This window comes from Podarcis pityusensis (genome assembly GCF_964106645.2).
Source record: "Podarcis pityusensis genome assembly, chromosome: 8".
Taxonomy (NCBI): Eukaryota; Metazoa; Chordata; class Lepidosauria; order Squamata; family Lacertidae; genus Podarcis; species Podarcis pityusensis.
The window spans coordinates 83,724,040-83,868,218 of NC_138033.1; the positions used below are offsets into that span (position 1 = coordinate 83,724,040).

Below are 144,179 nucleotides of genomic sequence, written 5' to 3' on the forward strand. Positions count from 1 at the left end.
TAACCAGGCTGGTAGCTGGATATACAGAGACCTGCTTGCTCTGTGCTGGATCCATAGCTGTGACGAAGGGAGAAGCAATCTCTGTTGGGGTGCCAATGCCGTGAGCCCCTCCCTCCTATGATGTGTAAATGGAATCATATATCCTAAAGACACCACAGTCTCCACTGACCTTCATTCCAGGGAAACCAAACCCTAGACAAATGCTTGGAACCCCTGAAGTCTCTCACTTCTCATAGATTAGGGTGCAATGTAATGGTATCAAACAGCCATTTTCCTGTCTTGAAATGGGAAATCCCATTTTTGTTTTTTGGTGTTTTTAAAATTGTTTTTATTGATTTCCCATTAAAAAACATCCAATTAAATATCCAATCATAATACTTCAATTAAAAAAAAAAAGAACTAAAATAAAAAAGATCAAATTCTAGTCCAAATTGTATTTATTAATTTCTTGGGGCTCCCCACGGTCTGGATCTCTGGAGCATATCTCCACATCTTATTCCTGCTTCTCATTGTTGGGGAAATCCCATTTCTGGATTGTATATAAAACAAAGTCTGTGCAGGTAAGTTTGCATTGCATGGGGAGGCGAGGGGAAATGCAATTCTATTCTGCAATTGGGGGGCGGGCGGTTTGCATGCACTGCTCAGCTGATTCCTGTGTGCATGCCCTGTTTCTGCACAATTAATACATTTGAATAAAAAAAGATGGAAGGAAGCGATAAAAAAGGAAACACTTCCTGTTATGGGTTGGGAAAAACAGGCTTGACCTTCAGCTTCAACTGTAATTGCATCTGTCTCTGTGTGAACTAATAAGGTCAAATGGGAAGGGAGACAATGTGGATTCCAAGTGAGAACCAGCTCCCAGGTGTGATCAAGGCCCCAGCCTCACTATTAATTTGTTAGATGCCCATCTGTCATTGCTTTTGATAGTTAGCAAGCTTTGTTGGACAGTTAGTGGCAATCACCTGCCTAACATCTGTTAGCAGGGTTTTTGTAAGCTTTGCAGCTTTCTTTGTTAAAAGTTCCTTCCAGGTAAGCCAGGAGGGTTCTGTTCGGCAACCTGAGAATGGCATATCACCTGTATTACGTCCTTTATTATATTGAGCATTTCTTGCCAGAAGGTTAATGTTTGAGGACTTGAGCATCATAAATGTAGGTCAGTGGTGTGTAGTGTTTGAGACCTCCAGCCCCTGCCCACCTGGAGGGTTTGTGTTCTTCAGAAGACCAGGAACCATATGCCACCTGTAACTCAATTGCAACTTGAATGGATTCAGTGTCAAATTTATAATAATAATAATAATAATAATAATAATAATAATAATAATATCTTTATTGTCATTGCCCCCTTCGAGGACAACGAAATTACTTATTATCTGTAATTTAAATTTAATTTTAATATTAAATTTAATTTAATATTAAAAAATATTAATAAGTAATATTTAATTACTTATTAAATATTACTAATTATCTGAAACATCTCACTCCTAATCACTCCTCTGCTTTGCTGCCTTCCTACACTCCCACCCCATGCGGGGAAAATATCCTTTGATCTCTTGAGAAATCCAGCAGTGCCCTTCTCTGCTTCCTAGACACTCACTGCATGGCCAGGCAGAAGAAGAAGAAGAGTTTGAATTTCATATTGTGCTTTATCACTACCCGAAGGAGTCTCAAAGAAGCTAACAATCTCCTTTCCCTTCCTCCCCCACAACAAACACACTGTGAGGTGAGTGGGGCTGAGAGACTTCAAAGAAGTGTGACTAGCCCAAGATCACCCAGCAGCTGCATGTGGAGGAGCGGGGAATCGAACCCGGTTCACCAGATTACGAGTCCACCTCTCTAACCACTACACCACACTGGAGAACAATCCCCACCACCAACTCCACATTTTTCAGAAGGAGAACTTTCCTGCAAGGGCAACCGGTACAGTTTTAGGGGGGGGGTCTAATAAAAAGGATTTGCTTAATCTCCCATAGTGTTTTATGTTCAGTTGGTTTGGAAATAGCAGGCATGAAACAGGTGGCCTGCTATATATATAAAAAAAACACCTGTCAAAGTGCAGATAGATAGGTCCAGGGGCTTTAATGCCAGGCCCCTTTGAAGTTGATTTGGGGGTAAAGGTAAAGGTAAAGGGACCCCTGACCATTAGGTTCAGTCGTGGCCGACTCTGGGGTTGCGGCACTCATCTCGCTTTATTGGTGGAGGGAGCCGGCGTACAGCTTCCGGGTCATGTGGCCAGCATGACTAAGCCGCTTCTGGCGAACCAGAGCGGGTGGGCAGGACACCCCACTTGTCACTTTTTTCCAGGATGACAAGGAACCGTTAATGAGTACTTTTGGGGTTCCGACAGTCAACCAGCTACAAATCCACCTAACAGTAACCTTATCCAGCCCACATTTTAACAGCTTCTTTGCAAGAATATCATGCAGGACTTTGTCAAAACCCTTACTGAAATCAAGATACATTACATCCATAGCATTCATTCCCCTGATCCACCAAGCTTGTAACTGCATCAAAAAAAGAAAAAGAAATATGTTTTGACTTGCATGACTTGTTTTGGGGGAAACCCTTGCTGGGTCTTGGTAATCACAGCATCCTTTTCTAAGTGCTCACAGAAGAACTGTTTAAATATGTGTTCTTAGACCAGGGGTCAGCAACTATTTTCAGCCGTGGGCCGGTCCACTGTCCCTCAGACTATGTGGTGGGCTGGACTATACAGTGGTACCTTGGGTTACATACGCTTCAGGTTACAGACACTTCAGGTTACAGACTCCGCTAACCCAGAAATAGTACCTTGGGTTAAGAACTTTGCTTCAGGATGAGAACAGAAATTGCGCAGGAGCAATGGGAGGCCCCATTAGCTAAAGTGGTACCTCAGGTTAAGAACAGTTTCAGGTTAAGAACGGACCTCCAGAACGAATTAAGTTCTTAACCCGAGGTACCCCTGTATTGGGGGGGGGGGGAGATGAATGAATTCCTCTGCCCACAAATAACCCAGAGATGCATTTTAAATAAAAGGACACATTCTACTCATGTAAAAACATGCTGGTTCCCTGACCGTCCACGGGCCAGACTGAGAAGGTGGTTGGGCCGCATCCGGCCCCCAGGCCTTAGGTTGCCTACCGCTGTCTTAGACCCTTCTTTTAAAATAATGATGTTAGCTGGCCACTTAAGTGTTCTCACCAGCATCCCAAAAGAGTGAGCAAAGTTCCAAGAATTCCAGCCGAGTGGGCCTCACCTAGCTGCTAGGATGAAGAACAATAGCCAAGGTAGTGTGTGACAGCTAAGCTGAACGCAGGCTGGAAGATGGAGACACGCAGACCTGCCTTCTCTGTGCTGGATCCAAATTTGCTACCAATGGAGAAGTAGGATCTGTTTGGATGTTAATGCCATGGGCCCCTCCATCTTATGTTTTAGTTGCATCCATGTGGAAATAAACCATATATCCTCATGACGCCATAGTCTCTTCTGAGTTTTATTCCTAGGAAACCAAAACCCGAGGAAGTAGCTGGAACCTCTGATGCCTCTCACTGCTTGGTGATTGGGGTGGTGTGAAAACAGGCATTCACAGCTGGTACTTCCAAGGAAGACTGGGAGGAGATTAGAATCAAAAAAATTAATAAGCAAATCTTTCCGGGGTTTGTTTGTTTTTTTCTACTAAAGCAAATAAAAGTAAATATTCACTGCACATCATCAATCATTTTGCAAGTACAGCTATTAGGCAACAGCAAAACCCTCTTTGTTCCCCGGTATAGCAGAACAATTGCAGAGTTAAAATGAAACATAAGCATCTATGGAGTTTGAATTATTTAGCAGACAGTATCCCTTACATCCCTGGACTTCTCTTTTGTACCAACCGTGTGCAGCTTAAAGTAATTCTGCATGCAATGATAACATTTTTCATCCCTATAATTAATTTACTGGAAATAAGTTAGGGAAACCACCACTGCCTTTCTCTTTTGATAGAATGCATGGATCTGTGATAAATTAACGAGGTATTCTTGCTCCCAAGCACGAAAACAATACAGAGGAAAAAAGGGGCGGGGAGAGAGAGAACCCACCAAATAGCATATTGAAATTATTGAGATGAACGCTTCTACAGTGGCTGCTTTTACCACAAAGCATATATTTCACTGTGCATCTCAGCTGCAATCTTGTGTGCTGCTAAGGGTTACAAAACAAAAACGAGGCAGTGGGACTTAGTGCAAAAGGACTGCACTCTTTCCATGCTCTTGTGCAGGGCCGTCTTAAGCATATCTGGCGCCATGGTGCAAAGATCCCTCTGGCGCCCCCCCCCCCTTTCCAAGAGTTGTTGACCTTTTTTTAGGGCTGAAGGAGGTGCACAGCGGCTGGAGGGCGGCTCCTCTGGCGGGGAAGAGGCGGAGGCTGGACGCGGTGCCTCCCAGTTCAACTAGCTGCTTTGTGCCGTAGTGGCCATGGCAGGCAACACACTGAGCGAGCGGGCCTGCGCCAAGCGAGCGAGGGTGCGTGCGTTGCTCCCGCCGAGCATCGACTCAGTTTTTTCCCTTTTAGCCTTCTGGCGCCCCGCAGAATCCGGCGGGAGCTGCGCACGCACCCTCGCTCACTCAGCGCGCTTGCTCAGTGTTCCCCGGACTCTCGCCTGGCACCCTCCAGAACTTGGCACCCTGGCGCCCCGCGACACTAGCCTCTATGGATAAGACGGGCCTGCTCTTGTGCAGCATCCATTTTCACAAGGATCACTTCAGCTGGAGCGAGCCAGTGTCACAGAATCACAGAACTGTTCCACTGTTGGATAGCTCTCACTGTCAGGAAGTTATTCCTAAGGTTTAGTCAGAATCTATTTCCGTAGGTTATCGAATTGTAGAGTTGTAAGGGACCCCAGTGGTCATCTAGTCCAGCCTGCTGAAGTGCAGGAATCACTCAGTGGGACTTAGTTCTGAGTAAAAATGCAGAGGATTGCAATGTAAAGCTACATGGTCTCTCCCTAGTAACCTGAGAGAAAGCTCTCTTGAATACAGTGGGACTTACTTCTGAGAAGACGTGTAAAGGCTTGCAGCTCCATTTCCAGTACAGGAATCAACACTCCCTGTGTTTCCTTAAAAAATGGCTGGCTGGTGAAGCATTTCAGCTAAAGCATTTAAAGTGGATTGGTGACATTTTCCTTCAAAATTATAGGAAGGGCTTCGTATGCCAGTTTCCCTATTTCCTTCATTTGGTTCAGGCATTTTATTTTCCATATAAACAGGACTCCGTTTTTACACCTACGCCCACACACAGCACTTTTAATTGTCCTCTGAGACGTGGAGGGGAGGAAAACTGGGACATTCCAGGAACAAACCAGAAACTGGGATGGCGACTGTAATTCCGGTACTGTCCCTGGAAAATCGGGACACTCGGAAGGTATGCAACCAGCAAGAATATGCATTTGTTAGGTTTGGCTGATAATCTCCCACACAATCTGGTTTGAAAACCTGAGGGAGTCCATTCTCCTGTTGAACAGCTCTCCCTACCAGAAAGTTATTCCTAAGAACTTGGTTGGGTTGGGTTGGGTTCTCCCTTCTTGTCATGTGAATCCATCATTGCAGTCCCATGTCCCTCCATCTCTGTAGCAACTCTGTGCCCTACACAAAGGAGGCTGGAAAGGCTGCCCTTTGCAAGAGGATGCCTGGGTCATCCATGTCCGGTCCTGCCCCTTTGTGTTCAGCTAACTGGTTGATCACCGAAGAATTGATGCTTTTGAATTATGGTGCTGGAGGAGACTCTTGAGAGTCCCATGGACTGCAAGAAGATCAAACCTCTCCATTCTGAAGGAAATCAGCCCTGAGTGCTCACTGGAAGGACAGATCCTGAAGCTGAGGCTCCAAGACTTTGGCCACCTCATGAGAAGAGAAGACCCTGATGCTGGGAAAGATGGAGGGCACAAGGAGAAGGGACGACAAAGGCCGAGATGGCTGGACAGTGTTCGCGAAGCTACCAGCATGAGTTTGACCAAACTGCAGGAGGCAGTGGAAGACAGGAGTGCCTGGCGTGCTCGGGTCCATGGGGTCACGAAGAGTCAGACACAACTAAACAACTAAACAACAACAAAACTGGTTGACAATAGCCGCATGGCTGCCTGCCCTCGCTTAGAGGATTGTGGAGCCACGTCCATGAAATCACATGCTAGTAAAACAACAACACCACTGCAGGTGAACATGACCCACGTCGAGTCCTTTGCAAACCACCACCACCCTTTTCATTTTGAGCAACCAGCTTTGTTTATGAGTCTCTAACATATTTGAGTGCCGGCTGAGGAGGTTTTTCTCCCCGACACTCCAGCAGGCGAGTAATTCCCTTTGCACAAACATGTGAGCGGAATGCCAGCCAGACAATTAGTGCGGCTTTTATTTTGCCTGCTTGCCATCCTTGCTAAGCTGAAGGAAATTTGATTTATTTCAGTAATAGGGAGGCAAATGCACTGCTCCTTCTAAGCTCACCCTCTTGTGTGCCTCACCATATACATCGCTGAGTGGGGAGAAGGCAGGGAACAAACCGTGTCAACACACTGTGCTCAGCTGGAACAAGACCTGACGGCCACAATGTTCTTAGCTCAATGCAATGCATGAGTTTGGCAAGGGGAAATAAAGGAGGAAGGTTATATCTGGCCCAAGAGCTGGACATTGGGATAGACTTACTCCCTTATTAGGGAAGGTTGCTGCATTTGGGACTTTTCAGTTTAGTGAAAAGGCAAGTAGAAGTTTATAATATTATGCTATGATAGAAGTTTATAAAATTATGCCTGGCATGCAGAGGGTGGATGGAGAAATTGTGGGATGTGAAACACAAGAGCAGTCAAGTACAACATTCCTAGAGTGAACATGTTTACACATGGGGAGGAATGTTTCTCCAGCCAGCAGGTAAACTTTGTGTTTCCTTCTGGGCTGGGACAGACTTCCTCTGCATGTGACTAGAGGTGGGCGTGGCCTCACCTGTGCAGGTAACAACAAAAGCACTAGGCAGGGCAGCCATCTCTTTTTGACTACATGCGTTGAAGAAGCAACATCTGCTTAGCCTAAGATGCTCTCTTGACTTCTTATCTTTTATGAGGGAATAAGGGGAAAATACCAGAACAGTATTAGCGAGCCTGAGCAAACGCATCCACTGTGCAAGTTTAAAAAGGGTAATGTTGACTTCCGGGGTCAGCGCCATCGGTAATTGCGGAATTCCTCTGACTAGGAGGAATTTGCTCTGTGGGAACCGGGTCTAGCCGTCACGGTGAAGGCGGAGACCCTTCAAAAATCACAGGCGGGTGAAGTCTGTGAACGTGGGATTCGGCGGGCACCTTTCGCGCCCCCCCTACTCGTGGGGAACCCCGATTTTGGGGCTCCGGAGCGAAGCGGGGTGAGTGGCGCGGTGCTGTGAATCGACTGCTTTTTCCACGGAGCGAAGTCGCACAGCCGTTGCCGGAGAGCGCTGACTTTTTCCTGTGGACAATTGGATTCTAAAAGCAACTACCCGTGAGTAGGATAAATTGGAAGTTTTTAAAGGAAAAAAAGGTTTAGTTCGGCACTGAAGCGGGGAGGCTCAAACAGGAAGTCCGCCTTCCGTTTTTGTAAATAGATCAAAGCAAAGAACCTGCAAGCTAAAATCTTGGAAAATCGATCGGAAAGGACTAATTTCTCAACATTAAAAAGAAAAGTAAATCCCCCCCCCCTTGGAAGCAGGGGAGGAGGGGGGAAGTTTGACTATATATACCTGCAAGAGAGAGGGAAGGAAGTTAAAATTCCACCGCTCAGAACCTGGGAAGGGGCTGCCAATAGGACAATAAGACTGCCGTATTCTGAAATGCATTTTGACTGTGAATAGACCATCCGCTGACAGCTAGCTGAGTAAGAGAGATACATTGTTTTTAGCTGCCCCTCTTTTGATCTTAAAAAGGAGAAAAGTAACTGAAAAGTAACTGAAAATGGAAACTTACTTTCTTGTTTGAGTTGTGTTTTAAAAGGTGCTATTTTGGATTAATGCAAGAACAGATATCAATTGTTTCCCCCTAGAGGAAGTCTCTGAAACTGTTACAAGAGTTGGATCAGGGGAATTTTCCATTGCTAAGATAAAGCTGTGGGACTGTGGGACTGACCTTGGGTTTCTTTTTGTTTAAAAAAAGAAGTGTTATGGCAGATGGGAAAGAAAAAGTAGATCCATCATTCCCAGACAAAACAACAAGGTCTGGGAAGCTTTGGCAGCGAAGAGCGTCTGCATCCGGCCCTTCTGCCTCATCCGCGGCTGTACCAACACAATCTAAATCAAGAGGAATGTCATCAGAAGAAGCCCTAGCGCTTGCATTAAGTAAGATAAATGAATCATTGGAACAACTTAACAAGAAAGTAGATGTTACAAATGCAAAAGTGGATGCTACAAATGCAAAAGTGGATGCCACAAATGCAAAAGTGGATGCTGCAGTTATTAAAATTGATGCAAATACAGAAAGCATAAATAGTCTGGGACAAAAGGTGAATACTAACACAGAAACCATTGAGAAACTGATACAGGAATCTAATTCGACACGACAGACTGCAGAGGAAGTCAAGGAAAAAGTTGCTTCTGTGGAATTTAAGGTAACACAATTAGAAACAGAGAGAGTTCCAGATCTTCAGAGGCAACTTCAGGACCATAAGCTGACGCTTTCTATGATTGAGCTGAAGGAGAAACAGACAAATTTGAGGATCAGAGCTGTACCTGAACTGGAGAAGGACAGTTTGATAGACTTCTCACGCAGGAACTTGCAGAATTTTGGGAGCTGGATTTGGAACAAGAGGAATTTAAAATTGTGAGGGCCTTTAGACTGGGAAGAGGAGGGAAGAAAGAGAAGAACAGGATAAGAGACTGTTTGATTACCCTCAAATCCAAAGAAGAGAGAGACAGAATTTTGGGTTGGCACTACCAGAAGACATTGGTAATACAACAGTCAAGAGTGGAAATATTCAAAGATATCCCGAAACATCTTTTGGACCTCAGGTCCAATTACAGAGATTTGGCTGCCCTGCTGAGAAGGAACCAAATCATCTTTAGGTGGGAATTTCCCCAAGGCCTATCCTTCAGCTTTAAAGGAAGGAAAATAAAAATAAGATCAGTAGAAGATAAAGCAAAGTTTTTGAATAATTACGAGGAAGATCTGCAGAAGGAACTTGGAAAAGAGTCAAGAGCATCGGACAGAAGATCACCAGACAGAGGACTAGAGCAAAGAGCATTGGACAGAAGACCACCAAAAAGAGGAATAGTGGACATTGCAACACTACCTTTTGGACTGGACCGTCTAGCGACACCGACACTACCAACAGAAGAAGAGCAGGCATTGGGTGCAGTTGGAGGAAAATCAGACTAATTACATCATGGCACTGCAAGTATTAAGCTGGAATGTGAATGGACTGAACTCCCCAGAAAAAAGGCGGAGAGTCTTTCATTTATTGAAAAAAGAACAATTGGACTTGATTTGTTTGCAAGAAACACATGTGACAAGGCTACACAGGAAGATATTGAGTAACAAAAGATTGAGCCAAGAATTTATTTCATCAGAGAAAGTTAAAAAAAGAGGAGTAGTCCTTTATGTAAAGGAGAGCCTATCACCGAAATTTATATTTAAAGATGACCAAGGAAGATTTGTTGCAATTGAAATTCAATCACAAGGAGAGAAATTTTTGATAGTAGGCATTTATGCACCAAATGAGGGAAAATCGGAATTTTACAAGAAGTTACATGAGACTCTGATGGACTATATGGATTACAATATGATTTTGATGGGGGACATGAATGGAGTGGTGTCTACAAATATGGACAAGGCACTGAGACAGGTAGTCACCAAGGATGGTAGACTTCCAAAAACTGTTTTTGATATGACTGACAATAGGGATTTAGTTGACATCTGGAGAATGAAGAACCCTTTGGGAAGAGAGGGAACTTTCTTCTCTGAGGCCAAAATGACATGGACAAGAATTGACCAAATTTGGGTAACTAGAGGGTTGGCTCCGAAGATTAGAAAAGTGGAAATTTGCCCTAAAACTTACTCCGATGATAATGCTGTGAAGATGGAAATGAAATTAACACCAACTGGTTCCTTTAGATGGAGGATGAATGACACTTTGTTTAGGAACGAAGACGTGACTAAGAAGGCCCAAAAAACCTTGAGAGATTATTTTGAGATTAATATGAACACCACTACTTAAAAAAGAGTAATTTGGGACGCAAGTAAAGCGGTTATGAGAGGATTCTTGATACAACAGAATGCAATTATGAAGAGAGTTCAAAATGAGAAAAAAGGTAAGATTTTGGAGAAAATAAAGGAAGGAGAGAAGAAATTGAGAGTGAAACCAAAGTCGCAGGAGATCCTGAAAGAGATAAAGTTATATCAAGTACAATATATGAAAATGATGAACCAGGAAATAGAATGGAAAATTAAACATATGAGACAAAAGACATTTGAATCGGCAAATAAATGTGGGAAACTGCTGGCTTGGCAAATGAAAAAAAGACAAAAACTTAATACCATTACAAATTTGGAAGTGGTAGGAAAAAATATACAGAATCCAGTGCAGATCAGAAAGTGCTTCCAGAGGTACTTTAAACAATTATATACACAGGAGACGCAGAAAGAAATGGACATTGACCGATTTTTGAAAACAAATGGATTACAAAAAATCTCTCAAGAAAACAAACTAATGTTGAACTATAAAATAACGGAGCAGGAGGTAGAAGGGGCCATCCAGAATATGCAATTGGGCAAATCTCCAGGACCGGATGGTTTGACCTCAAGATATTATAGATCTCTGAAAGAATGGTTAGTACAGCCATTAAAAGAAGTTTGTAATGAAATCTTGGAAGGGAAAAGGGCACCAGAGTCGTGGAAGGAAGTATATATCACACTTATACCGAAAACAGAGTCTGAGAAGACACAGTTTAAGAACTACCGCCCCATATCTTTGCTTAATGTGGACTATAAAATTTTTGCAGACCTTTTGGCTAAAAGATTAAAAAAGGTACTAGTAGAAGAAATTCATAAAGATCAAGCGGGCTTTCTCCCGGGCAGACACTTGTCTGACAACATGAGGAACATAATTAATATTCTAGAAAAATTACAAGTGAATATTAACACTAAAGCAGTTTTGATATTTGTGGATGCGGAGAAAGCCTTTGACAATATATCCTGGAGTTTTATGAAGAAGAATTTACAGAGGATGGGGGTTGGTCAAGGTTTTGGAAATGGTATAGGTGCAATTTACTCAGAACAAAAGGCTAAATTAATTGTGAATAATGTGGTGATGGAAGAATTTAAGATAGAGAAAGGAACACGACAAGGTTGCCCAATCTCCCCATTGCTTTTTATATCGATCTTGGAGGTGCTCTTAAGGGACCAAATGGTTAAAGGTATACAAGTCGGAACTAAACAGTACAAATTGAAAGCATTTGCCGATGATTTGGTATTGACATTACAGGAGCCAGAATCTAGTACCAAAAGAGTACTGGAACTGATTCAAGAATTTGGTCAGGTAGCGGGTTTTAAGTTGAATAGGATGAAAACTAAGGTTTTAGAGAAAAATCTAACAGTGACTGAAAGAGAGAGGTTTCAGAAGGAGACAGGATTAACACTGGTTAAGAAAGTGAAATACCTAGGGGTCAATATGACCGCCAAAAATGTGAATTTATTTAAGGATAACTATGAAAAATGCTGGATGGAAGTGAAAAAGGATTTAGAAATATGGTCAAATCTGAAGCTATCATTGCTAGGCCGAATTGCTGTGATAAAAATGAATGTATTGCCAAGGATGCTGTTTTTGTTCCAAACATTGCAAATTTTGGATAAAATGGATTACTTCAAGAAGTGGCAGAGAGATATTTCTAGATTTGTCTGGCAGGGCAAGAAGCCTCGAATAAAATTTAAGATATTAACTGATGCTAAAGAAAGAGGTGGATTTGCCCTGCCAGACTTTAAACTTTATTATGAATCAGCCGCATTTTGCTGGCTGAGAGAATGGCTGCTTCTTGAAAATACTGACGTGCTGGACCTAGAAGGTTTTAACAATGTATTTGGGTGGCATGCATATTTATGGTATGATAAGGTTAAAGCACATAAAGCGTTTAAAAACCATATTGTCAGAAAAGCACTGTTTAATGTCTGGATAAGATATAAGGACTTGCTTGAAAATAAAACCCCAAAGTGGCTGTCACCAATGGAAGCGAAGGCTCAGAAAAAGCTCAATATGGAGGCCAATTGGCCGAAATATTGGGAAATTTTGGAACAAGAGGGAGACAGACTAAAATTGCAGAGTTTTGAAAAACTGAAAAATAGAGTGTGAGACTGGCTCCATTATTATCAAATAATGGAGGCGTACAATTTGGATTAAAAAAATGGCTTCCGGGTGGAAAAATCAAAATTGGAAACAGAACTGTTAGATCCCAAAATTAAGAACTTGTCAAGAATGTATAACTTGCTGTTGAAATGGAAAACTCAGGATGAAACGGTGAAATCAACTATGATTAAATGGGCACAAGATGTAGGACATAATATTATGATGGCTGACTGGGAACAGTTATGGACCACAGGTATGACGTTTACGGCATGTAATGCCCTAAGAGAGAATATAATGAAAATGATCTACAAGTGGTACATGACACCAGTCAAGCTTGCAAAAATATATCACTTGCCCGATAATAAATGTTGGAAATGTAAAGAGACTGAAGGTACATTTTTTCACCTTTGGTGGACGTGCCCAAGGATTAAGACATTCTGGGAGATGATTTATAATGAAATGAAAAAGGTATTTAAATATACCTTCCTGAAGAAACCAGAGGCCTTTCTCCTGGGCATGGTCGGCCAATTGGTGCCAAAGAAGGACAGAACTTTTTTTACGTATGCCACAACAGCAGCAAGAATACTCATCGTGAAGTATTGGAAGACACAAGATCTACCCACCCGGGAAGAATGGCAGATGAAGGTGATGGACTATATGGAACTGGCGGAAATGACTGGCAGAATCCGAGACCAGGGAGAAGAGTTGGTGGAAGAAGATTGGAAGAAATTTAAAGTTTACTTACAGAAACATTGTAAAATTAAGGAATGTTAGAAGGATGTTGGAATGAAGTAATGTGGTTTTAGCAGAGATGCTGTAAAGGATTAAGAAAAAACAGATGGTTAAATGGTGAAAGGAGGGAAAGCAAAGTTACATTATATTAAGATAAAATAGAGGACATAAACTGGAAGAGATGGAAAGGACTTGCTGAAATAGCTAATTGAACTAGAATACAAAAAAAGGAGGTGTGAGGAGGTCAAGGAAACAAGCAAATGAAAGATAAGTTATGGGAAGATTCATTGGTTTTTTTTCTTTTTTCTTTTTGGTTTTTTTTCTTTTCTATTATGATGTAATGTTCTGTTTTTGCTTAGTATGTTGTTTTCTATTTTTTCTTTTTGTAACTTTTCAAATTTTAATAAATATTATTTAAAAACAAAAAAAGGGGGGGAATGTTACTCTGCTAAATTGTGAACTTGTTTAGATAAGTTGGAAAGGCTATAATCAAACAATATATCCTCTCCTGCATCCCTGAACATTTCCACAGAAATGTTGCCCCCCACCGCCCCTCTGAACACTAGAACTTGTGGACATCCATTGAAGCTGGATGTTGAAAGATTTAAGATAGATAAAAGGAAGTCCTGTATAGTTAAAGCTATGGTTTTCCCAGTAGTGATGTATGGAAGTGAGAGCTGGACTATAAAGAAGGCTGATCGCCGAAGAATTGATGCTTTTGAATTATGGTGCTGGAGGAGACTCTTGAGAGTCCCATGGACTGCAAGAAGATCAAACCTCTCCATTCTGAAGGAAATCAGCCCTGAGTGCTCACTGGAAGGACAGATCCTGAAGCTGAGGCTCCAATACTTTGGCCACCTCATGAGAAGAGAAGACTCCCTGGAAAAGACCCTGATGTTGGGAAAGATGGAGGGCACAAGGAGAAGGGGACGACAGAGGACGAGATGTTTGGACAGTGTTCTCGAAGCTACCAGCATGAGTTTGACCAAACTGCGGGAGGCAGTGGAAGACAGGAGTGCCTGGTGTGCTCTGGTCCATGGGGTCACGAAGAGACGGACACGACTAAACGACTAAACAACAACAACAAAAGGAAGTCCTTCTTCCTGCAGCACATTGTTAAACTATGGAACTCCCACCCACAGGAGGCAGTGATGGCCACAAACTTGGATGGCTTTAAAAGGGGATTGGACAAATTCATAGAGGAGACATGGTTAAGTCCACGGGGGAAAAAACAGGAACATGATGTCAGGGGCAGGCAGGACTCCAAAGAGTGTAGGATGGAGGCAGGGGACCAGGAGAGTGACCCAGGAGAGGAGACAAGTGATTGATGGGGCTTGGTGCTGCCCGTAAGGAGCCGAGGGAAGTGAGAGAGTCGGGGCAGTCTGCGTGCAGAAAGGCATGCCAGATGTGGTGCCAGAAGGCGAGGCTGTTCAGCCAACAGATGTGTCTGCAGACTCCCCACCTTCTCCTGCCCTTCTGTCTCCTAGATTCTGGAGGGGCACGAGGCAGCAAGAGCTGCGATGACTGCCGCGCAAGAGAAGTCTCGGGTTCTGTATGTGCAACCCACCAGGGGAGGGCATATAAACCAGAACACTGGTGTGTACGTGTGTTTGCTTCTTCTTCTTCTTCTTCTTCTTCTTCTTCTTCTTCTTCTTCTTCTTCTTCTTCTTCTTCTTCTTCGCCACAACAGCTATGCTTTGCCTCAACAGTTGGAGGCACCAATGCTTCTGAATACCAGTTTCTGGAAAGTACAGGAGGGGAGAGGGCTCTTTGTGTTCAGATCCTGAATGCAGGTTTCCCATTAGGACATCGGGTTAGCCACTAAGAGAACAGGATAATGGACTAGATGGGCCATTGGCCTGGTCCAGCAGGCTTTCCTTATGTTCTAATTCTTGGAGGTTAAGCACACGGATGGCGCTGTGGGTTAAACCACAGAGCCTAGGACTTGCCGATCAGAAGGTTGGTGGTTTGAATCCCCATGACGGGGTGAGCTCCCGCTGCTCGGTCCCTGTTCCTGCCAAACTAGCAGTTCGAAAGCACACCAGTGCAAGTAGATAGATAGGTACCGCTCTGGTGGGAAGGTAAACGGCATTTGGTTCGCCAGAAGCGGCTTAGTCATGCTGGCCCCATAACCTGGGAGCTGCACACCAGCTCCCTCGGCCAATAAAGCGACATGAGCACTGCAACCCCAGAGTTGTCCGCAACTGGACCTAACAGTCAGGGGTCCCTTTACCTTTAAGCACATCTTTTAGATTTTAATTTTCCTTTTTCAGAGCCGGCAACTCCCAATTCCCCATGGCTGCCAATGTGAAAATGATCACAGACCACATCTAGATGTAAGTCTTTATTTGGAGTATTTATACCACACCTCTTAACAAAGGCCTGCTCATTGAGGAGCTTCCAGAAACTTCAGGAATCATTGCTGCAGAAAGTCTCTTGGGGGTCATCTTGTCGAACCCTGGTCAGCAATCCCCACCATCCACCATCATGCTTTATTAGCTGTCGTCGTGACTGCAATTCAGCCTATAGACTTCCGGAATTCAGAATACGGGGAGGGGGGAGCAGAGCCCACAATTTGCTAGCTCTCTCCCGCAGGAGCACTGCATAGCTTGGGAAATGTGTGGCCGCACCATTTAGTCAATTGATCAGTCACATTTCTCTCTTAAAAAGAGCTCCCCTGCTAAATCAAGCAGCAGCGTTCAAAATACTTTTGCATTGCTGTTTATAGGAAGTCCTGTTCTATAAGAAGATTGGCACCATCGTAGATAGAAGAGGCACCATCTCAAGAAGCGCCCCCTGATATGGCTGTCGGGAGTTCAGCCTACACTCGACTAGGACCCTGGCAGAGACACATGCCCGACTGGCATGTTCCCTCCCTCCTGGTCGATCGTTCGGGAGCTTCATAAGCTTTCTTCAGCCCAAACATCACAGCGACCGATGCCAACCGACACCAGCACACTTAGGGATCCACAGAGTTTGCGCATCATGCGTGACAGACCTCAGCAACTCAGCATTTTGGCTAATCTACTTTATTTACATACAAACACACACGGAGCACTGCAACGTGGCTCCCTCTCTCTCTCTAGCATCAGACAGGCATGGGCAGGTGGCATCTGAAAAGAAATAAATGAACTATTCTCTTTGAAAATTCTTCACTGATGGTTGTTCTGTTGGTGGATCAGTTTAGATTTCAGCCCAAACCGACTATCCACTTACAGTGGTACATTGGGTTAAGTACTTAATTCGTTCTGGAGGTCCGTCCTTAACCTGAAACTGTTCTTAACCTGAAGCACCACTTTAGCTAATGGGGCCTCCCGCTCCCGCTGCTGCACGATTTCTGTTCTCATCCTGAAGCAAAGTTCTTAACCCGAGGTACTATTTCTGGGTTAGCGGAGTCTGTAACCTGAACCGTATGTAACCTGAAGCGTCTGTAACCCAAGGTACCACTGTACTCCTGAGCCAGGTTCAAGATCTTTGCATTAATTCACAAAGTGCTGAACAACTTAGGTCCAGTTGACCTCGGGGACCTCCTGAACACTTCCATCCCAGCTTGGTCACTGAGATCAACTGCAAGATCGTTGCTCATTCCCCAAGTTTTGACGTTCATCTGACAGCATCGAGAAACAGTGCCGTTTACTGCCATTGGCCCAGTTCTGTGGAACTCTCTGCTACTGGAGATTTAGCAAATTAAAAAATTGTCCAGTAGCACCTTAGAGACCAACTAAGTTTGTTCTTGGTATAAGCTTTCGTGTGCATGCACACTTCTTCAGATATTTAGTTGGTCTCTTAAGGTGCTACTGAACTGCGTCAGATATTTCGACTGCTTCAGACCAACACGGCTACTTACCTGAATCTGGAGATTTAGCAGTCACTTTCTCTGCCAATTTTTAAATGCCTGCAGGCAATGAAGAACGCATCCTTCCATAATGGTTAATGGAGGTCTGTTTTAAACTTTTAAAAGAGTTTTTATGGCTGTAAAGCACTTCAGTATTTTTTATGACACAGCGGTATGCATTTCCCCCACATACATACATACATACATACATACATAAATAAATAAATAAATAAATGTGGAAGTGGCACATTTTACTCTTGGTGGGCATGTCCATGTGTCTCACCCCTGAGAGAAAGAGACGAGCTGCTTTGTCTGGCCAGTCACGTCGCCCGTAGGCAGCCTTCCCTTCTGCAAGGCTTCTATGTCCACGTTAGTAACCAACTGGCATGGTACAGAACTGTGGCTCAGTGGTTAGAGCATCTGACTTGAAAGCAGATTAGGCCAGGTTCACTCCCCAGTGGCAGATCCAGGGCTGGAAGGGACTCCTGCCTGAAACCCCAGGTTGCTGCTGCTGCTCAGTGTAGACCAGGGGTAGGCAACCTAAGGCCCGGGGGCCAGATGCGGCCAAATCGCCTTCTCAATCCGGCCGCGAACGGTCCGGGAATCAGCATGTTTTTACATGAGTAGAATGTGTGCTTTTATTTAAAATGCATCTCTGGGTTATTTGTGGGGCATATAAATTTGTTCTTTCTTTTCTTCAAAATATAGTCCGGCCCCCCCACAAGGTCTGAGGGATAGTGGACCGGCCCCCTGCTGAAAAATTTTGCTGACCCCTGCATTAGATCCTTTGCATCTCTGGGTTATTTGTGGGGCATAGGAATTCGTTCATATCCCCCCCCCCCAAATATGGCCCATTACATGGTTTGAAGGACAGTGGATCGGCCCATGACTAAAAAAGGTTGCTGACCCCTGGGGTAGACAATAGATCAGGGGTCAGCAAAGTTTTTCAGCAGGGGGCTGGTCCACTGTCCCTCAGACCTTGTGGGGGGGCCAGACTATATTTTGAAATAAATAAATGAATGAATGAATTCCTATGCCTACACATTCTACTCATGTAAAAACACCAGGCAGGCCCCACAAATAACCCAGAGATGCATTTTAAATAAAAGCACACATTCTACTCAGGTAAAAACACGCTGATTCCCAGACTGTCCGCGGGCCGGATTTAGAAGGTGATTGGGCCACATCCAGACCCCAGGCCTCAGTTTGCCTACCCATGCAATAGATGAACCAATGGTATGAGCCAGAATCACAGAATTGTAGAGTTGGGTGGGACCCTGAGGACCATCTAGTCCAGGGGTCTGCAACCCGTGGCTCCGGAGCCGCATGTGGCTCTTTTACACCTTTGCCGCGGCTCCGGGGCGGATACTAGCGAGGGGAGGAGGAGCATTGTGCGCCCCGACACTCCCCACTGTGGCGGGCGCTGTACTGGCTGTGACGTCGCATGGGGCGGTGAGTGCGTTAGTCACGCACCGTCCTGACGTCACTTTCCCGCCCGCCCGCCCGCTACATTGTAAGGGGCATGTACGCTGGTCACTGCATTGAAAGGGGCCATGTACGCTGGTCACTGTTTTGAAGGGGAGTGAAGAACACACACACACAAAAAAGGTAACTTGTTAATTTAACGTTTATTTCTATGAGGAGGAGTAATTCTGAGGGGTCAAACAAAGAAATAATAAAAAAGTGACAAAAAAGTTACTTTTATAATGACGAGTTTTGCGGCTCCCAGGTGTGTTTTTTTCCGGAAACGGGTCCAAGTGGCTCTTTTTGTCTTAAAGGTTGCAGACCCCTGATCTAGTCCAACCCTTTGCCATGTAGGAATATGCAGCTGTCCCATACAGGGATTGAACCTGCAACCTTGGTGTCACCAGCTCTAACCAATCGAGCTTGTCAAGCTCCTTGTGTCACTAATGAGCTATGGCTCGTATTTAAAGGCAATTGTGCGGTCTCTGGATAGGTGCGCCCTTCTCATTTTGTCACCACTGTACAGTGGTACTTCAGGTTACATATGCTTCAGGTTAAATACGCTTCAGGTTACAGACTCTGATAACCCAGAAATAGTGCTTCAGATTAAGAACTTTGCTTCAGGATGAGAACAGAAATCGTGCTCCAGCGGCGCAGCAGCAGCAGGAGGCCCCATTGGCTAAAGTGGTCTTCAGGTTAAGAACAGTTTCAGGTTAAGTACGGACCTCCGGAACGAATTAAGTACTTAACCCGAGGTACCACCGTAATTTGCTCACCAGCAATTCCCCAAGGACAAAAAACAACCACAACAAAAATAGCTGGGGGGGGGGGGAGGCGCAGAACCCCAGCACATGACTTCCCTCCACTGAAGGCAGTCTTGCAGCTGACGGGCAATTTCAAGCATATTCTGGCCTGGCTCCCTTCAGCCCAGAAGCGATTTCCTTTGCCTTGGAAGACCTTGCAAAGATGCGTTCCCTCCTGCTCCCCACCCCTTTCCCCCAATCTCCACCTGCAGGTAGAACAGGTGGAAGGCAATTATCATAAAGGCAGCGGCAATAGGCAATTTCGTGGAGTTCTGTTTGCTTGCGAGGCACATCAGAATCTTTCAATTTCATTGCCCTCCGGAGATTGTATCTATTTTCTTCCCCATTTGGAGAGGCGGCTGTTGAGAGCATATATAATAGGCCTGGGTATTTCTGAGAAGAGCTCTGGTTCTTCCACCGATCTTGTTTCCGATCAGTCACCTGAACAAGCGGCCGTTTCTTAGCAAATGAGGCCATTCAGACCCACCATCTCTTGCCCCTGGCCACATTTGAGCCCTGCAGCCACAAAAACATGAAAGGAGGCTGCTGGATCAGGCGAATGGCCCATCTAGTCCAGCATTCTGTTCTCACAGCAGCCAAAGTGATGCCCCAAAGGGAAACCAGCAGGCTGTACCCCAAAAACAAGTGACCTCTCCTCTCCTGGGGTTTCCAGCAACTGGTATTCAGAAGCATTGCAGCTTCCAGCTGTGAAGGCAGAGCATAACCAGCATGGTAGTTCAGCATCCAGTAATGTCTCCAGGTATGGCTGGAAGTGAGGGACGCGGGTGGCGCTGTGGGTTAAACCACAGAGCCTAGGACTTGCCGATCAGAAGGTCGGCGGTTCGAATTCCCGTGATGGGGTGAGCTCCCGTTGCTCGGTCCCTGCTCCTGCCAACCTAGCAGTACAAAAGCATGTCAAAGTGCAAGTAGATAAATAGGTACCGCTCCGGCGGGAAGGTAAACGGCGTTTCCGTGCACTGCTCTGGTTCGCCAGAAGCGGCTTAGTCATGCTGGCCACATGACCCGGAAGCTGTACGCCGGCTCCCTCAGGCAGTAAAGCAAGATGAGCGCCGCAACCCCAAGGTCGGCCAAAACTGGACCTAATGGTCAGGGGTGCCTTTACCTTTACCTTTTTACTCATGACCATCTTAAAACACAGCAAGGTTGCCCCCCACCCACTTTGTTTCAAATGTCATGTGTGTGTCATTAAGGTCGGGGATGTTTCCACATTCCCAGCTGCCTGTCCACACAAGCGGGTAGAGAGGGGGCACAGGTGCCTTCATGTGGCTTATGTATATTCCTGCATTGCAGAGGGTTGGGCGATATTACCCTCAGGGCCCTTTCCAACTGTGATTCTCTGATTCCAAATCAAGTCAAAGCTGGTTTGCGGCAATGCAGGAATCACAGCTGAGAAATCCCAGACAGAGGGCCACCCAACCTCAGTTGAAAACAGTGTTTCCCAAACTTGGGTCTCCCACCGTTCTTGGACTACAACTCCCATCATCCCAGTGGTCAGGGATGATGGGAACTGTAGTCCAAAAAGAGCTGGGAAACAGGGTTCAAAGCCTCCAATGAAGGAGAGTCCACCATCTTCTGAGGGAGTCCGTTCCACATGGCAAATACCTCTTACCGTCAGAAAGTTCTTCCTAATGTTTAGTCAGAATCTCCTGTCTTACCATTTGAATCCATTGGTTCAGGTCCTCCTCTTTGGAGCAGCAGAAACCAGGCTTGCTCTACCTTCCATGTGAACAGTTGAGGGAGTTGGAGGATGTTTAGCCTTGAGAGGAGAAGATGGGTAGCTATCTTCAACTTTCTGAAGTTGAAGATAGCTACCTGTGGGAGTCATAAAGCCATGGCAAAGGCTTGTAATATTGCAGGGTGCCCCCTGACCTCAGCTGACCAGCACTCTGAGCTTTACAATGTATTGGAATGTATTGACCTTAAATGGAGTTGTGTTTCCTCTGGGCAGTGATGACCCTATATGGTGATGGGTGTAATAAAAGCCTTGACCGGATGAGGTAACGTAAGACATTGGAAAACGGCCATGCGGCTGGAGAGAGACAAAGGATAATAAAAAAAGCTACGGGAGGAGAGAGAAGTTCGAAAGGAGCTGCTCATACCATCCTGAAAATATTGCTGGCTCTCTGTGTCTTTATTTTATACTAAACTGCGCCACTTGTAACGGCTGGCTCCGACAGCTACCTGTCTTCTCTCAAGGCTAAACACCCTCCAACTTCCTCACCTGTTCATCGAAGGCTAGATCTATTAAATAATTGAATTTTTTTAATGTTAACCATTTAGAGAATATTTTTTATTAGGTTAAGCGCATGGGACGCGGGTGACGCTGTGGGTTAAACCACAGAGCCTAGGACTTGCCGATCAGAAGGTCAGGGTTCGAATCCCCTTGACAGGGTGAGCTCCCGTTGCTCGGTCCCTGCTTCTGCCAACCTAGCAGTTCAAAAGCACATCAAAGTAGATAAATAGGTACCACTGCGGTGGGAAGGTAAACGGTGTTTCCGTGCGCTGCTCTGGTTAGCCAGAAGCGGCTTAGTCATGCTGGCCACAGGACCCGGAAGCTGTACGCCAGCTCCCTCGGCCAATAAAGTGAGATGAGCGCCGCAACCCCAGAGTCATCCACGACTGGACCCAATGGTCAGGGGTCCCTTTACCTTTTAAGCATATAGTTTTTTTAAAAAATGAAATAGGCACAGACCAGAAATATGGTGGTCTGACCATTTCCAGCTGTATTCACCTACAGAAAGGCAAGTTGAGGCAGCTGCTCTGAGCTTTACCCTCACCTTCCTCAAGCAGGATGGGGAAGTAGGATTGGGGTGGATGGCCAGTGACTCAAACAGCACACACTTTGCTTCTTGGTATGTTTATTTTAGATATTGGTTAAGCACTCCCAACCGCTCTCCTCTTGCCAACACCCCCACCAGCCCCAGGGCTCTGGAGGAGGTCATCTTGAACATGGAGGGCAGAGATATTTTGTTCCCTGTTGTAGACATTGGTTAAATAATAATTGGAAAAAAAACCTTTACAATAATACATTTTTGTTGTGGTTTTGATCCTTAAAAAAGAAGACAGGAAAGCTAAAGGAACCCTATCCAGGTTATGTGTTTGGTTACGTATATCCATATGTACCGTATTTTTCGCTCTATAAGACGCACCAGACCACAAGACGCACCTAGTTTTTGGAGGAGGAAAACAAGAAAAAAAAAATTCTGAATCTCAGAAGCCAGAACAGCAAGAGGGATCGCTGCGCAGTGAAAGCAGCAATCCCTCTTGCTGTTCTGGCTTCTGGGATGGTTGCGCAGCCTGCATTCGCTCCATAAGACGCACACACATTTCCCCTTACTTTTTAGGAGGGAAAAAGTGAGTCTTATAGAGCAAAAAATACGGTATATAAAGAAGGAGGTCTCTCTTGACGTACATATGCTAGATATGGCTAGGATCAAAGGAGAGTAATGAATGCTGGTTGCCAGCTATGGCTGCTTCCATCCATCAGGAACCCAAAGTGACATTGGGGCAACCTTGAGAAGAGGAGAAGCTTCACCTGTTGGACAGCAAAAATCCTAGAAAAGAGAGAGGAATGGAATCAGAAGAAACAGCAGAACGGGGTATCTCCTCTGAACCTGTCCGATACGCTTCTTGTTCCACCACGAGACTTGACTGGGTTTGCTATCAGGAAGGCTGTCCTGAAGGCCTAGAAAATCATGGGGTGTTGCTGCTCATCTCACAGTGCTCCTTGCACTCCTGGAGGGACCCCCCTGCCCCCCGCCAGCTGCACAAACATCTTCTCCACCTTCTGCTTTGAGAGGAGAAAGTTAAGACACTTCTGTGGGTGACGGAAGCCAAGCTTGGCTGAGGGGAGGAAGGAAACAGTTGTGTGTGTGTGGTTTTTTTCCAAGCAGCAAAAAGGAATGGTATGGAGACAGGGGGGACAGGGGGGAAGGGACATAGCTGTCTCTTGCCCTGCAAAGCAGTTTGGCAAACTAAGGCGCATAAGCCACAACTGGCTCAGTCTCTCCGTCCAGAGTCAGCCTCCTCAAGATTCTCCAACTGCTTGCAAAAGCAGGCGTGCTTCTTTGAAACGCCATTCGCGACCCCTTTCAAAAATGGATGTATTTGGACACAATGGGAGACTCTCGGACTCTTGCTCTAGACACTTCAAACCAAAAGGAAACACAAAGCGAAAAAACCCCCTCTTTTGAGTATGCAGAATTCCCGGCGTTTAAGTGCTCCCTCAGCACAGATTTCCTGGGGGAAATTGTCCTGTCAAAGCTCCTGCAAAACTTGCCGCCGTGCCTTTTCGAAAGCAGAGACTCCAGAAGCCCAAAAGGCCGAAGGAAACGTTTTCAAGGTGTCTTTGTCCATCTCTGCATGCGCAAAAGTTTGGGCTGCGCCTTCCCCCACCCCCTCAGAGCACTCATCCCTCTTTTCTTCTATAATGCCACTATCAAAAGGAGGAGAGGGAGAGCAAAGAGGGTCCCTGGGACAGCAGGCCGGATGCCAGATCCATTTGTGTCCACAAACGTCTTCTGTTCAGGGATCATGTCTGTGGTCAGCGACTTCTGCAGGGAGAAAGGAGGAGGGGGGAGAGAGAGGGGGGAAAAGAAAGGAGGGTCAGTTCAACAGAGCGGCAGCCACCCCAGGGCACTGGAGTTTTCCCTGAAAGAGCTGCTTCTCTCTTTCCGACCCAAGGAGCCAGACCTCTTGGTTTCGAGCGAGGATATTGGCAAGTGTCATTGTGGGCATGCAAAACAATACAGCTCTCCTGGGCAGTGACCTAGGCAGTGACTGCAGGAGGCTCTGCATCAAAATAATAATAATAATAATAATAATAATAATAATAATAATAATAATAATACTTTTACCCCGCTCATCTGGCTGCGCCTCCCCAGCCACTCTGGGCGGCTTCCAACAGAATATTAAAAACATGACAAAACATCAAACATTAAAAACTTCCCTAAACTGGGCTGCCTTCAGATGTTCTCTAAAATTCAGGTAGTTGTTTATTTCCTTGACATCTGATGGGAGGGCACTGTTGTTGTTGTTGTTGTTGTTTCTTTATATCCCTCCCATTACCCTGCCCAAGACTCAAGACTGAATACCCCAATCAAAGCAACACAGATAAAACGCAAAAAGCTACAAATGTTTAAAAGTCATTAAACTCCAATAGAATTAAAACAGTCTAAAGAACAGATCTATTAAAATGCAGATGGTGAAAAACAATAAAAGCCGGACAGCACTCCTTAAAAGCCCTTTCCTTAAAATACAACAGCCATTTCCCAAAGGCCTGTAGGGATAATACCATCTTCACTTGCTGTCAGAAGGACAACAAGGAGGGAGCCAGTCTAACGTCTCTAGGGAGGGAGTTCCAAAGCCTGGGAGCAGCCAACGAGAAGGCCCTATCCTGCATCCCCACCAAGCAGGCCTGTGATGGAGGCAGGACTGAGAGAAGGGTCTTCCCTCAAGATTTCAGAACCCAGGCCGGTTTGATGGGAGGATATAGTCCCTCAAATAAGGTAAAGGTAAAAGGCGAAAGATTTATACGATCTGAAGAGAAACCAGGGAGAAGAGTCGGTGGAAGAAGATTGGAAGAAATTCAAAGATTACCTACAGAAACATTGCAAAATTAAAGAATGTTAGAATGATGTTGGATAGAAATTAAGTGGTTTCTAGCTGTACAGGCTTTAAAGTTATATACAGATCAAGATTAAGGATCAGGATTAAAAAGGTCAAAAGAATGGAAAATTGGCTATTAATAGATAAAAATTTAATGTTATATTATATTGAGATTAAGGATTGGGATTAAAAAGGAGGGAAAGGAATTGCTGGACAAACAAACTAAATTGGAATACAAAAGAGGGAGGTATGAGGAGGTCCAGAAAATAATAAATTTAAAAGTAGTGATGAAAAGATGGAATTGTTTTTAACTGTTTTTTGTTTTTTCTTTTTTTCTGTATTTTGTATAATGTATTTTCCTTTTTACTTTTAAATTCTTGTTTTTATTGATGTGTTTCTTTTTATCTGAAACTTTAATAAATATCTTTTTTTAAAAAAAAGCAAATAAGGTAAAGGTAAAGGGACCCCTGACCATTAGGTCCAGTCGTGGCCGACTCTGGGGTTGTGGCGCTCATCTCACTTTTATGGCCGAGGGAGCCGGCGTACAGCTTCCGGATCATGTGGCCAGCATGACTAAGCTGCTTCTGGCAAACCAGAGCAGCGCACGGAAACACCGTTTACCTTCCCGCCAGAGCGGTACCTATTTATCTACTTGCACTTTGACGTGCTTTCGAACTGCTAGGTTGGCAGGAGCAGGGACCAAGCAATGGGAGCTCACCCCATAGTGGGGATTCGAACCACCGACCTTCTGATTGGCAAGTCCTAGGCTCTGTGGTTTAACCCACAGCGCCACCCACATCTCACAGTCCCTCAAATAGCTTGGGTTAAAGGCATGAACTCATGGACAGACCTTAGACGAGCCACTGTTCTACACACACACACAAACACCCACACCATGTACCCCTACCCACTATTATCACATCTGCTTCGCATACTGACGGTCCTGAGTTCAAGTCTCTCTGCAGCCTCCTGGGGAAGGCTCACCACTCACTGGCAGCAAAGCTTACCCTTGACCCCGGCTGTAAACAATCTCAGCCAGGAGATGATAGGAAAGGTCTCCCTTCTCTCTGCAAGGCAACCCCTTGCTAGTCAGTGAAGACAATGGGCTCATCCACAAGTCTGCTTGCCCCGCTGCCTTCCCCTGGGAAAACCCATGGCTTAGCTCTGAATTGGAGCAAACGGCAATCAGGTTTTGCACAGACTGCTGTTTGTTCTGATTTATCGCTAAAGAGCATGTTTTCTGGGGGGACAAAGGCAAAATCACTCGGACCCGTGCCTAGAAAGCAGAAAACCACTTGGACCTGCACTTCCTAGGCATAAGGCAAGCAAAAGTGTGGACCAGCCATACATACAGATACTTTAAATTGACATTTCTGACTGCGGATTCCTTTAATTGTCGGCTTTTAACAGATCGTGGTTTCAATGTGCTGTGTACACCGACTGGGATTGTTACGATTCTTTTATAATGAATGGTTGTTTATAAATATTTAATAACAGTCTGGACTGGGCTGGGAAAGGGAGCTTCCTCACTTCTCCTGATCACCATCTCCTACCAGATGCTAATAATTCCAGTCTACCTTTGCAGGTGTTGTGAGGATTACTGAGCTGGAGCACATCTTGAAATATGCTCCACTGGTATCATCATCATCATCAATCATCAGGTCATCCAGAACAAAGGGATCACAACCAACAGCATGGAATACCTTGGGTTCGTGTAACAAGGAAGGAGATTCTGGCGAATCTCAATCCATTGGATATTACAATATCTGCTTCTGCTTGTGTGTATGGACAGTTAACATCGATAAATAGGCCATAGAAGGGGACTTCCATTCCTGATGCCTCCTAGAGGTCCTGGGTATAGGAGATGGCCGGATGACCTTATAAACTGTTGGGAAACTGTGTACGTGCAGCTACTCAAACAGAGTCAATTAAGGTTTGGCAGACAGCCAGAAGGCAATCTGAAGGAGTAAGTCTGCCTGGTGATAATAGAGACATGGAGACTGCTCCCTGATTGGTCAAGCTCTCTCAAAGGAGTGATAATTAATGGCCTACTAACTGGAATGTGTTAGTTTGGAGTTCGTGTTCAGTTGTTCTGTGTCAGTGTAGGAGTTGTGAGTCGTGTATGAGAGAGCAAGCTAAAGATCCGTGTTCTGTTCCTGTAAATAGTCCACTGTATATAATAAACACCTAACTACAAGTTCTTGGTTCCTGCTTCGTCTATCCTGTCTGCAGCCAAGTTGCCAATTGCTTCCGTGGATTCTGTGTGTGCAGGCTAAGGTCCTACAACTAGTCAGAAAGTTGCGAAACACCAATAGGTTATGCCAATATGAACTTTCAAATGGATTGCTGCTCTACCAGTTAAGCAGCCAGGCCAGGTGTGAGCCAAACAAACGTACAATAAGAAACCTGAGATGTGCTGGAGCGTGTTGTGGTCAGTCTAGTGCAATGGTTCCCAAGTGGGGGGGGTACTGCTCTTCGGGGGCAGTGGGATTCCAGGGGGGTGGGTGCTAAGAGGCAAGGGGATGACAAGGGGGTTGCCAGAGGTGTCAATGACTATCAGACTTTAAAAAGCTGGTATCACTGGATCAAGTCTGTCGAATAAATTCAACAAAAGAGTTTGAATTGGATTTTGAATGCATGTGCAATTAATTGTTGCTGTTTTGCATTTTACTGTGTTCTATTATCTGCCTTAGTGGGTCATGCAAACCGCTCTCCCGAATAATCCTTTTTCTAAGGTAAGGTGGGAGGCACTGGGGGTGAGTTTATGGATCCAAGGGGAGTGGCCCCCAAAAGTCTGGGAATAAATAAAGTTAATTTTCTATGTCTGCAATCCTATACCCACTTATCTAGAAGTAAGACCCTGTGAATTTGCAAAAGGTTAAAAAGAAATAAGACCCCAACTTGTCCTATCCTATATAAATCAGGATTGGATAAATGTTGGAGAGGTGGATTGAATAAAAACAGATTACATAAACATCTTTTGGAATTGTTCTCAACTGGAGATATTATGGAAATCTGTTCATGCTAATGTCTTTGATATGTTAGGATACAATATACCCCTTGGAACCTTAAATAGTTCTGCTTGGTTATCTAAAAGCTGCAATTCCACAAAATAATCAAGAAGTAGTGTTCAAACTTAAAACATCTGCTAAGATTGCAATATCAAATAATTAGGAGGTGGGGGAATCAAATCTCCTGCTATATCTGAATGGACTGAAGAAAATTTGGTTTGATTAAGCTAATTAATTACAAAACAATACATATAAACCAGCCTAACAGGTTTGTGGAGGGGGGGGTATATTTTATAATCTTTTGGAACAACAAGTTCAATGATAATGTCCAACCTTTTGCTGTTTTGAACCTGCTGTGGCAGCACAGTAGTTCTTTATGCTCTTTGTCTTTGTCTTATTTTGTTTACTTTTTTAAAGAAATTAAAACCCCAAGGTAATTACAACTTGGTAGAATGGCCCCACTCTTTAAAATGAGTACATAGTCCACGGGTCCCTCGAATCTGCACCCTGGCACCTCTTTTGATCCCCGAATGAGAGATTCTTTCTGGGAAATGGGGCCTAAATAGATGTCAAAGGGGACTTCTCTGTATTTGTCCGCTCTGGTTGAAATCTCTTGAGCCTGGGAAGAACGACGACATGAGCTTTGAAGATGCTCCTCTCGGGGATGAGCAAGAAAGGACCAAAGAGCCACTAATGTTTCAAAACCAGGAGCTAGTCAAGGAATCAGGGATCAGAGCAGCATCCTTTGGCATGAAACCATCAAAGACGCACGTCTCTTTCCCTTCATGAACTTGAGAGAGATAACTTCAGCTGCAAAAAAAAAAGACCTCATTAAATTCCACAAGATGGATTTCCTTCAGGAGCTCCTCAAGCCACAGAGAACAAGCAAATTACCTTGTTTATGAGATGCTGCTGTACATATAAAAACCATCTCTGAATTGATGGAGTGCAATTTGACCTGGGCGACAGGGGGAAGGCAGTTATACCAGAACGCCCAGTTGAGAGAGGTGGAGGCAGCAGAGGACGGGTGGCCTTCATTCACGATTTACTATGTATTATTATTATTTATTGATTGTATTTTTATCCCACTTTTTTTCCTCCAAGGAGCTTGAAGGGGCATACATGGTTCTTTCGCCCCCTCCTCCTTTAATCCCCATGACAACCCTAGGAGGGAGGTCAGGCTGAGAGGCAGTGAATGCCTCAAGGTCACCCAGTGGGTGTCATGATGCCCAAGTGGGAATTTGAACCCTCGTCTCCCAAGTCCCAGTCCTCATGTAATCCTCTCAGTAGCCCTGTGAGGTAGGTTAGGCCAAGAGATAGCGACTGGCCCAAGGTCACCCAGGGAGCTTCATGATGAGCGAGCAACGTCATCGGATGGATTTTTCCAGGACCAAGGTAAAACTGCCAAGCTCCCAACTTAGTTTTGCTGTTGGATTTTGTTAATGTACTCATAGAATTGTAGAGTTGGAATGGATCCCGGAGGGTCATCTAGTCCAACCCCCTGCAGTGCAGGAATCTCAACTAAAACACCCATGACAGATGGCAGTCTCTGATCTTGTTACATTTATAGTACTGAAATGTTAGGGAAACGTTTTTGCACTCTTTGGTTTTGAAATGCCTTCTTCCATGTAAGCCACTTTGGCCTGATTTTTTTGAGTGGAAAAGTGGCATACAAATAAAATTACGAATGAATGATGAGCGAATGATGGTCTAGTGGGGATTTGAACCCTGGTCCCAGAGGGATGCGGGTGGCACTGTGGGTTAAACCACAGAGCCTAGGACTTGCCGATCAGAAGGTCAGCAGTTTGAATCCCTGCGACGGGGTGAGCTCCCATTGCCCGGTCCCTGCTCCTGCCAACCTAGCAGTTCGAAAGCACCTCAAAGTGCAAGTAGATAAATAGGTACCGCTCTGGCGGGAAGGTAAATGGCGTTTCCGTGCACTGCTCTGGTTCGCCAGAAGCGGCTTAGTCATGCTGGCCACATGACCAGCATGACCAGCTGTACGCCGGCTCCCTCGGCCAATAAAGCGAGATGAGTGCCGCAACCCCAGAGTCGGCCACGACTGGACCTAATGGTCAGGGGTTCCTTTACCTTTACTACCCAGAATTCCCAGTATGCAGAGCCAGCGGGGGATACCTGTCCATCTCTAATGTGGGATGTAATCCTCTGGAGCAGTCAAGTACAACATTTCCTGTTTGCCTAGAGTGAACATGCAGGGAAATGTTGGTCCAGCCAGTTGAACTTCCTGTTACACCTGGTCTGGAGCATCCTTCCTTTTGCATGTGACCAGGTAGGTGGGCATGGCCCTTCCAGACCTAACAAAAGGTCCAGTCATGCAGCCACCTTCCTCTTTTTGACTCTTTTGCCTTTTGCCTCCTGGACTGCACTGCTGGCTCTCAGCGGGCAGTACAGGGATATATCCATATGGGGTAAATCCACTCCTTCTATTTATTTGCAACTTCAAGCCTAAAGCCTGCCTTCAGGGACCACACTGTGCTCTGATCGTGAGTAAACTTCTTATTGTTACTTATGAACAAGACTGTTGTGTCTTTATTCTTTTATGAGGATTCAAAGGGATCTTAACCAGGAATAATAGAACTTATGAGACTCTAACGAATCTGCAACTAGTTTCCTGCTGTGTAAAAGGAGGGATGTACTCTGCTGCATGAATAAATTCACTAGCATGAGTTCGGAAGGATAATATTTACAGTGGACGCTCGGGTTGTGAACGTGATCCATGTGGGAAGTACATTCACAACCCGCAGCATTCGCAACCCGCAGCGCCGCATCTGCGCACGCGCGGGTCGCTATTGGGTGCTTCTGCGCATGCACGAAGCATGATTTAGTGCTTCTGCACATGCGCAAGCACCGAAACCCAGAAGTAACCGGTTCCGCTGCTTCTGGGTTCGGCGCGGTACGCAACCCAAAATTGCGCAACCCGAAGCGTCTGTAACCCGAGGTATGACTGTAATCAATATATCCTCACAACATTCCCACATCTAACACATCTGGATTCCCAAAGACCATTCCTTTCTCAAAGGTCTGCAATGGTGCTCTTCCATGGGTGCCCTGCCTGCAGCTCAGCTTGTCCCCTCACCCTCACAGGGGCCACCCTGTGACACCCATGCCTGCCCCCCCCTGGATCCGTGCGCGCTGAACTCCGGGGCTTGATGTCCTTGTGAGGCAGCAGCCCAAGGGCAATGGACAAATTCTCATGCTCATCACAAGCTGGCAATTACTCAGCTGGGGAGGCGGGAGGCTTGGATGCTATCTGTTTGCTTAAATATTTCGCCTCTTTACATGCATTTCTTGACACTCCAACTGCCAGAAGAGATTTGGAGAGGGAACAAGAAGGGCCCCCACGTTTAGCTCCCTGGAAGCCTCCTGCCCTTTCCTTTTTTTAATGAGGGGGGATAGAAGAGAATAAGAGAAGATATTTCATTGCACCAACATTGCTGCTTCTTCATGAATGTCTAGATCTTGGACAGCGGTTCTGCTACACGGCGTGCCAAGCCGAAGGGGTGCAAAATTGAGAAGATCCATCACTGAGAAGGTCCATTTGGGGGTGTCAAATTTTGGCCTTGCAAGGGCGCCATATTACAAAAGATTACCAAAGTCTGCCTGTATCTTGGGAGTGGGAAGCTGGTATTAGGATAGAATAAAAAGACTATGAGCAAATCATCTAGCTGATGAAGGGCCCCCATGCTTAATATTATTAATTTGCTTATTTAGCATATTGTTTGTCTCCTAATGTTTATACACCGCTGGTTTGTAAAAATAAAATAAAATAAAAATCTCAAAGCAGTCTGCCGAAAAGATGCCACACTCAAAGAGCAAGTTCGATTCCTGCATTGCAGAGGGTTGGACTAGATTGCTCTCATGGTCCCCTCTAACGCTACAATTCTATGATTCTAATGAAAGCAGGACGGCTCTTATGCGACACCTGTAATGATGGCATTTCTACCGACAGAAGCAGCCAAGTGGGTGCATATGGGCAAGGTGACCTCGCAGGTAGACTGGTCCCAAGTTATTAAGGGCTTTGGATACTAATTGAACACCTTGAACTTGACCCAGTAGCATTTGAAATTTTCAATTATTCTTGTAATTTTTCTTAGTGATAATTTTTTTGCTTTATCTTTTTTTGTACACCATTTTGAGGTGTGTGGTTTTTTTCTTTTCTTTTAACAATTAGGCAGTGCATAAATTTTTTGAAATAAATATTCACAGTTTTTGGAAGAGAAGGGATGGAAACTGGTGCACTGGTATACTGATAAAAAGAGGATATCTATATTGGTGTACAAAGGCTTCTAAGTGTTGTGTACTGAGTTGAATAGGATCCAAAATGCAGCAGTCTGATTGGTCCTAGAACAATAGGATCCAGAATGCAGCAGTCTGATTGGTCCTAGAACAATAGGATCCAGAATGCAGCAGTCTGATTGATCCACAGGAGCCACCCAATCCAGCTCCAGGTGGAAGTGAATCCACAACCTGATTGGCCTACAGGAGAATCCCGGAATTAGCCAATCACGTGGGGCCCATTGTGTAAATAATGTATACAAAGCATACATTCTGGGGGAACTTCCATTCCTCCTTACCACTATGAGCTGAATAAAGAGCATGAAATCCACTCTTGACTCTGAGGATATTTCACTAAGCCACCCCAAAAAGGACATCCAGCACTGAGTGCATATTATGGGGTACACACCCTAGATCCTTAGAATTGTAGCCCCTGAGATTAAGAGTCTCATGCTCTACCAACTGAGCCACCAAGTCTAAACCGCCAGACAAATTCTAGAGAAGGAGAAGGAGAAGGAGAAGGAGGAGAAGGAGAAGAAGAAGAAGAAGAAGAAGAAGAAGAAGAAGAAGAAGAAGAAGAAGAAGAGTTTGGATTTGATATCCCGCTTTATCACTACCCTACGGAGTCTCAAAGCGACAATCTCCTTTCCCTTCCTCCCCCACAACAAACACTCTGTGAGGCGAGTGGGGCTGAGAGACTTCAGAGAAGTGTGCCTAGCCAACCCAAGGTCACCCAGCAGCTGCATGTGGAGGAGCGGAGACACGAACCCGGTTCACCAGATTACGAGACCACCGCTCTGAACCACTACACCACACTGGCTCTCTAGGGAACTCTAGGTCTTTGGAGGGGGGAAAGGGGGGTTGTACAGTTCGGAGCTGGTCTTTGTCAACTACAGCACCAAAAGACTTTTTTTTTTGCCTGAGCAAAATGTAACAAAGGTTGTCCAGATTTGACCCCAGGCTTGGGTAATGAATGTCCCTTGTTCCAGGGCAGGCAGCGAATCAGTCAATGGGGCCGAGGATGTGCTAATGGAGAGGAAAACGTTCTGTGCTATCCCCCACTTGCCGTGGGGGGGGGAGAGGTTCTGTCGCGTGTAGAGGTGCCCGCGAACGGAGCACCGGGCCTCTGATGCGATGCAACTCTAGCATGAAATTGAGCCGCTGATTGTCTCATGCGGCGGTAACGAGAAGCATAAGATGTAATTTCTCAGGCATGCCGGATCTAATTAGAGGCTGCCCAAGGGTGACATTGCTGCCTTTTGCATCTGCTCGCCAAGCTGAGGAGGGGATCCAAATGGCCAACAAGACCCCCGGGAGAGGAGGAAGGGCTTCAGCAGAGAGTTGTCTCGCAGGTGGGCTGGGGGGGGGGGTGCAAGCAGGCATTGTGTCTCCACGCACATGGGAATGCGCCCCGTGGTGAGGGGCTCACTGAAATGGCCATGTGGCAAGGCCTGGGTGCTCCGGCTGCTCCCTCAAGTCTTGTCCAAGCGTGGCTTAAATCACAGAATCAGAACTGTCGTGTAGGAAGGGAGCCCAAGGGCCATGTAGTCTAGCCCTTTGCAAGGCAGAAATCATAGGTAAAGACACTCTGACCGATTCCCACCCAGTCTCTGTTTAGAAACCTCCAATGAAGGAGAGTCCATCACCTTCCCAGGTCATATACCGTATAGACTTGAGTATGTTGTTGTTTAGTTGTTTAGTCATGTCCAACTCTTTGTGACCCCATGGACCAGAGCACGCCAGGCAGTCCTGTCTTCCACTGCCTCCCGCAGTTTGGTCAAACTCATGCTGGTAGCTTCGAGAACACTGTCCAACCATCTCGTCCTCTGTCGTGCCCTTCTCCTTGTACCCTCCATCTTTCCCAACATCAGGGTCTTTTCCAGGGAGTCTTCTCTTCTCATGAGATGGCCAAAGTATTGGAGCCTCAGCTTCAGGATCTGTCCTTCCAGTGAGCACTCAGGGCTGATTTCCTTCAGACTGGATAGGTTTGATCTTCTTGCAGTCCATGGGACTCTCAAGAGTCTCCTCCAGCACCATAATTCAAAAGCATCAATTCTTCGGTGATCAGCCTTCTTTATGATCCAGCTCTCACTTCCATACATCACTACTGGGAAAACCATAGCTTTAACTATACGGATCTTGGTTGGCAAGGTGATGTCTCTGCTTTTTAAGATGCTGTCTAGGTTTGTCATTGCTTTTCTCCCAAGATACTTGAGTATAAGCCAACCTAAATATAAGCCGAGGCACCAAATTTTAGCACAAAAAACTGGGAAAACTTATTGACTTGAGTATAAGCCGGTTCACCACACCACAAACCTGGTGGTGGCGGCAGTGGCGGAGGAGGAACGAGCAGCCCAAAATCAGCCCTTTGGGGCTGCTCGTACCTGCCTCACTTGAGCATAAGCCAAGGGGGGCTTTTTCAGCATAAAAAAATGTGTTGAAAAAGTCGGCTTATACTCAAGTATATATGGTAATTATAAACTTGTAGAGTTGGAGGGGACCCAAAGGTCATCAAGTCCAGCTCCCAGCAATGCAGGAATCTCAACTAAAGCATCCATGACAGATGGCCATCCAACCTCAACTTAACCCGCCCCCCAATGAAGATCATTTTTTTAACAAAAACAAAACCTCCATTGAAGGAGAATCCACTACCTTCTGAGGGCATCAGTTCTACAGTTGAACTGCTCTTACCCTCAGAAAACTCTTCCTAATGTTTAGTTAGAACCTCTTGTCATTTGAATCCATTGGTTTGGCTCCTAGGCTCTTGAGCAGGAGAAAACAAGCTTGCTCCATGTGGCAGCCCTTTAGATATTTGAAGGTAGCTGTCATCTCATCTCTCAGTCTTCTCTTCTCCAAGTTAAACATCTCCAAGTCCTTCAGCTGCTCAAATGACCCCTCATCGGAGGCAGACTGACCATGAGTGTGTCTACTCTGCCTCCTTGTTGCCCTCTCATCACCCTACGTGAGCTGACCCCCCCTCATCAGCTGCTCTTTGGAGCTAAAACTTACACAAGCAACAAGAACATGAATGGAAAGTTGAGTTGGCGGGACTGGCCATATGCCCCATCCTCTGAGGAAGGAAGGCTGGGCCTTTCAGACTCCACACTCTGTGACCTGCTGTGATGGCCTGGGATTCGGACTTGGATGCTGAACCTGAGGGATCCCAGCCTGCACAGGATTCCCCGCCTCCAGGACCAGCTGAGCCGGGGCTGGGGCATGAGCCTGAAGGGTCCTCACCTGTGCTGGGTCCTCAGGTGCAGGCATCAGCTGAGTCTGCTCTGGCTCCTGAGGTGATGGAGGACCCATTGCCTGCAGGTGCTCCACTCTCAGCCCCGTCAGAGGAAGCTGAGGTTGCCTCTGGGTCCGGTAACCCTCCAGCCTCTCCTGAGCTGCAGAGGCTCAGGGCAGAGAGGCGGAGGGAACTAAGTTCCTGCAGGAGGAGTGCTCGCCTCCAGGCCAGGAGAGGCAAGTCACCAGAAGATGGGGGCTGCCCTATGCCTCAGGGCAGATAAAAGCCGGCCAGCCCCAGTCCCAAGTTGTGGGAGCAACATTGTTGGTTGCTAGTTCCTGCCTGAACCCTGTCCTGCTTTCCTGCCTGAGCTCCTGACCTGCCCTGGCTCCCTGCTTGGAAGCCTGTTCCTGACTTCACCCGGCTCCCTGCCCTGCACCCAGCTTCAGCTACTATGGACTGCCTCCACGATGCACCTTGGACCGGACTTGGACCTCGCCTCTCGGGTTACCCACAGGACCAGCACACCTGCTAAGCAAACCTGTGCTCTTGAGTCGCCATGAAGGGATGCAGGGATGCCTTCTCATAGGACTTACCTGGATGGAGGCTGAAGTGGTGGTCACACCTGTGTCATAGATGGTGTTGCTGTCATTGGCGTCGTATGTTGATGTCTCCATCTTGGGCGGCAAGGTGATGTGTTGAATCGGCGGGAGAGGCCGGTCTGTGCCATTGCCAAAAGCCTGGATGGCATTTCCTGGAGAGGGAAACAGACAGCTTTACTGAAGGAACAACGAAAGCTCCTCCTCGACATCACCTCCATGCCCTTTCCTATCAGGCTTCCCGGTTGGGGACCCACCCCTCTCTGACCTGCCCATTGCTTCCTGCAGCCCCACATGAATGTCATATAATGACTGCAACCACAGGAGACGGTAACAGCAACCAACTGGATGGCAAATTCATGGAGGAGGGGGCTAGCGAGGGCTACTAGCCAGGCATGAAGGCTAAGCTCTGCCTCCACAGTTGGAAGCTGCAAGGCTTCTGAATTCCAGTTGCTGGAAACTCTTGTGCTCAGATCCTGCTTGCGAGTTTCTCAAAAGTGGCACATGGTATGTAATGGTGGAGAGGGCTATTGATGACTACTAACCATAACGTGATCAGGCCAATGGCCCATCAAGTCCAGCATCCTGCTCTCACAGTGGACTCGATGGGCCATTGGCCTGATCACATTATGGTTAGTAGCCATCAATAGCCCTCTCCACCATTACATGTGGCGCTCTCTCTCTCTCTCACGCACACACACACACACACATGAGGCTCCACGGTGTTTGAGAACAGCCCTAACCTCCCTCTGGCCAACTTCTACTCTGGGGACCACAGAATGACTTACGCAGGCAGGGGTTTTCCATGAAGTCCTTCAGGAACTTCTCACACTCTTCCTCCATGTTGCCACTGCCCCGGCAGGAGCACGACGGGGACACAACGAGGTTGGCAGTGCTGGAGTCGACATAGTTGGGTGTCATGTCCAACCCTGTCCAAGAAGGGAGAGGGTAAAGCACACAGGTAAAGGTTAAGGGACCCCTGACCATTAGGTCCAGTCGTGGCTGACTCTGGGATTGCGGCGCTCATCTTGCTTTATTGGCCGAGGGAGCCGACGTACAGCTTCAGGGTCATGTGGCCAGAATGACTAAGCCACTTCTGGTGAACCAGAGCAGCACACGGAAATGCTGTTTACCTTCCCGTCAGAATGGTACCTATTTATCTGCTTGCACTTTGACGTGCTTTCGAAATGCTAGGTTGGCAGGAGCAGGGACCGAGCAACGGGAGCTCACCCCATTGCGGGGATTTGAACCGCCGACCTTCTGATCGGCAAGCCCTAGGCTCAGTGGTTTAATGCACAGCGCCACGCGTGTCCCCCCCCCCCTACACACAGAGGGATGGGCAAATGCCACCGTCTTTGTAATTCCCTTCTCAAAACCCTGCTCCATTTGTCCAGCACACATCAGGTACTGGACCCCCAGGGTTCAATTTAAGCATCATTGTGTATCTCACAGACCCAGCTCTGGGCTGCCCCATGATATTGTGGGAGATTGCAGTCAAACAGAACTACGCACGACTCCTAGTTAGTACATGAAGGGGTTAAGGACTATATTGTATTGCTAGAGAGACTCAGTTAAGTCATGCTCCTCCTCTCCAAAGAGGAAACAAAGACTGTTTCCTCCTCCTTTCTGCCATGTGCTTAAGCTACCTCTACACTTAGACCACTTGTCTGACTCTGGCTGTATTTTCTACCCAAGACTATTTTGCCGGTATTATCCCTGCATGGAACAATGCATGATTGAGACCTTGCATCTGCAAGCAGAGCATCTTAAACTTACTTAACATAGAATCATGGAGCTGGAAGGGACCCCAAGAGTCATCTAGTCCAACCCCCTGCAATGCAGGAACCTCAACTAAAGCATCCTCAACAGATGGCCATCCAGGCTTTGCTTTAAAATGCCCAATGAAGAAGATTCCACCATCTCCTGATGGAATCCATTCCACTGGTAAACAGCTCCTACTGTCAGAAAGTTCTTCCTGAGGATCAGTCAAAATCTCCCTTCTTGTAACTTGAATCCATCAGTTCGTGTCCTACCCTCCAGAGCAGGAGAAAACAAGTTTGCTCCATCTTCCATGTGACAAGCCTTGAGATATTTGAAGATGGCTATCACATCCCATCAGATGGTCTTTTCATTGCAAGAGGGGCAGAAAGAGGTCAGCTGCTGTGTGCAGCTAATTGGGATAAGAAAGGTCCATGAACCTACATTCCTAATGTTGTTCTGCTGCACAAGCTGTGACTTGATAGCCTCAGGTAGGAGCAGAGGAGGGAGGTGGATGGAAGCCTTTCTGTTTTGCCTCAAGTGACAAAATTGACAATGGGGTAACATGCAATTCTATATTGGATTGTCTTCCCGTATCAGATTATACATGGCTGAGTAAAATCTGATTTTGGGGGTGGGGTGGGGTGGGGAGAGTACAAACCATTATTTTAATGAGGAATCCAGCTGTAGACTTGGAAGGTGTGGGAATGTTCAGGGAGGCAGGAGAGGATATATTGTTTAATAATATCCTTCCTAACTTGCACTAGCAAGTTCTGTAACTTAGCAGAGTTTTACATTCCCCTTTTAAACACACAGCGGTTAGCTTGTTGCAAGCTTGTTTAAGCTTCTCAATATAAGATTCCTGGTAATTTCCCTTATATTCCTCTTTAAAAGAATAGACATGACACAACCTTGTGTAAACTATATAAAAGAAGTTTACTCACACATTCAGTTCACAGATGGATCCCTGAAGGCAAACTTAGTTACAGACTATATACATGTGGAACTATCCCATATGGAGATAGTCTCTTTGTTGGCTAAAAGCTAACAGAGCATTTCTAGCTAAAAAAACTGCTGGTCTTGCGACGGAGAAGGCAAAGAGAAGAAAGAAGGGGGGCTGCATGCCCTATGCTTTTGTTACCTGCACAGGTAAGGTCACGCCCACCTCTAGTCACATGCTAAAGGAAGTTTGTCCCAGCCCAGGAGGAAACAGGAAGTTCCAACTGGCTGGACCAAACATCCCCTTTCATGTCCACTCTAGGAAAACTAGGAATGTTGTACTTGACTGCTATCTATGTATCACAAAAGGGATGTCATGTGGACACTGCCAAAAATAAAAATACAAGACACAACAAGCAGTTTCAACACAGCATTGGCTTCAGTGTGGATGAGCCCATTAATGCTACTCACCTATTAGGCCTGCGTAGGAACCAAGACAAGCCTGGTAATTGTCCCCAGGGCAGCTGGTCAGCGACTGGAAAGAGGCTTGGCAATTCGTGTGGAAATCTGCCAGTCTTGACCTGGTGACAAAGACAAGGGAGGAAAGGGGAAGGAAAGTTAAAATACTGCCCTGCTCAAGAAGTAGCAAGTTGTTTATGAGAGTCAGGGTGAAGGGAAGAGAGAGGAGATGAAGGGAAGCATGGTATTGCCAAATCCTGGAAGACCTTTAATCTTAGTGCCATGGTACCTTGGTTGTCAAACTTAAGTTCCGGAAGTCCGTTCCAAAGCCATAGAAAGTAACGTAAAATGGATTAATCCGTTCCAGACTTTTAAAAACAACCCCTAAAAGAGCCATTTAACATGAGTTTTACTATCTAATGCAGGGGTCAATTTTACTATCTAATGCAGCAAACTTATCCAGCAGGGGGCCGGTACACTGTCCCTCAGACCTTGTGGGGGCCGGACTGTATTTTTGGGGGGAAAATGAACGAATTCCTATGCCCCACAAATAACCCAGAGATGCATTTTAAATAAAAGCACACATTCTCCTCATGTAAAAACACCAGGCAGGCCCCACAAATAACCCAGAGATGCATTTTAAATAAAAGCACACATTCTACTCATGTAAAAACATGCTGATTCCTGGACCGTCCGCGGGCCGGATTTAGAAGGCGATTGGGCCGGATCCAGCCCCCGAGCCTTAGTTTGCCTACCCATGATCTAACAAGACCACTGATCCATAAAATGAAAGCAATGAACAACATACTGCAGTCACACAATCAATCAGTCAGTAGCAGAACTGGGTTCCACACAGTCACAAAAACAAAAGAGCCGCAAAAACAAAAAGGCAAAATAGCAGCAAAAACAGACAGACCTCAGCGTAACACTCAAAATGGGGCACGTTTGGCTCCTGAAAAAGGTTCGCAAACCAGAACACTTACTTCCGGGTTTGCAGTGTTTGGGTTCCAAGTTGTTTGAGTACCAAGGTGTTTGAGAACCAAGGCACCACTGTAATTTTGATTGCTGGTATTCAAGGATTTGCAAATGGTCCTTCTTGCAAAGGTATCTCATAAACAAAATATCTAAAGGGCAGGGTTCGACTGGCCTTTTTTTTTTTTGCTATATATAATAGAACTATAGAACTGCAGATTTGAGGGGGACCCCAAATATTGTCTAGCCCTATTCCCAGCAATGCAGGAATCAGAGATAAGCATCCCTGACAGATGTCCAACCACTGATTAAAAACCTGAAATGAAGGAGAGTTCTCCACCTTCCAAGGGAGTCCATTCCACTTTCGAACAGCTCTTACCATAAGAAAGTTCGTTCATATGGCATGATTTTATTTCTTATACAAATATGGAGGCACATGGTCACTCAGTGCCACCAGCAAATGTCTGACTCATTTAAGCATATACAAAACTTTGGACACATTTATACAGCTGCAAATAAAACATTTAAAATTTGTTGTAAAGCGCAATGTACAAATGTGACACCAGGTGGCGATAGTGAGCTATGCAAAATTCAATACATTTTTCAAAACCTTTTTTTAGAAAAAAAGGATGTTCACAGTGTTTTGTTATATGTGTGTAGATTCCACCTTTTATTCGCAGTAATGATGAAACTCACAGATGAAGAATACTTTTATTTTTATGAATCTTTTTGTTTTTTAAAAAGGAATGTTTTTGTGAGTTAATACTTTATTATCCCTTTGGAGCTATGTTGCATCTTTAACTAAGATTCCTGCTTCGCAAGGTTCAAATTAGATGACTCTTTGGGTCCCTTTCCATCTCTACATTTCTATGATTTTATTATCTTTGTACTTTTGCCCTTCCAGGCTTTACGGTTTACATTTCTGACTCTCTCTTTTTGCCCTTTTTGTTACGTTTGCACTTTTGGCTGTAGTCCGCAAATCAATAAAATAGAATAAAGAACAAAGAATAAAGGCAGTCAAGGGTCTGGACGGCTGCAGGAGGTGGTCATCATGTCACAAGTCATATTCGCAACCCTTTTGTGGCTCTTCCTGGACCTCACACCGTGAGCGAGAGAAGGCAGAGAAAGCTGCCAGGAAGATCTATGTCCGAGATGACCACGGAGGCGTGAAGACCATCACCCAGGGAAGCGCAGAAACTAGAGCGGGGCTGAAATGACTCACAGCTTTTCATAAATTTTTCTGGCAGTGCAAAAAAAGAAAAAAAGCCACTCTTAGCATTTGGTCCCCACGTCCTTCTTGTGAAATTATGCACTTCCTTCATTGACAACTGGCTGTCTTTTCTCTCCAGTTAACCCTCAGTGACATCTTCACGCGGCCAAATTGAATTGGCTTTGCAGCGTTGTGGCATCTCGTTTGCTGCATAGAATCACAGAACTGAATCATAGAACTGCAAGGTTTGGAGGGGACCCCAGAGGCCATCTAGCCCAACCCCCTGTGGTGCAGGAAACACAGCTAAGGAATCCCTGACAGATGGCCAGCCAACCTATCTTTAAAAACCTCCAACGAAGAAGAGGTCACCGTCTTGCGAGTGAGTCCACTGCAGAACAGCTCTTACCATCAGGAAGTTCATTAATAATAATAATAATAATAATAATAATAATAATAATACTGTAATAATAATTTATTATTTGTACCCTGCCCATCTGGCTAGGCCTCCCCAGCCACTCTAGGCAGCTTCCAACAAAGATTAAAAATACAGTGGTACCTCGGGTTAAGTACTTAATTCATTCTGGAGGTCCGTTTTTAACCTGAAACTGTACTTAACCTGAAGCACCACTTTAGCTAATGGGGCCACCAGAGCACGATTTCTGTTCTCATCCTGAAGCAAAGTTCTTAACCTGAGGTACTATTTCTGGGTTAGAGGAGTCTGTATCCTGAAGCGTATGTAACCTGAAGCGTCTGTAACCCGAGGTACCATTGTAGTTGCTTGATCAGCCAAGCAGCCACCCAAGAGTGTGCAGAGGGATGCGGGTGGCACTGTGGGTTAAACCACAGAGCCTAGGACTCGCTGATCAGAAGGTCAGCAGTTTGAATCCCCACAGCGGGGTAAGCTCCAGTTGCTCAGTCCCAGCTCCTGCCAATCTAGCAGTTCAAAAGCAAGTCAAAGTGCAAATAGATAAATAGGTACCGCTCTGGCGGGAAGGTAAACGGCATTTCAATGCGCTGCTCTGGTTTGCCAGAAGTGGCTTAGTCATGCTGGCCACATGACCCGGAAGCTGTACGCCGGCTCCCTCGGCCTATAGAGCGAGATGAGCGCTGCAACCCCAGAGTCGGTCACGACTAGACCTAATGGTCAGGGGTCCCTTTACCTTTACCTATTTTGATCTATAAGCAGCCTTGAGGTCTGTGTCAAGGGAAAAGGTGGGGTACAATCAATCAATCAATCAATCAACCCTCAGGTGTAAATCTGGAGAAATAGTACATGTTGCATTTTCACAGATTCATTCCCTGGGTGGGTATCTCAGTGCTCAGTTTCTGCTGCGTCCCTGATCCCAGGATCAGAGTCGGTCACATCAATTGCCCCAGGAAGCATCATAAGCTCATTGCCAACAAGGAGAGAAATTTGTCACACCCCCACCCCCACCAGGTCCTGCTCCTGGCTTGTAGCATCCTCCAAGGCAAATGTTATTCTTTGCACAATACATGACAGGCCAGCTGGTAATCTTTCCGTAATATCCAAGCCAGATGTCGCTCTTTCCATTAGGCACAATGAATTCACAGTTATTGGATGAGATTTTAACTGCCAGGAATAAACCTTCCTGGAGCCATTCCAGGTCTTCTCAGGTTTCCGTCTTTCAAGTGCCTCGGCCAGGAGCCCTGAGACAAGTTCCTGGGTGTGGTGGCATGGAGAAGTCAAGCCAAGCTGCCACTGAAGCACTCCTGGGGCAGGCAGGTGGTCCCGTCCAGGCTTCAAAGCTGAAGGGGGACCTGGCTGAGGTTCTGGAAAACGGGATTAATGCTGAAGGGAGGCCAGGAGGCCAGGAGAAGAGTCCAAGAACTTGGTTGGGTTCCTTTCCTGAAATACTTTTGAGAAAGGTATAAAGAAAAACAGATGAAAAACGCAGGCTGCCTTCCAAAGGCTCCATTTCAAAATTAAATCTCCCAGTTGTTCCTCTTTGATGAACTCATTACATGAATGTACTTTCCTTCTGGAACCATTTGACTTGGCCGGGACTCGCTGAGAATGTCTCTTTGGCAAACAAAGAGCACACATCGCTCAAAGTGGCTGGATCCCTGGGCCTCTGTCATGGGACAGGGCCATGATCAAGCACTGGCCTAAACTGCAGAACCCCCTGAGCTTCGCATGGCATTTATTTTTATTTATTTATTGCATTTCTGTCCCACCTTCTTTGCCAAGAAGCTGAAGATGGCCCACATGGAGCCAGTGTGGTGTAGTGGTTCAGAGCGGTAGTCTCGTAATCTGGTGAACCGGGTTCACGTCTCTGCTCCTCCACATGCAGCTGCTGGGTGACCTTGGGCTAGTCACACTTCTCTGAAGTCTCTCAGCCTCACTCACCTCACAGAGTGTTTGTTGTGGGGGAGGAAGGGAAAAGAGAATGTTAGCTGCTTTGAGACTCCTTAAAGGTAAAGGGACCCCTGACCATTAGGTCTAGTCATGACCGACTGTGGGGTTGCAGCACTCATCTCGCTTTATTGGCCGAGGGAGCCGGCGTACAGCTTCTGGGTCATGTGGCCAGCATAACTAAGCCACTTCTGGCAAACCAGAGCAGCGCATTGAAATGCCGTTTACCTTCCCGCCGGAGCGGTACCTATTTATCTACTTGCACTTTGACGTGCTTTCGAACTGCTAGGTTGGCAGGAGCAGAGCCCAGCAACGGGAGCTCACCCTGTCGCAGGGATTCAAACTGCTAACCTTCTGATCAGCAAGCCCTAGGCTCTGTGGTTTAACTCCTTAGGGTAGTGATAAAGTGGGATATCAAATCCAAACTCTTCTTCTTCTCTTCTTCTCTCCCTCCACATTTTATCCCCCAGACAACCCTGTGAAGTAGGCTAGGCTGAGAGGCACTGACTGGCCCAAGGCCACCCAGTGGGCCTCATGGCTGAATGGGGACATCAGAATCCTGGTCTCTCCCTAGTCCAACCACTACACAACACTGGCTCTCAACCATGGAGCCACACAGGAGTTGAAGCTACAATCTCCTTGTCCATAGTCAGATGCCTTATCCCTTACACCACTGGTCCAGCTCTTGTAAAACCAGCCCAGGCCTGTATTTCAAAGCATGCCTGGATTTGAAGTGCTGTGTGCATGTGCTGATATATAGATGTGCAAGTGCACAGTAAAAATAATGAGCTAGGTATTGCAATCAAATAATGGAAGAGCAAGTCTAGAGTGGAGGTGTCAAGGGGGAGGAGATCTGGAGAAATAAGCAGCAGGTGCATTAAATGAGGGATGGAGAGGACAATGTATGCCACCTAGAGCTCCTCAGAGAAAAAGGTGGCCATCAATGAAATCAATCAATCAGTAATACTGGGGATCACAGTGCTGGCTATTTACCACTTAACACCTAACCATAATCGGAGGAGTAAATGGCTTGTGGACATCCAGTGAAGCCGAGTGTCAGAACATTCAAATTTATTTTTTTTTATGAATATTTATTCCAATTTTAAAAATTACAGAAAAAGAAAAAAGTAGAAAAAGAAAAACAAATCACATACATCTTATACAAAAAACAAACAATACAAAAGAAAAATACAAAAGACAAAAAATCACCATAAAAAGGTAACAAAAAATCAAATTAAACCTTTAAAACCGTTTTCCCATTTACTTATTTCCGTGACTTCCTCTCACCTCTCTGCTTTGTATTCTAGTTTGAATCGTATCTCCAGCAAATCCTTCTAACCTTCTTTTCATTTACTTATTTTAACATTCGAAAGTATTTAATTCTCCTCTATCTTTATTTTACACTTCATATTTACTTATTCCATTATACTCTGTCTGCCAATACGGTCTAATATTCTTCTCCAACCTTTTCTAACATTCTTTTATATTACAGTATTTCTGAAGATATATTTTAATTTTTTTCCAATCTTCTTCCATCGACCCTTCTTCCTGATCTCGAATTCTGCCGGTCATCTCAGCCAGTTCCATATAGTCTGTCACTTTTCTCTGCCATTCTTCTCGGGTAGGCAATTCTTGTGTCTTCCAGTATTTCCCAATAAGTATTCTTGCCGCTGCTGTCGCATACATAAAGAAATTCCTGTCTTCCCTTCGCACCAATTGGCCGACCATGCCCAAGAGGAAGGCCTCTGGTTTCTTCAAGAAAGTATATTTCAATACCTTTTTTAGTTCATTATATATCATTTCCCAGAAGGCCTTCCTTGATCTTTGGGCACGTCCACCAAAGGTGGAAAAAAGTACCTTCATTTTCTTTACATTTCCAACATTTATTATCAGGCGAATGATAAATTTTTGCTAGCTTGACTGGGGTTAAGTACCACCTGTAAATCATTTTCATTATATTTTCTCTTAAGGCGTTACAAGCCGTAAATTTTATACCTGTGGTCCATAACCATTCCCAGTCAGCAAACATGATATTATGCCCAACATCTTGCGCCCATTTAATCATAGCAGATTTAACCATTTCATCCTGTGTATTCCATTTCAACAGCAAGTTATAAATTCTTGACAGATTTTTAGTTTTAGGTTCTAGCAATTCCGTTTCCAGTTTAGATTTTTCCTCCTGGAAGCCAATCTTTTTATCAAAATTAAAAACCTCCCTTATTTGATAATAGTGCAGCCAATCTCGAACTTTAGTTTTTAATTTGTCAAAGCTCTGCAATTTTAATTTATCTCCAACTTGTTCTAAAATTTCACAATATTTTGGCCAGTTTGTCTCCATATTTGTTTTTTTCAGAGCCTTAGCCTCCATTGGTGATAGCCACCTTGGTGTTTTACTTTCCAACAAATCCTTATATCTCACCCAAACATTGAATAATGCTTTCCTGACAATATGATTCTTAAAGGCCTTATGCGCTTTGACTTTGTCATACCATAAATATGCATGCCACCCAAAGACATTATCAAAACCTTCTAGATCTAAAATGTCCACATTTTCAAGAAGTAGCCAATCTTTCAGCCAACAAAAAGCGGCTGATTCATAGTATAGTTTAAGATCAGAACATTCAGGACAGGTGAAAAAGTCCTTCACACAGCATGTCATTAAACTCTGAAACTCCCTCCCACAGGAGGCAGTAATGGTCACCAACCTAGATGGCTTTAAGAGAGGTTAGACAAAAATTAATGGAGTCAGGCCACTAGCCAGGGTGGCCACACCAAAGCTTCAACTTCAGGAAACCACAGGAGGGGAGAGGGCTCTTGTGCATGAATCCTGATTGCAGGTTTCCCAGAAGAGGCATCTGGTCGGCCACTGTGAGAACAAGATGCTGGACTAGATGGGCCACCAGCCTGATCCAGCAGGCTCTCCTTATGTCCTTATGCTTAAGAGTTCTTATGCTTCTCCAAGACCTGCAAGTATCTGCAGAGTCCCCAGAAGTAAAGGGCTGAGGGGAGCTGGGTGTCTGGAAGGAGAGGACAATTACAGAATGGCTTTCATTGGGCAAATTTGGGCTAAGGAAACTGCAGGTTGACTTGGAGAGATTCTATCTTCCAGAAGTATTGGCTCAGTGGAGACCAACATTTGGAGTAGCCCTGGTCTTAAGGTTCTGTGTACAGTGGTACCTCAGGTTACAGATGCTTCAGGTTACAGACTCCACTGACCCAGAAATATTACCTCAGGTTAAGAACTTTGCTTCAGGATGAGAACAGAAATTGCGCAGGAGGCCCCATTAGCTAAAGTGGTGCTTCAGGTTAGGAACAGCTTCAGGTTAAGAACAGACCTCCAGAACGAATTAAGTTCTTAACCTGAGGTACCACTGTAGTTGTTAATTAATTGATATTACTTTTTGTATCTTTATTTTAGATCTTACTGTGATTTATGTGGGAATTGTTCAAACTGGTTGTGTATTTTTTGATGTTTGATTGTTTATGACTACTTTGTTACATTGTAATTATGTACTTTTCCATGTTGTAAGCCACCTTGAACGTGGTTTAAACCAGGCATGGCCAAACTTGGCCCTCCATATGTTTTTGAGACTACAGTTCCCAACATCCCTGACCACTGGTCCGGTTAGCTAGGGATGATGGGAGTTGTAGTCCCAAAACATCTGGAGGGCCAAGTTTGGCCATGCCTAGTTTAAAGTATGGAAAGGTGGCATACAAATAAAATTATATATGCATGCATGTGTTAAAACGCACACACTCAAAATGTATGCATTAAAATGCACACCTTTAGGTGAGATCATCTGGACTGTTCTCATGCAAGTCCATGAACCACACATGCAGATTTCTTTCCGTCACAAATGGCAAATAGAATTGAGAATGGCAGCCCATAAAAAACAACTATAAAATCTACAAGGAACATTAAGTGAGTTTCTTATTTTATACAGAGGAAGGTAATTGAGCCAACTGTTCAAACGGATGTTTTGGGAGCCTCCAAAACTGAGAGAGAGAGAGAGAGAGAGAGAGAGAGAGAGAGAGAGAGAGAGAGACTCTGCTGAACTGGCACAATTGCTTTGGTCTTTTGCTTCCTTCCTCCACAAAAAGCTCCTGCCAAAAAAGCTCCTTTCTAGTCATCTTGTTCTATATCTTGCTAAGAAGAAGCCTTTCCTTTGGGGAATGTAGGCCATGAAGAAGTGTAACCTTTCCCAGAGATGTCATCTGTGTAGCCCTCTGTTCACTACAGTGTCTCTCTTAATGCCCTGACCTTTGAAAGACACGGTACCTATTTTGTCTGTCTATCCTTGTAGTAAACTGTATCCAAGTCCCTTAGACTATAGTTCTAGCTCTTTGGCTTTTTTGCTCATCTGTCTTCTGGAAGCCTAATGCCCCTGTGGTCCCCTGAAACTTTGGATTCGCCTGCATCTTTTGGAAGTGTGTGCCTGCAGCAGCAAACACAAAGCGTATGTGGTTCCAGATTCACGTTCCCCAGCCCGGTGCCCTCTGGGTATTGTGGACCGCAGGCTGATGGGAGTGATAATCTAATAGAGGTGGAGCTACAAAGCTGAACCAGGCTGCACTCTATGGACCAATCTTGGTCTAGTCCAGCACAGGTAGATGTGTTTATCTTTTAAAAACATGACCACCTGTGCTGGATCGGACTGCAGTGGGGCCATAGAGTGCAGGTGGAGATTTGTGGGTGTCTATCTCAATTACCTTCTTGGGCTCCATGATCACTGCAAATGGTGACATCAGCCACAAAATTAAAGACGCCTGCTTCTTGGGAGAAAAGCAATGACAAACCTAGACAGCATCTTAAAAAGCAGAGACACCACCTTGCCAACAAAGGTCCGTATAGTTAAAGCTATGGTTTTCCCAGTAGTGATGTATGGAAGTGAGAGCTGGACCATAAAGAAGGCTGATCGCCGAAGAATTGATGCTTCTGAATTATGGTGCTGGAGGAGACTCTTGAGAGTCCCATGGACTGCAAGAAGATCAAACCTATCCAGTCTTAAGGAAATCAGCCCGGAGTGCTCACTGGAAGGACAGATCGTGAAGCTGAGGCTTCAATACTTTGGCCACCTCATGAGAAGAGAAGACTCCCTGGAAAAGACCCTGATGTTGGGAAAGATGGAGGGCACAAGCAGAAGGGGACGACAGAGGACGAGATGTTTGGACAGTGTTCTCGAAGCTACCAGCATGAGTTTGACCAAACTGTGGGAGGCAGTGGAAGACAGGAGCGCCTGCCGTGCACTGGTCCATGGGGTCATGAAGAGTCGGACACGACTAAATGACTAAACAACAACAACAATATCTGACTTAGGAGGCCAGCCAGGGCTGGGTCAGAGAAACCAGCAGCCAGCCAGCCACAGACAACATCTCCTTGCATGGTGAGACTTGTTGAAGTGAATGGGAGGTCCCTGACAGCATCTTCCATCACTCTGGTACATTTCAATGCACCCACCAGGGGGATTGTGCTCAAAGGCTTATGTTCCACTAGCAAAACTTCCTTTTCAAATCCCACCTGCGTATTTGCCAGTGTGATGTTGTTTCCTCTTAACAGCCCGTGTTTTCTTTTTAATTCACAGCGGTTAAATGCACTTGAAGAGGAGGCCCCTCCCCATGGCATCCCCTCACCTGTGCTCAGAGGCCATGATTACCTAGCGAGGGAAGGGAAGAATGAAGGGCATGCATCATTTGATTTTAATTGAAGGAATGTTCTCTCCCATTGAACTGCTAACTAAGCCGAACACAGGATTGTGTTTACATAAGCAAGCCCCGAGTCGATATAGACTTGCTGTCACGTTAAGTCAATACTTATGAAAGTTCTCTGTTTAATTATTCAGTGAGGATTGACTTATTATTGTGTTAAGATGGTGGTTAGCCTTGAGCAAAGGGAGCCGCAGAACTGAAAAGGCTTCTTTCGGCTTTCCCCGGAATGGGCTGGGGCTCAGAGAGAGAGAGAGAGAGAGAGAGAGAGAGAGAGAGAGAGACGGTCTCTCACATCTTCACCATCGTCAGAAGCTCCTTCGATTGGGGGGGACGACACAGCTGGGGATGGGGAGAAGGAGGCAGTTTTCCATTTTATTATCTTTCCATTCATACATTCCCGAATCAAAGCACGACCCCAGCAAGCCTTGGAGCTGAATATCAGCCAGCTGAGATCAATGATTCCCTAACAAAAAGTCACCAGCCTTATTTCACTTTCAGAGCTAATCGAAGAGCCTCAATTCCCCCAGATGTATTGTTCCATGCTACCCCCGTCTCTGAGCGATGAGAGACTCCAGGGCTCCTGCATGCTTAGCCAGGGTTCAGATTCCCTGGAATGAAGGTCAGTGGAGCCTGTTGCATCTTTAGGGTATGTGGTTTTATTTACACCGACATACCCAGCAGATCTTTCTTCTCCATTAATCACAGCTTTGGCTCCAGCACAGAGCAAGCAGGTCTCTGTGTATCCTGATTCTAGCCTGCGTCCAAAAGCTCAGCTCCCACAAACTACTCTGGCTATTTGTTCTCCTGCCTAGCAGCTAGCTGAGGAGCGACCCATCCCTTAGCTTTGAAGGGTCCCATCACTTAGTTGTAGCTCTTGCAACCTGGCTTGTTCTTTTGGGATGCTGATGAGGACCCTTAAGTGGCCAGCCTAAGGTCTTTGTCATATCAAGAAACTTATCTATTTCAACAATAGAATCCTTTATTAGATTCTGACCCTTGCTGCCCCCAAGAATTGGAGGGTCTAAACTTAGGCATCATCCTGACTGACCTTCACAGCCCCTCCCAAAAAAAACCCCCACAACAATATGCTTGTAGGGATGAACATGTTCCCACCCCCTTGAAGAACAAAGCTCAGGTCAGGGGGAGGTATATATGGATGTCATGAGACCTGTCCAATCAAAGGGAGGCTGGGGGTCACCTCCCCCTTGTGGAGCACTTTCCAGCCCCTCCCCTCTATTCCTCCCTGATGGGGACCAAGAAGAGCTGACATCTCCCCATCTAACTACATGGACAGTATTTATATAATTACAGGGGAGGTTGTGGTCCTATGTGAAGGGTGAGTCAGCTGAATGTCATTCTGTCATGAAAGAAATGGGCGTGGGTGTGTCATTTCTATGACTTACAGTTCCAACATAATGCTAAGCCTAAGTTCAAGCTTTGTTTTCCCATGAGAGCAAAGCATCCAAGGTAAGCCATTCACCATGGATCCCTGTGGCACGTGAACAGGTGTTACCTGCCATGGTTTATTGATCCAGATAACCATTTTAGGTAAAGGTAAAGGCACCCCTGACCATTAGGTCCAGTTGTGGCCGACTTTGGGGTTTCGGCGCTCATCTCGCTTTATTGGCAGAGGGAGCCGGCATACAGCTTCCAGGTCATGTGGCCAGCATGACTAAGCCGCTTCTGGCGAACCAGAGCAGCGCATGGAAATGCCATTTACCTTCCTGCTGGAGCGGTACCTATTTATCTACTTGCACTTTGAGGTGCTTTCAAACTGCTAGGTTGGCAGGAGCAGGGACCAAGCAACGGGAGCTCACCCCGTCACGGAGATTCGAACCGCCAACCTTCTGATCAGCAAGTCCTAGGCTCTGTGGTTTAACCCACAGCGCCACCCGCGTCCCTGACAACAAGCGGTAAAAGTGGGGGAAGCCTTACAACAGGATGAAACCCCCAACCTTTGTTATACATGAGAAAACATAACAGGGAAAGAATTACATTGCATTGCTAGACATGCTAGAAAATCTGGCCAGTCACACTGGGCTCAACTTCCACAATGAGAACTGACTGTTGAGCTACAGAACTCCAGATGATGAGCATAACACCACAAATATATGGCTCTTTCCCTAAGAAGCATTTCTGAACCCCTCCTTTCCACAGATTAATAGGCAATTCTGATTCCTCTCCTGCCCTGCCTATTCTCTGGCTAAAACCTGGACCTGTGAACAGCTGTTCCAAGCCCTTCTCATTATGTAGTGTAATGAGAAGGCCGAACTGCTCTGGTTGTTGGTTTTTATCCAGAGATGCATCTACTGTATTACCAAATGACATTTTGCCCATTGCTGCAGAGGGTGTGAAGCTCTTTGGGTCCAGGTAAAAATAAAAAAAAATAAAAAGCAAGCGTCCCACTTGGAACACGGATTCTCTCAGAGTCAGGTCATTTAATGAGCATCTTCTCCTCTTTCGAGGTTTTCCGTTGGAGGGTGAGGAGAAGAGAGTCTGAATTGAAGGAAGAACCCCAATGAAAAATGAAGGTCTCTCCTTGCCTCTGGAGACGGTGGAAACACAGCCTTTGTAGAAGATGGAAAATTCTTCCGAGGCAGCACTCAGTGAAGCATGTTAAGACCAGATTATTTGTGGTCCTGATTTGCTGATGCAAGATGAAAAAATACAGCAAACTGCAGCTGCTGAAATCAGCTCTTTTCATCCTTTCCCCTCCTCTTTCCCCTTAGCTGAGGTTATGGTTTTGAAAAAGGTTTTATATTCTGAAGCTAAAACCTGTCCGGTACAATCAGCGCCGCGGTGCAAAGAGTCTGTCAGAAATCCCCGCAGCTGCGGGGAAGACAAGAAAAGCCACACAGAGGGGAACGAGGGTGCCAGCAGAGGGAGGGGGTGCTGCTCCTTTTTTCCTACCACCTTTTTTCTATTCCAAGGGGATGGAGAGCCGGATCCAGGCACCCTGGGGTGGGGGCTTTCCCCCACTCCCAGCCAAGGTCCCAAGGGATGGCAAACTGCACGTGGCATACAAATGCATGGGGGGGGGGTGTTTACTGGCTGCTGCTTTAATGAAAAGTGGGTCATTGGGAGGCTGAATCATAGAATTGTGGAGTGGCAAGGGACCCCCAAAGGTCATCTAGTCCAACCCCTCGCAATGCATGAATCCCAATAAAGAATCCTTGACAGGTGGCCATCCAACCTACTGTATCTTTTTTAAAAAAAACACAACACCCAACAAAGATTTGTACAAGGGAGGGACAGTGTTAGTTAGCCTTTCCCCTGCTAGCCAAGTTCCCATTCTTCATTCCTGCCCCCCTGGTTGCATTAGCAGTTTGACCCCAGTCCTATAAGAGGCAACCCGCTCCCGCCTCCTTTCCTCTGATGTCCTCCTGCACTTTAGATAACAGTAAGGGGGAGGGGGAAAAAACAACTCTCTTTAAAGGCTCTCCAATTACAGCTCATCTTTTTGCCTATTAGCTCTCGGGTTGGAGGTTTAATTACCTGCTGTCCTCCTAGCACAGAAACCTTATCTTGTCTCTAGTTTGTTATTGGGGTGGTAAGTGTGGTGTTCTTGGTTCTGGCTGGAGTTCCATCACTTTGTTGCTGTTTAGTCGTTTAGTCGTGTCCGACTCTTCGTGACCCCCTGGACCAGAGCACGCCAGGCACTCCTGTCTTCCACTGCCTCCCACAGTTTGGTCAAACTCATGCTGGTAGCTTCGGGAACACTGTCCAACCATCTCATCCTCTGTCGTCCCCTTCTCCTTGTGCCCTCCATCTTTCTCAACATCAGGGTCTTTTCCAGGGAGTCTTCTCTTCTCATGAGGTGGCCAAAGTATTGGAGCCTCAGCTTCAGGATCTGTCCTTCCAGTGAGCACTCAGGGCTGATTTCCTTCAGACTGGATAGGTTTGATCTTCTTGCAGTCCATGGGACTCTCAAGAGTCTCCTCCAGCACAGCACCCATCACTTAAAGGTAAAGGGACCCCTGACCATTAGGTCCAGTCGTGGACGACTCTGGGGTTGCAGCTCTCATTTCGCTTTATAGGCTGAGGGAGCCGGCGTTTGTCCGCAGACAGTTTTTCCAGGTCATGTGGCCAGCATGACTAAGCTGCTTCTGGCGAACCAGAGCAGCGCACGGAAACACTGTTTACCTTCCCGTCGGAGTAGGAACCTATTTATCTACTTGCACTTTGACGTGCTTTCGAACTGCTAGGTTGGCAGGAGTAGGGGCTGAGCAATGGGAGCTCACCCCGTTGCTGGGATTCGAACCACCGACCTTCTGATCAGCAAGTCCTAGGCTCTGTGGTTTAACCCACAGCACTACCTGAAAGCCGAAGGAATGAGCATCAAGGAGGCATTTTTTTCCAAGAGCAGCCAAGCAGCGCCTTCCACATGGTCTCTTGCACCTGGCACTGCATGTTTCATAAGAAAATAAGAAGAGCACCTGCTGGGTCCGGCCAATGGCCCATCTAGGCCAGCATCCTGCTTCTCACAGTGGCTGACCAAATGCCTTTGGGAACTCCACAAGCAGGATTCGAGCACAAGACCCCTCTCCCCTCCTGCGGTTTCCAGCAACAGGTATTCAGAAGCATTGCGGCCTCCGACTGTGGAGGCAGACCGTAGCCATCCTGGCTAGTAGCCATCGATAGCCCTCTCCTCCATGAATTTGTCCAAATCCTCTTTAAAAGCCATCTAGTTTGGTGGCCATGATTAGCTCCTGTGGGAGAGAGTTCCACAGGTTCAGTATGTGCTTTGTGAACAAGGACTTTCTTTGCCCCCAGTCCAGCTAGAGCTGCTACTTCAGGTCAAGGTGCATACAGTGACCACCTGTCCATTATTTAGAGGCCATGATGGCTTCTGTAGAATCCACTCCTAATGCTTTTTGACTTCCGACCTGTGTGCTTTTCTCCAATGCCTTCAGCCACCCAATTTCCCTTTCCCCTTGCTGCCCTCTTGGGCTTGCAATGCTCCCCCTTTATACCTCTATGCCCCTCTCCTTTCCCACCAAGCCTTCGGGTTTGGTCCCCTTGTGCCCTGACCCTCATGGCAGTAACCTCTGCCAATCACAGAAAACAATGGCCCATTTGAATATACCAGGATGCCCACCCGATTTGCTCTCTTTTACACTTTCCTCCACTTCCGCTGTCATTTTTTCTGGGCTGATTTATATACATACATATTCTCCTTCATTCCTTATCTCGCTGCTCCTCATGTAGAGCCCAGAGTAGCTACCAATGTATAAAATATAGCAATAAATGACTCCTGAAAGCACAGACTAAAAATACAGCCATAAAAATGCCATTAAGCAGCCTATCACAATCCGAAGTGCTGCAGGCATCCTGTCCCAAAGGCCTGCCAGAACATAAATGTTCTTTGCTGGCATCTGAATAAAGTTGGGGAGGGGAGGAGCCAACCTGACCTGCAGAGAGAATAAATTCCACAAACAGGATGCCGCCACCAAGAAGCCCCCGCCCTCAGACCATCCTCAACGGCGGGACCACTAGCAGAACCCCCCCTCCCTGCAGCTGCCAACGCCCAAGCTGGTCAACACTGGGCAAGACGCTCCATTGAGTACTGGGCTCTTAGTCATTCAGGGATTTGTACATTAGTACCAACCCTCTGAAACTGGGCCAGGTCATTTCGTTGATGAAATATGAGCCTGTCTTGCCATTCTAGATAATAAATAGGCAGTAGCATTCTGTACCAGCTTCAGCTTCCCAAAGCACTTGGGCAAGAGGATCCCAGTGTGCCAGGACCTCTCCAGCCACAGAAGCCAAGCTGCCCTCTTCGGAATCCAGCTCAGAAGCCCCAGCAAAACCATCATCTCTCCTGCTCTGCTCAACAACTGCTAAAGCCAGCTAGGCTGCTTTAATTGAAGAAGTTTCTGCCACCAAAGACAGAGCAAGCCACTGAGAGAGAGCTGCAGCTCTTATTCAGGACTCAGCCTTGGAGCGCAGAGGCTGAAACAACACCTAGGCTTTTATGGAGCCTTCAGCCAGAGGCCTGCATGGAACTGTCCAAGGTACCACAGAAAGCTCTCCCTCAAAGCAGAAGAGACTCAGAAAAGTCCAGGTAGCCCCCTGCCCACTTCCTGACACTCGGCAAACTATCCTGTACTGGAGCAGAATATTCTGCAGGATCAGGCCAATGGGGGCCCATCTAGTCCAGCATCCTGTTTTCACAGTGGCCCACCAGATGCCAGGGGAAACCCTTCTGAAGGCATTCCACATGGGACCATGAAAGTACCTTTGAGGGGCCCCATCCCCATAAACCTTGTGCAAATGCTGTTAATGGAGGAACAAAGTGAAAGGTGCATTAATATCAATGCTGGATGTTCCATAAACAAATTTCCCTTTAGAATGGCCTGGTTGATTCCAAACCTATTTCAGTGGTCCCCTTTGCCACCCAGAATTCACTGCTCCCAGTTCCACAGCAGAGCTAACCTCGAGAGCCAGTGTGGTGTAGTGGTTAAGAGTGGTGGACTCGTAATCTGGGGAACCGGGTTCGTGTCTCCGCTCCTCCACATGCAGCTGCTGGGTGACCTTGGGCTAGTCACACTTCTCTGAAGTCTCTCAGCCTCACTCACCTCACAGAGTGTTTGTTGTGGGGGAGGAAGGGAAAGGAGAATGTTAGCCGCTTTGAGACTCCTTAGGGTAGTGATAAAGCGGAACATCAAATCCAAACTCTTCTTCTTCTTCTTCTAATGTATAGAAAGATACTAACAGGACAATACAGTGGTACCTCAGGTTAAGAACTTAATTCATTCTGGAGGTCCGTTCTTAACCTGAAACTGTTCTTAACCTGAAGCACCACTTTAGCTAATGGGGCCTCCGCTCCTGCCATGCCACCGCCGTGCGATTTCTGTTTTCATCCTGAAGCAAAGTTCTTAACCCGAGGTACTATTTCTGGGTTAGCAGAGTCTGTAACCTGAAGCGTCTGTAACCTGAAGTGTCTGTAACCCAAGGTACCACTGTAGTTGCTTGATTAGCCGAGCATCCACCTAAGACTGTGCAGAGGAGGCACAAGCACCAAGCAACAGATGCTGGCCATGCCCAGGGAGTCTTTCCTTGGGCAGCAGGAAGGTGAGGTGGCTGCCCAACATTCCTACTGAGCAGGCAGAGCCAAGCTGGAGCAAGTTTCCCATAGGCTTGTGGGTCTCCCTTTGGGGCATCTGGGTTTCTACTATGAGAATAGGATGCTGGACCAGATAGGCCATTGGCCATTCCCAGCAGTCCCTTCTGATGTTCTTATGCTCTTGCACTCAGATTGTGCTTGCAGGCTTCCCACAGACATCTGGCTGGCCACCCTGAGTACAGGAATCGTCCCTCTTCCAGGGTGAAGCTTTGCCAGGGATTCCCCATTCCTGGGCACTTGTTGGGCCCGGGCCCAGTTCTACTCCAAACACCATTTCCCAGGCCCACAAAAGGCCTTTCTCTACTATTATCATTAGGTAAAGGTAAAGGGACCCCTGACCACTAGGTCCAGTCATGACCAACTCTGGGGTTGCGGCGCTCATCCCGCTTTACTGGCCGAAGGAGCCGGCGTACAGCTTCTGGGTCATGTGGCCAGCATGACTAAGCCGCTTCTGGTGAAACCAGAGCAGCACATGGAAACGCTGTTTACCTTCCTGCAGGAGCGGTACCTATTTATCTACTTGCACTTTGACGTGTTTTCGAACTGCTAGGTTGGCAGGAGCAGGGACTGAGCAATGGGAGCTCAGCCCGTCACAGGGATTCAAACCACCGACCTTCTGATCAGCAAGTCCTAGGCTCTGTGGTTCAACCCACAGCACCACCCGCGTCCCTTTTATATATTATCATTATGATGGCCTTAAATCATGGGAGAGCCTGAGAAATAAGATGACCTTTTCGGTTTAGAAAAGAGTAGAGCAAGAGGGAGGGAGGGACATTGCAGTGCTTGGGACTTTTTAATTTAGTTTAGGAGAGTAAAAGGTGACATGGTAGAAGTTTATAAAATTATGCATGACTTGGAGAAAGTGAATAATGTTTTCTCCCTCTCTCATAGCACTAGAACTCGCCGACATCAAGTGAAGCTGAATGTTGGAAGGGTCAATGCAGATGTTTAAAAAGGACTTATGTATGCAGTGCAGAGTTAAACTGTGGAACTCACTCCTGCAGGAGGCAATGATGGCCACCAATCTGGATGGCTTCAAACGAGGTTTGGACAAATTCATGGAGGAGAGGGCTCTCGATGGCTACTATGGTTCTGAATATCAGCCACAAGAGGGGAGAGGGCTATTGTGCTCAGGTCTTGCTTGTGGGCTTCCCAGTGAGACATCTGGTTGCTCTCTGGGAGAACAGCTGGACTAGATGAGCCCTGCTGGCTTGATCCAGTTGGGCTCTTTGCATGTTCCTATGTGCTGTGGTTCATCCACTAGCCATTCCAGCAGCTCAGAGTTTCTTCCCCCCGCCTCCTGCCTTTGTACCCAGCATTTAGCAAGGGGCAAGGGGAGGCACACAAGGATCGGCAGTGCCCATTGGCCCTTGGAAGAGAATATTGCCCTGGCAGCTGATTAGACTGCCGGGGGAGTTCTGGCAGCTGGAGAGACAGAGAGACAAAACCAGAGAGACAGGGCAGAGCAAGAGACCGAAATTCAGGGAGACAAGTCTAGCACTAATGATGTTTCCCCCTTGGCCAGCACTTTGACACCTCCTTTTTCAACATCACTTGCAATTTCTTCCTCCCTGATCTCCTGAGACACATCCCTGCCCCTGTGTCCAGCCCTAGCAGAGCATCACGTGCCCTCCCACCCCCACAAACATGCAGACACATGCGCCTAGACCAGCTCCCTTCCCCTGCCTTCCTAAGCAGGCCTGTCTTCTTGGCAAAGTCAGCTCCAGGTTGCCTGGTCCATTGGGGCCAGATGATTGGCAGGATCCCCATCCTGTCTCACAGTGGCAGACATGAGGGATGAACTAGCATGGCCAGCACTGTCGCCTTCCCCAACAGCACCCCATCTGCGTTAGAGTAATAGAATTGTCAAGCTGGAAGGAACCAAAAGAGCCATGTAGTGCAACTCCCGGCAAGGCAAGAATCACAGCTAAACTATCCCTGACCTCTGTTCAAAAAATTCTAAGAAGAGCACAACATCTTTCAAGGAAGTCCATTCCCTTGTCAAACAGCTCTTAACTGTCAGAAATTTCTTCCTGGTGTTTAGTCAGAATCTTCTTTCTTGTAACTTGAATCCTTTCATTTGGCTCCTACCCTCAGAAGCAGCACAAAACAAGCTTGTCCATCTTCCCCATGACAGCCCTTCAGATATTTGAAGACGGTTCTCCAATCGCCTCTCAGTTTTCTCTTCTCCAGGCTAAACATTGCCAGCTCCCTCCACTGTTCCTCACAATTCTTGCTTCCAGACCCTTGATCACCTTGGTACCCCTCCTTTCCACACTTTCCAGCTTGTCAATCACAGGACTCCAGGTGGGGTTGGACCAAGACAGAATAGAGTGGTACTATTACTATTACTTTAAAAGGGGGGGGGGGAGTTGACAGCTATGGTTTCCCCAAGAACACTCGCAGCATGCACCCAAATCACTGCGTCAAAACAATCCATCGCCAGAGATGCTGGAGACTCCATCAAAAACCACACACACCCAAAACTCAGAGCCACAAATGGACCACAATGACAACGTCTCATTGGTGAGCCCAGGATGCTGAGCCCGTTTTCCTTAGTGACCTTCCTTTGGAAATAAACTCCAGTGGTCAAGGCCTGCCTTCCTAGGTATCTTCTCCCACGTTTGAAAACTCTGCTCATAACAAAACTCAAATTTCAGAGACCATTCATGAGCCCCAAGGGCTTTGCCAATGGGAAACCTGGCTTCACAGTGAGGCGGTCCTTACCGGCAGAGGGGGTCCGACCTGCACAGGCTGCGGAGCTCCAGGCAGTTGGGCTTCTCCTTGTCCTCGTAGGAGCAGTGGGGGACGATGGTCTGTCGGCGTCGCTCGGCGCACGCCTGGTCCCTGCAGGAGCAGAAGAGCAGCCGGTAGGTGTACTCGTGGGGCACGCGGTCAAAGAACTGGCGCAGGGCTTTGTGGCACTTGCGGCGGTTGCAGCGCTCCGTGGAGGAGATCTCCTTGTTGCAGATGGAGATGTAGCTCGAGCGGAGGCGCTTGCAATTGTCGTTCAGGTTGCAGGCTTTGGCCGCGTCAAGGCAGTGGTTGCTTTTGGCGTTGGCAGTCGAATCCATCCCTGTCCCGGAAGAAGAGAAAAAGGGGTTACTGTGCATAATAATAATAATAATAATAATAATAATAATAATAATTTATTATTTATACCCCGCCCATCTGGCTGGGTTTCCCCAGCCACTCTGGGCGGCTTCCAAAAGAATATTAAAATACTATGTTACATCAAACATTAAAAGCTTCCCTAAACAGGGCTGCCTTCAGATGTCTTCTAAAAGTCTGGTAGTTGTTGTTCTCTTTGACATCTGGTGGGAGGGCGTTCCACAGGGAGGGCGCCACTACCGAGAAGGCCCTCTGCCTGGTTCCCTGTAACTTGGCTTCTCGCAGTGAGGGAACCGCCAGAAGGCCCTCGGTGCTGGACCTCAGTGTCCGGGTAGAACGATGGAGGTGGAGACGCTCCTTCAGGTATACTGGACCGAGGCCGTTTAGGGCTTTAAAGGTCAGCACCAACACTTTGAATTGTGCTCGGAAACGTACTGGGAGCCAATGTAGGTCTTTCAAGACCGGTGTTATATGGTCTCGGCGGCCGCTCCCAGTCACCAGTCTGGCTGCTGCATTCTGGATTAGTTGTAGTTTCCGGGTCACCTTCAAAGGTAGCCCCACGTAGAGCGCATTGCAGTAGTCCAAGCGGGAGATAACCAGAGCATGCACCACTCTGGCGAGGCAGAGAAGAAAGGCATAAGAACAGCCTGCTGCTTCCGGCCAAGGACCAACCTAGTCCAGCCTCCTCTTATCACTGTGGCCAAGCACAAGAGCCCTTTCCTCCCTGTCTGATTTCCAGCAACAGGTGTGCACTGCTGCCCTCGACTGTGGTGGGACAACATAGCCATCATGGGTAATAATAATAATAATAATAATAATAATAATAATAAATTTTATTTATACCCCACCCTTGCCGGCCAGAGCCGGGCTCAGGGCAGCTAACACCAATAAAATCACAGTAAAAACATAATGGGGGGGACCAATTTAAAATACAGGTTAAAATGCAATTTAAAATGCAGCCACATTTTAAGAGTAGCCCATAGATCAAGACCATAAGGAGAGGGAAACATAAGGGTCAGACGGAGTCCAAACCAAAGGCCAGGCGGAACAGCTCTGCCTTGCAGGCCCTGCAGAAAGATGTCAAGTCCTGGAGGGCCCTTGTCTCTTGTGACAGCATTCCACCACTTGGGGCCAGTACTGAAAAGGCTCTGGCCCTAGTTGAGACCAATCTAACCACCTTCTGACTTGGGACATCCAAAGTGTTGTCATTTGTGGACCTTAAGGTCCTCCGTGGGGCATACCAGGAGAGGCGGTCCCGTAGGTACGTGGGTCCTAGGCTGCATAGGGCTTTAAAGGTCAAAACCAGCACCTTAAACCTGACCCTGTACTCCACCGGGAGCCAGTGCAGTTGGTAAAGCACTGGATGAATGTGATCCCATGGCAAGGACCCTGTAAGGAGCCTCGCTGCGGCATTCTGCAACAGCTGGAGTTTCTGGGTCAGCTTCAAGGGCAGCCCTGCATAGAGCGAGTTACAATAATCAAGCCTGAAGGTGACCGTCGCATGGCCAGATCAGGGCAAGAAAGGTAAGGGACCAGCTGCTTGATACGGCGGAGATGGGAAAATGCCACCTTTGCTGTGGCTGCAACCTGTGCCTCCATGGAAAGAGAGGAGTTGAATGTTACACCCAAGCTCTTGACAGAAGGCAGTAAAGGTAGAGACCATTAGGTCCAGTCGTGGCCGACTCTGGGGTTGCGGTGCTCATCTCGCTTTATTGGCTGAGGAAGCCAGCATACAGCTTCCGGGTCATGTGCCCAGCATGACTAAGCCGCTTCTGGCGAACCAGAGCAGTGCACGGAAACGCCGTTTACCTTCCCGCCAGAGCAGTACCTAGTTATCTACTTGCACTTTGACATGCTTTTGAACTGCTAGGTGGGCAGGAGCAGCGACAGAGCAACGGGAGCTCACCCTGTCACGGGGATTTGAACCGCCGACCTTCTGATTGGCAAGTCCTAGGCTCAGTGGTTTAACCCAAAAAGCGCCACCCGCGTCCCGACAGAAGGCGGTAGGAGCCCCCAGTAGCCCTCTCCTTTATGAATCTGTCTAATCCTCTTTTAAAGCCATGCAAGTTGGTGGCCATCACTTCCCCCAGTGGCAAGGAGTTCCATAGTTTACCTATGGACTGTCGAACGAGGACCTTTTTTTTATCTGTCCTAGATCTTCCACCATGCATCACAGGGTTCTTTGGGCGCTTCCAGACGGGTCCTGTATAATGTGCACTTTGTGTGATCTGTGCCCTTGGTGCTTTGGGGCATGCGAGAGAGACATGCACCCCTCCTCTAGCTGCTCTCTGGGGTCCTTTTGCAGCAGGTGGGATTCTTATCTATGCTCTGGGAACAGCAGGTTGCTGCCATTTGAGAAGGAGAACTCCCAAGCATGGCATCTGGGTCCAAGATTACATGCATCTCTGATCCAATTTGAAGGATGTGCACCTGGGAGATTTGGCATAGGTACCTCTAAAATGCTCAGAAGGGGCAATCAAGCGAGAGAGAAGGGACTGGCACAGAAGCATCGTTGTGGGGCTTGCCCCCCCATCCCTTTCCTTCCCCTCCATCCAGCTGTTCCCTCTCACCAAACCACAGAAGCACTGACCCACTAACTCTGTGGCTCCCAAAAAAACATTGTTCAGAACATCACTTTGCACAACCCGTAAAGGAAGGTAATAGCACAATAAAATTCAAAACACTAACAAGTAATTGCAGTTATTCAAAAGCCAATTAAAAGTATTTCATTTAATTGATTCAACAAAACTGATCCATCGAGACCAGCTATTCAAAGTCTGATAGTCATTTACACCTTCCACCCCTCCCCCACCACCCCCTTGCCTCTTAGCATCCCCTGCCCAATTTGGGTAACACTGAGACCCTCAAGGGCTGACACCAGCACAGCATTCTGGAGCCCTAAACTATTTAGTCAAAAGATTTTTTAAGGTGCCCATCAGTGAAGCTTGCAGGCCAGTATAAGGGTAAAGGGACGCCTGATCATTAGGTCCAGTCATGGCCGACTCTGGGGTTGCGGTGCTCATCTCGCTTTACTGGCCGAGGGAGCCGGCGTACAGCTTCCGGGTCATGCAGCCAGCATGACTAAGCCACTTCTGGTGAACCAGAGCAGCGCACGGAAACGCCGTTCACCTTCCCACTGGAGCGGTACCTATTTATCTACTTGCACTGGTGTGCTTTCAAACTGCTAGGTTGGCAGGAGCAGGGACTGAGCAACAGGAGCTCATTCCATCGCTGGGATTCGAACCGCCGACCTTCTGATCGGCAAGTCCTAGGCTCTGTGGTTTAACCCACAGCACCACCCACGTCCCGCAGGCCAGCATACAACAAGAAGAAGAATAATAATAATAATAATAATAATAATAAATTTTATTTATATCCCGCCCTCCCCAGCCGAAGCCGGGCTCAGGGCGGCTAACAACACTAAAATAGTGCAACATTATAAAAACATCAAAGAATTAATTAAAATCAAAATTGATGGCAACCATAAACTAAAGTATTGTAAAGATTGCCAAAGGAGGGAGTCAGGCTGCGCCCTGACCAAAGGCCTGGTGGAACAGCTCTGTCTTGCAGGCCCTGCGGAAAGATGTCAAGTCCTGGAGGGCCCTTGTCTCTTGTGACAGAGCGTTCCACCAGGATGGAGCCGCAGCCGAAAAAGCCCTGGCTCTAGTTGAGGCCAGCCTAACCTCTCTGAGGCCTGGGACCTTCAAGATGTTTTTATTTGAAGACCGTAAGTTCCTCTGTGGGGCATACCAGGAGAGGCGGTCCCGTAGATACGAGGGTCCTAGGCCGTATAGGGCTTTGAAGGTTAAAACCAGCACCTTAAACCTGATACTGTACTCCACCGGGAGCCAGTGCAGCTGGTATAGCACCGGATGAATGTGATCCCGCAGCGAAGACCCCGTAAGGAGTCTCGCTGCGGCATTCTGCACCCGCTGGAGTTTCTGGGTCAGTCTCAGGGGCAGCCCCACGTAGAGCGAGTTACAATAATCCAGTCTGGAGGTGACCGTCGCATGGATCACAGTGGCTAGGTCAGGGCGAGAGAGGTAAGGAGCCAACTGCTTAGCTTGGCGGAGATGAAAAAATGCCGCCTTTGTTATAGCTGCAATCTGCGCCTCCATGGAGAGGGAGGTATCGAAGATTACACCCAAACTCTTAACGGACGGTGCTGGCACTAATTGCACCCCCGCAAGAGATGGGAGTTGCCCCCTCAATCCCATATCGTCCCGTCCCAGCCAGAGGACCTCTGTCTTCGAAGGATTTAACTTCAACCGGCTCCCACGTAACCATCCAGCCACAGCTTCCAAGCATCTGATCAGTGTGTCTGGGGCCGAGTCAGGATGGCCATCCATCAACAGATAGAGTTGGGTGTCATCAGCATACTGATGGCAGCCCAGCCCAAAACTCCGGACAAGCTGGGCGAGGGGGCGCATAAAGATGTTAAAAAGCATCGGGGATAACAGAACATCAACATTTTAAAAGGAATGGGGGGAAATCACAATTGAAAATGCAGAACTGGACAAAAGCAGAAAATGCGGCAGAGCCTAATGAAGGCCTCTTCCAGCTCCTAGTCATCCCTGGAGGGACTCTTCTGCTCATTTTCTCAAGGGTTTTCCTGGAAACTGCAGCTGAAATTGGACAGAGGTGGGCAGCAGGGAGACTCCACATGCCGCCAGTGGCCTGCCTTGCTCCACCAGAAGCACCAGAAGAAAGGAACAAGGCACGTCTGAAGCTGCCATTAACCCTGCAGCACCGAGCTGGGCTAGGTCATGTATGTGTTCTATAGTGGAGAAATATGACCCACCCACCCAAAGTGAAAATCCTCTCCTGCCAACTGCAGTTGGATTCTCAGCATCTGCCCTGCATCACCAAATATTGGCATAAACAGAGGAGGTTGCAAGGAAAAATGAAAGCTGGGATTTCTGTCTGAAAGAAGCATTGCTCCCCCCCACGAATAAGAAGAGTTTGGATTTGATATCCCGCTTTATCACTACCCCAAGGAGTCTCAAAGCGGCTAACATTCTCTTTTCCCTTCCTTCCCCACAACAAACACTCTGTGAGGTGAGTGGGGCTGAGAGACTTCAGAGAAGTGTGACTAGCCCAAGGTCACCCAGCAGCTGCATGTGGAGGAGCGGGGAAGCGAACCCAGTTCACCAGATTACAAGTCTACCGCCCTTGACCACTACACCACACTGGCTCTCCAGTGCCCCGAGTCTGCTCCATAGCCACCCAGAACCTCAGCCATCATGTCATTCATACCACATGGACCTATTAGAACCTCTTGGAGTTCTTTGTCAAGGAGCAGATAGAAAGAGGTGATCTGGTTAACAGGCTGGACTTGTGGTTTGGGGGGAAAGCATCAGAAAAAGGCAACTAAAAGGATCAAGGGGTTGGAGCAACAGGTTGTAGAATGGATTTCTCTTCCCATAACCTGCTCATTTTTCACCAAAGGTCAGTGATGCACATAATCTGAATGAGAATTGTGCAAGCAAGTTTTGGGAATGCGCCATTCCTCTGGCCACACATCAACAACAAGAGATCCACAGCTACATTCAGAGACAGCATGCACCCATCCTGGCTCCCCGCCCCAGCATGTGCTGCCTCCAGTGGTGATCAGCAAGGTGGCTTGAGGTACAAGGCCTCCCTGAGCAACAGCCTCACACGAACTCCAGCGCACAGATCTCTGACCTCAGAGATCCTTTCCAGATGTTCATTGGGGAAGTTGATTCAGTCTGCCACAAGCTGGCCTGAGTCTTCAAAGCATCTTCCTTGCCTTTGGCAACCAGGATGGTCAAGGGGCCAGAGTGACTCCCCTGTAAAGAAAAGTTGCAGTTCTGGGGGAATTTCAGTTTGGAGAAAACACAAGGAAGAGGTGACTTGACAGAAGTTTATAAAATGATGCCTGGGATGGAGAAAGTAAATAGAAAAACATTTTTCTCCCTCTCTCATAAAACTAGAATTCGCAGGCATCCAGTGAAAAGGAACTTTGGAAGAATCAGGACAGGTAAAAAATACCGTATTTTTCCGTGTATAACAGGACCCCACGTATAAGACGACTCCTATTTTTGGGAGCCCTCAAGCTTCTTTTGTAAATTTGCCATGCTGTTGAGCAGCTTTTCCACGATCGCCCGCTCTGGCTGACGGAACTGGTGCCGTAATACACCGCATACTGGCACTCACCAAATACTCCTCCTAAGCCGGAGAGAGTGGGTAAGCAGTCTCCTCTCCAACATTTCCCTGTTCCGCCGCAGCACCAGCCCTCGCTTACTTAGCATATTAACCCGTGTATAAGACGACCCTCAATTTATCACACACACAAAATACAGTGGTACCTCGGGTTACATACACTTCAGGTTAAAGACTCTGCTAACCCAGAAATATTACCTCAGGTTAAGAATTTTGCTTCAGGATGAGAACAGAAATCGTGTGGCGGCAGCAGCGGGAGGCCCCATTAGCTAAAGTGGTACCTCAGGTTAAGAACAGTTTCAGGTTAAGAACAGATCTCTGGAACGAATTAAGTACTTAACCCGAGGTACCACTGTAAACCGAGGGACATGGGTGGCACTGTGGGTTAAACCACAAAGCCTAGGACTTGCCGATCAGAAGGTCAGCGGTTCAAATCCCCGCGACGGGGTGAGCTCCCGTTGCTCGGTCCCTGCTCCTGCCCGCCTAGCAGTTCGAAAGCACGTCAAAGTGCAAGTAGATAAATAGGTACTGCTCCAGCGGGAAGGTAAACGGCGTTTCCGTGCGCTGCTCTGGTTCGCCAGAAGCGGCTTAGTCATGCTGGCCACATGACCCAGAAGCTGTACGCCGGCTCCCTTGGCCAATAAAGCGAGATGAGCGCCGCAACCCCAGAGTCGGCCACGACTGGACCTAATGTCAGGGGTCCCTTTGCCTTTACCTTACCACTGTAAACCAGAAAAAGGGTCATCTTATACATGGAAAAATACGACAGTCCTTCTTCATGCAGTACAAAGTTCAACTATGGAACTCGCTCCCACAGGAGGCAGTGATGGCTACCAACCTTGACAACTTTAAAAGAGGTTTAAACAAATTCACGGCGGAAAAGGTTATCAAAGGCTGTTAGCCAAGGTGGCTCTGCTTTGCCTCCACAGCTGGATGTAGCAATGTTTCTTAATCCTAGTGGCTGGAATCCACAGGAAGGAGAGCTGCTCTATTGCTCAAATCCTGATCCAGCAGATACTCTTCATATGTTCTTATGGTAGGAGCACATTCATCATTAGTCTTTTATATATATGTATACATTTTTATTGATTTTTTTTAACGTATCGGTTCCAACAGTCATACAACATAACTTCTCACCTTATACAATATTTTAGACTTCCGTCAACACCTCTGATGATTTTCTGTTCTTTATCACTTATTCTGCATTTCTTAATTTCTGTATTACATTTAATTGTCCTTAACTAATAATTCTCTTCCTATTCTTTCTTGCAATATTTCAAACAATCCACCTTACAAAACCTCTAGCTGTCCAACTAGCGTAATCTGTTCATCACAATTACTTTTCAAATAGTTCATATATTTACTCCAGTCTTCTAAGAATCTCTGATCCCGCAGGTTTCGAATCCTTCCTGTTAATTTATCTAATTCTGCATAGTCCCTCAACTTCATCCTCCATTCTTCTTTCGTCGGTAGTTCTTCTTGCTTCCATTCACATTCATCATTAGTCATTCCATGCCAGTCTTATTATGGTGCCTGGGCCCTCCCCACCCTAAGCCGGTGAGCCTAATGGGAAGAGAGCTTACTGGGAAGTGCTGGTGCTCCCAGTTCCATTCTCCTGCAATTGCCAGTTTGCTTTACTGCACAGAGCCAGTTAGCCGCTTTCCTGATAGAGTTTAGGCAACACGATGACCAGATACATACGTAATAGACAATCTTTATAGAATTCCTTCAAACCATAAAGAGTTCAAAATGAAATCTTCAATCTCAAAGTCTCTGAAAATCTTTAAATGAAGCGAGGTACCAAGCTTTGTACGATGAAAGACAAGCTGTGAAGCTTTGTGTATTCAACAAATATGATGTCCAACACTGAACAGGGATTCCGGATATTGACTACTGTTTCGCAGAACTCTTCATCAGCGTGGTGGGTGGATATAGAATGCTTCATAAACCCATCTTATTTCGAATGAATGTATGTAAATGAAAATATCAAATGCTGTGGAACAGTTCTCATGTAATAATGTGGTCATTTGAAATAAGATGGGTTTATGAAGCATTCTATATCCACCCACTCTTTATGGTTTGAAGGAATTCTATAAAGATTGTCTATTACGTATGTATATGGTCATCGTGTTGCCTAGACATTGTTGATGTTCTCTTTGCAACACAGGGGTTTGTTTGGATACTTCATGATAGAGTTAACATGTGTCATGTGCCAAGTTCTAATACAGCGTAAAATTAAAGTCAGACCAGGGAAAGCATGAGACGACACGCAAGTGAAAGGGGCGCCCCTCCCACGTGCCTGCCTTGAACTCAAGCCTGTCCTCATCCGCCATCTGCTCTTGATTCAAACCAGCTTTCTCTGCGAGGGGAGTAACGTTTCGGTTCCTTTTGCTGAAGCTGATCCTGGCCCTGCCACCAGCCCTCTATGGCTGGGGGATGCAGAGCTCCTAAAGCCACAACAGAAAGTCCTTCTCCATGCAGCGTATAGTTAAACTGTGGAACTCCCTTCCACAAAAGGCAGTGGTGGCCACTAACCGGGATGGCTTTAATAGAGGATTAGGCAAATTCATGGAGGAGAGGCTATTGGTGGCTCCTAGCCGCAAAAGCTCTGCTCTGTCTCCACAGTTAGAGGCAACTATGCCTGGAAACCGCAGGATGGGAGAAGGCTCTTGTGCACCAATCCTGCTTGTAGGTTTCCCTTTGGGGCATCTGGTTGGCCACTGTAAGAGGAGGGTGCCGGATTAGATGGGTCCCCATTGGCCTGAACTGGCAGACTCTTCTGTCGGATGTTGCAAGAGGGAGAACGTGGCAAGTCACACCAGCATCAGCCCACTCGTAAGGCAAGGCGATGTGAGAATGTATCTCTCGCTGCTGCTGCCACTGGTGCACTTGTTATAAGAGTTTTATAAATGTCTTATATAGTCATACCTCGGATTACAGATGCTTCAGGTTGCTTTTTGGGGGGGTTGCAAACCGCCCAAACCTGGAAGTACCGGAATGGGTTACTTCCGGGTTTCGGCAGCCGCGCATGCCCAGAAGCGCTAAATCGCACTTTGCACATGCACAGAAGCACCAAATCGCATCCCGTGCGTGCACAGACGCACAGATGCAGGTTGCGAACACTGCGGGTTGTGAATGTGCATCCCGCGCGGATCACGTTCACAACCCGAGCGTCCACTGTATATATAATAGATGTTCATAAATGTACCAAGCAAACACATACAAATATGTAAACCACATATCTGAAACCCACTGAAAAGTCCTGAAACCATTTTCTCTCTCCCCAAATGACCTCAAATATTTCTCTGCAAGGTGGAAGGAAATGGAAATCTCCCCATTGTCTCTTTCACAAATCCTGTTTTAAGATATGAATAGGGTGTGAGCCTGTGACCTGTGACCTGGATTCAGGAATTGAGTAGTTATCAGAACAAAAGAGTGGCCAGGATGCCCAGGTAATCCAATCAGGTAACCTGGCAGACAGGAAGAAACAACACACCCAGATTTCCGCACCTTCTCTGATGTATTAAGGGGGTGGTCTTGGGCCACACCCCTTCTGTGATGTATGTATGATGTTTCTGGGGGTGGTCTTGGACTCTAGAGTGGGCAATTTAAAATGTCTATATAAGGGCTTGTGCACATGGCTCGGGGTCCCTCCTCTCCTCCTGCCTGTGTGGGGAGAACCCTGTTGCAGCAGCTTTAAAAAAGATCAGGCTTACTAGCTGCTTTGCTTCTCAATATTCTCTGCTTGGCCTCTGTTATATTCTCCTGCTGATAGAGAACCTACAAAAGGACTCTATATGGGCTCTTGGGTACCCCATAAGGGAAAAGGAGCAGTTTTTCTCTCATAACACGCTCCTTAGAGGCTGGATCTGTTGTCCCCTTTGCAGCCCCCCCGCCCCCCCAAGGATCCACTGGTCTGCTCTTGAGGTACATCTTTATTCCACCACTGTGGGATGTGAAACACAAGAGCAGTCGAGTACAACATTCCTAGAGTGAACATGTTTACACATGGGGAGGAATGTTTGTCCAGCCAGCAGGTAAACTTCCTGTTTCCTTTTTTGGCTGGGACAGACTTCCTCTGCATGCGACTAGAGGTGGGCGTGGCCTCACCTGTGCAGGTAATGACAAAAGCACAGGGTAAGGCAACCATCTCTCTCTTTGACTACATGCATCGAAGAAGCAACATCTGCTTAGTCAAAGATGCTCTCTTGGCCAGCCAAGAGAGGATAAAGGGACTGTCTCCTTATGAGATAGTTTCCAGGTATATGTTACTTTTCTAAGCTAAGTCTGCCTTCTGGGATCCAATTGTGAACAGAATGTGAGTAAACTTTTTTAATACTTTTATAGAAGACTGTGTTGTGTCTTATCTTTTATGAGGGAATAAGGGGAAAATACCAGAACAGTTATTATAGAGGCTTTAGCGAGCTCTATGAGCAAACGCATCCGCTGCAAGTTTAAAAAAGGGAATGTTACTCTGCTAAATTGTGAACTTGTTTACAAAAGTTGGAAAGGCTATAATCAAACAATCTATCCTCTCCTGCATCCCTGAACATTCCCACAACCACCACCCCCTTGTTCCTGATGTGGAACTTCACTCCTTCTTCCCTGGCGAGGGACACCGTTTATTGGTTTGCCTCAGGTGCTAAAATGTCTTGGGCCAACCCTGGGCCACACACCCCTCCCCATCTCCCTATCCTTAACCTGGCACAGGAGAAAGGAACAGCAGGGAATGCATCTCCCCTCCTCCTCCAGCTTTCGAGCCTGAATCCAAGCTGCCCTTTTGCAAGAGCATCAGTGCAGGGATCTATGTAAAGCAGGCTTGATTGGCTAATCCTCCTGAGTCCCCCCTGCTCTTGCCCTGCCTGAGACCGGCAGGGACCTGGATGCATTTTAATAGATCCAGGGTTTGCAGGAGTCTTGCTTTCTGGGGAGCTCATTAATGAGGTACAAGCATTAAACTTTCATGAAGAAGAAGAAAGGGAGGCTGGAGCCGGGCCTTTCAGAGGGGGAGCTGAGCATCGCTGACCCCATTTGTTCTCGGGGGCCAAAGAGACATCCGCTGCCTCTGCTGCCTCAAAAGGTCTCAAATACCCAAGATCCTTTATTCCACGCTCAAAAAGGAAAGGCATGTTTTCCCTTTGCCCTCCTGCATCTCCAGGGCTCGCCAGAAAACATAGCTGTCAACCATCCCTTATTTGGTGGGAAAGTCCCTTACCCCAGCGCTGTGTCCCACTGCTGTCCCTTATTGATGATGTCCCTTAAATTTCCCAGGTTTCAAAGGAAGCAGCTCCTCTCCCTCCCTGCCTGCCAGCCAGGGAGGAGGTAGGCTGCAACTGTGCTTCTTGGCTGCGATGCTCACCCAATAAAGAGTCTAAGAACGACTGGGGGGTGGAGCTTGCATGCCTTGTGCCGATCAAATCGGCCGTGTTGCCTGGGGACTCGCCTTTGCTCAGCGCTTCCCAGCGGAGAGGTGATGGTGGTTTTCCTTGCTGCATCCCCTTTGCCAGGTTGCTGCGCTGTGGGAACCACCGCTTGAGGCTTCGTTTGGCTGCTGGCTGAGCTTTCTGCTTTTGGCTCGGAGGGGCTCAGAAGTTGAACATACCTGTGTTTGGAAAATCCCTTATTTTGGCTGCTGATCCCTTATTTTCGAGGCTGCTGGTCCCTTATTTTCAAATCTGTAAGTTGACAGCTATGCCAGAAAACACTTGGGACAAATAAAGTTCAGAACCGAAGGAGAGCCTGGCCTTCTTAGTCCAGCATCTCATGGTGGTTGACCAGATGACCATTCAGGGAAACCCCAAAACAGAAACCAGGTACAAGAGCCCTCTCTGGACTAGTGGGCCTTAGTCTCGGTTGCAGGGGAGGTTGTAGCCTCTGCCTGCCCCTTCATGGAAAATGATATCCTGATAATGGGATCTGCGAGGAGTCACATCTGTCCAGGTACCCAGGTGGGTGCTAGGGCCAGAGCACTCCCCGATGGGGATGCTTCTGGGGGTACCCCTATTTGATGAAGGTCATAGGACTCCCCAGTTGTGTCTGCCCTGGGAACACTCCAAGCAGAAGGGCTGGAGTGCGATAAGGTATACCCAGTGCCTATGCCACACCTTTCACATCCGTAATCGATAAAATTGATGCGGGTGGCGCTGTGGATTAAACCATTGAGCCTAGGGCTTGCCGATCAGAAGGTTGGCGGTTCGAATCCCCGCAACGGGGTGAGCTCCCATTGCTCGGTCCCTGCTCCTGCCAACCTAGCAGTTCAAAAGCACATCAAAGTGCAAGTAGATAAATAGGTACCGCTCCGGCGGGAAGGTAAATGGCATTTCCGTGCGCTGCTCTGGTTCACCAGAAGCGGCTTAGTCATGCTGGCCACATGACCCGGAAGCTGTATGCCGGCTCCCTCGGCCAGTAAAGCGAGATGAGCGCCGCAACCCCAGAGTCGTCCGCGACTGGACTTAACTCTCAGGGGTCCCTTTACCTTTACCTTTACATTCTTTGTCCTGCCTGGTTATTTTTACTATATTAGGGGCGATGGGGTCACAGTGCTATGGCACACAACTCGGGGGGGCTGGCCCGTTTAGCTAGACGACAGAAGGCCGATCACCACTCAGAAAAACTCTGTACTTGTGACAGCAGAGAAGGAATCAAAGGCAACAAGCCTTTGGAAAGGTGATACAATTTGGAACTCCCTCCCTAGAGCAGTTAGACTTTCTCCCTCCTTGATGTCCCTTTGCCAGCAGGTGAAAAAAGACCTTTCTATTACAAAAGGCATAGAGGCAAAGAATCGTGGAGCTGGAAGGGACGCTGAGGATGATCTAGTCAAACCCCCTGAGAAGCAGGAATATGCAGCTGTCCCATATGGGAATTGAACCTGTGACTTCAGCAGCTGACTTTTTTAAAGGAAAGGGATGGTACTATGAAGCTTTTATACCTTTAATAGATTTTTATATATTGTTTTAATTCTTTTACTGTTTAATTGTTGTTGTTTTTTTAATGATTATCCTTTCTATGTTCTTAGCTTCTTCTGTTTTACCTGTGTTTTCGTATTTTAATCTGGAAGCCGTCTTGAGCAGGGGTCAGCAAACTTTTTCAGCAGGGGGCCGGTCCACTGTCCCTCAGACCTTGTGGGGGACCGGACTATTTTTTTTGGGGGGGGGGAATGAACGAATTCCTATGCCCCTCAAATATCCCAGAGATGCATTTTAAATAAAGGCACACATTCTACTCATGTAAAAACACCAGGCAGGCCCCACAAATAACCCAGGGATGCATTTTAAATAAAAGGGCACATTCTACTCATGTAAAAACACGCTGATTCCCAGACCGTCCATGGGCCGGAGTTAGAAGGCGATTGGGCCGGATCCGGCCCCCGGTCCTTAGTTTGCCTACCCATGGTCTTGAGCCTTGGTCTGGGGAAAAGGCAGGATATAAATAAATTGTCGTTGTTATTCGGATGCTTTGACATACCATGCTTTGCAGATGATGCTGCAGTCATTCCTGGGCTCCCAGGCACTTGACCTATGCTCAGCAGGTAAGGGGACCTTGTGGCCCTGCCCATAGAACATGCCATGCCCCCCCCCCCAGGGACAGCATCTGAAGAGACCCCAGCTTCCGACCTGCCTGTCCAGCTGCCATCCCCAGCATGTCCCAAGGGGCTCCTTGGTTTTGCAAAAGAAAGCTTTGAAAAGCTGAGCTCCATTGCTAACCTGCTTTGTGGTGAGACTTAGCAGGTTTGACAGCCGCCGGGCGAGGAGGTGGGAGGTTTTGAAATTTAAATAGCATGTTTTCCACATCTGCCTTTGGATCCAACCTGAGGGTAATCGTTTTACATCCCCGTGCAGCTGGAAAAGCGACGCTACCCAACGTTTAGCTCCTTTCCTTGTGCAAGGACAACCCCCCCCCCCAGCTCTCAGCCCCCACCCACCACCCACACGCATACACGCTTCCTGAAAATATTTTCGGCGATGAGATCCAGAATAAATACATCCAAGCGCTAATGCTTCTTGATGCCAAACACGGCCCATTCCTTATTTTCCACCAGCTAAATAGTTTATTGATGGGGATTTGCTTCAGAGCGGAAAAAAAGAAAAGTATTGTCGACTGGAATCTAAGCGCTCCATTTCTTGGAAGGGAGTTTTGCAGATTTCCTTCTGAATGTCAATTCATATTTCCTGCCCACAGAATTAGGAGGGGAGGGGAGGACCAAAGCGGCCCGGCAGCCCTTCGGGGCAACTCTGTGTATGGGGCATTGTCTGAGCACATCCAGTTCTCACTGCCCAGCACAACACACACACGCACACGCACACAGCAGGTTCCTTGGCTGCCCCCAACCCCAGCACCTCCAGGAAAGAGAGGAAAGACCCACACAAACCACAGGGCAATCAATGGGGCTGCATGGCTGCCCTCCTGTGCCACAGCTTTCTTGAAGGAATTTCCCCAAGGTCTGCTTGGACATGCATACAATTATACATGGCATGGAGGAAGCGGGCAGTGAATTTTTTTGCCTCCCTCTCTTATAAGAAGAATAGTTTGGATTTGATATCCCACTTTATCACTACCCCAAGGAGTCTCAAAGCGGCTAACATTCTCCTTTCCCTTCCTCCCCCACAACAAACACTCTGTGAGGTGAGTGGGGCTGAGAGACTTCAGAGAAGTGTGACTAGCCCAAGGTCACCCAGCAGCTGCATGTGGAGGAGCGGGGAAGCGAACCTGGTTCACCAGATTACGAGTCTACCACTCTTAACCACTACACCACACTAGAACCCAAGGTCACCCAGTGAAGCTGATTGCTGGAAGATTTGGGACAGATAAAATAAAGTTCTTCATGCACCGTGCAGTTAAACCAGGGGTCAGCAAACTTACTGTGCCTCGGGCTGGTGTCTCCAGCGCCGATCGCACAGGCGAGCACATGCCCAAACGCGTGTGCACACGCTATTTCCGGCACACTTCCGGGTTGGAGGAGCACCAGAAATAGCTTGTGCGCATGTGCACGGGCCTCCTCCGACCCGGATGTGCACCAGAAATAAACGCTTGCGCATGCGCAAATAACACATGCACATGCTCACAAGCTATTTCCGGTGCTCCTCCGACCCGAAAGTGGGCAGCGGTGCAGCGCAGCACCAGTAAGAGCGGGCGGTGGCAGCGGGCAGCGGGGGTCGCCGTGGGCCGGATAAACGAGTCTCTCGGGCCTTATCCAGCCCACGGGCCTTAGTTTGGGGACCCCTGAGTTAAACTATGGAACCCAGTTCCACAGGAGTCAGGAATGGCCACCAACTTGGATGGCTTTAGAAGAGGATTGGACAAAGGCATTGAGAAGAGGGCTTTCGATGGCTACCAAGCCATGATGGCTCTGCCTCCACAGACAGACCCAGCAATACTTCTGAATACCAGTCATGGGAAGCCACAAGAGGGGAGAGGACTCTCGTTCTTGAATTCTGCTTGCGGGTTTCTCATAGGGGATCTAGTTGGTCACTTTGAAAGCAGGATGCTGGACTAGATAGGCCCCCGGCCTGATCTAGCAGGCTCTTCTTATGACATTAAAATGCCATGAGCATGCACCCACGTGACGATGGAAACTGACTTTCCCTCTAAGATCAAGTATTAGTCATTGGCTATATTTATTATTATGCCTCTCTGGGTTGCCATCAGCTGTCGTCAGCTCATAATCTTTGCAACCTCGTTTACAGAATCAAGTTCAGCATTTATTTATTGCTTTGAAGCATTTATCTGCTACTGTTCAGCCAAAATGTCCACAGCATTGCCCAAATTTAAAGCAAGCAACTAGCAGAAGCTTTAAGAAAATAATTTGGCAGCACGAAAAGGTATAAACAGCGCAGCAGCATCGCCACCAAAAGCAGAATCGACCCACAAGGATGCTGTGGGACTACAATTCCCATTACCCCTGGCAACTGGTCAGGCTGGCTGCTAGGACTTGGAGTCCAGCCCCATCCCTGCTACAAACCTGGTAGCCAGTCCAGATCTCAAAAGCTTTGTGAAATAAAATGTTTAGATTGCACGTAGAAATAAACTGAGAATAAGGCTCTTGATTCATTCCCATTTCATGAATGATGGTACAAGTGGGGCTGACCTTGAGACTGACCCAGAAACTCCAGCGGGTGCAGAATGCCGCGGCGAGACTCCTTACGGTGTCCTTGCTGCGAGATCACATCCACCCGGTGCTATACCAGCTGCACTGGCTCCAGGTGGAGTACAGTATCAGGTTTAAGGTGCTGGTTTTAACCTTTAAAGCCCTATACGGCCTAGGACCCTCATACCTACGGGACCGCCTCTCCTGGTATGTCCCATGGAGGACCTTACAGTCTTCCAGTAAAAACATCTTGGAGATCCTGGGCCACAGAGAGGTTAGGCTGGCCTCAACCAGAGCCAGGGCTTTTTTGGCCGTGGCCCTGATCTGGTGGAACGCTCTGTCACAAGAGACTAGGGCCCTGCGGGACTTGACATTTTCCGCAGGGCCTGTTCCACCAGGCCTTTGGCCAAGGCACAGCCTGACCCCCTCCTTTGGTAATCCCCATGGAACTCTAGCCCAATGGTTGCCATTAATTTGATTCTGAATTGATTTTAGAATGAATTGATTTTAGAATGCTGTGTTACTTTTATTGTTGTTAGCCGCTCTGAGCCCGGCTTCAGCTGCGGAGGGCAGGATATAAATAAAAAATTGTTGTTGTTGTTGTTGTTGTTACATTTGCACAGAGCTCAGAATGTCGGGCATTGCTAGTAAATACTCGTGCTTCTGACATCTGATAGCAGTCAGGTCCCACCTACATTGAAACAACCCAGCTCCTCCCTCTCCCCACCGGCCAGCAGGTTCCCCAACTTTGGTTTGAAGAAAGGAGATTCCGAATAAACATTAGGAAGAACTTCCTGAGGGCAAAGAGATGTTAAACATTGGAAAATATGCCTTTGGAAAGTGGTGGATTCTTCTTCCTTTTAAGCAGAGGTTGGATGGCCATCTGTCAGGGATTCATTAGCTAGGGTTTGGCTAGATGACTTCTTGGGGTCCCTTTCAACTCTATGGTTCTAAGAGGGCAGAATCAACAGACACTCACCCTCACTTTTTTTTTTTTTACCTGACTGGTATTTGAAGTTGGGACGTGGGTGGCGCTGTGGGTTAAACCACAGAGCCTAGGACTTGCCGATCGGAAGGTCGGCGGTTCGAATCCCCGCGACAGGGTGAGCTTCCGTTGCTCAGTCACAGCTCCTGCCAACCTAGCAGTTCGAAAGCATGTCAAAGTGCAAGTAGATAAATAGATACCGCTCCAGCGGGAAGGTAAACGGTGTTTCCGTGTGCTATTCTGGTTCGCCAGAAGCAGCTTAGTCGTGCTGGCCACATGACCTGGAAGCTGTATGCCAGCTCCCTCGGCCAATAAATGGTCAGGGGTCCCTTTACCTTTACTTTTATTTGAGGTTATTCTTCTCTCAAATATTTACATCCCTTTATTGCTGCCGTATCTGGATATTCTGTTTCCATGTCAAATGTAAGCCTCTGCTCTAAACATTCCACATATCATAATTCAAAACAGCTTCTGTATTTACCCAGGCTACTTAGTATCATGACAGGACGATCAAAGGAAAGACTCTCTCCATCAATGCCTGGAGTGAGTAGGATTTAGATGCACCTGGTGAGAGAAGGAGGGTGGATTTCACCACTCCACTAGGAGACAAGTCCCCCCCCCTCCAGGCCTACCAGAAAAATGCAAATGAAGTCAGCTGGATGCCACCCTGCCTCCTTGGAAGGGGAGGGGCAAAGTCCTTTTTCTGGCATCCTTCCTGGCCAAGACCACTGAATGCTGAGTCAGTGGCTTGAAGTTGAGTCTGAGAAGCAAAGAATCTGCTCCTGAACTGGGGTGGGGTGGAGGAAGGGTTGCTTTGCCCCACTTTGCTGACACAAGGTGCCTTTTGGCTGCTCTCGATTCCTGGAGAGGGATGACCAGACCACCGAGGGATCCATGCTCTAGTTAGGTCCAGGCTGCATGGTCGTGGTGGGTAATATAGGAAGTGGTCCAGAACATAGCTGTCAACTTACAGATTTGAAAATAAGGGACCAGCAGCCTCGAAAATAAGGGATCAGCAGCCAAAATAAGGGATTTTAGTCAACCAGCAGCCAAACAAAGCCTCAAGGGGTGGTTCCCACAGCGCAGCAATCTGGCAAAGGGGATGCAGCAAGGAAAACCACCATCACCTCTCCGCTGGGAAGCGCTGAGCAAAGGCAAGTTCCCAGGCAATGCAGCCGATTTGATCAGCACAAGGCATGCAAGCTCCAGCCCCCAGTCGTTCTTCGACTCCTTATTGGGTGAGCAACGCAGCCAAGCAACACAGTTGGAGCCTCCCTCCTCCCTGGCCGGCAGGGAGGGAGGGAGAGGAGCTGCTTCCTTTGAAACCCGGGAAATTTAAGGGACATCATCAATAAGGGACAGCAGCGGGACACAGTGCTGGGATAAGGGACTTTCCCACAAAATGAGGGACAGTTGACAGCTATGGTCCAGAAACTTCAGCTGATGCAGAAGATGGCTGCAAGAGCCTTAAGTGGACTACAGGGTCAGATGTAAGGTGCTGGTTTTGACCTTTAAAGCCCTTCACGGCCTAGGACCCGCGTACCTACGGGACCACCTCCCCTGGTATGCCATACGGACGACCTTAAGGTCCATAAAGAGCAACACCCTAGAGGTCCCGGGCCCTAAGGAAGTCAGATTAGCCTCAACCAGAGCCAGGGCCTTTTCAACTCTGGCTCCGGCCTGGTGGAACGCTCTCCCTCATGAGACCAGGGCCCTGCAGAATCTGATTTCTTTCCGCAAGGCCTGTAAGACAGAGTTGTTCCACCTGACTTTTGGCTTGGAATTCATTTGATTCCCTCCCCCCTTTCTTTTTTTCCTTTCTCCTTTTGTGATGGAACTCCTGTTTGGGGACTTCCCTGGCTTTTTTTCTGGCCCATGTAGGACCAGTCTGGATAGTTAGCCTTGGTGAAGACTTGACGCTTTCATCCCCCAAAAAGTTTTTGATTTGAGTTTTACTAAAAGGAGGCTGTATTTTAATGTTGTATTTTAATCTTGTTTTTTAAGTTGTATTTCAATCAATTGCTTTTGTATCTGGTGTTAGCCGCCCTGAGCCCAGTCTTGGCTGGGGAGGGCGGGGTATAAATAAAGCTTCTTATTCTTCTTCTTATTATTATTATTAAGCAGGATCAGGTGTTAACAGATGTATAATGTCAATGCTCACCCATCCAACAAACTTGTTTTGGGGGACGTCTGGATGTCACAGGAGGAAGACCAAGGCAGGTCACACACATTAGAAGAGGCTGCTGGATTAGGCCAATGGCCAATCTAGCCCTGCATCCTCTTCTTGCAATGGGCAACCAGATTCCTGTGGGAAACCTACAAGCAGGACCTGAGTACAAGAGCCCTCTCCCCTCCTGGGGTCTCCAGCAACTGAGATTCAGAAGCACTGCTGCCTCCAACTGCGATGGCAGAGCTGAGCCATGGTGTCTAATCTATGGTTACCAGACATCCTCGTTTCCCGGGGACAGTCCCCAGATTTTCAAATCTGTCCCCGGAATTTCCCCAGATTTATATTTCAAGTGTTGTAGATTTATTAGGTAAAGGTAAAGGGACCCCTGACCATTAGGTCCAGCCGTGGCCAACTCTGGGATTGCGGCGCTCATCTTGCTTTATTGGCCAAGGGAGCCGATGTACAGCTTCCGGGTCATGTGGCCAGCAGGACTAAGCCACTTCTGGTGAACAAGAGCAGCACACGGAAACGCTGTTTACCTTCCTGCCGGAGCGGTACCTATTTATCTACTTGCACTTTGATGTGCTTTCGAACTGCTAGGTTGGCAGGAGCAGGGACCGAGCAACGGGAGCTCACCCTGTCACGGGGATTCGAACCGCCGACCTTCTGATCAGCAAGTCCTAGGCTCTGTGGTTTAACCCATAGCGCCACCCGCATCCCTTGTAGATTTATTAGTAGGGAATGAATGTTGCGTGATTGGTTCAACGGCACAAGACACATCATATGGGGACTTCCGGCGAGGCAAAATGGTGGGCGCCATGGCAGCAAGCAGCTCCTGAAGCCAGCCAGAGCCAACTGCGCTACCAGGCTGGCTCCTGGCTGCTGAGACTGACGCTGCCGCCGCTGCCACTACCAAAGGGGAACCGGGGACACCCAGTGCGTCAACTGGGGGAACCGCTGACCACCCCCCGCGACCCAAATTGAGCCGGGAGTGAGAGCACCTGTCTGACTGCCCAGTGGTGCTCCGGGGCCAGGAAAACCCTGGAGCTGCCACGGGGAGAAGGAGGAGAGGAGAAGGAACCCTGCTCTGTCCCAGGCACACAGCATATTCAAAAGTTGCACACATCCAATTTCTCTTGTGAGCATTTGCTCGCACACAACACTCTCCGTTGAACATCTCCATGTTTCTCAGGATGGGATGCCTTTGCACTGCCTGTGGGTCTCCCCACCTGCCCTGAGTTCTGGAAACTCGAGGCCCACTGTGCACCCAGCCAATTTCTAAATCATTTTCAAGATACAAGTTTCCAGTATAGCAGACATGCACAAAACAGTAGTTAAGGAAAAGACATTTTGCTGTGTGAGGCGAGAAACAAAATGGTGCCCTCCTCCAAGGCCCGTCCTGAAGCCAACTGGACTGGTAGTTGAATCCTACTTTAATACTGGTGAAACAACTACCCTCAAGGGCAAAAGGCTAGCCTAGGGGCTACAGGGCAGGTCATGTGGCAATCACAGCTCTGTTCACTCCCTGCCGCACCTCAGCATCCGCCGCCTGAGGCAGCTGCTTCATTCTGCCTCATTGTAGGGCTGGCCCTGATGGGATGAACCAGATCCGCGTTAAAGTGCCATGTGTACATACAGCCCTGAACTCCCAGGAGAGAGGAGCAAGGAGATGTTGGTTCTCCTGGATAGAAAACAGCAAACGGAAATGGCCAGGAAGCCTTTTTCCCTTGGCCTCTCTTACCTGAGACAATTGAAGCGAGTCTGAATATATCAGTGAGACGAGAGGTGACTGGTTCGTAGGGGGAAGCTTCATAAAACTCTTCTCCTGGAATGAGAAGGAGGAGAAAGGGAGACTCTTAGAAACTCATGATGTCCTTTTGCTTTTGCATGGGGCGGGGGCAGAGAGCTACAGATCCCTGGATCCCTGTTAATCTGCGATTTGTTTCTTGTAAAAACAAACTCAAAGCAGTTTACCAAAAACCTGAATCAATAGCATTGTTAATCAGAAAAATTAACAACAACAATTTAAGGCTTTGGAGAATTTAAAATGACAATAGACTAAGCACAGATTAAAACTCACACCAACTTTCTAAAGATCCGGGCAGGTTTGTCTAAACAAGGATGTTTTTAACAGGCACCAAAAAGAGGACAGTGAATACGCCTGTCTGATGTCAATAGGCAGGGAGTTCCAGAGTGTACTAAAATACCAACTTCTTGCAAATGTGGAATGAGTATTGCATGGCAGCTATAACAGCACCACCTCCACTGATTGGATAAGAGGGTGATGTGGCTCAGTAGCTATCATGGGTTAGCCTTAGCTGATCTGTGAAATCAGATTCAGCTCACAAACACTTTTCTCCAGATGAAGCTCTCTTGCCCCCTTTTTCTTGATATCTGACCTATGAAACAGGACTGACAGCCTCACAGGGTTGTTGCAAGGATGAAAGAGGCAAAGGCTATTTTAACATGGACAGTTCTAAGCATCAAGAGCCTAAGTAGCTTGATTGAACAGCCCCTGAAGCTGCTCAGGCAAGGCATTTCAGATGCATTCAGGAGCCCTTGGCTTCCCAATTCGCCTCTGAAGCCCTGGGGTGACCGTGATTCACACACCAGACCAGAGGGGCACGGAAGCAATCCAGAGGAGGGGGGGCCACAGTTTAAACCATGGATTTCAGCAGCTCTTAGTCCCAATGCCACTTTAAACCATAGAATTTTAGAGTTAGAAGGAACTCCAAAGGCCATCTAGTCCAATCCTCTGCAATGCAGGAATCAAAGCTAAAGAATCCCTGGCCATCCACCGTCTGTTTAAAAACCTCCTACAAAGGAGAGTCTTCTCTGTATCGGTCCAGTTTTAGTATAAAGGTAAAGGGACCCCTGACCATTAGGTCCAGCCGTGGCCGACTGGGGTTGCGACGCTCATCTCACTTTACTGGCCGAGGGAGCCAGTGTACAGCTTCCAGGTCATGTGGCCAGCATGACTAAGCCACTTCTGGCGAACCAGAGCAGCGCACGGAAACGCTGTTTACCTTCCGGCCACAGCGGTACCTATTTATCTACTTGCACTTTGATGTGCTTTTGAACTGCTAGGTTGGCAGGAGCAGGGAGCGAGCAACGGGAGCTCACCCCGTCGCGGGGATTCGAACCGCCGACCTTCTGATCGGCAAGTCCTAGGCTCTGTGGTTTAACCCATGGTATATGTGCTGCCAAAGCGAGCACCCTACAACGGAGAGCCCGCCACCTTCTGAAGTAGTCTGTTCCACAGGCAAAGAGCTCCTGCCACCGAAAAGTTCTTCCTATGATTTAGTCGGAATCTCCTTCCCTTAAATTGGATCCATTGGTTCAGGTCCTCCCCTCTGGAGCCGCAGAAAACAAGCTTGCTCCATCCTGCATATGACAGCCCTTCAGGTATCTGGAGATGGCTATCATGTCACCTGTCAGCCTTCCTTTCTCCAGGCTAAATAACTCTTCTTCATTCATTTATTTATTTATTTATTTATTTATTTATTTATACCCCAGTCACTCTGGGCGGCTTCCAACAAAATATTAAAATACAGTAATGCATCAAACATTAAAAGCTTCCCTAAACAGGGCTGCCTTCAGATGTCTTCTAAAAGTCTGGTAGTTGTTTATCTCTTTAACATCTGGTGGGAAGGCTTTCCACAGGGAGGGCACCACTACCGAGAAGGCCCTCTGCCTGGTTCCCTGTAACTTGGCTTCTCACAGTGAGAGAACTGCCAGAAGGCCCTGGGCGCTGGACCTCAGTGTCCGGGTAGTGTCAACTGTTCCTCCTCCTAAGGCTTCGTTTCCAGACCCTTGATCATTTACTTCAGGGGTCGGTAAGGTTTACCTCGCCTGGGCCGGTTCACTCCAGCAGAGATGCCTCTGTAGGCTGGATTGCGTGTGTGTGTGTGAGTGCGTGCACACGCAGATGCAATTTCCGGCAACGCAGAAGCGAGTCCCTGCGCCACACTGGCTTAGCGCAGTACGTGGGGACTCACTGAGCGGGTGGCTCAGTTCAGGGGTGGCTCGGGGGCCAATTAAATGACCTCCGTGGGCTGCTTGTGGCCCATGGGCCTTAGATTGCCAACCCCTGATTTACTTGTTCCACCCTTTGCGATCAGGAGTTGCAAAACAAGCTCAAAGGATGGAAAGACTCTGGTGGTGGAGGAGGAGAAGACCTCCCTCCCAGGTTCCTCCTGGGCTGCTTACTCACAGAAGATATTCTCAGCCTGCAGGAGGAGGAGGTGATGGTGGCAGCTGCCCCCCTCCTCTCTTGTAATTAAGAAGCTCAGCTGCTCAAACACAAGGTTATTAGCAAGCCAGGAGCACTCCAGGAAGGGTCAGCCCCCACCACGGGAGCTCCTGGCTGGACAGTTACAAATGCATTTCATTACAGTACTGGGGATTGTTCCCCATTGCCAGGCGAGCTCAGCTGCCCCCGTGCACAGAGGCTGCTTTTCAAGGGCACGCTTCTCACACAGGCTGCTTCTCTCCTTTCTCAATAGGGAACGGGAGCCCGGGAAGGGAAAGACAGAGCCTTAAGGGGAGGTTCACACAGAAATCCTAGAGTTGTAGAGGCGTCATTGAGCCCAACCCCCTGCAATCCGACTTGAGACGCAGCAAGGTCGTTTCCCACTCGCCCACAGAGTTCCAAGTTGCATTTACAGAGGATCGTTCCCATCAGGAAGTGGAGGGTTGGGATGCCTGAAGGATGGTCGGCAGATTCTGTGTATAGATCTGTAAGCGCAGACCATCCCCCAACCCAAACTAGTTCATTAAGAAAATCCCCATACTCGGTTCCATGGGTGACTCTGGATCAACTCTCTGCAGTAGCTTATCTTAAAGTTTTAAGTGTCTATACGCTTACAGTGGTACCTCGCAAGACGAATGCCTCGCAAGACGAATGCCTCGCAAGACGAAAGAGTTTTTCGTTTTTTGAGTTGCTTCGCAAGACGAATTTCCCTATGGGCTTGCTTCGCAAGACGAAAACGTCTTGCAAGTTTGTTTCCTTTTTCTTAAAACCGTTAATACCCAGGGAAACCGTGCTTCACAAGACGAAAAATTCGCAAGACGAAAAAACTCGCAGAACGAATTAATTTCGTCTTGCGAGGCACCACTGTATTGCATTTATAAATTTTAATTTTATTGTTGTACATTGTTTTAAATGTTTGTTTTCCTTCTGGGATTGTACCCCAAGTGTGTTTTATAAGCTGGTCTCTGACCGTAATAAATTATCTATATCTATCTATCTATCTATCTATCTATCTATCTATCTATCATCTCAGGACCTTTTCAGTTTCCCACCCTGACAATTCCTATTTACAAAGCTGTTGTCTGCGCACGCAGGATGGCCAGACATTCGCCCGACCGCTGACTCTGCACCCAGTTTCCTAATCGGATTGAAGTTGGCTTCAGAAACAGCAGCATTTGTCAAGGAACAGCAGGACTGAAACGGATCGTGGCTAACATCATGTGAACGCGGCTTCTAAATTTAGCAGTGGGAGTGCACTGGATGCGGAGGAAGCAGTCATTTGAATGTGCCCAAAGAGGCTCCGGGGACATGGGTAGCACTGTGGTCTAAACCACAGAGCCTGGGACTTGCCGATCAGAAGGTCGGCGGTTCGAATCCCTGCAACGGGGTGAGCTCCTGTTGCTCGGTCCCAGCTCCTGCCAACCTAGCAGTTCAAAAGCATGTCAAAGTGCAAGTAGATAAATAGGTACCACTCTGGTGGGAAGGTAAATGTCATTTCTGTGAGTTGCTCTGGTTCGCCAGAAGCGCGAGATGAGCGCCGCAACCCCAGAATCGTCCGTGACTCGACCTAATGGTCAGGGGTCCCTTTACCTTTAAAGAGGCTCTGACTTACATCTAAGTGTGCAAAGGGGGAGCAAGTAAGGAAAGTCCTGGTGTCTGTCAGCCATAGCTCAGTGGCAGAGCAGCTGCCTTGCATGTAGAAGGTCCCAGGTTCAATCCCTGGAATGTCCAGGAAGGGTTGGGAGAGACCTCCTCCCCGAAATCCTGGAGCGCTGCTGCCGGTCAGGGCTTGTCCGCATCCCTGTTTGTCCCGTGCTTTAAAAAGCTCGGGTCCGAGTGGTTTTCCACTTCTCCCATGCTTTCTAGGCACAGGTCCAAACGGTTTTGCATTTGCCCCACAGCTCCCCTGGAAAAATGCTCTTTACTGTTGAATTGGAACAAACAGCAATCCATGGAAAAGTCAGTTGCTGTTTGGTCTGATTCAGAGGTAAGAGCCATTCAGCAGTGGAACAGACTCCCACGAGATATGACAGACTCTCCTTCCTTGGAGGTTTTTAAGCTGAGGTTGAATAGCCATCTGCTAGGGGAACTTTAAAATAGATTCCTGGACCTCAGGGGGGTTGGGCTGGATGACCCTTAGGGTCCCTTCCAACTCAGCAATTCTATGAAATCGATTAAGTGGCTAGCCTTCCTTCTGCCTCCAGTTGACTCTCATGAAGCTGGAGAATTGCTGGCGTGGAATCAAAGCTTTGTCTCTCCATAGGCAGCTCTGACAGGCCACAGCTTTGCATTTCGCCCTCGCTGGGCTTGCAATGACAAATCACACATTCGCAATTCAGGTGCTTCAGCTGCTTCTTTTTCTATATCGCCTCGCCAGGGCCATAAGTAATTAGGTATCTGAAAAACTTTGCCCCTCGCTAGGAAAATTGCCTTGCATCAAAAGGGCAGTGGACTTCCCCTGAGCTGGAGGAGGCAGAAATAGCCTCTGGGGGGAAGCACCAAGGTGGAACGGGAGCAGCCTTGTGGGTGGGTGGGAAGCTCAGCTGGGCTCCTTCCAGGAGGAAAGAGGAACTTTGGTCAGGGGCAACACTTTGAACAGGTTGGCAGGTCTTGCTATTTGCAAACTATCCTTTGCCTGTAGTGCAGAGAAATATGCCCAGGGACTTGCATTTGCTGGAAACAGGAAACTGTGCCACAGATCTTATATGTGTAAAATGGGGTGCATCCATCAACAGAGCACCCCCCCTTTTCACCAATGCTTTCCTCCCTCCTCCTGCCAGTTTATTTATAGCTGCTGCACCTTCCTAGGCTAGTTTGTTTGTGACAGATTAACATAGAAAAACTGAGATAATGAGGTAAATGTCACACAGAGGCTGGGTACTGCCTTCTTTTTCATTGGCAGGGTCCCTACTTCATGCTAAAAGTTTAAATGGTAACACCTAGAATCACAGAATTGTAAGAGCCGAAAGGTACCCCCTCTCCCCGGATCGTCTGGTCCAACCCACTCTGGTGCAGAAATCTTTGCAAGATTCTTCGCATTTCCAGTGAAAGGCCAAAGGCTGCATTTCAGCTGGCTGGAGATCTTTTGTGAAATCTCGATGTGTTTTGCACATTGAACCTCTGCAGTCAGGAATAATTAATAAATAATAATAATAATAATAATAATAATAATAATAATAATAAATTATTTATACCCCGCCCATCTGGCTGAGTTTCCCCAGCCACTCCCAATCGAGTGTTAAAAACAATACAGCATTAAATATTAAAAACTTCCCTAAACAAGGATGCCTTCAGATGTCTTTTAAAGTGAAGATAGCTGCTTATTTCCTTCACATCTGAAGGGAGGGCGTTCCACAGGGCGGGCGCCACTACCAAGAAGGCCCTCTGTCTGGTTCCCTGTAACTGCACAGAGTTCCATGGATCTTACACCCAGTTAGATTGCTGATATGTGTGCATTATAATGGATCAACACCATTACCTGCATTCCTGGACACGCTGTGGGGAGCAGGGATATGTGGGGCTCTCCTGATGAGCTCCTGCACTTCAGAATTTGCCATGGCACTGCAAGTCTGGATTGCAGGGAGTGCCAAGGGGGACAGGGGCCTTGGGCAGCCCGTTAGGGGGATAGCAAACTGTATTTTGCCCCTTCCTTTTTCATACCCCTCGCTGCCTGCAGCAACATAGAAGTAAGCCCCTTTCAATTTGGTTTCTTTGCAGGGTTTGTTCTCCACTGGGTGGGGAAGGGGAAGAGGTGTAGCCAGGTAAAGAAGGCATGGGAAAGGGAGCACACCTGGTCTGCTAAAGCAGCAGCTTCAAGAGCAGCCAGCAAGGTCACATGGCTTGGAAGATGTGCTTGAAAAACCTACAATCTTAACCAAGTCCATACAGCAGTAAACCTTATCCAGCCTCTCTTCAAAAGAAGCATGGTCTAGGCTTCCCTGGGATTCTCCCATCAAAGAACGAGATGCAGACTTGCACAACTGACACTGGTACAGGTGCATGTAATACCCATTATGTATTTATAAGAACTCAAATCGTTTGGTTCTTTGGAACTCCCCGCCTCTTGAAATCAGGCCGGCGTCTTCACTGTACTTTTCACAATGCCAGTGCTGCCAATTGAAGCGGTCGTGTTGGTGGATATGGGTGAGGCGATCTCGCAAGTGAACCAGTCCCAAGTTGTTAAGGGCTTTATATACTAATAGCCACACCTTGAACTTGGCCCAGTAGCAAGCTGGCAACCAGTACAGATCTCTGAGCAAAGGTGTTCTGTGCTGACAAGGCGTCACTCCCGTCAGCAATCGTGCTGCGGCATTCTGCACTAACTGCAGCTTCCAGATCAAGCACAACGGAAGCCCCACATAGAGTGCAATGCAGTCTCATCCATGAAATAACTGGTGCATGAACTACTGTGGCTAAGCTGTCCGTAACTGTTTGAAACTGTACTCCCTGAATTATTCCTTCACCTGCTTACAAGGAGAGGCTTACTAGCCATTTTAGGCACTGATTTCTTTCTGTTTTGTTTTTTAAAAAATGATCTCTTAAAGCGAAAGGTAATTATTTTTTCATGTCCCGTGTACAGTCATACCTTGGGTTGAATGTGCTTCGGGATGAGCGCGTTCGAGTTGCGCTCTGAGGCAACCCGGAAGTAACGGAGCGTGTTACTTCTGGGTTTCGCCGCTTGCGCATGCGCAGACGCTCAAAATGACATCATGCGCAGAAGCGCCGAAACGTGACCCGCGCACGTGCAGACACGAGGACACGGGTTACGTTTGCTTCTAGATGCGAACGGGGCTCCGGAACAGATCCCGTTCGCATCTAGAGGTACTACTGTATTCCATCTGGTGAAGGGCTTCACTCCCGCCAGCAGTCACGCTGCAGCATCTAGATCAGGCACCCCCAAACTCGGCCCTCCAGATGTTTTGGGACTACAAATCCCATCATCCCTGACACCCTGGTCCTGTTAGCTAGGGATGATGGGAGTTGTAGTCCCAAAACATAAACATCTGGAAGGCCAAGTTTGGGGAGGCCTGCTCTAGATGAAGCACAAGGGCGGCCTCACGTAGAGCGCATTGCAGCAATCCAGCCCAGTTCTCAAAGATCAACTCAGTTTCACGCATGCACACCCCTGCTAGCCAGGAAGGTACTTACCCCCTGTCAAGCCAAGGTGGATACTCCAGTAGATCTGAAGGCACAGGAGCTCCTTCTTCATCCCGCGCTTGCAGTGGCAGTCGTAGAGGGGACTCTCCTGTAGCACCTCCAGCGCTGCCTGGCACTCCTTGTTGGCCAGCATGGTGTTGCGGTCACGCCCGGCCACACACTGGCGCAGCGTGCGGTAACGGGAGCTGCAGCTGGGCTCGGCCGCACACAGCTCGTTGGCGCGGACACAGTCCACAGGGATCCGCCAGGTGTGGAAGTCCTGGGTGGTCAGTGAGGAAGAAGCAGCCCAGGTGTGCAACATCTTGTCTGCAGGCAAGGAGGAGAACATAGAGAAGCGGCTCAGAGAGGCAGAGAGCAGGGATACAGGGCACCACGTGCCCAAAGCCTGGGTAAGCAGTGTTACAAACTCAGATATATACCGTATTTTTCGCCCTATAGGACGCACTTTTTCCCCTCCAAAAATGAAGGGGAAATCTGGGCGCGTCCAATGGGGCGAAAAATACGGTAAGCAAGGCACCAAATGGCTCCTTAAACCAAATTTGCAGTCACCAAAACGGAATGTCTAGGAGGCAAGACGGCTCTAGAGTCTTCCCCCCCCCCCAAATGATGGACTGACCGTGATTGATTCTCAGTTAAACATCTCGCTAGTTCAGAGCACAATCTTGAGCTAGGTTAAGAGCATTGAGAACTTAAAGAAGAAAAGTCACTTGAGCCAAGGACAGTCCAACAGGCCTGTTCTGACCTCTTTCTCTTAATCATGAATCACGCTGCACAGAAAAAGCATTTGGGCTGCAGAAATTCATTCCAACTGGGCAGATAAAATATAATTGATAGAATTCTGCAGGATTAGGCTGTGAAAACTGGGCCGATCCAACGGTCCCCAGATGGTGGAGATTCCAGGTGTCATCCTGGCCCCCAGGCATCTTCACTTGGTTGCAAGTGATTGAAAGCCAGGTGCAAAATGAACCTGGTGCTTGGCTAATTTTGAACACTGTGGGTAAGGGGTGACATGAAAGAAGTTTAGAAAATCATGCCTAACATGGATAAAGTAGACCGAGAAAAGTTATTCTCCCTCTCTCATAACATTAAGAACTGCTTGTGGGTATCTAGCTGGGCCCCTGGTCTGATGATGATGATGATGATAATAATAATAATAATAATAATAATTTTCGTATTTGTACCCTGCCCATCTGGCTGGGTTTCCCCAGCCACTCTGGGAGGCTTCCAACAAAGCTTAAAAATACATTAAAATGTCACACATTAAAAACTTCCCTGAACAGGGCTGCCTTCAGATGTCTTCTAAATATCAGGTAGTTGTTCATCTCTTTGACATCTGGTGAGAGGGCGTTCCACGGGGGGGGGGGGGCGCCACTACCAAGAAGGCCCTTTGCTTCTCGCAGTGAGGGAACCACCAGAAGGCCCTCGGTTCTGGACCTCAGTGTACAGGCTGAACAATGGGGGTGGAGACGCTCCTTCAGGTATACTGATCTGAGGCCGTTTAGGGCTTTAAAGGTCAACACCAGCACTATGAATTGAGCTCGGAAACATATTAGGAGCCAATGTAGGTCTTGGTGGCAGCCCCCAGTCACCAGTCTAGCTGCCGCATTCTGGATTAGTTGAAGTTTCCGGGTCACCTTCAAAGGTAGCCCCACGTAGAGCACATTGCAGTAGTCTAAGCAGGAGATAACTAGAGCATACACCACTGTGGCAACACAGTCTGTGGGCAGATAGGGTCTCAGCCTGTGTACCAGATGGAGCTGGTAGACAGCTGCCCTGGATACAGAATTGATCTTTGCCTCCATGGACAGCTGAGAGTCCAAAATGACTCCCAGGCTGCACACCTGGTCCTTCAGGGGCACAGTTACCCTATTCAGAACCAGGAAGTCTTCCACACCAGCCCGCCCCCTGTCCCCCAAGAACAGACCCAAAATGTTCTTTGGTTCTGATGTTTTAATGTTTCTGTGTTACCAGGAATGGCAATGAGAGGATCTAAGTATTAAAATAGTAGCCCCAAGCTCTTCCTGTCCCACCTGAAAGGCTGCCTCTCCTTCAACTCAGCAGGATCACCAGACCTTCAGGGCCTCACAGCTGGTGAGTGTTAGCACAAGGAGGCCACCCACCATCCTTTCCCAGACTAGCCCCAGGAGAAGTAGAGAGCACACCACCCAGAACCTGCCAAGGGTGCTTTCCTGAATACTTCATATATTTGCTGGAAACTGCCTTAAAGCATTTGTTTGGGCAAAAGGCAGGGAAGGCATCTAGCAATCAAATGCATGGACCACACATGGACCAAGAGCCACGAGAAAATGCAAGCTTCTTGTGTCTCATTATCTGCTGAGAGAAACCAGGTGTGCTCCTTCCAGCCAGGAGTCGACAACCTTTGAGGGACCAGGTGCACATCTGGAGCATAGCTGTCAACTTACAGATTTGAAAATAAGGGACCAGCAGCCTTGAAAATAAGGGACCAGCAGCCAAAATAAGGGACCTGCAGCCTCACCTGTTCCAGGCAGTCCAGTCTTCCTGTCCTCCTACAGTCTGGTCAAACTCATGCTGGTAGCTTCGAGAACACTGTCCAACCAACTTTGTAACCAGAGGTTCAACTGAATAGAATCTGAATCACATGCACCACAAGGCCTATGCAGCCTCAACTTAAGATGGCTCCCCGGCCTGGCTTTGCACTGCAAAGTTTGCAGCAGCACGTGCAACAAAATGGCGTCCAGCATTCAAAAACCTCCTCAGCTTGCATTAACTAGCCACACACAAGGCATGCAAGCTCCACCCCCCCCCAGTCGTTCTTAGACTTCTTATTGGGTGAGCAACACAGCCAAGCAACACAGTTGGAGCCTCCCTCCTCCCTGACCAGCAGGGAGGGAGGGAGAGGAGCTGCTTCCTTTGAAATTTAAGGGACATCATTTAAGGGACATTTAAGGGACATCCATCAATAAGGGACAGCAGCGGGACATGGCGCTAGAATAAGGGACTGTCCCTTCAAATAAGGGACACTTGACAGCTATGATCTGGAGATCTGAAAAAACGCCCTGGGCACCACAAAATGTGGAAGAAAAACTGGGGGTTACTCAAGAACCTCCTTGCCCACACACGACAGGAAAGGCACACACACAGAGAGAGAATATTTAGGACAGCTAAAAGCAAGTTTTTCTTCACATTAAACTAGGGCACTAAATTATGTCTAAATTATTTGTATAGAAACATAAAAGTGGCTTGCTTAAGCCATGCAGTCCAAGTATCTAACTTAGGCCTCCTTACAGGTAGGGTTGGGACGCGGGTGGCGCTGTGGGTTAAACCACAGAGCCTAGGACTTGCCGATCAGAAGGTCGGCGGTTCGAATCCCCGTGACGGGGTGAGCTCCCGTTGTTCGGTCCCTGCTCCTGCCAACCTAGCAGTTCGAAAGCACGTCAAAGTGCAAGTAGATAAATAGGTACCGCTCCGGCGGGAAGGTAAACAGCATTTCCGTGTGCTGCTCTGGTTCGCCAGACGCGGCTTAGTCATGCTGGCCACATGACCCGGAAGCTATACAGCGGCTCCCTCGGCCAATAAAGCAAGATGAGCGCTGCAACCCCAGAGTCGGTTTACCTTTACCTTTACAGGTAGGGTTCACATGGTGGAAGTGAGAAAACAAAGCATTTGCTAACCTTCTTCTCAAGGTGAGGGGGTGTGGCCTATCTAAGTCTGGCAGAACAGCTTACTCTATGGTCTTAACCCCTTCGTGCATTAATTAGGGTTAAGCATGTTGGTTGTATGAGGCTCATTTATCCCACATCGCCTGCCCTGGCAGATGGCAACACCTGTCTCAGCAGCATCAGAAGCACCTGGCCAGCTCTTTTGCAGGTAAAGCGCTTTCTTCTCTTTCTTTCTTTCTTTTTGTCACTTTAAAACCCCCAGCTGCCAGCATGTCTTTGGCAGGAAGGGCACAACTGAATGTCAAATGAAAGTGTTACCGGAACGTCAGTTCTGGGGGCACAGTGAGGAGGCAGACTGCCCAGCACTGCCAAGCCTCACTTTTCATATTTTTGTTGTTGTTGTTGTTTATTAAAGATTTTCTTGTTTTACAGAAGTATTTGTAATGTCTCTCGTATTTTTTCCATGTAACATTTTTACAAATCAGTTTCATTTGTTGAGACATTAGGGGGGGAGAAGGGAAGAGGGGTGGGGTTGGGTGGCGATGTATCTATTTTGCTTAATGTATGTAGGGTTTGGTGTCAGTGTTGCCCGTGCAGGTTCTCTGCTGTTCATTTGTGTTTCTTTGGTGGTAAGAGAGGTTGGAGTTGGCCTAGGGTGTGGTTGTTTGTGACTGGCTGTGGTGATCTTTGTTTCCGTGTGTGAGTGGGGTGGGTGGGTGAAACACCATAACCAGACATTGGAGAGACCTGTCAGAAGTAAGCATGGATCAATGGTACCAAATAGTATGGGAAACAGCCCTACTACAAAAATTAACCAATACAGTGGTACCTCAGGTTAAGTACTTAATTCGTTCTGGAGGTACGTAACTTAACCTGAAACTGTTCTTAACCTGAAGCACCACTTTAGCTAATGGAGCCTCCTGCAGCTGCTGCACCGCCGGAGGACGATTTCTGTTCTCATCCTGAAGCAAAGTTCTTAACCTGAAGCACTATTTCTGGGTTAGCGGAGTATGTAACCTGAAGCGTATGTAACCTGAAGCATATGTAACCCGAGGTACCACTGTAAACTGAAACTGGCACAGGGACAAACAGAAGAAGACGCCTTTACCGCAGTATGGTTCCCCTTTATCATATACACAGTTCACTTTTCATTTTTCATGTATCACAACTCTCCTCACTGTTCAAGCTGGGTGGAGCCAAGAGGAGCAATAAGGGTACAGCAAGCTCAGTGTTGTTCATTGAAGGACAGCTTCCAAACACCACTTTTAAAGAGAAAGGCGGAGAGAGAGAGGTCTGCTGTTTCTTCTCCAAAGCCAAGAATATCCCATTGAAATGCTGGGGCTTTAGTCATTCTTGGGATTTGAAGAACCCATCTCCTGCACAGCTGTCCTACAAAGTCAGCCCTTTCTAAAGAATCTGGTTGCCTTTTTATTTTCAGGCACCAAAGAAACATCCCAGCAGACTCCGAGAGCCTCCTAAAACATCCATCAAACCTTACTGCAAGACAAGAGGAGGACAATGGAGATTCTTTCATGTGCTGCAGAAGATGGAGGAATCAGAAGTAGCTAAGAAGCAAGAGGAGTCAGGGGTTGTGCTGCGCAAAGGCCTTGCCAGCGTCTTGCAGGAGGGACATGCTTGGCAGAATCCCAGACTGCATCCCTTAACCAAATACATGAAGATGATCTGTACTCTGCAACACTTAAAAAGTACATGCCCAACATCCAGACTGCAATGTGTTGCCTGTTTTGTAGTCCAGTCAAATGAAGAAACTGTGCTGTCATCACTTACATTCCTGGCTTTGTGAATCTTGGATCCGACAGATTTTCAGGAGCATGAATCGGATGGCAATAAAATTATGTTGCTTTGTTCTTTCTCCCAAGCCCAGTCCTTTGAGGTTTCATCTAGAAGGCAGAAAGAGATCCACCAACTATGCCAAGAAAAGGAAGACTACAAACAAAGAAAGCATTGAATCCATCTTCCTTCCCTTGTCACAATGGCAAGGCCCCCCAAAGGGCAGAAATGTATCTCACGCTTGCATTTGAGCTGTACTCTCAGGGTTTGCTTGTCCTTGGGGTACAGGAATTGTAGTGATCCAGTACATAGCTAAAGGTAAAGGGACCCCTGACCATTAGGTCCAGTCATGACCGACTCTGAGGTTGCGGCACTCATCTCGCTTTATTGGCCGAGGGAGCTGGCGTACAGCTTCTGGGTCATGTGGCCAGCATGACTAAGCCGCTTCTGGTGAACCAGAGCAGCGCATGGAAACGCCGTTTACCTTCCTGCCGGAGCGGTACCTATTTATCTACTTGCACTTGATGTGCTTTCAAACTGCTAGGTTGGCAGGAGCAGGGAGCGAGCAATGGGAGCTCACCCCATCACGGGGATTCAAACCGCCGACCTTCTGATCGGCAAGCCCTAGGCTCTGTGGTTTAACCCACAGCGCCACCCACGTCCCTAATACAGTACATGGTCTTACACAAATGTGTTACTGTTACACAGTTTTAGAAATCATTTGGAGGGCATAAATACATGAAAACTTGGTCTTAAACATTTTGTTCATCATTCTAAAAGAAAATATTTCTTAATCCAAAAACTTTTCAAAATGTCCAGGGGGGGGGCACAGGAAGGACAGAATGGGACAAAAAAGGCTTTGAAGAAATGGGGAAATACCTGTTTTCTCCCCTTTTTCCAGTCCGCCCCCATCCAGTCTTCAAAGCTCTCAATTTGGGCAAAAATTCCTAACTTAACATATATTCTAACAGGGTTCGAATTGGCAGGACTGACCAGGAACAAGATTTTGGGGCAAAGGTGGATTCAATGAAGACATTGACCCAGTGTGTGGCAGCCTTCAAAAAAAGTGAATTCCATGCTAGGGATCATTAGGAAATGAAACTGAAAATAAAACTGCCAATAACAGAATGGCATTATATAATTCTATGGTGTGGCTGTACTTGGAATATTGTGAACAGTTCTGCTTAAAAAGTAAAGGTACCCCTGACCGTTAGGTCCAGTCACGGACAACTCTGGGGTTGCACACTCATCTCGCTCTATAGCGCCTCAAAAAGGATACTGTTCAAGGTGTATAAACCTATTATTTACCACTGAATTGGAGCAAACATCAGTCTGCAGAAAACCTGAATCAGGCATCTCCCAAACTCAGCCCTCCAGATGTTCTGGGACTACAGTTCCCATCATCCCTGACCGCTGGTCCTGTTAGCTAGGGATGATGGGAGTTGTAGTCCCAAAACATCTGGAGGGCTGAGTTTGGGGGTGCCTGACCTGAATTGCTGTTTGCTCCAATTCAGGTTTTTGGTGGGGAAGGGGAGGGAAGCAGCACAGACCAGGAAAGTGCCGACTTGTGCCTAGAAAGTGCAGGGTGTGGATGAGCCCTGAATATTGGACAGACACATGTCTTCACATAGTTCAGCTATGGAACTCACTTGCACAGGAGGCTGTGACCGTCACCAACTTGGATGGCTTTAAAGGAAGATTAGACATATGAATGGAGAACAAGGCTATCGATGGCTGCTAGGGCAACATGTTGGCAGAGGCTGGCTTCCACTGTCCCCAGCCTGGGGGTCTTCTGCATTTCACTGGCCCTCCAGTCATGCAGTCTCAGGAGGGTCCTGTGAGAAAGTGGAGAGGGAATTGCTGCTTCCTCTTTTAAGCCGCCATCTGTGAAATGACCTCGGTCTCAGGCTGCTGTCTGCAGAAATTAGATGCTGAAAGTCTGGAAAGCCCTGAAGGGGTTATCCCAGCAGCCTTGAAGCAGAGCATCCCCTCTTCCAAATGCAAAGGGGTTGGGCTCCATCACGTGTCAGACATGTGGGTGCTGCGCGGAGGTTAGCACAAGGTGACACGAGAGCCACAGTTCACGCATTCCTTTGAATTCAGCACCCTCTCAGGGTTCACCTAAGTTCACCCAGTTCCATGCCTGGGACATGTTGTTTTCATTAAAACTGCATGATGCGCTGAGAGAGAAAGCATGACAAGATTTGATGCCTTCATCTGCTTTACAGGATTAAAGTCACGCAGACTCAGGAGAGGAGGGAATTTCGGAGCGGTGAGTAAGTTGGTGTGTTCTGATTTCATAGGCTTGTAGAGCTGGAAGGGACCCCAAAAGTCACCTAGCCCAATGCCCCGCAGTGCAGGAATCACAGCTGAAGAATTCTTGACGGATAGCCATCAACCTTCTGTTTAAAAACCTCTAGTGAAGGAAAGCCCACCATCTTCTCAGGTAATCCGTTCAACTTCCTGATGTTGAGCCAGAATCTCCTTTATTGTCACTGGAATCCATTGGTTTGGGTCCTCCCCTTTGAATCAGCAGAAAACAAGCTTGTTCCATTTTCCATGGGTCAACCCTTTAGATATTTGAAGATGGCTATTGTGTCACCTCTCAGTCGTCTCTTCTCCAGGTTAAATGTACCCAACTCTCTCCACCATTTCTCATAATTCTTGATCAGTTTGGCCATCCTGTTTTCCACACCTTCAGCTTGTCAATCTCCTCCTTAAACTGTGTTGACCAGAACTGGTCACAAGACTCCAAGTGGAGTCGGACCAAGGCAGAACAGAACAGTACTATACTTCCCTTGATTTAGCTTCCTGGAAACCTTCAACAAGAGCCAACAAAGGCTGCATCTTGGGCTGCTCAATCCTGACATCCATACTTGGCCAAAGCTGTGGTTGCTCAGCTTTGGCCATCTGCTCTGAGTGCATTATGAGCCACAGAGACCAGCACTACACAGAATGAGGTGGAACAGGTTGTCCAAGGTAAGGCCAAGAGTTCCAGGCAACCTAGGAAGCTGGTGGCCAAGGTGGTGTCAACCCTTTGAGTCAAAGCCAAGAACAAGGCTAAAGGAAAAGGAGGGAGGGGGAGGGGGAGGGCTGTCAATGGCAGCACAAGAAGATACAATGGAAACTTGAAATGACCAGTTGCCTAAAGTAACTTGACACAGGCAAACAAGCAACAGCAAAGTTTGGGAAGCCAGGAAGCTGGTTCATCCAGCATCAGAGCATTGGTCCATATAGCTCAGCACTGTCAACAGGGGCTGACAGGGGCACTCTGGGATTTGGGGCATGCTCTCTCCTCCACCACCACCCCCCAATCCAGAGGGAGAAGCAGGCCTGGGTGGGAGCCATGGCAGGACAACCCTTTAGCAGTGGGTGAGAAGAAACTGCTAAGAAACCCGAGGAACAGGATCCAGCAGAGATCAAAACTTGAGCCTTCAAAGGGCATCTTCTCCCAAGACTTTGTTCCTGGCCCAGTTGCTCTTTGAAGTGCGTCAGTAAAGTTTTAAGGCTTTGTAGATCCCAGCTCAGGGAAAGAATGGCCTGCCTTAGGGGGTTTATTAGAGCATTGCCCATCCCTGCTGGGTGCATGGCATTTTCCCACCCCCATATGCTCCGGACTACAATTCCCATCAGCCCCAGACAGCATAGCAATGCTGAACTTTTAAGACTGCACTGGCTGGGGCTGATGGAAATTGTACTCCAAAGCTTTAAAAAAGGGTTGCTAGCCACCATGGGATGAGGATACAGCTATCAGTGGTTGCTAGCCAAGATGCCACTGTGCCTCAGAAAAACAGCTGCCAGGAACTGCAAGTGGGCAGAGTGCTCATGTGCTCATGTCCAGCTTGCAAGCTCCCCAGTGTGAGAACAGGATGAGGGATGAGATGGTCCATTTGCCTGACCCAGCAGGCTGCTGCTCTTACGTTGGAAGGGAGGCAGAGAAGGCTCTGTCCCACATCCATGGAGCCCAGCAGGCCAGCAGACACAATCACCTCCTCTCTTCGCAAGAGTGAGTCTCTCTGTCTCTCCCCATCTTCCTTCTCCTCCACACCCCCACCCTGAACCGATCCACTTAATCCAGCATAAATAAGCTCAGCATTTCAGGGCTGCAGCTCTCCACCCTGCTCCCCCAGGAGGGAACTTCACTTCTTTTGTACTTTGTTTGGCTTGGTCTGGCAGGAACGTCCCATTGAATGGGAAAACTCAGCTTTCCCCCTGCTTGGTTCAGGCAACGCCTCCCTCCCCCCCCCCCCCCCGCCACCCACTTGACTAAGGAGGGAAGGCTGGGAAGGCTTCCCAACAGCTTCTTGGCTGAAAGACAGTGGGGAGGGGGATCAAAAGGGCTGCCTCTCCAAGGCCCCCTGCCTCCAAGCACACACAGCCTGGCACGTAATCTGGGCCCATAGAGCCTTTGCCCGCCCCACCCCACTGATGCCACCACCATACACAGAAAAGGCACCAGGCAGAGCCCCTAGGAAGTGAGGCAGCAGCGACACCTACAGGCAGGTGGGCCCTCTGCCCATTCAGTGCTTCCCAAGGCAACACACAGATGGGGCAGTTCGAAGGGTTGCTCCTCTAGATACTTTCCAGCATCATGTTCCAGCTGAAGCCTGCCTGCTCCGTTGCAAGGATCTCTGAAGGCCAGCGCCTGGTCCCTGGCAGTAGCCAGCACACAGCCTCTCCATCCCAGAGGCTTATGGGAGACCCTGGACACTGGCCTTGAAGCCTTGCATGGTGACCCCCACCTGAAAGGGAGGTGCAGCTGCCTCAGAGAGGCCTTCTGATCAAGGCCCCAGTTCCTCATGACCTGGCTCTACAGCACACAGAGGCTCAGGGGGACCAGGGTGGAGCTGCCTTGGCATAGGCAGGAGGGTCAAACAGCTGGGGCCAGAAGGAGGCCAAAAGCGGAGCGCTCTGAGAGGTAGGCAATAAGGAAAGTTGAATGGTTGTTCGTGTGGCACCGGTCACATCCTGGCCTATCCTTCCTCAGAGAAGAGTTTGGCATTGATATCCCGCTTTATCACTACCCGAAGGAGTCTCAAAGCAGCTAACATTCTCCTTTCCCTTCCTCCCCCACAACAAACACTCTGTGAGGTGAGTGGGACTGAGAGACTTCAGAGAAGTGTGACTGGCCCAAGGTCACCCAGCAGCTGCATGTGGAGGAGCAGGGAAGCGAACCCGGTTCACCAGATTACGAGTCTACCACTCTAAACCACTACACCACACTGGCTCTCAGGAAATGAGACAAAGTTGGAGCAGTTGAAATAACGTATGAAGGGTCTGGATCAGGCGAAAAGGGGTTTCATCTAGCCCAGTATCCCATTTTCACAGTGGCCAAAGGCTCCTAAGAACTTAAGATTCTGGACAGACTGCCTGTGGACCTGGAGGTTCCACAAGAATATAAGATCCTGATGGACCAGGTCAGTGGCCCAGCTAGTCCAACATCCTGTTCTTACATTGCTCAACCAGATGCCCTAAAGGGAATGTTGCAAGAAGGAGCTGAACATAACAGCAACTCGCTCCCCACTTGCAATTCTGAACAACTGGAGGATTATTCTTACTTAAATCCCCACCCCCTCCCCTATTTCCAGGCAGAGGTCTGTTTCAGAGCAGGGTTGGTTTGTTTTTGCCCCAAACTTTCCCTGCAAATACCCATTCTTTAAAGCTGAATCGGAGAAAACATCAATTTGGCTTTTCAGCGGATTGACGCTTGCTCTGAATGAGATTTAAAGGGTGGGTGTTCGCGGGGAAAGCTCTAGAGCAAAAAGAGGGTGGGCACTCAGACACGGAGCTTTAAATCGCAGGCTGTGCTTGTTTGATAAGGGAAAATAGAAGGTGTTGCAATTCCCCCCCCCCCTTGGTTTTAACACTGGAAAGAGGGGAGGAAAGGTAAGCCCTGAGAGTCAGAAGCGTGACTGCATAGCTATCATGGCCAGCACCCCTTGATAGGTCTCTCCTCCATGAATTTGTCCAATTCTCTCTTAAACCACCACTGGCGCCTGCAGTGCCATTGGCCTATGACAGTGGTCACTCCTAAGTTCAGTGACTTGAGTCTCAGAGCATTTCCAGACAGAAAAAAATAAGTCCTTTCCCACCTCTAGAGGGGAGGGGGCAGCATTTCTGTTTGGTGGGGGGGGCATGGCAGGAAGAGCAGAAGTATTAACATTTTTTCTGTACTCAAACAACCGTTCCTGGCAAAATTCACCACTGCAGAACTACTCCATCAGTATCTTGGTCCTGAAGGAAGGAGAGCTCTCACGTTCCAGCTGTTCCCCTCCCACACACCCTGCGGCTTTATTGCATCATTTTAATTGGTGCTTGTTGTTTTAATATTTTTGTGCACACCACTTTGTGGTGTGCATGCAGTAAACACGTTGTGTAAACAAACAAACCCGTTGCAAAGAAGCAGAGTTCTGCTCCAACACTGGACAGAGCGGGGGAGGGGGCGGTGTACACTGAGATACAGTGTGGTGTATTGGTTAGAGTGTTGGACTAGGACAGGCATAGGCAAACTTGGCCCTCCAGAAGTTTTGAGACTACAGTTCCCATCATCCCTGACCACTGGTCCTGTTAGCTAGGGATGAGGGGAGCTGTAGTCCGAAAACATCTGGAGGGCCGAGTTTGCCTATGCCTGGACTAGGACCTGGGAAAGCAGGATTTGAATCCTCACTCAGCCATGAAGTTCACTGGACAACCTTTGGGGGAAACCATGTATGTCACCTTGATCTCCTTGCAGAAAAAGGTGGGATATGAATGCAATAAAATATTGGAAAGATTTGTGAAATGATTTTGTGTAGACAACAGTCATTGGACAGGGTGTTGGGTGGGAAGCTCTACATTGGGGAATTGGGGTGCTCAGTTTTAAACACCAGCTATTTCAGGAAAGAGTCCCAAAATTGGCTGCATATTGTTTCTGCAAGAGGAGCTTGAGAGCTTTGACCTCGCTGCCTCCATGACCGCCAATCAACAGCCCACCACTGGCACTTCTATACCACCAGGTAGAGTCACCTGGTACAGTAAGAACATAAGCACATAAGAAGAGTTTGCTGGATCAGGCCCATAGGGGCCTATCTAGGGCAGCATTCTGTTCCCACAGTGCCTGACCAGATGCCTCAAAGGGAAACACACAAGCAGGATTGAGCACACAAGTACAGTGGTACCTCGGGTTACAGACGCTCCAGGTTACAGATGCTTCAGGTTACAGACTCTGCTAACCCAGAAATAGTACCTCGGGTTAAGAACTTTGCTTCAGGATGAGAACAGAAATCGTTCGGCGGCGGTGCGGCAGCAGTAGGAGGCCCCATTAGCTAAAGTGATAACTCAGGTTAAGAACAGTTTCAGGTTAAGAACAGACCTCCGGAACGAATTAAGTTCTTAACCCGAGGTACCACTGTACTCTTCCCTCCACTGGTTTCCAGCAACTGGTATTCAGAAGCATTGCTGCCTCCACAGCATAGCCCTTGTGGCTAGGAGACCTCTTTGCCATGAAGTTGTCTAATCCTCTTTTAAACCCATCCAAGGTGGAGGCTATCACTGATTCCTGCTCTGTGGGAGGGAGTTCTGTAGTTTAACCATGTGCTGTTTGAAGAAGTGGCTGTTGCCATTCATTTTTGTTGTGTGCAGGAGAAATGTGATTCCCCCTGCTCCTTCCTCCCCTGCCCCCCCAACAACACACACACACAAGCACTTGGAAGAGAGCCATTATCTGAATGGTGTTCAGCAATGGTCTTCTCTCCCCCTTTAGGCAACTTTGGTACCCTTGTCTAGCGCAGCTCATCCCTCATCTGGAAAAGCCCCCCTTGAGCATAGCAGACTTGCATAACCAGACAATGCATCTCTGATCAAATTGCTGGAAAGGAGTGGAGCCCAGCGCCCAGGGAACACGTGCTGAGAGACAATTTCATCCCATGTAGTACCTGTTCCTTTCCTTGTGTGACTGTCAGCGGAAGGCCAAGACAGAATTCAGAAGCCACTTCAGCCCTAGAGACCAACATGTCAGCACTGTGTGCTTGTCTAGCTATGAGGTTAGGCAGTTTTTCACCAGACACTTATGCAAGGCAGCATAGAAAAGTTGCAATGGCAAATGGTGGCAGAATATTATTTGTTTGTTTGTTTGTTGCACTGATATCCCACTTTTTCCTCCAAGACCTCTGTGAGGCAGGTTAGGCTGAGAGTGAATGACTGGCCCAAGATCACCCAGGAAGCTTCATATCTGAGTGGGGATTTGAACCCTGATCTCCCAGGCCCTGGTCCAACACTCTAACCACTACACCACACTGGTTGCTTTGACTTTATCACCACCAAACAACACTCTTAGAAGGAGCAGACACCAAGCACAGTAAGGAAACAAAGCAGTCCTCCCTCTAGGCTTGGGATCCACAAAGCAAGGAAGCAGCTTCAGCAAGCAGCAGCAACCTTGATCGTTAACAGAATCATCCATGAGAGGGATGGAAAAAGTCACCCACCCAGGATGGTCACCCACCAAACTGCCACAGGTCCCACTCACGATAATCCAGCCCAGATGAGACCACTATATCCCAAGGTATCAAGAGAGAACTAAATTTAGCAACAAAACAGCAGGAACCGTATTTACTCTACTGCAACTGAAATCAAGAGCACCCAACTCAACGATACTCCACTTGGTTAAGACTCGGTGATCCATCTGTCCTGTTTCAGTTTCTCTGTTTCCAGAATATGCTTCCATTCAGGGATAATTTAATCCAAGCCATGGACACAAAGCTCACAGTGCTATAGGAATTCCCCAAGGGTTGTTTCCAGGAGACCTAGCCCCTAAATCCCACACCCTGCATCAAGAACAGGGGCCTGAAAACCACATTCCCCCCCCAAAAAAAAAAACCAGGAAGAGAAGGACAACTTTCCCATTCCCACTGGGATCTCTCGCCTTTCACATGATGCCTGAGCCCATCCCACTTTAAAAAGATCAGCTTCTTCCTCGTTTTTGTGACCCTGTTCAGAAGCCAGCCTAAAGACATCCATGGAATTGATGTCCTGTCAGTTCACAACGAGACACTCTCCATGGATTTTGGACCTGCTCTGCATTGGTGATCTAGGACCTGGTTTGTGCGAAAAACAAAAAACCAATGCCTTTGCCTGCCAAATCTTCTGGACACCCAAGTTATCCCAGGCACCTATTGATGTCTGTGGTCAGCCAGCAAACGGAAAGCAGATCTGAAAATCTAATCATGCAGTTTGTCTGGGTGCCAAGCTCCTGTTCCAAAGGTTGCATTTGTAATTGGTTTGCCCCCTGCCTGGATCACCTGTCCTAGTGCCAGCCCACACTTTGCTGCCGTATCAAGAGAAGAAGAAATCCCACACACGCCTCCAGAAGACAGAATATCCCCCCCGCCCCCAACAAAGAAAGCCAGAAATGCTCGCTGCCAGCTAGTCAAGGTTGTACGCTCTCCCCCAAACCCACAACACATTCATAAACATGTACGCTCTTTTTCTTTAAAAGTCATATGTGAGGCAACACACACACAGAGGACAGCAGATTTGTGGAGCTGGGCTGTTGGTTCTGCTGACAAGTTCCAGCTTTCCTTATCGTACAATAAGGAAATGGTTTCAGTTGCACGCCACTCTTGAAAGGTAGGGCGAGCCAGCTGCGGCTTTGCAACTCAACTTCAACTTCCAGAATCAGCACCACACGAGAGCAGCTTTATTCACCGACCTGGCTGACACCTTCCAGATGTTTTGGACTACAACTCTCACCACCACCACCACCCCAGCCAGCGCAGTGACTCTCCCATTCGTTGAAGCATCACACAGCTGTAGGTTTGTTAGGACACCAAGGGAAGTTGCATAGGAACACAGAAAGCTGCCTTATAGTGAGTCAGACCATTGGTCCATTTTGCTCAGTATTGTCTACACCAACTGGCAGCTGCTCTCCAGGATTTCCAGCAGGGGATCTCCCCCAGCCCCTTCTGGAGATGCTGTCAAGGATTGAACCCGGGCCCTTCCACATGCAAGACAGATGTTCTACCACTGAGCTACAGCCCTTCCCCAACACAGCAGGAGGGCACCAGGTTGTTGGAGAGTATTCCAGGTGAAAGGAAGGAGGTGGGCATTCTAGATCCAGTTGGGGGGGGGGTCCACTGGACCCTGGACCTCATCATCAGCCCTGCTGCTCATTGCTGTTGCCAACGGCCCAATCCTGGCCACCATCTCCTTACACTGTGTTGTTTGCATACACACACATTTGTGCAGAGAAAGACAACATGACGACTGGGGTCAGTCTCAGCCTCCGAAAGCATTGCATTTGGCAAGGGCAGTGGAAAGAGAAGAGGCAGAGGTGGGGAAAGGCTGGGGGCTCAGCAGGCCTGAAATGAGACACACGCACCCTTCCTCCATTGAGAATTGAGGCTCTCTCTGTGACAGCACCAGTCACTAGCCCAAGCGGCAAATGGGGAGTGGCCAGGTTGTGGCAGGAGGGCAGGCGTGAGCTGCATCCCCCAGTGTGGCGAGGATTGCTCTCTCATGCCCAGTTATAGCCAGGATGCCCAGAGAGGGCAAAGATGGGGTCAGTGGGCTCCTGGGGCCCCTGCGCCTGTTCCAGCTGGCCTTCCTGCCACGGACCTTTGCGAGGCTGGACCTTCTCTTGAGGAAGACCCTTCCTTTCCCTTTCCCTCTCTGGTTCTGCACAGACATCTGGCATTCTGGGGGTGGGCAAGTGCTTAGCTCCCACTGAGGTCATTTTCTAGTCCAGCAAAGCACTTAAGGCGGTCTCTTCACGAGGCGCTGGCCGCCCGCAGCCTGGTGTCAGCATTTGGGGAGAGATGGAGGTGATACAGTTTCTCTCCCCTCATATATATATGGGTGGGTGGGCAGGAGACACCCCCCCCCCTCTCTCCATCGCCCTGGCCTATTTCTCCAATTCGCCCTTCAGGACACCCCCCCCCCCCCCGCCATCCGCCCCTCAACCTAGGACTCGACCTGGGGCAACCCCAGGAGACTGGCCTCTCAGTACCCTCCAGCAGGCGGGCGAGGCGCACTTTTATGCCCCCCCCCCCAGCTCGTAAGGCAGGGAGGTTGATTCCTCCGGACAAAAAGAGAGGACGCCCCCCGCCAACCAAATACACCACCACCCCCACAGCTCCGGTTGGCCTGGAAAGACAAAGGTGACAATGCCGCCCTCACCCCCCGCGCTCTCCTTCTTTCAACTAAACTTTCGGCGGGGGCTCTCCAAGCCGACCTTGGCGGCGGGGAAGCAGTTCCGATCAGAAGCGCTGCGGTGAAGCAGTCGACCCCCCCCCATCCCCCCCGCCAGCCATGTCCCATTTCCTGCCGCGCTCCCAGCTGGCAAAGGCAGCGCTGCCCCCCACCAGCTGAGACGCCCCCTACCAGGCAGATGCGCCCCTCCAACACACACCCGTCCTCCCTTCACACAAGAAGACCCACCAGCGCGCCCCCGTTCCAGTCTTCCCCCACCCCGCTCTCAGCCTAGGCTGGGGCGCCCCTCCGCTTCGCCGTCCAGGGTCCAACCTTCCCCGGCGCACCTGCTCGGTCACTCACCCAGGCAGAGGAAGAGGCAGAGCACGCCGGCGGCGATCATGGCAGGCAAATCGTCCCCGGGACCGGCGGCGGCTCCGCCAAGGCAGCAGCAGCAGCAGCAGCTCCCGCGCTCCGTGCGCTCTCACGGCTCCGTCCGCCCGTCCTGCCGCCGCCGCCGCCCTGCTCCTCAGTCCCCGCGAGGCGGAGGCGCCGTCCGCCGCTCCGCCGGCAGCATCTTGCCTGCCTGTCTCTTCCACGACGACGGAGCGGAGCTCAGAGCGGAGGCTGCATGCCGCGCCGCCTCTCCGCGCTCTCCGCCTGCCCGACGACGACGACAACGAGGACGGCGCTCGGCTCGCTCTGGCGGCCGCGGGAAGCAGCCGCAAAAGTGGCCGGCAGGAGGCGGAGGAGGCGGAGCTGTCCGCGGTGCTTCGCCCGGCCTCCGCGCCCGCTCCTCGGCAGCCTCTCCGCAGCCCGCCGGAGCCCAGACGTGCAGAGCTCTCCCCCGGCGGAGGCGCGGGCGGGCGGGGACCTTTTGAGGCGGAGGGGAGGCCCTTGGTGGCTCCGCCAGGGAGGGAGCGAGGGCGGGGCACAGCCTCGCCCGGGCGCGCCGTCCAACTTGGCCCTGAAGACGCGCCGCCCGGGATGCCGCTACCTTCTGCCCCAGCAGCGGCGGCGGCGGCGGCGGCGGCGATGCCCTCTCCTTCGAGTAGCGGTACAAGGGAGGCGGCGAGAGGCGGGTGCAGCGCGGCGAGGAGGAGTCGGATCGCGCGCCGTCGAGCTTCGCTTTCGAAGGACCTACCTGACCTCCCACCCCCACCTCCCCTGGACGTCTCCGGGGACGTGGAGCAGCCGCCCCAAACCGAGATGGTGCCTGGAGGTGGCGTCCTGCCGCGCTGGCGACAAACGGCCCCGAGGGCATCTCTGAGGTGCATTCAAGCCTGCCAAGCAAAGGAACGCCCGAGGACCTCTGTGTGCGTGCAGAGTGCGTTTCCCTCCCAGCTGATTTCACGCAGCCTGCTCTCCAAAGCTCTCCACCTTCATTTTTAGGAATGCTATCTTTGCATTCATATCCCACCCTTTCCTCCATGGAGTTCAGTTTGGTGCACCCGGTTCTCCTCCACCTCCCCGTTTTATCCTTACAACAACCCTGTGAGGTAGGTTAGGCTGAAGGTCGGTGACTGGCCCGAGGTCACCCAGTGAGCTTCTTTATGGCTGAGTGGGGATTTGAACCCTGGTCTCTCCTAAGTCCTAGTCCAGCACTCTAAGCACTAGGCCGCAATGACTTTCTAGTTTCTAGTTTTGTACCTTGGAGGTCATCTCAGTGCAGGATCTCACAACTGCAGCCTCCACCAGCTCATAAGGAACTCTGGCCTGTCCCATAAGTTCAACAACATTCCTGTTGGAAAGTTTGCCCCAGGTAGAGGATCTTCGGTTTTCTAGATCTGACCCCTTGCCTCACTCCCTTGCCCAAATTCTCTAAAAAGAGGGGTGTCTGCATGGAGAGGGAGAGGGAGAGGGAGACAGAGAGGCAAAGTGCAGATTTGGGAAGGGGGCCTACTGGTAGGGAGGTGGTTCTGAGAGAGGCCTTTTTGGCCTCCTCTAAGTCACTGACCACCCCTAGCTCAGAGATCTGGGCATAGGTAGCCCTACAGATGCATGAGTGTCTCCCAGCAGACTGGTGAGCAGCTGCTACTGGCCACAGACTGCTCTGGGGGCTCTCAGGTGGCCAGGCAGCCTCAGCTGAGACAGGGTCATGATTCTGCCCAGCCTGCAAACCACTGGGCCTTTCCCCCTGGCCTTTCTGGGTGGCTCATTTCTCCAGGCCTTAGAATCAAATAATGATAGAGTTGGAAAGGCCACCAAGGGTCAGCTAGCAACGCAGGAATCCAGCTGTATCCCTGGGGACAGAATGCGACAACCAAAGAGGCTGGTTTTGCCCCACCATCTCCTTCATCCTGTGCTTCTTAGATGGATCTCCCGGCCACCATCCTTGGAGGGGGCTCTGAGCTCCCACTGCTGCTCCCGCTTTCCCAACCTGCCTTGGTCTGTGGAATATACTCAGAGTCAAGAGTGGATTTCATGCTTTTTATTCAGCTCATAGTGGTGAGGAGGTATGGAAGTTCCCCCAGAATGTCTGCTTTATATACATTATTTACACAGTGGGCCCCACGTGATTGGCTAATTCCGGGATTCTCCTGTAGGCCAATCAGGTTGCGGATTCACTTCCACCTGGAGCTGGATTGGGTGGCTCCTGTGGACCAATCAGACTGCTGCATTCTGGATCCTATTGCTCTAGGACCAATCAGACTGTTGCATTTTGGATCCTATTCAACTCAGTACATAACACCCTGTGTGACATTGAGGGTGATTTTGCCCCTGCATCTTGCGGAAGATCCTGCTGACTTTCCCCCCACTTCCCATGAGGTGCCAAGATGATGGGGCAGACACAGATCCCTCCAAGCGACCTCTGTCCCTTCTTGGAGCTGGCTAGGACAGGAAGGGGAGGGGAAGGGGCAGAACACCTGCCATGTATGCAAAAGGCTCCAGGTTCAATCACCAGGTAGGGGTTGGAGAGACCCCTGAATCTGAAACCCTGAAGAGCTGCTGGTGGTCAGTGTAGACAATACTGCGCAAGATAAACTTATGCTCTGACTCCATATAAGACAGCTTCCTATGTTCCCAGCATAAGGTATTCCATTTGTGTGTTTTTGTGTGTGTGTGTGTGAGAGAGAGAGAGAGAGAGAGGTGGGTTGGGGGAAGATTAATTATTGTTGTTGTTGTTTGTTTGCTTGCTTGCTTGCTTGCTTGCTTGCTTGCTTGCTTGCTTGCTTGTTTATACCCCGTCCATCTGGCTGGGTTTCCCCAGCCACTCTAGGCGGCTCCCAACAGAACATTAAAAGCACAATAAAACATCAAACATTTAAAACTTCCATAAACAGGGTTTCCTTTAGATGTCTCCTAAAAGTCAGATAGTTTTTTATTTCCTTGACATCTGATGGGAGGATGTTCCACAGGACAGGCGCCACTACCGAGAAGGCCCTCTACCTGGTTCCCTGTAATTTCACTTCTCGCAGTGAGGGAACCACCAAAAAGCCCTCAGAGCTGGACCTCAGTGTCTGGGCAGAACGATGGGAGTGGAGACGCTCCTTCAGATATACTGAGCCGAGGCCATTTATGGCTTTAAAGGTCAGCACCAACACTTTGAATTGTGCTCAGAAACGTATTGGGAGCCAATACAGTGGTACCTCAGGTTACAGACACTTCAGATTACAGACGCTTCAGGTTACAGATTCCGCTAACCCAGAAATAGTACCGCGGGTTAAGAACTTTGCTTCAGGATGAGAACAGAAATCGCACAGCGGCGGTGCGGCAACAGTGGGAAGCCCCATTAGCTAAAGTGGTGCTTCAGGTTAAGAACAGTTTCAGGTTAAGAACAGACCTCCAGAACGAATTAAGTTCTTAACCCGAGGTATAGGTCTTTCAGGACCGGTGTTATATGGTCTCGGCGGCTGCTCCCAGTCACCAGTCTCGCTGCTGCATTCTGGATTAATTGCAGTTTCCGGGTCACTTTCAAAGGTAGCCCCACATAGACCGTGTTGCAGTAGTCCAAGTGGGAGATAACCAGAGCATGCACCACTCTGGAGAGACACTCTGCGGGCAGGTAGGGTCTCAGCCTGCGTATCAGATGGAGCTGGTAGACAGCTGCCCTGGATACAAAGTCAGGAGTCAGGAGTCAGGAGTGTGGGAGGAAAGGAATCAATGGTACAATGCCTGGCTGAAAGGGATAGAGGGAGGGCAGAACTGGAGCACCCTTAAAATTAGCCCTGCTCAAAGTAAGTCAGCCCCACATGACCAAGCAGGCTTATGGGGCCACCCACTGGAAAGCTGAAATAGTGGAAGGAGGCACTCATGTCCCCAAGGGAATTCCCAGCAGGGTGAAATTTCTCAACTGTCATGGAGGTAGCATGATGGTTGATACTTCTTAAAACACAACACAGTTTTGCAAAAACTTAAGTCAAACAAAAGTTTGATCTTTCATGTGACGCTTTCTTTCTTTTGCAGCCTCATGTAGCGAGGGAGCCTTGTTCTTTCTCTCTCTGCTTTGCAGGGGAAATATAACTAAAGGATCAGAATCCGTTTTTGTTTTCTTTTGTTTAATTTTCATCAACTGGTGAACAAAAAAAAAGTGCGGAGATAACAAAAAGAAAGAAAACAAAGAATGAAAAGGCTGCGGTGTTTGGGACATGAAATATACTCGGAGTCGAGAGTGGATTTCATGCTCTTTATTCAGCTCGTAGTGGTGAGGAGGAATGGAAGTTCCCACAGAATGTCTGCTTTATATACATTATTTACACAGTGGGCCCCACGTGATTGGCTAATTCCGGGATTCTCCTGTAGGCCAATCAGGTTGCGGATTCACTTCCACCTGGAGCTGGATTGGGTGGCTCCTGTGGACCAATCAGACTGCTGCATTCTGGATCCTATTGTTCTAGGACCAATCAGACTGCTGCTTTTTGGATCCTATTCAACTCAGTACATAACAGGACAGTTTAGAGAAAAAAGCAAATACTGGTAAGAGGTGACATGATAGAAGTTTATAAAAGCATGCCCGACATGGAGAAAGTGGATAGAAAAAAGTTTTCTTCCATCTCTCAAAACACTAGAACTCATGGATCTCCAATGAAGCTGAAGGTGGGAAGATTCAGGACAGATAATAGAAAGTATGTTTTCATGCAACACATAAACTATGGAACTTGCCATCAGTGATGGCAGCATGTTGCCAAATCTTGCTGGTCACAGTGAGAACATGATGTTGGACTAAAGCGGCCATTGGTCTGATCCAGCAGGATCGTCTTATGTTCTTAGGTTCTTGTTTGCTACTTTTGTTCCACCCCATCTGGGGAACAGCACTCTGGGGAACATTACCCTTTGCAGGAAAAAAGCAGCCTGTGTCAAACTGCGTGCCTGCTTTTCCTCAGTGATGCTTTGTCAGTTGATAAGCCCTTTGCCTCTTTGACCCTTTCCATAAGGCAGCACGCTCCACTCCTCCAAGGACAAAAATGCACGTTTCCCCCCATTGCAGGGTTTCTTCCCCTGCTTAAAACATTGCGAACAGACTTCCCTCCTCACGATTCCAGAACCACACACAGCAGGGTTGCATGTGGAGGCAAGAGATCAACGCTGCCTCCCACCGCCGTGCCGGATTAGGTCAACTGCAAGGGAAGCACTAAAAATAAATGTGGTGTTTGTTTTCCTTTCCATCTTTCCAATTAGGAAAGGTCCTAATTTGGCAGCAGCTGCTTCTGCTGTGGTTCCCCTGGCCCTGGCCTTCATGGAAAAAAAGAGGCTTTGGAAGAGGCCCCTTCAGGCTGGAGCTTTTAACTGGTGTGGGCTAAGCCATTGCTGCTGCCTTTGGGCCAGAGCTTCCTTTGAAAGCCTGCTGAGATATCCTTCTTTACGCAGAGAAGATCTAGAACAGGGCGGTCCAACTTTTCATACCAAATATGCCGAAAGAACACTTGGACACGGAACCCGTAGGTTGCACACTGCCTTGCATTGGGCTGGGGAGCGAGGCCAAAATTTGATCCCCCCCCCTGCCTTCATTCTGCCTCCCCAAAGCTTCCCTCCCACATCCTTCCCAAAGCTAAAAGGTAAAGGTACCCCTGACCGTTAGGTCCAGTCGTGGACAACTCTGGGATTGCACGCTCATCTTGCTTTACTGGCCAAGGGAGCCGGCGTACAGCTTCTGGGTCATGTGGCCAGCATGACTAAGCCGCTTCTGGCGAACCAGAGCAGCGCATGGAAACTCCATTTACCTTCCCGCCGGAGCAGTACCTATTTATCTACTTGCACTTTGACATGCTTTTGAACTGCTAGGTGTGCAGGAGCTGGGACCGAGCAACAGGAGCTCACCCCATCGAGGGGATTTGAACCTCCAATCTTCTGATCGGCAAGCCCTAGACCACAGCGCCACCCGCGTCCCCACATGCTTCCCCTCCACATCCTTCCCAAAGCTAGGAAAGCACTAACTAGGCCATGGGTAGGCAAACTAAGGCCCAGGGGCCGGATCCAGCCCAGTCGCCTTCTCAATCTGGCCCGCGGATGGTCCAGGAATCAGCGTGTTTTTACATGAGTAGAATGTGTCCTTTTATTTAAAATGCATCTCTGGGTTATTTGTGGGGCATAGGAATTTGTTATTTTTTCCCCTTCAAAATATAGTCCGGCCCACCTCATGGTCTGAGTGACAGTGGACCGGCCCCCTGCTGGAAGAGTTTGCTGACCCCTGAACTAGGCTTTGGGAAGGAGGTGGGAGGACTCTAGGACCCTATCAATGCCTTGTGTCTCCTTCCCAAAGCCCATCTCCTCGCTTACCTCACTTTGGGAAGGCCGTGTAAGGGTAGCCGGGGGTGGGGGGTGCATCAAAAGTTGCTGAGGACCACAAAAAAGGTCTTGAGGGCCACATCAGGCCCTTGGGCCATGTATTGAACCACCCTGAGTTAGAAGCAAGTTGCACATGGAGAGGTCCCAGTATTTCTGTGTTGCAGGACAAGGAAATACCATATTTTTTGCTCTATAAGACTCACTTTTTCCCTCCTAAAAAGTAAGTGGAAATGTGTGGGCGTCTTATGGAGCAAATGCAAGGCTGCACAGCTATCCCAGGAGCCAGAACAGCTTTCGCCGCGCAGCGATCCCTCTTGCTGTTCTGGCTTCTGGGATTCAGAATATTTTTTTTCTTGTTTTCCTCCTCCAAAAACTAGATGCGTCTTATGGTCTGGTGTGTCTTATAGAGCGAGAAATATGGTACTTCCTGACTGAAGCCCCAAAGGCCCATCACCAGAATAAAGAATGCTGAGCTGGGCAGATCAATAGCCTGACTCAGGACAAAGCAGCTCCCTCTCTTTCCAGCACAGAGTGGTTGGTTTCTGGCTATTTCGGGGCAACCGTATGAGTCGTCAATTCAATGCTATTCCATACTTGGCTATGTACACATTAGTGGCTGAAAACGCAGCAAGTCGTTTCCTGGGCTTCAAGTTGTGTTTTCATGTCGCTGTACACATCAGGGAGAGGAGTCTCCACCCAATGCGCACAACCTTTCTGTATTCCCTGCCTCCGCATTACTCACCCCCACCTGTGTCATTTGCACATGTTCAATGGCTGTCTCAAATGTTCACACCTCAGCTTTGTGGGATGTGAAACACAAGAGCAGTCAAGTACAACATTCCTAGAGTGAACATGTTTACACATGGGGAGGAGTGTTTGTCCAGCCAGCAGGTATACTTCCTGTTTCCTTCTGGGACAGACTTCCTCTGCATGTGACTAGAGGTGGGCATGGCCTCACCTGTGCAGGTAATGACAAAAGCACAGGACAGGGCAGCCATCTCTCTCTCTTTCACTACATGCATCGAAGAAGCAACATCTGCTTAGCCAAAGATGCCCTCTTGACTTCAAGCCAAAAGAGGACAAAGGGACTGTCTTCTTATGAGATAGTTTCCAGGTATATGTTACTTTTCTAAGCTAGGTCTGCCTTCTGGGATCCAGTTGTGAACAGAATGATATGTGAGTAAACCTTTTTATACTTTTATAGAAGACTGTGTCGTGTCTTACCTTTTATGAGGGAATAAGGGGGAAATACCAGAACAGTTATTATAGAGGCTTTAGCGAGCCTGAGCAAACGCATCCGCTGCAAGTTTAAAAAAGGGGGAATGTTACTCTGCTAAATTGTGGAACTTGTTAAAACAAGTTGGAAAAGGATATAATCAGACAATATATCCTCTCCTGCATCCCTGAAAATTCCCACAAGCTTAACTGCAAAGTGAATGTGGCTCAAGTTTTCCTTTTGGATTGAAGTTGGTTGGAGGGCAAAGAACCAAACGAAAGCATTTTTCAAGAAACAACAGGATAGCCCTTTTATTATTGTGAAAATGGGGGGGGGGGAGGTTGCCAAATTTTGTCCTTGCTCAGGACGCCATATTGCCAAAGTTAAACCCTGCATACTTGGGCCTGATCTAGCACTTTCTTCTCGTGTACTTAAAAAGGTAAAGGGACCCCTGACCATTAGGTCCAGTCGTGACCGACTCTTGGGTTGCGGCGCTCATCTTGCTTTATTGGCCGAGGGAGCCGGCGTACAGCTTCCGGGTCATGTGGCCAGCATGACTAAGCCGCTTCTGGCGAACCAGAGCAGCGCATGGAAACACTGTTCACCTTCCCACTGGAGCGGTACCTATTTATCTACTTGCACTTTGATGTGCTTTCGAACTGCTAGGCAGGTTGGCAGGAGCAGAGACCGAGCAATGGGAGCTCACCCCGTTGCGGGGATTCGAACCGCTGACCTTCTGATCGGCAAGCCCTAGGCTCTCTGGTTTAACCCACAGCACCACCCGCGTCCCTTTTTCTCATGTACTTACAAGGAATCAAAAGCCAGGAGTGGAAGCATGCTGGAGTCATGTGTACACAGCCTGCATCTCAAGTCTTTTCCTGGATCTCCTCCACAAAGCTTCCAGGCAGTATTTTTACCTTTCCTTCCAGCTGGGAGGCAACAGAAGCTCCAGGGGGCAGAGTGATCCATTATTCATTATTATAACAAAAGCCTTGGACTGATTTCTTTCCTCCACTAACACAGACAAAAGTGTTCAAAATCTATTATCACAGAGTCTGCTCTGGTGGGTCGCTTTGGCCTGATAAAGACATCACTTTAATAAGGATTTTGGTTTGTTTCCCCCGCCTTATGGGCCAACATAACTATTTTTAGTTTATGTGTGACCAGAAAACATTGTGTCTGGGATTTATTCTGAAGCAAAGTATGCTTGAATCTGGCCAGAGTGGAAGGACCGAGTTTTCCCATTTGGCAGCGGAAATTTCCAAGGAACACAAGATCCCTTCCTTTCCCACTTCAGACTCCAGAAAGGATGGGCAATGAGTTTTGAGTACAAATGCAAGAGGGAGAAAAGAGATGGTCATCTCCCTAGGGTGGAGGCATGCATGAGTTTAAAGAAATGATTGAAGAACAGAGTTATCAGCCTTGCTCTGGCTGGGATAACTCTTGGGTCCTACCTCCACTGCTGAAGGCAGGGAGCCTTTGAATCTCAGTTCCTGGGCACCATGTACTGTTAGATTGGGACCTGCTTGTGGGCATCTCCACTTCATGGAGAAGATGCTGAACTAGATGGGTCAACTTTGGTCTGATCAAGCTACCAGGTTCTTCTCACAACACTAGAATTTGTGGACATGCAATGAAGCTGGAAGTGAGAGCTGGACCATAAAGAAGGCTGATCGCCAAAGAACTGATGCTTTTGAATTATGGTGCTAGAGGAGACTCTTGAGAGGATTGCAAGAAGATCAAACCGATCCATTCTTAAGGAAATCAGCCCTGAGTGCTCACTGGAAGGACAGATCCTGAAGCTGAGGCTCCAAGACTTTGGCCACCTCATGAGAAGAGAAGACTCCCTGGAAAAGACCCTGATGTTGGGAAAGATGGAGGGCACAAGGAGAAGGGGACGACAGAGGATGAGATGGTTGAGAGCCAGTGTGGTGTAGTGGTTAAGAGTGGTAGTCTCGTAATCTGGGGAACCGGGTTCGCGTCTCCGCTCCTCCACATGCAGCTGCTGGGTGACCTTGGGCCAGTCACACTTCTTTGAAGTCTCTCAGCCCCACTCACCTCACAGAGTGTTTGTTGTGGGGGAGGAAGGAAAAGGAGAATGTTAGCCGCTTTGAGACTCCTGAAGGGGAGTGAAAGGCGAGATATCAAATCCAAACTCTTCTTCTTCTTCTTCTTCTTCTTCTTCTTCTTCTTCTTCTTCTTCTACAGTGTTCTCAAAGCTACCAGCATGAGTTTGACCAAACTGTGGAAGACAGGAGTGCCTGGCGTGCTCTGGTCCATGGGGTCACGAAGAGGCGGACACGACTAAACAACAACAACAACAAATGAAGCTGGATGTTGGACTATTCAGGAGAGCTAAAAGAAAGTCCTTCTTTGAGAAGCACAGAGTTAAACTATGGAACTCACTGCCACAGGAGAGACTGATGGCCACCAACTTGGATGGCTTTAAAAGGACATATTCATGGAGGAGAGGGCCATCCATGGTCATTAAGCCATGGTGGCTATGTTCTGCCTCCACAGTTGGAAGCAGCAGTGACAGTTGTTGGAAGCCAGAGGAGGAGAGGGGAGTGTTCTTGTGCTTGAACCCTGCTTGTGGGCTTCTAACTGGGGCATCTGCTTGGCCACTGTGAGAACAGGAAGCTGGACTAGATGGGCCATTGGCCGGATCCAGCAGGTGCTCTCCTTATGTCCTCATGTCATTATGTCTGGCAGGGAGCTGCTGCAAACACAGTGAAGCACCACATGTGGACTACAATTTCTGAAGGACGACAGGGCGGCTGGGAGTTATAGTGAAGGGCACCTGGTTGACAAAGACTGAACTAGGAGGATCTTGCTCTGATCTAGCAGGGAGGCTCTCATTTGGAGGGCTTTTCCTTCTTTCTTTTGAATGTTACACTTGGCTGGTTGCCCCAGAGCAGAGGTTCTCAACCTGTGGATCCCCAGATGTTGTTGGACTACAACGCCCATCATCCCTGACCACTGGTCATGCTGGCTAGGAATGATGGGAGTTGTAGTCCAACAACATTTGGGGACCCACAGGTTGAGAAACACTGCCCCAGAGAATCACTTGGCTCACCCCACACCTTCTCGCCTCCTGCTCCCACGGAGCTCAGGGTGCCGTGTGTGGGTGATCCCACCTTATTCTCACAGCCACCCTTTGAGGTAGGTGAGGCTGACAAAGAGCAGCCGGTTCAAAGCTACACAGAGAACATAAAGCATGGGCAGGGAGTTGGACCCTGGTCTGCCTGGCCTATGCCTCAAAGCTCTAGTCGTTCCACAAGAAACCTTTAACTGGTAATAATCAGATGATACTTCAGAGGTTTCGTGGCTGCATCACCATCAAAGTCTAAATTGCCTCCTGAAGTTACCCGCAATATCTGCATAAATCTCACAGCATGCCTGGGTTTAGGCTGACTGTGCTATTGTGCAAGGCATTTGCACCTCACAGTGCAAAACCTCGTAGCTGTCTGCTTCTAAAAATATCTCTGTTTGTACCTCAGGAGATCCTCCTTGTTCTCAGCATCCTGACATCTTGGTCAATGGTGGGGAGGGCAGGTCTGATGGAGAAACACCATTGGAGGGATCCAGCATCAGTTGTTAGACCCGTGAGGAGGAAGCAAGTGTCAACGCATGGCGGGGCAGGTGCTTGCATGGGGGGAGAGCAGGGGCAGAAGGAAGGGAGAGAGGCAGGGGTGTGTGCTTGCAGCACGCCAGGTGACAGGTGAGCTTGTTTTTGGCTGGGATAGTTGGAGCTTTCTTCTTTTGACTGTGTCCCATCGCTGTGATTTTGCTGTTGTTTAGTCATTTAGTCGTGTCCAACTCTTTCTGACCCCATGGACCAGAGCACGCCAGGCACTCCTGTCTTCCACTGCCTCCCGCAGTTTGGTCAAACTCATGCTGGTAGCTTTGAGAACACTGTCCAACCATCTCGTCCTCTGTCGTCCCCTTCTCCTTGTGCCCTCAATCTTTCCCAACATCAGGGTCTTTTCCAGGGAGTCTTCCCTTCTCATGAGGTGGCCAAAGTACTGGAGCCTCAGCTTCCGGATCGGTCCTTCCAGTGAACACTCAAGGCTGATTTCCCTAAGAATGGATAGGCTGATCTTCTTGGGACTCTCAAGAGTCTCCTCCAGCACCATAATTCAAAAGCATCCATTCTTTGGCGATCAGCCTTCTTTATGGCCCAGCTCTCACTTCCATACATCACTACTGGGAAAACCATAGCTTGAACTATATAGACCTTTGTTTGCAAGGTGATGTCTCTGCTTTTTAAGTTGCTGTCTAGGTTTGTCATTGCTTTTCTCCCAAGAAGCAGGCGTCTTTTAATTTCGTGACTGCTGTGATTAGAGATGGAATTATGCTGGTGGGAAGGTGAGTGAGGCTGCCATCTCTGTAGTGGTAAGCAGAGTGCTGGAAGGGGGATAGTTACATCAAAGCTCTTGCCCCTTCTTCTCCCCCCACTCTATTTGGGGGAGCTGATCTCCTGTTCCGATGCTGTGGGTGCCAAATGTCAAGCTTGCTGAGCAGGGATGGAGGAAGGGGGGTGCAGTGGGGGCGGGTCGCCCAGGGTGTCACCACTGAGGGGGGTGACAAAATGCTAGGTGGCACTCACCACGGGGCCTGCAGTGCACCTGAGCCACACACCTCTCCTGGGAGTGACGCAGTGGCTTGGGCACCCACAGGCTCCGCGCTGTCCCAAATGGTCCACCCGGCTGAGTGGGAGGAGGCAGGCAATGTGATGGCCTGGGATTCGGATTCAGATGCTGAACCTGAAGGATCCCAGCCTGCACAGGATTCCCCGCCTCCAGAACCAGCTGAGCCGGGGCAGGGGCATGAGCCTGAAGGGTCCTCACCTGTGCTGGATCCTCAGGTGCAGGCACCAGCTGAGTCTGCTCTGACTCCTGAGGTGATGGAGGACCCATTGCCTGCAGGTGCTCCACTCTCAGCCCCATCAGGGGAAGCTGAGGTTGCCTCTGGGTCCGGTAACCCTCCAGCCTCTCCTGAGCTGCAGAGGCTCAGGGCAGAGAGGCGGAGGGAACTAAGTTCCCGCAGGAAGAGTGCTCGCTTCCAGGCCAGGAGAGGCGAGTCAGCAGAGGATTGGGGCCGGCCTATTCCTTGAAGCATATAAAAGCCGGCCAGCCCCAGTCCTGGTTGCCAGTTCCTGCCTGAACCATGTCCTGCTTTCCTGCCTGAGCTCCTGTCCCACCCTGACTCCCTGCTTGCATGCCTGTTCCTGACTTCACCTGACTCCCTGCCCTACACCCAGCTTCAGCTACTACGGACTGCCTCCATGTTGCACCTTTGACCACAGACCTCGCCTCTCGGGTGACCCACAGGACCAGCACAGGCAGACTTTTAGGAGGCCCCACAGAGCGTCCTGCCCCAGCTGGCCCTGCCCCCTGTGCACAGGGCACACGCGCCGCCCCAGGCGCCCAATCAGCTTGCTCCACCGCTGGGGGGTGGGTGCGAGGGGAAACTCTGATCTTCCGTGCATGCATTTATTTATTTACAATTTCAAATCCTGCTTTTCCTCACCAAAACAGCTTGCAATCTCCAATAAAAGCAACTCCACCTGACAATAAACCATAAGAATGAAAAATGCCGTACAACTAAACAATAAACCAGCATGAAAAGAGAAGCAGAGAAATGCAATATAAAGCATAATGCAGATCACACAAACAGTGATCCTGTAAACAGCATCAAGACAGAGAAACCAGCAGAAATTAAAGGCTGCAGGATTGTGCCCGTGCATCTGATCCAACACTGGGGGGTGGGCATCATCGTGGAGGGTTTGTATTTACCAATACATAACTGAATGTTAGTGAGAAAAGCCAGGATGAGAGAAAAAAGACAGGAAAATGTGAAGGTGCAGAGGAATCGATAACAGACTTGCACTCAGTGCTAGTGCTCACTTTTTCTTTGCTTAATTTTATTTTTACTTCACGCCAAGTTTTGCTAATAGAGCTTTGTTTGCTCTGGGGCTTTTCGCCTTCTATCTGCGAGGAGAAGAGATTCCTTGCTTTGAACGTCTCCCTCCTTCTGGCTATTTTATCTGAATCAGCCCTTCTAAGCCTGGATACTTGGCTCATGAATAGTTTTTATGAGATGCAATTTTTATGGGGCTTTGTTTTCCCTAAGATCCTTCATATTTTGATTTGTTTGTTCCGTTTGTTAACTGCTGAGACTCAGGCTGCATTATTCCGATTTTAAATATTTTTCTTGAACTTACTTCCCACCTGGACCATACTGCATTTTGGATTCCTCTTTCTCAACTTTCCCTTGGAGCCTACAGAAGCCAGTTTCACGGATTCCTCGTGCTGAGATTGATAGTATAATTCTGCACACACACACACATTTAATCTTCAGGCTAAACTAATGTAAGGCTGGGAATCTCGTAAGCTTTTTAACTAGTTTTGACTGGGAGAGGTTTGGGGAAGATGCAGTCCAGAGCTTAGCAATATGCCTGCTTTCATGGTAGCTGTTTGGCAAATAAAAATGATTAAACATTCTCATCCCGTTTTCCATTAATGCATAAATTAATTCATATATTCTCTTTATTCTTATCTTTCCGTTATTGCTGAGTCTGTCCTTTTTCATTCAAATCTTCCCCATTTATGTTATTTTGGTCTGACTGTGGTCCCTTTCTCATTACCACCGCAAGCTCACTGGAGCAAAAATTAAGAGCCTCTTTTTCACGTGGGGCTTTCCTCTCTCCCCCCCCCCTTTAATTTTTTATTTATGCACTTCCCAAAATTCATCTTTCAATTCTCTTCATTCGTCTCATTTATCCAGACTTCCCCATCCACCCACTCATTTCAGCTTTGTTCCTTGTTTTGCTGTTTATCCTTTTATATCACCCATTTTGATTCTATGCAATATCTCCAGTGTTATTAACTGCTGCTCACGTATCTATCCCTACTTTGAAATTTATCTGGTTGTTGTACTCCCCCTCCCTTTTTTATTCACACAACAACCCTGTGAAGGTGGTTAGGCTGAGAGAAGTTGACTCCTAAGATCACCCAGTGATCTTCTTGGGGATCTGAAGCCCAGCCTCTCAGGAATGAGATCTAAACTGTAGCCAGTCCCTCACACTGGTTCCCAACCCTGTGCTGAAAACGTTTGCTGGCCGCTAGTGTAGAGCATGTGGCCTGTTGGTATCATGGGGGTGGCTGTTGAGTTGTGGGTGAACATATCAGACGACACAGTGATTCTTCAAACAGCTCTTGTTTATTCAGAGGCCAGAACAGAACTGAATTGAAGGGCTCAGTCAGCCTGCTTATATAGAGCTCCAGTACAACGTTACTGTAGCAACTTTCTAAAACTACCCAATCACTGAACGTCACTTTCGATCCTTCATTTGCATAACTATCTACAGTATCCCCTGCTGGCCCAGGGTGAGAACTTCAGTACATAACAGTGGCAGCACTCACTCTTCTTCTGATGGGAAATAGAGGACTTGAGGAGGGTCAGTTGGTGAGGGAGTGAGAAATGTCCCTGTTTTCATCTGTGGAATGTTGGGGGGTATGAGGTCATTGTCTTACAAAGAAATTTGTCCGACCAGTTCAGCAATAGAATCTTGTATTAGATGCCAACCTTCACTGGGTAAATGTAAAGGTAAAGGGACCCCTGACCATTAGGTCCAATCGTGGCCGACTCTGGGGTTGCAGCGCTCATCTCGCTTTATTGGCTGAGGGAGCCAGCGTACAGCGCCAATGTTTGTCTGCAGACAGCTTCCGGGTCATGTGGCCAGCATGACTAAGCCGCTTCTGGCAAACCAGAGCAGCGCACGGAAACGCCATTTACCTTCCCGCCGGAGCAGTACCTATTTATCTACTTGCACTTTGATGAGCTTTCGAACTGCTAGGTTGGCAGGAGCAGGGACTGAACAACGGGAGCTCACTCCATTGCGGGGATTTGAACCACCGACCTTCAGATCTGCAAGTCCTAAGCTTTGTGGTTTAACCCACAGCATACAGGACCCCCAAAAGTTGAAGGGACATCCAGACTGACCCCCCACAAACCCACCTCATATTTTAATATTTTGTGATTGTGGTTATTTTGCTGGTGTTTTGAGATACCATTTAATATATATATATATATATATATATATATATATATATATAGTAAACCACCAAGGGTTTCGATAATGAAGGGTGGTATATAAATATTCTAAATAAATAGAAACCTCTCATTTTCCTGTGAGGTTTTAGGCATCAAAGTAAAGGGCCCCTATCCAAGAGTGTGGTGCCATTTTTTAATTTTCCACACTGAGCTCCTCTGTACACAGCCAATCCCAGAGCAAGAAAACAAACACACACACACACACACAAACACACACACCGGGCACCACAGCATCGGGTCAGAACAGAGTTGTCTTCATTATCTGCACAAAATTGATAATTATGACGAAAGGATTTTCCTTTCCATTTAAGCTTCATTAGGATAAGCTGGATCTTCTCCCACTTTCTGAATCTAATTCGGAAAGAATTACCACATTAACCAGCGTCAAGGTTGTTAAAGTGATGGATAACTCATTAAGGCGCGATTCCCAAGAGGGAAATCCTGTCTGGACACCACAAAGTGGGCTCTGTCTGCCTTTGCAGGAGTCATTTGGGGCACAGGGAGACAGAAGCATACACACAAACACATGCCTTCACTTTTCTTCCTTGTGCACAGAGTGTGATTTGTGTGTCTGACGGCTGCCTGAAGCAACTAACCAGCTTGGCCCCTGTGAGAGCGGGATGTTGGGTTAGATGGGTCACTGGCCTGATCTAGCAGGCTTTTCGGATGTGCTTATGTTCCCAAAGGAAATCCAGGGCCTCCTAGTTTTGGCTTTGTCACTGGAGTGTGCTGAACCCGTGAAACGCGGTTCAGAACCGGTCCAGAATCCGAAGGTTCCACTGGGAGTCAGTCTGACAGGGCCAAGGCAGGAAACCAGGCAAGGACAGGTGCAGGATCACAGGCAGGTTCTGGCAAACAGCAATGTTGCTCCCTCAACCTGGGGCGAGGTCCGACAGCCTTTTATCTTTGTCAGGGTAATGGCTGGTCCTGTTCCCCCGGTGACTCACCTCCCTGTTTCACCCTAAGGTGAGCACTCCTCCTGCGAGTACTCAGGTCTCTCCTTCTCTCAGACCTTAGTCTCTGCAGCTCGGGAGACGTCAGTGGGTTACTAGACCCAGGGGCTGCCTCAGCCTCTCCTGACCAAACCAGTAGTGGAGCAGCTGTAAGTGATGGCCCAGCTGAAGGCAACAAGGTAATCCCCACATCTGGAGCCAGGGCAGGCTCAGGCCCCTGACTCGGCCCGGCTGGTGTTTGTTGCAGGGGAACCTGTACAGACGGGGACTCTTCAGGATCAGGCCCCAGACTTGGTTCAGATGATGCCTGAGGCAAAGAATCTGGTGCAGACTGAGACTCCTCTGGTTCCGAGTCCAAGCCTGAGTCCCAGGCCATCACACAGAGCCGTCAAGAAAGCAGCGGGGAGAGCACCCAAGGGACCAGGAGAATCACAGTAGGGCAGCCAGCACAACTCACATATCATAGAGCCCACATCACAGAGCGGCATTATCACCACAGAGCTCCCTTCAAAACTTGTGTCTATGGACTTCTTGGGCCTTGCAGAGAGGGCTAAGGAGGAAGGCAAACCAATCCAGCTTTTCTCAGGGAAGACTGGCTGGTGGGTTAGGAGCCTTGTTATGTACTGAGCTGAATCCTAGAACAATAGGATCCACAATGCAGCAGTCTGATTGGTCTGCAGGAGCCACCCATTCCAGCTCCAGGTGGAAGTGAATCAATGACCTGATTGGCCTGCAGGAGCAATCAATCAGGCTTCTGAAGGAAGTGAATCCGCAACCTGATTGGCCTACAGGAGCAGCCCGGAATTAGCCAATCATGCGGGGCCCATTGTGTAAATAATGTATATATAGCTAGACGTTTTGGGGAAAATTTCATTCATTGCTACTAAGAGCTGAATAAAGAGCATGAAATTGATGATCGACTCCAAGTATTTTTCAAGCCTGGAAGGGCAGAAGACCAGACTCACCCCCAGCTCCTACCAACTGCCTCATCTTTTACTCTCAAAATCCTGTGCATGCCTTGCCTGGGTGATAACTTGTTCATTGGCCATCTAATTAATTGTGTGCTAATCGCTAATGTGCAATTAGCCAGCATTCTCCATCTGTCTCAAATATTAGTGCAATTTCAAAGTTCAGGCACTAGCAAGACTCAGCATGTGGAAATCAAGAGGAAAAGTCCATCCTCTGAAGGCAGTGGGCTCTCCTTCATTGGAGGTTTTTAAACAGAGGGTGGCTGGCCCACCTGTCAGTGATTCCTTAGCTGTCATTCCTGCATTGTTGGGGGTTGGACTAAATGATCCTTGTGGGTCCCTGTCACCCCTACAATTCTATGATCCAGCAATGACAAACCTAGACAGCATCTTAAACAGCAGAGACATCACCTTGCCAACAAAGGTCCGCATAGTTAAAGCTCTGGTTTCCCCAGTAGTGATGTATGGAAGTGAGAGCTGGACCATAAAGAAGGCTGATCGCCGAAGAATTGATGCTTTTGAATTCTGGTGCTGGAGGAGACTCTTGAGAGTCCCATGGACTGCAAAAAGATCAAACCTCTCCATCAGCCCTGAGTGCTCACTGGAAGGACAGATCCTGAAGCTGAGACTCCAATACTTTGGCCACCTCATGAGAAGAGAAGACTCCCTGGAAAAGACCCTGATGTTGGGAAAGATGGAGGGCACAAGGAGAAGGGGACGACAGAGGACGAGATGGTTGGACAGTGTTCTCAACGCTACCAGCATGAGTTTGACCAAACTGCGGGAGGCAGTGGAAGACAGGAGTGCCTGGCGTGATCTGGTCCATGGGGTCACGAAGAGTCGGACACGACTAAACGACTAAAGAACAACAACAACATGATCCAGGAGTCCCAGCAAGGGCCGGGAGGCTCCACTATCTGAGCTGGAACCTCAATGCTCAGAATTGGGAAAGGAGCAAGCTGCATTTATGGTGATTAGTTTGGGCGCCAGATTAGGAAGGGAAAGGGAGACCAGGCTGCTTTGTGTCGGAAATTTGTGTGTCTGATTCACAACCACAAGATCTCTGTAAAAAGAGGGCCTGAAGTGTTGTGCATTTCATAGCTTTGCCATAGCTTGTCTTTGAAGAAGAAGAAGAAGAAGAAGAAGAAGAAGAAGAAGAAGAAGAAGAAGAGTTTGGATTTGATATCCCGCTTTATTACTACCCTAAGTAAAGATAAGGAGACCCCTGACCATTAGGTCCAGTCATGGCTGACTCTGGGGTTGCGGTGCTCATCTCGCTTTATTGGCCGAGGGAGCCGGCATACAGCTTCCGGGTCATGTGGCCAGCATGACTAAGCCGCTTCTGGCGAACCAGAGCAGCGCACGGAAATGCCGTTTACCTTCCCGCCGGAGCGGTAGCTATTTATCTATTTGCACGTGACGCGCTTTCGAACTACTAGGTGGGCAGGAGCAGGGACTGAGCAACGGGAGCTCACCTCGTCGTGGGAACTCGAACCACCTACCTTCTGATCTGCAAGTCCTAGGCTCTGTGGTTTAACCCAAAGTGCCACCCGCGTCCTCATCGCTACCTAAGGAGTCTCAAAGTGGCTAACAATCTCCTTTTCCTTCCTCCCCCACAACAAACACTCTGTGAGGTGAGTGGGGCTGAGAGACTTCAGAGAAGTGTGACTGGCCCAAGGTCAGCCAGCAGCTGCATGTGGAGGAGCGGGGAATCGAACCCGGTTCACCAGATCACAAGTCCACCGCTCTTAACCACTACACCACACTGGCTCTTTGAGGACTTAAGGAACTTGAGAGGAGCTGGATCAGGCAAATGGGGGCCCCATCTAGTCCAGCATCCTGTTCTGGAAGCATTCATGCAAGTACAAGAGCCCTCTTCCCTCCTGTGGTTTCCAGCCTCCAGCAGTGAAGGCAAAGCACAGCCCTCATGGCTAGTAGCCTCCTCTTCCTCCATGGATTTGTCTACTTCTCTTTTAGAGCCCTCCAAATTTGTGGGCACCACGGCCTCCTGTGGGAAGTTTGCGGTCTCCCCACTTACCAAAGAACTGCACTGGTTTGCCATGAATACGATTCATATTAAACAATTAGCCCTGCTGAGAAACATTTCTGAATGTTTGCGAGGCAGATGTTTTGAGTTTTCTGTATCTGAATTTGTTGAGGGGAGGCTTGAATGTTATCTTCTACAATCAAAATACCATTAAAGTGAATAAATGCAGATTATACAAAAGCCTGCATTAAAGCAATAGCTTTAGTGAAGGTGACCTGGAGTTGTGTGGGTGGATTTGATTCATCATCCGTGTTTCCTCCCACCGGATGGACTGTGGACGGCAAATGGAGAGGTGCTACAGCTCAGTGGCAAAGCGAAGGCTTGCTGTGCCCAGAACTACAGGATCAAGCCCCAGCATGTCCCATTAAAAGGAGCAGGGAAGTGATGATGGAAACAGCCCCGTTGCCCCCACCATAGGAGACCCTGGAGAGCTGCTGCTGTCTGAGCAGAGAATTTGGGGCGAGATGCCTTAGGGCTCTGACTCATCCATCCTTGGTCAGTTTCATCCATGCAGTGCTGGGGAAGAGAATTGGTGCCACTGCACTCCCAGCCCTTAGCACAAAGCTGTGCATGGATTTTAGCAGTGAAAAAGCATGCCTTTCGGGAGACAAAATACACACACTTCAACATTTCTCTGATTAAAATAGGGATGTCCTATTCAATTATTAAGGGACATGGGTGGTGCTGTGGGTTAAACCACAGAGCCTAGGACTTGCCAATCAGAAGGTTGGCGGTTCGAAGACCGACGACGGAGTGAGCTCCCGTTGCTCAGTCCATGCTCCTGCCAACCTAGCAGTTTGAAAGCACGTCAAAGTGCAAGTAGATAAATAGGCACCGCTCCGGCAGGAAGGTAAACGGCATTTCCGTGCGCTGCTCTGGTTCGCCAGAAGTGGCTTAGTCATGCTGGCCACATGACCCGGAAGCTGTACGCCGGCTCCCTCAGCCAGTAAAGCAAGATGAGTCGGTCACGACTGGACCTAATGGTCAGGGGACCCTTTACCTTTATTCTATTATTATTATTATTATTATTATTATTATTATTATTACAGTATTATTATTATATTACTAATTATACCCCACCCATCTGACTAGGTTGCCCCAGCCGCTTTTGGCAGCTTCCAACATATATAAAAACATAATAAAACATTAAGCATAAAAAACCTTCCCTTTGCAGGGCTGTCTTCAGAAGGCTCCCAGGTCAGATAACTCCATACCCTCCAACATTTCTCCGATGAAAATGGGGGCATCCTAAGGAAAAGTGGGACGTTCCCGGATCAAATCGGAAACCAGGAAGGCTTCTGTAAATCTGGAAAATAGGGTCACTTGGAGAATCTGAAAATATTCAGGGCCAGCCCAGGGTGGAGGAGGTGATGGCACCAGAAACGCCCATGGCTATGGGATTAAGCCTGCTTCTTCAGCCCACAGCTCAGCCACCAACTTCAGAAGGTGTGCTTGGTCTGCCTCTTGTCATGCAGGGCCTTACTGGACCCTAGGCTGACCCCCAGGTGCCACATTTCTTGGCCTCCTCAAATTTGACTCTCCTGACCCCTGCAAACCGATGTGCTGTGCACCGACCCCAAATACTGAGAAGAGCATTTGGTGCCTTGTATCAAACAGCCTCTGCACAATCTTGCAACAGTTGAGAAACACTTTGGTCAATGACACATCCCTCCCACCCACCCCCCTCACTCTGCCAGGATGACTCATGCATTCAGACCCAGGCAGCTTCGTTCCCTGCTCCAGGCCGCTTTCTATCTTCCCCCGCTCCTTAAGGCAGCCTTCCCCAACCTGATGCACAACTCCCAGTGTGCCAGAGACCCAGTGTGGTGTAGTGGTTAAGACAGGTAGACTCGTAATCTGGTGAACCGGGTTCGCGTCTCCGCTCCTCCACATGCAGCTGCTGGGTGACCTTGGGCTACTCACACTTCTCTGAAGTCTCTCAGCCTCACTCACCTCACAGAGTGTTTGTTGTGGGGGAGGAAGGGAAAGGAGAATGTTAGCAGCTTTGAGACTCCTTAGGGTAGTGATAAAGCGGGATATCAAATCCAAACTCTTCCTCCCATCAACCCCAGCCAGCATGGTTCTGCGCCCAACACACCCACCCTGCAAGACAGACTCATGCTGGTTGAGGCTGAGGGGATTTGCAGCCCAAACCTTTGGGAGGTTGCCAGGCTGAGGATTCATACATCGCACCACAGCTGCGATTCATACATTGCGCAGACTTAAACTAGATGACCCTGCCCTGCAATTATTCTATTATTTCCAGGCATTCTACAGGATAGGGGATATTATGTTACTCTGTTGTTGTTGTTGTTGTTGCTGCTGCTGCTGCTGCGGCGGCCACCTCCTCTGGCTGGAGGACCAGCCCTGTAGGTTGTTTTTCTGCATTAGAACTCACAGATATCCAATGAAGCTGAACACTTGAAGATTCAGGCAGAGCCGGCCCACCTATGAGGCAAGGTGGGGAGACAGCCTTGGATGGCAGGATCCACAGGAACAGCAGATCTGGACGTTCATCTTTATTCCTTGTTCCTGATGTACCATTGTTCCTGATGTAGATCTTAACTCACCAGTTCTTCCCTGGCAGGGAGGGGGGCGCCGTTTTGTCATTTGCCTCAGGCGTCAAAATTTCTTGGGCCAGCCCTGGATTCAGGACAGACAAAAGAAAGGACTTCTTCATGCAGCAAATAGTTAAAGTATGGAACTTTCTCCCACAGGTGGCAGAAATGGCCACCAGCCTAGATGGCTTTAAAAGAGGAATACTGTAGACAAATTGTGCTATTGATGGCTATTAGCCAGGATGGCTCTTCTCTGCCTCCACAACTGGAAGCAGCAAAGCTTCTGAATACCAGTTGCTGGAAACCACCAGAGGGGAGAGGGCTCTTGTGCTTGGATCCTGCTTGCAGTTTCCCATAACAGGTGTGAGAACAGGATGTGGGACCAGATATACCCTGGTTGGTCTGATCCAGAAGGCCCTTCTCAAATCCTTGCATTTGTTTGCTCTTGTGATGGCCTGGGACTCGGGCTTGGACTCAGAACCAGAGGAGACTCAGTCTGCACCGGATCCTTTGCCTCAGGCATCATCTGAACCAAGTCTGAGGCCTGATCCTGAAGAGTCCCAGTCTGCACAGGTTCCCCTGCAACAAGCACCAGCTGGGCCGAGTCAGGGGCCTGAGCCTGCCCTGGCTCCAGATGCGGGGATTACTTCGTTGCCTTCAGCTGGGCCATCACTTACAGCTGCTCCACTACTGGTTGGGTCAGGGGAGGCTGAGGCGGTCCCTGGGTCTAGTAACCCACCGACGTCTCCCGAGCTGCAGAGACTCAGGTCTGAGAGAAGGAGAGACCTGAGTACTTGGAGGAGGAGTGCTCGCCTTTGGGCGAGACAGGGAGGTGAGTTGCCGGGGGATCAAGACCGGCCATTACCCCGTCAGAGATAAAAGGCTGCCAGGTTGCGGGAGCAACATTGCCGCTTGCTGGTATCTGCCTGTTACCCTGTGCCTGACCTAGCCTGGTTTCCTGCCTCAGCCCTGTTGAACTGACTCCTTGTAGAATCCTTGGATTTGGGTCCGGACCTGGACCACGTTGCTCGGGTTAACCCCCGGGCCCAGCACAGCTCTGATCCTGCTTGCAGGCTTCCCACTGGGGCATCTGGGTGGCACTGGTGGAGGCAGAGGGGGGCAGGGGAGTCCATTGGCCAGGCAGCATGATCCCGTTGGGGTGCCATTGTGGCTGCCCCCCGCCCACGCTGGCCACCATGCCCCTGCAGGTGGCACGTCATGCCCCTAGGACAAATGCCACGCCCCCGGGGCGCACGCCAGCCACACCCCCGCCTGCTCTCCGCCCTCCGGTGCCGGAGCGTATGGTCACTGTAAAAACAGGATGCTGGACTGGATGAGCGTTTGGCTTGATGCAGCAGAGCTCTTGTGCACTTACCTGGGAAAGGGGGCATTTCTCTTCCACCCACATTGTTGGCAGTGCAGAGTTTTATTTTATTGTTTGAGTCCAGGGCAGAGAAAAGTTCCCACCTGGGGAAATTAGATCACCCAGCGGGGACCCTGGTTGGCACAGTATTCATCCTCCTGATTAATCCTGATGCGAGCCTGATGAAGGCCTAGAGGCTGATTGCCAGGGTCCCCCCCCCCCCCGTGTCACCTTGCTCAGGAAGCCACAACCACCTCCAGCTGATTGAAGCTTCTCGCAGGCTCAGGGATTGTTGCTGTCAGAGAAGCTGCCTTGTTGTGATTACAGAAGTGAAGGTGAGCCGTCGGCCTGGCAGAAAGAGTCTCCTGACAGCCGTGACCCCTCTGAATAAATACACCTCTGTTTGTCAAGCCAGAGAGCTTCCTTTGGATGGAACGCGGTGCGCAAGTTCGACAGCGCCCTTGCCTGGGGAATTTGCTCACGGACACATCTGACCGGGACAAGTCCCCATTAAGAGAGCGCTGCTGCTTTGCATCCTCTCGGGAAGATGGCAATTAAAGGCAGGCAGTGTCTCTGCAATGCAATGCAGGAACCTGTCACTTGCTCGCTGTTGAGGCAGGAGGCGTCACTCACTGAAGGTCACCCTCCTCTTCTCCCCATAGCTCCTCTGTCTTTCCTCTCCCAGCTGCTTGTGAGGCTCAAGCACCAGAGGAGAGGAATCTGGCTGGGGTGCAGGTGACGTAAGTGGGGAGCATGGGCAGGAGCAATAAGGCCTTGGCCCAGTATACCTGAAGGAGCGTCTCCACCCCCATCGTTTTGCCTGGACACTGAGGTCCAGCTCCGAGGGCCTTCTGGCGGTTCCCTCACTGCAAGAAGCGAAGCTACAGGGAACCAGGCAGAGGGCCTTCTCAGTAGTGGCGCCCACCCTGTGGAACGCCCTCCCACCAGATGTCAAAGCGATAAACAACTACCTGACATTCAGAAGACATCTTAAGGCAGCCCTGTTCTGGCAAGTTTTTAATGTGTGACATTTTAGTGTATTTTTGGTCTCTGTGGAAGCCTCCCAGAGTGGCTGGGGAAACCCAGCCATATGGGCGTGGTACAAATAATAAATTATTATTATTATTCTAGAGAAACTAGACTGGCTCCCTCCTTGCTGTCCTCCTTATTCCAACCGGCCTTTGAGAAGTGACTGTGTTTTGTCGGTGGCACCGACAGACATAGACAAACTTCTTGGGGCTGTTGGAGGAGAAGGAGAGTAACTACAAAATGACACTTCAAGTTTTAAGCTGGAATATTAATGGTCTGAATTCGTCGGCAAAAAGGGGGAGAGTATTTCATACACTGAAAAAAGAACATTTGGACTTGATCTGTTTACAAGAGACGCATGTGACAAGGCTACATCGGAAAATTTTGATAAATAAAAGATTGGGAGAAGAATTTATTTCATCGGACAATGTGAAAAAAAGAGTAGTACTCTATGCGAAGGAAAGCCTGTCACCAAAATTTAGATTTAAAGACGACCAAGGAAGATATATAGCAATTGAAATTCAGTTTCAAGGACAGAAGTTTTTGATAATAGGTGTATATGCACCAAATGAGGGAAAATCAGAATTCTTTAAAAAATTGCACGAAACTCTCCTGGATTATTTGGATTACAACATTATTTTGATGGGAGATATGAATGGAGTAGTGTCTACAAATATGGATAAAGCCCAAAGACAAACGGTGACGAAAGATGGAAGACTACCAAAGACATTTTTTGAAATGACTGACAATATGGATCTTGTGGATATTTGGCGAATAAAGAACCCCTTGGAAAGAGAAGGAACCTTCTTCTCTGAAGCAAATATGACATGGACAAGAATAGACCAAATCTGGATAACTAGAGGACTGGCCCCTAAGATAAAAAAAGCAGTGATTTGCCCGAAAATTTGCTCTGATCATAATCCAGTAAAGATTGAAATGATATCAACGCCAATTGGAGCTTTCAGATGGAGGATGAATGACTCCTTGTTTAGGAATGAGGAAATTATTAAAAAGGCCCAGAAAAACTTGAGAGACTATTTTGAGATAAATATGAACACTACGACAGAAAAAAGAGTGATTTGGGATGCCAGCAAAGCGGTGATGAGAGGATTTTTGATACAACAAAATGCAATTAGGAAAAGATATCAAAATGAGAAGAGAGAAAAAAATTTGGAGAAAATTAAGGATGGAGAAAAAAGACTGAGGGCGAAACCGAACTCACAGGAGATCTTAAAAGAGATAAAGCTATACCAAGTACAATATATGAAACTGATGAATCAGGAGATAGAATGGAAGGTCAAACAGATGAAACAAAAGACCTTTGAATCGGCAAATAAGTGTGGGAAATTACTGGCCTGGCAAATGAAAAAAAGACAAAAGCTGAATACGATTACGAACTTGGTAGTAGAAGGGAAGAATATACAGAATCCTGGAGAGATTCGGAAGTGCTTTCAGAATTATTTTAAACAGTTATATACGCAGGAAACCCAGAAAGAATTAGACATTGATCGGTTTTTGAAAAATAATGGATTACAAAAAGTATCTCAAGAGAGCAAATCAATATTAAACTCTACAATATCTGATCAAGAGGTGGAAGGAGCCATTCAGAATATGAAATTGGGCAAATCTCCAGGACCGGATGGTCTAACTGCAAAGTACTACAAATCTTTGAAAGAATGGTTATTGCAACCGTTGAAAGAACTTTGCAATGAAATACTACGGGGAGGAAAAGCACCCGAGTCGTGGAAAGAAGCATATATCACACTTATACCAAAAACGGAAGTGGAGAAGACACAGCTGAAGAACTACCGTCCCATATCCCTACTTAATGTGGATTACAAAATTTTTGCGGAAATTATGGCTAAAAGATTAAAAAATGTATTGGTAAAAGAGATTCATAAAGATCAGGCGGGCTTTCTCCCCGGGAGACATCTGTCAGATAATACGAGGAATATTATCAATATTTTAGAAAAACTGCAAGTTAATATCAACACCAAAGCTGTTTTAATATTTGTAGATGCAGAGAAAGTGTTTGACAATATTTCTTGGAGTTTTATGAAGAAAAATTTGCAGGGGATGGGGGTAGGCCAAAGTTTTGAAAATGGTATAGGTGCAATTTATTCGGAACAAAAAGCTAAGCTCATTGTGAACAATGTAGTTACAGAAGAATTTAAGATAGAGAAAGGAACAAGACAGGGTTGCCCAATCTCCCCATTGCTTTTTATATCGGTCCTGGAGGTTTTGCTCAATATGATTAGAAGAGACCAATTGGTTAAAGGTATACAACTCGGAGCTAAACAGTACAAATTGAAAGCTTTTGCTGACGATTTAGTCTTGACATTACAGGAGCCAGAAACCAGTACAAAAAGAGTATTACAATTAATCCAAGAATTTGGTCAAGTAGCAGGTTTTAAATTGAACAAGATGAAAACTAAGGTATTAGAGAAAAACCTTACAGAGATTGAGAAAGAGAGGTTTCAGAAAGAGACAGGATTAACAATAGTTAACAAAGTGAAATATTTAGGGGTGCATATGACTGCTAAAAATGTGAATTTGTTTAAAGATAATTATGAAAAATGTTGGTCAGAAGTGAAGAAGGATTTAGAAACATGGTCAAAATTGAAGCTATCATTGTTGGGCCGAATTGCTGCGATAAAGATGAATGTATTGCCTAGAATGTTGTTTTTGTTTCAAACATTGCAAATTGTGGATAAAATGGACTGTTTCAAGAGGTGGCAAAGAGATATTTCCAAATTTATCTGGCAGGGCAAAAAGCCTAGAATAAAATTTAAGATATTAACAGATGCGAAGGAAAGAGGGGGATTTGCCCTGCCAGATCTTAAACTTTACTATGAATCAGCCGCATTTTGCTGGCTGAAAGACTGGCTACTTCTTGAAAACGTGGACATTTTGGATTTAGAAGGCTTTGATAATGTGTTTGGATGGCATGCATATTTATGGTATGACAAGGTTAAAGCGCATAAGGCCTTTAAGAACCATATTGTCAGGAAAGCATTGTTTAATGTTTGGGTGAGATATAAGGATTTGTTGGAAAGTAAAACACCAAGGTGGCTGTCACCAATGGAGGCAAAGGCATTGAAAAAAACTAATATGGAGACAAATTGGCCAAAATACTGTGAAATTTTAAAACAAGTTGGAGATAAACTAAAATTGCAGAGTTTTGACAAATTAAAAACTAAAGTTCGAGATTGGCTTCATTATTATCAAATAAGGGAGGTTTTTAACTTAGATAAAAAGATTGGTTTCCAGGAGGAAAAATCCAAATTGGAAACGGAATTGTTAGAGCCTAAAACTAAAAATTTGTCAAGAATGTATAACCTGCTGCTGAAATGGAATACACAGGATGAAATGGTTAAGTCTGCTATGATTAAATGGGCACAAGATGTTGGGTATAACATTATGTTTGCTGACTGGGAATGGTTATGGACTACAGGTATGAAATTTACAGCTTGTAATGCCTTAAGAGAAAACATAATGAAAATGATTTATAGGTGGTACTTAACCCCAGTCAAGCTAGCAAAAATCTATCATTTGCCCGATAATAAATGTTGGAAATGTAAAGAAAATGAAGGTACCTTTTTCCACCTTTGGTGGACGTGCCCAAAGATCAAGGCCTTCTGGGAAATGATATATAATGAACTAAAAAAGGTATTGAAATACACTTTTGTGAAGAAACCAGAGGCCTTCCTCTTGGGCATGGTCGGCCAATTGGTGCGAAGGGAAGACAGAAATTTTTTTATGTATGCGACAGCAGCAGCAAGAATACTCATTGGGAAATATTGGAAGACACAAGAATTGCCTACCCGAGAAGAATGGCAGATGAAAGTGATGGACTATATGGAACTGGCTGAGATGACCGGCAGAATTCGAGACCAGGAAGAAGGGTTGATGGAAGAAGACTGGAAAAAATTCAAAATATATCTTCAGAAATACTGTAATATAAAAGAATGTTAGGAAAAGGTTGGAAAAGAATATTAGGCCGTATTGGCAGATATGGTAAAATGGAATAAGTAAAAATGAAGTGTAAAATGAGGATAGAGGAGGATTAAATACTATCGAATGTTAAAATAAGTAAAAGAAAAGAAGGTTAGAAGGATTTGCTGGAGATACGATCTAAACTAGAATACAAAGCAGGGAGGTGAGAGGAAGTCATGGAAATAAGTAAAAGGGAAAAAGGTTGTAAAGGTCTAATTTGATTTTTGTTATTCTTTATTGTGATGTATGTTTATTCTTTGTTGAATTTTTTTCCCCTTTTTTTTCTTACTGTCTGTTTTTTGTAATATGTGTATGGTTTGTTATTTCTTCTTTTTCTTTTTTGTAACTTTAAAATTGGAATAAATATTCTTTAAAAAAAAAGAGAAGTGACTGTGTTTTAAGGAAAGCGATTTAAAAGAGTGCTGTGCTGTTTTTATTACCTGCATTTTAATAATAACCTTCCATGGGTCCTTTGTCTTTTTCTTTTTGCCTATTTTTTAAACTAGCTTGCAACTGAGGCAAACTAACCCCAGTTCCGCCAGTGCTGTCTAGAGACATCTTAAAGGGATTAGGAGACTCAGAGTCCCCAGTATGGGGAATTGTAGCACATGGCACCTTATTCATGGGGGGGGGCGACGGTTGTGGATTGGGAGAATTGGCTCTGTACTGGAGATGATAAATGGGCCAGGTCGTTTGAATATACCAGTCCCCCTTTTCCTGTGGTCTCGTTGGCACCACAGTAGGGTAATCACATTAATTTGGGGCAATGGCCCTTTGCTGTATTTCCACTATTATCCAGTCTAAGGTAAAGGTAAAGGGACCCCTGACCATTAGGTCCAGTCGTGACCGACTCTGGGGTGGCGGCGCTCATCTCGCTTTATTGGCCAAGGGAGCCGGTGTACAGCTTCTGGGTCATGTGGCCAGCATGACTAAGCCGCTTCTGGTGAACCAGAGCAGCGCACGGAAACTCCGTTTAGCTTCTTGCTGGAGCGGTACCTACTTGCACTTTGACATGCTTTCGAACTGCTAGGTTGGCAGGAGCAGGGACCGAGCAACGGGAGCTCACCCCGTCACGGGGATTCAAACCACCAACCTTCTGATTGGCAAATCCTAGGCTCTGTGGTTTAACCCACAGCGCCACCCGCGTCCCTATCCAGTCTAGGTAGGAATAAATGGGACCTTAAATATGGGGACATCACACCTGTCGTTAAATGCATGGAAGCTTTGAAGACTTTTCTTGGCAAAATATATTGCTTTAATTCTATTTGTGTTAATATCTTTTTAGCTTTTTGTATTTTATCTGTGCTGTCTTAATTTGTATAAGCCACCTGGCATCCTGGTCTGGGAAAATGACGGGAGAGACAGAATGTGGCTGGGACTGCAGCCCTTCACAGTTGCAGGATCACATCCAACGTGGGCGAATGTGAGCCATTTCGCCTTCCAACTGTTTAGCAATGTCACAGCATTCCACCAAGGGCTCCTTGAACAGTTCCCCGTGAGCCAGCCATGCCAATGGGAAACTCCCAGAAGGGTCTCAGAAATCCATCAGGATCTATCTGTGACCAAGTGGGGAAGCCCAAGAGAAGCCTCTCAAACCCCTTTCCTTGCCACTGGGTCTCACTATCCAGTAGTTGTTCCCCCACCATCCCACTTACCGTATTTTTCGCTCTATAAGACACACCAGACCACAAGACGCACCTAGTTTTTGGAGGAGGAAAACAAGAAAAAAATTATTCTGAATCTCAGAAGCCAGAACAGCAAGAGGGATCGCTGCGCAGTGAAAGCAGCAATCCCTCTTGCTGTTCTGGCTTCTGGGATAGCTGCGCAGCCTGCATTCGCTCCATAAGAAGCACACACATTTCCCCTTACTTTTTAGGAGGGAAAATGTGAGTCTTATAGAGCAAAAAATACGGTACTTCTGCAAGCCAGGTGGACCTGGGATGCACTAAAGCAATTACTCTGAGAAAGGTTCGGAGTCAGTGCCCCAGCACTGCTCAGTTCAGCTCACACCCTTGTGATTCACGCTGAGTGTAAAGGCAGCCCTCCCTTTCTCAGAGACCTCAAATGGCTGCATTGGTCTCTTACAACTCCAGTCCTAAACTCCCAGCAGTCTGAATGCCAAGCACCTGGGCACGGAGGGATTCCAAAACCCTGAGGGTGGCAAACATACACACTTCAGCAGTCAAATTACCTTTGTTGTGAATAAAAGTTAAGGGGCGAACAGGCAGAAGGTCAAAACAGAACGCAAAATAAAGCGGAGCCCTGTGGCTCTGAAATTGAGCTAATCCTCATCCACTCACTGAACTGCTTGTTCTGGTTTACTCAGCAAGGCTGGTCAGCTTCATAGAAAGCCAGTCTTCTTCTAAACACACCCAATACCTTACATTTAATCCTTGTCTACATAGATAATAGATTTATGAGAGATTTAGAAAACTTATTGATTAGAATATTTGAGTTTGTATGGGAAAAATACAGAATAACAGATGCAATCTTGCTTAAAATGTATATAGGAAGTGCAGTGTAAGCGATGGAAGTCAATTAATGAAATTTTATTATTATTTTCATACTGAGATATTTGTCGAATATCTTCCAACTTTTCTTCTTTTTTCTTTTTCTCTTTATTTTTTCTTCTTTTTTCTTTCTTTGTTTTGTTTCTTTTTTCATATATATGTGCTTATTTGAAATATAAAGGTAAAGGTAAAGGTACTCCTGTCCGTACGGGCCAGTCTTGACAGACTCTAGGGTTGTGCACTCATCTCACTCTAGAGGCCGGGAGCCAGCGCTGTCCGCAGACACTTCCGGGTCACGTGGCCAGCATGACGAAGCTGCTCCGGCGAACCGGCACCAGAGCAGCACACGGAACGCCGTTTACCTTCCCGCTAGAAAGCGGTACCTATTTATCTACTTGCACTTAATTTTGCTTTCGAACTGCTAGGTGGGCAGGAGCTGGGACCGAACGACGGGAGCTCACCCCGCCGCGGGGATTCAAACCGCCGACCATGCGATTGGCAGGTCCTAGGCGCTGAGGTTTTATATATGTATATGTGTTTGTAATATTTTGCTTATATGTTGTAACAATTATGTTAAATAAACAATAAAACTTTTTTTTTTTTAAAGAAAAGGTCAGTCTTGGGTCCCTGGTGCTGGAAAGAGAACTGGACCCCCTGATGTTGAGAGGGGAACAATCTGCAAGAAGCAGCTCAGCTTCTTAAACCCTCTTCCCTGTCTCCTGGGAGGGAGTTTTGGAGTTTTGGATTTGATATCCCGCTTTATCACTACGCTAAGGAGTCTCAAAGCGGCTAACATTCTCCTTTCCCTTCCTCCCCCACAACAAACACTCTGTAAGGTGAGTGAGGCTGAGAGACTTCAGAGAAGTGTGACTGGCCCAAGGTCACCCAGCAGCTGCATGTGGAGGAGCGGGGAATCGAACCCGGTTCACCAGATCACGAGTCTACCACTCCTAACCACTACACCACACTTGGCTCTTTCTGGACAGGTATCTCACATTTCCCAGGTAGTACCCTTTTTGCTTATGAAGAGGACTGGCAGGGGATGCCTCTCAGATGGACGGGCAGAGGATGCCAGCTCAGGGTCCTTCTTCACACCATCAGCCTCCAATGTTGGACCCAGACGCCTGGAATTCATGCTGCTTGAAGCATAGGATCTGCACTGTAAGAGACCAGCACACTCTTCTGAGATCTGGGAGAGACCCAGGGAATGTGGATCGCCTATACCCTCTGAGTAACTGACAAGGTTGCCATGGGTCTCAGAGTTCCTGGGTTTTAGGAAGCTGAGAGGGCTCTGCCAAGGTGTTAGGATATTTCCGTTCCACCTTAAAAGGGGGCAGGCTTTGTGAGTCACAGAGTCTGCGTATTTCCTGTTCACAGGATGTTTCTGTTGTGTCTATGCTTTCGTTCTCTCTGTGCCCGAGACACTGAAGCTGGCAGGCATGTTTTCTTTGTTCTGATCAACGCTGAATAAACTAGTAAATGTGCTCTCCTGCGTGCATTTTTCGCTGTGCATTATCTGCTGATAGAGCGTGCATCGGCTCTGGACTGTCACAAGCTATTTCTGGAAGCTCATGTCGCTAATTGCTGATACTGCATGTCTACGGGAGATCGATGGACGTCCGGACACTGCTTGGGGGCCATGATGGACTTTGTCTCCCTGGCAGTATCCCAACAACAGTTTATGGGCCCAGCACGCTTCCGCTGCACCACTCTGCTTGAGCACTCTGCCACTCAAGCAGAGTGGCGCAGCGGAAGCGTGCTGGGCCCATAACCTGTTGTTGGGATACTGCCAGGGAGACAAAGCCTGTGGGAGACAAAGGAGCGAGCTGCTTAGATCTTGGACTGGCATAAGGCAGCTGGAAGCTTTCCCCCAGCAATTTGCATGTGGGTTGGACCAAGGAGTGCTGGGCACCCATCTGATGATCCCAGCAGAGGTGGATTTAGGGGAGAGTGACCAGTTTGGTTGCACTGGGTGTGGCACCTCAGGGGCACTGCAGGGGGCGCTGCAACTATGATGTAGAATGGAAGGCGAGCCGTATACCTGAGGGAGCGTCTCCACCCCCATCGTTCTGCCCGGACGCTGAGGTGCAGCACCGAGGGCCTTCTGGCGTTTCCCTCATTGTGAGAAGCAAAGCTACAGGGAACCAGGCAGAGGGCCTTCTCAGTAGTGGCACCTGCCCTGTGGAACGCCCTCCCATCAGTTGTCAAAGAGATAAACAACTGACATTTAGAAGACATCTGAAGGCAGCCCTGTTCAGGGAAGTCTTTAATGTGTGACATTTTAACGTATTTTTAATCTTTGTTGGAAGCCGCCCAGAGTGGCTGGGGAAACCCAGCCAGATGGGCGGGGTACAAATAAATTATTATTATTATTATTATTATTATTATTATTATTATTATTGCACATGGAAAAAGACCCTTCCTGGAACCTGGAGCCATCCAATGTGCCTCCAAGCCGAAGAGTCTGCTGGGCTGATCAGAACTGCGCAAAGCTGTCCCTTCCTTTCTTTTGCATTTCTGATGCAAGCCCACCTGTGCGAGCTGCTCTCCCCAAACCCCTCGGTTGAACGAGGGGCCAATTAGCTCCCAAATGCTCTGCATTAGGTCCGCGCAGGGGAAAGATGTCAGGCGTCCTGGTCACGGCCACATCAGCTTCCACAGCCCCAAATTATATTTGACATTTAATTAAGCCCCCTCAGGTACCTAAGCAAAGAGTGCTGGCTTCGGAAGCAAGATGACTGGGGATTTTCTTCCTAAGGAGCAGATTTGTTTGACTCCGGTCCCTGCTTATCATTTTGATCAGCGACAATCCAGCAGCTTCATGAGGCGTTAGGGAGACTTGCTTAATGAGAAAGGGAGATGGGGGCGAAGTGCGGAGGAGGAAGGACAACCAAATCCAGGATTGCCTCTGAAATTGAGCAAAGCTCTTCATTTACTGTTCTCTGAGGCTCCTGTCACCTTCTCCCCCAGAAGCTGCCTGCCTCTCCCCCCCACCCACTTGGGTTGTAGGGGAGGGAAAGGTGGTTCGCAGACCCAGAGCTTGTGGCTCAGGCTGCCTGAGCATAAGCGGAGCCTGCTGGAAACAGGCCAATGGCCCATCTGGTCCAGCCTCCCATTCTCATAGTGGCCCACTAGATGTCCATTATGGGAGACCCAGAAGCAGGACCCGAGCACAAGAGCCCTCTTGTCAGGTGTGCGTGCAGGAGCCAGGCCCTGTGACCAGTAGGACTCTGCAGGACTGGGGCCTTCCTAAGTTTGTTCTGAAGAGGCAAGGCACGGCTGCACAGGTGAGGCCGATTGGTAACTCACAGCACCTGGTGGCAAGAGCTGGGAAGGGATATAAGGTCAGCATTTTCCTTCGGCTCTTTGCCACAGCAACACGTTCCCTGCCTTGCATCTTGATCCTCGGACCCCTGACTTCATGACTCCTTGCATCTTGATCCTCGGACCCCTGACTTTGTGACTCCTTGCTTCCTGACCCTCGGACCCTTGGCTTCTTGACTCCTGGCTCTCTGACCCTCGGACTCTTGGCTGCTGACTCCTGGCTTCTGGACTCCGGTTCCTGCTCCCACCCCGCCATCTTGCCCCCGGTCCTGACGTCCCTGCCGGGACTTTGATCACCTGTGAACCAGACCGTAACACCTCTGCCCTCCTGGGCTTTCCATTGTTATAAGAATTTTAAGGCCATATATAAAAAAAATAAATGTTTGTAACTGTATATTTAAACCACATGTCTGAAACCCCAGAGAAAAGGTCCTGAACAAATTGGCCTCAAATATTTCTCGTCAAGGTCAAACCTCCCCATTGTCTATTTCCTCACAAATCCTGCCTCAAGGGCACATTCAAGATATGAACAGGGTGTGAGCCTTTGACCTGTGACCTAGATTCAGGAATTAAGTAGTTATAATAACAAGAGTGACCAAAACCCAGATAATGCAATCAGGTAACGTGCCAGACAGGAGATAAACAACGCACTCAGATTTCTGTTGTAGACCGCCTTTTCTGTGATGTGGCTATGATGTATCTGGGGGGTGGTCTTGGGCTACACCCCTTCTGTGATGTATGTATGAGGTTTCTGGGGGTGGTCTTGGACTCCAGGATGGGCAATTTAAAATGTCTATATAAGGGCTTGTGTGCATGGTTCAGGGTCGTCCTCCTCTCTCCTGTGTGTGGGGGAGCACCCTGTTGCAACAGTTAATAAAGATCAGGTTTACCAGCTGCTTTGCTTCTCAATAGTCTCTGGTTGGCCTCCGTTATTTTCTCCTACCGATAGAGAACCTACAAAAGGACTCTATATGGGCTCTTGGGTACCCCGTAAGGGAAAAGGAGCAGTTTTTTTACTTATATCAATTGGCAAGCTTTACTTATATCACCATAAAGGACATAAGAGCCTGCTGGTGGATCAGGCCAACGGCTCATGTTCTTACATTCCTGTTCATAACAAAGCCATAGCTGCTCTTTCTGGTTTGTTTTCCTGCAAAACATATTCCCATTATCGTGTCTCGCTGCTGCTCTTCCTTTCTCTCTTTCAAAAATGCTCCCATTTGTTGTTGCATAATTAGGCACCAAGTGTTTGCTGGCGCACTGAAGCAAGGCCACGGGGGGGGGGGGTCGTAGTTACAGAAGAATCCAGGTACTGTTTTCCTCCCCCACCCCCAATAATGCTCAGATTTTTGAAAGCGCAGCCAGGGGGTGGGGGGAGGCTTGCTTATTTATTATTTATTTTATTTAAATACCTCCCTATAACAGCCTAGCAGTTCGAAAGCACGTCAAAGTGCAAGTAGATAAATAGGTACCGCTCCTGCGGGAAGGTAAATGGCGTTTCCGTGCGCTGCTCTGGTTCGCCAGAAGTGGCTTAGTCATGCTGGCCACATGACCCGGAAAAACTCTCTGCGGACAGACGTCAGCTCCCTCGGCCAATAAAGCGAGATGAGCGCCGCAACCCCAGAGTCGTCCGCGACTGGACTTAATGGTCAGGGGTCCCTTTACCTTTACCTTTACCTTTACCTATACCCACAGCTCTTAGGGCAGTCCACAAGATTTCCCTTCGGGATCCTCTATAAAAAATATGCCCCTCACACTCTAAGACAGTTCAGGAAGTTTGTTTGTTTGTCTATATTCAGTGAGCTTCGTGTCTGAGTGCGGATTTGAACCCTGGTCTCCCAGGCCTTAAAAGGTAAAGGGACCTCTAACCATTAGGTCCAGTCGTGACCGACTCTGGGGTTGCGGCGCTCATCTCGCTTTATTGGCGGAGGGAGCCGGTATACAGCTTCCAGGTCATGTGGCCAGCATGACTAAGCCGCTTCTGGCGAACCAGAGCAGCGCACAGAAACACCATTTACCTTCCCGCCCGCACTTTGGCATGCTTTCGAACTGCTAGGTTGGCAGGAGCAGGGACTGAGCAACGGGAGCTCAGCCCATCGTGGGGATTCAAACTGTTGACCTTCTGATCAGCAAGTCCTAGACTCTGTGGTTTAACCCACAGCGCCACCCACATCCCTCCTCCCAGGCCGTAGTCCTCATTTAATCTTCGCAGCAACGCTGAGAGGTAGGTTAGGCTGAGAGATAGTGACTGGCCCAAGGGCATCCAGTGAGCTGCATGCCCGACAAGAACCCCAGTCTCCCAGGTCTCTAACCACTACACCACACTGCCTCACTCTGGTGGCAGGGAGTTCCCCAGCTCTTCCTTCCTTATCTCATATAAAGTCCCTCAAATCCTTTTTTGCTTCTGAGCATCCTCTTCCCCAACCTGGTACCCTGCAGTAGCCCAAAACAGCTGGAGAGGGCACAGCTGGTTGGCAAAGGCTTACTTTGAGGATGAGCAAAGAAACTCTGCCTCTGCCCCCCTCCCACTCCAAGTGGGGAAGTGTGGGGGTATCTGATGGATTCTTTGGAGAGCCGCTCCTGCGGAAATGGCTTTGGGGAATGGAGCAAGCAAGGTGCTGATCTGGGCCAGCTCTGCTTTCATCCACTCAGCCTTGCTCAGGCCAGGCAGCAAATTGAGTTTTGCTAAAAGCCTGGGAGGCCTGCCTCCGATCCTGCCCGGGCGGCCGAGGGGAATGAGTGTGCCATCCATTAGGGGGATGTAATCAAGAAGGTTCCAACTGGGAGCAGAGACAATGTAAGTGAATTAGGAGCTCCCTTTGTTGAAAAAGGATGGGCAGACTTGGGCTTCATGTCAGAAAACAATGTTAAATCTTCCCCGGTCAACATTTCTTTACTCTGGCCAAAGAGCTTTGGAGCTGGTGGAGGGAGGGGTGGAGAATCACCTGATCCTGGAGCAGAGAGGCAGAGTGGAGGGACTAGTGCCCCATCACTTAGTTGTAGCTCTCACAAGGCCTCTCCTCCTCCCAGAGGGGCGGAGTTGTGAGCGGGAGCAGCTTCCTGTTAGGGCAGGGAGGCGTGCTCAGCTCCCTGCTCCTGATTGCTTCTGCTGCCGCGGCCAAGCCTTCCCACCGACCAATAGGGCCAGCTGGTGGGCGGGGCTAGCCGCATTTAAACAGCCGTGGCAGCGCTCAGCTCCCAGTCTGTTCCTGCTTTCTTCGGATCTCCCTGCCTCCCTCCCTCCCTCTTAGGTCAGTTTCTTTTTGCGTATTGACCTTGCTATGGACTTCGGTTGGTTGCCTTGGTTGCCCAAGGGGCCTGGTAGGACTTTTTTATCCATTTGGCAAATTGGCTCCAGCCTCTTGGTTTTTTCGCCTACCTCGTAGCAGTTCCTCACAACTTTCTGGCATTGGCGGTTAGGCATTGGAATATGTGTGCTGTGTTGGAGGATTGCGTATGGGCCATCATCTACCCCTCCTCTTTTGGGTATTCCGTTAAAGGAATCCGGTGGTCGTGGATCCTGTCCGATGCCCTGCTGGTGGCCAGGGCCATGGCATGACCCCCGGTGACGTCATGGGGGAGCGTCCAGTTGTATTTGCATCAACAAGCTCCTCCCATTGGTTGTTAACCCTGATATGACTCCCGTGGAGTCTTGTATTGCTGTTTCATCCAGTGTCTAAGCCAATACTACTCACATGCTGTAACCAATAAAAGTTGTGGCCTAATTTTGCCCATTAACCTAAAATAATGTGTCTGTGTGTCTTATTATAATTCTATGGGGGTGGAGGGTCCTCGACTCACAACGGAGCACATTCTTTTGAGATGCTGATGAGGACACTCAACAGGCTGGCCAAGCTCATTGTCTTACAAAGAAACTTGCATGGCTAGTTCAGCAATATAATCCTCTCTTTGATTCTAACCCAAACTGGGTACAGGACCCCAAGAAGAGACTCGGAGCTGACTGCCCCCAACCCACAACTACTGGTTCCAAAATGGGAGATTTTAGTCTTCTACTAGATGACTCAGTTTAGCAGGTAGGCGAACATCTGGGCCATCCATCACATCTGGGCTTTGCCACAGCCACGTCCTCCCTACCCACTGATCTTTGCTTGTTGCCTTTTTATCCCACCTTTTCCTCCAATGAGCTCAAGATGGCATGCATTATTTTCCTGCTTCTTATTTAATCACCACAACAACCCTGTGAGGCAAATGAGGCTGAGAGGCAGCAACTGGTCCAGAGTCCCCCAGTGAGTTTCATAGCTGAGCAGGGATTTGAACCCTGGTCTCGCAGGTCCTCATCTGACATTCTTCTTTTTTCTTTTGAAAAAAAATTATTAGGAATTTCAACATAACAATTTATCAAAAACACATCATCCTCATTCCCCTCCCATCCCCCC

The 144,179-nt window shown here is 48.0% G+C and overlaps 1 protein-coding gene across 1 annotated transcript; it reads right to left on the reverse strand.

Annotated features, from left to right (window-relative positions):
- Nucleotides 1-21,992: 21,992 nt before the first annotated feature.
- Nucleotides 21,993-105,494, reverse strand: GFRA2 (GDNF family receptor alpha 2). Its single transcript, XM_081017465.1, has 8 exons — nt 105,338-105,494; nt 88,371-88,685; nt 80,712-80,795; nt 59,165-59,513; nt 39,062-39,171; nt 36,682-36,822; nt 35,891-36,048; nt 21,993-23,704 (listed from the first exon to the last, which is right to left on the reverse strand). Exons 1-8 carry the CDS (start codon nt 105,375-105,377, stop codon nt 23,576-23,578), a joined length of 1,326 nt encoding a protein of 441 aa, XP_080873591.1. The 5' UTR covers nt 105,378-105,494; the 3' UTR covers nt 21,993-23,575.
- Nucleotides 105,495-144,179: the final 38,685 nt, after the last annotated feature.

Coding starts and splice junctions, on each gene's coding strand:
- GFRA2 (XM_081017465.1), bottom strand. CDS start 105,377: ATGATCGCCGCCGGCGTGCTCTGCCTCTTCCTCTGCCTGG. Junction 80,796..88,370: donor CCACCTTGGCTTGACAGGGG/GTAAGTACCTTC, acceptor TTCTCATTCCAG/GAGAAGAGTTTTATGAAGCT. Junction 23,705..35,890: donor CCACTTCAGCCTCCATCCAG/GTAAGTCCTATG, acceptor TTCTCCCTGCAG/AAGTCGCTGACCACAGACAT.